At 49.4% G+C, this 142,643-nt stretch overlaps 1 protein-coding gene across 1 annotated transcript; it reads left to right on the top strand.

Annotated features, from left to right (window-relative positions):
* Positions 1-10,761: 10,761 nt before the first annotated feature.
* CHST15 (carbohydrate sulfotransferase 15) lies at positions 10,762-97,343 on the top strand. The gene is made up of 8 exons (XM_060097405.1): positions 10,762-10,844; positions 62,614-63,662; positions 64,610-64,949; positions 66,869-67,015; positions 70,178-70,334; positions 86,874-87,030; positions 93,238-93,385; positions 95,115-97,343. Exons 2-8 carry the CDS (start codon positions 63,117-63,119, stop codon positions 95,303-95,305), a joined length of 1,686 nt encoding a protein of 561 aa, XP_059953388.1. The 5' UTR covers positions 10,762-10,844; positions 62,614-63,116; the 3' UTR covers positions 95,306-97,343.
* The last annotated feature ends 45,300 nt before the right edge of the window (positions 97,344-142,643 follow it).

Consider the following 142,643-nt stretch of genomic DNA (forward strand, 5'->3'; position numbering starts at 1 on the left):
GCTAGAATAAGAGAGAAAGCAGCTCCACCTGAATCCTCCCGCATGAAAGTGACAGGCTTGGGAAGGACAGCCACACTTGTGGGAGCTTCTCTGCCCTGTAGAGAGGCCTGACCGCCTTTTATTAAACAGAGGACTATTCAACAATAAATATTTTTCACACATGGCCAGAGGAGTTACCACGATTGTCTCTTTCCCAGCCTGGTTGAGTCAGCAGGAAATTAACCAGGGTGCAGAAAACCTTGCGTTCTGTGGTTCTGGTGTGTTGATATTTTTAAAATACTGAGCTGGAAAAACAACAGAACTAAAAAACACCCTTCAATGCCATCACCCTTGTGGGTCCCTTATCCCGGGAAAAATGGGTCAGGGTCCTAGGGTGCCAGGAACCTCCTTAGGGTGAAAGGATGGGTGGGTGAATGTTACAGGAGGTTTGGGAAAGGGCCCAAGGTGAAGCTCTCTCAGTTACAGTTTCCTTATGTACAAAATGGTTATAATAATGTACTTTCCTCAGGGCCGCGATGAGGCTGAGATTTTTCTGCTGAGTGAAGAGGGTTTAGTAGGGAAAGCATTGGCCTTGGATTGAATCCTTCCTTTACAGTGAGGACTTCTCAGCTGAGTCCTTGGGCAAGACCCTTTCTCTTTCTGAGACTACTGCTTCTTTATAAAATGGTGCATTAATATGTCTCACATGGATCTTTAAGAGTTAGGTACAGGGGCCCAAAGGACTGGACGAATGCAAAAGTGTCTGTAAATTGTAAAGCCCTAGAGGTACTCCAGGTATGATTTTTTTTTTTTTTTTTTGGTGCTATTTTTACCGTGGCCTCTACCAGGGGCAAGTCCTGACTGAGGTCAGGCAGCTGCTTGTGGGACCTTGTTTATTTGTGTCCCCAGCAGAGTCTGGGGACAGCTCCTTCACTGGGGCTTAACAGGGAAAAAAAGACAAAAACTGGTTCTGTTCTTCCCTTCACATAATTAATATTCCAAATAAGAATCATGCAGTCGTTTCTATGAATATTTGACTCCTTGACTCCTGAAATATCAGCTTAGCTCTCCGGCTGAATTGAAAGAAGAAATAATTGTTTTTACACCGACCCCGACAGACCAGCAGCTGTAGGCCCTGATCACGGCCTGAGGAAGGATGACTTCGTTTGGCTGACAAGATACATTGTACAAATGTCTGCATCCTGGTTCCTGAAGGGGGAGGCGCACCCCTCAGCTCCTTTTGAGGTGAGCATCGAAGGGGTGGACTTCGGGGGTCCTGGGCCCCTGTGAAGCAGGAGGGAAGCCCAGCATGAGGCTGGTTTCAGGGGAGCCCCATGACAGGACACCCAGGACTCACAGAGACTCAGCCTCGTGGGGAGATCAGTGGATGGAGAAGGCGGCTTATCTCCGACGCAGCCCCCAGTGGGCACCTGTGGAAAAAGAGTTCCTCCCTCACCTGGGCGCAAAGACAGTGGGTCCTCACGGCTCAGGAAAGAGGGACAGCAGCCCTGCATATGCTGCAGCGCACACGGGTCTCTGGGTCCAGACCCTTCTCACTTCTTGACTCCTTCCTCCCAGAATTCTCCCTCCTGCGGGCCAACCAGGGGCCAGATACATCACAACTGCCATGATACAGGCTGGCTTGGCCAGGCAAAAAAAGGGACCACACGAGAAATGACAAACTGCTCTGAGGTTGTAATCCTAGCATTGTCATCTGAGAATGCTTACAGTCATTGGCCACTGGTGTGTCAGTATGCAAATCGGGAGTGAGGTGACTGGTGGCCCCTGAGGTTCCTGGAGGAGACCCCTGACTGAGTGCTCCAGCCTTTTCAGAGCTAACCTTCTGGATGGGACTCTCAGGTGACATCTGGTCCATTTCTGGGTTGGGGGGCGTACCCCGAACAGAGCACTGATTCAAGGGGCAATGGGCCCCACCCCATCTCCTGCTCTGCTATTTGCAAAGCTGTGTGCCTTTGGGCAACTATCTGAGCCTCAGTTTTCTGACTTGTGAAATGGGATGATAACCTCTTAGCTCCTCCCAGACCTTCACAGAAACAGCTTGCTGAAGTGTCAGGAGCCATTGGTACAGAGCTACGGAAGTGGTAGCCTGTGGACACCTCTCCTGCAATCTGAATGGGTTGGTTCCCACTGTGCCATATAATTTTTTATCTCTGATTTAGTTGCCAATCCAAGATTACTTTTAAAATTGTGCTATTTCACAATAAAACTCAGATTTCTGGCTCCCATGCCCTATCTAGCAGGAGCTGAGACCCAGCTGTCTCCTTGGTTGGGTGTGTGTGCTCCACAGTACCCCAGACCCCACCCTTCCCCATTGCCCACCTCTCGTCTCCTCAACAGTGTCTCAGCTGGAAGGAATGGGCACGGTCCCCAGCAGAGTGCCTGGCAACAGGCAGGTGTGCAAGAAACCTCCTCTCCCCCTGTCTCTGTGCAGCCGTGAGGCCGGGAGAGCACCCTGTATCCCCGGGGAGGGACTGGTCCTACTCTCTCCCCTTCCCTCCCCTGTGGCCATGGTATAGCCAGGCAGTTGGCACATCTCCTCTCTCTTCCCGTGTCCTTGGAAAACTGGGGTGGGTTGGAGACCAGGTCACTGCAAAGTGACAGGAAGTCATCAGGCCTACCTCACGGTTGACCAGAAGGGCCCACAGCTCAATTCTGGATGGATGCACTTGCCGTGATGCCAGCCTTTTCTTAGTTCCACTGATGCAGCTCATGGGTCAGGCCTTCAAGTCATGCCTTGGCTGAGTACCTCCCATCTCAACCTCCTCAAATGTTCAGGATGCCTGAGAGTTAGGAGATAAAAAAAAGCTACCTGCAGTCTCCTCTGAGACCTGGGGATGGGAGAATGGCCTTCATTAGACATTCATTTAAGGTGTGGAGACCCCCAGGCTCTTTCCCAGGGCCACCTTGCAGTCGGGGTCAGGGTATGAGGAATGCTTTGGGTCTTGAGTCTTGAGTGGGGAGGGGAGTGAGATTTGGAGAAGAGGTTCAGGTGCCAAGGTCAGAGGAGGGCAAACTCGGAGCCCAAGGTTTCTTCACCTAAGGGGACTCTCCCTGGTGGCCTGGGCTGTTCCTCTCCACCCTCTGACCCCTCCCCGTCCACACCCCCTCTCTGCACACACACAGTCACAGTCTGGGACACCGCAGGGTCCAGAGGGGCCTCAAGAGCTTGTCCAGACCACAGGGGACTTTTGGGGATACATGGATCAGGCATTAAATATAATGGAGATGCTTACTGGGAAAGTTATATCAGAAGGATTTAAAGAAAATTGTTAGGTCCTCTTAAAAACTCTCCCAGTGAGAAAGCTCACTGGGTCCTAGTCCTTAAACTCTGACACTTGCTAATTTTCCTAACGGGGAGTATTAACAGGGAGAAAACACCTCTCAGTACCTGGCTGGAATTTAACCACTTTGTGTCTTTTTTTTTTTTAATTATATTTAATTTTTGACAAATTTTTATGGTGAATGATAGTGGTTTTTCCATTCATAAGGAAATAACTCGTCTTTTATAAGTATTTTTTTTAACTCTTTTTACTGTGGGGCTTTCTGAAAACAGACCAGAAATAGAGATGGGTGCCCAACACCCCACCTTCCAGCTCCAACCGTCATCAGCCCATGGCCAGTGCCATTTCTCTGTGCCCCACACTCTTCCCACATCCCGTTACTGAAGCAACTCCCAGCCACCTTACAGCTTCATCTGTATATATTTCAGTATGTAAATTGCTTCTATGTGAGCATATTGAAAGAACGTGGTAAGTGAATCACTGTTCCAGATAAAGCAAAATCTGAGAGCACCGTGGATGACTGGGGGTTGGGGACGCTTATGCAGGCCAGCTTCTTATTGAGTGCATGAGAAAGCTGTCCCCCCCGCCCCCACCCCGGGCCCCTGCCCCAGCACTGGCACAGGCTTGACACTTGGTTCTCCCTGTCTGTGTCCTTTTAGATTGTGAGCCTCTAGAGGGCAGGGCTGCTGTTCTGGGAGCTCATGAGTGGTGTCCCTGGACCCACTCGGGAAATGTTCCCTGAAGAAGTGACGCGGGCAAGAGCCGCTAGCCTTTTGGATTTCCTGACACTGATGTGTGGTAGGCTGAATTTTAAATGACCCCCATCACCTTTGCTCCCAGTGCTATGCCTATGAATGTGTAGGTTCCATGGCAAAAGGGGCCTTGCCAATGTAGTTAAGGTTACTAATCAGTCGACCTTAAGATAAGGAGATTATCCTGCATTACGAATATCTTGGATTCTCCTTGGTGGGCTCAGTGTAAACACAGAAGCCCCGAAGAGGCAGAATAGAAGGCAAAGGGGTCCCAAGAGCAAGAAGGACTTGAAATGCTGCTGCCGTTTCACAGGTGGAGGAGGCCACGTGAGGAGAAATGAGGGTGGCCTCTGAGAGTAGAGACCAAACCCAAGCCAACACCGAGCAAGCAAGGAAGTGAGGGTCTCAGTAACCACAAAGAAATGAATCCTGCTAACAACCTGAATGGGCTTGGAAGCACTTTCTCTGCAGGACCTGCAGATAAGAACCCAGGCTTGCTGTCCCCTTGATTTTATTCTGGTGAGACCTGAAGCAGAGAACCCACAAGACATCTGACCCACAGAACAGCGATGTAGTCAGTAGGTGTTGTTTTAAGACACTGGGTTTGGGGTAATTTGTTACGCAGCTGTAGAAGACTGATGCAGAGACTGAGGAGAGCACTTTCTGTCACTTCTCATGATGGGTAATCAAGATTCTAATGACACTTTGGAGAGGGCTTGGTCCCAAGAGACAATCCAGTTCCACCCCCATGTCATGGGCAGGGATGTAAGGCCTGGGGAGGAGAAGGGGCCACACTCACACTGGGTTTTAATGTCATCAAAGAAACTTCTAAGGAAGCAACTTTTCTCTAGTTAACCCTCCATCCAAGAGCAGATAGCCCCTGGGAATGTTTCATGATGCCATTGTCCCAGCACTCATCTCAGAACGACCATATCTGTTGTCCCTGAGCCACTTTGGGAAGCAATGGGAAAGGTGCTGATGGGTGTGTGAGAACTGGGAAGGGAGACAGAGGCACAGCTGCAGGGCCTTGGACCCTGCCTGGCAATGTGGACTGGACTCACCTTTGGGTGCAGTGGAGGTATTACAGGTGTTTTATTATGGGGGCTGACATGCTCAGATTTGTGTGTTGGAAAGATGCTGGCTATGCGTGTAGAAAGAACCAGTTAGTGGAGGTCAAGGAAAGGAAGCAGAGAGTGTAGCTAAAGGCTACTGCAACAGACCCAAGGGAGAGGCGAGATGTGTCCAAACTAGTGGTTCTCAGACTTCAGTGGGTACGGAGTGGGGGAGGGTTGTTAGACATACAGATCCCCAGATACCACCCCCAGAGTTTCAGATGCTGGGGCCTCACCCCAGACCCACTGAAATGGAATCTCTGGTACTGAGGTCCAGGAATCTGCATTTTAAAAACATCCCAGGCTTCTAAGATCGGCAGGGTTGAGAAGATGACGGTGGCTAATGGGAGCTGGGGGTAGAAGAGCCAAGAGCTAAGGATGACCCTGGGGCCTCTGCCTCAGGCACCTGGGCAGGTGTGTGGTGGGGACATGCAGAGAGCCAGGGGTTGTGAGGGGTGAAGCAGGTCTGGGTTGAACCCAGCAGCAAAGCTGGGCAGGAAAGGGGTGCAAATCACCAACAGCTGCTTGGAGCCTCTGCGTGTGGGTGTGTCATTCCCCTCATCCTCCCAAGCAGGGCTTTGTAACATGTGACTGCATTCAATGCTCAGCCAGGAAAATGAAACGTGTTTAGAAGGCTCAGGTATTTCACAGCTAGGGCAGGCAATGCTGCTCTAAATTTACTAAGTCAACAGCTCATTTTTGCCGTTGGGTGGGTTGGAGATTTTATGACAGAAGCGAGTAAGTGAAAATGCTACGAGCTGTAAACTTTATCTTATTGGCGAAATGTCTATTATGCAGCTAAAAACATCCAGTTAATAGGCGATGCCCAGCAACAGTTGGTAGCAACAGACTTAGGTGGTGATAACAAGGACATTATCTCTCTTTCATCACCTGTAAGTTCTTTTTATCGCCAGTTACTGGCCATCCGCTCCCTCGTGGAGGAGAAAGAGGTGATACTGCTGTCCCCACTCAAACCACTCAGCATCTTCATCTGATTTTCCTTCGGAGGTTTCTGCCTGTGCTTTTCGGATCCCCAGTCTTCACTGGTGGGGAAGGCATTTGATTTTAGAAAATAATTTGGTGGACAAGTCACTAATCAAGCCAGGAAATTCCAACTGGGTCATTCACTGGATGTGTCCGTTGTGCCAGGCTCTGAGTTAGGGGCTGGGAATACAGAGACTTACCCGACCCTATTCTTGCCCTCAGAGGGCTTACAGATTTCCCTGGAGGGAACTCAAAAGAGAGTTCTAAAACCTTCCAGTTGTGGCAGCATCTTTAGAGTAAGTGAACTGACCCCTGGGGTGGGGGGACCCCGTTAGAACAGGCAGCGCTCGTGTAAACACACCCATTCCGACGTTTGTTTAGAACTGGCCCCATTGCTTTCTTCACTGAAGTTTCGATACAGAGTTGAAGTCTGCAGCTTTAAGGAATTTGTTATTATCCTAAATCTGGTTGAGGTTTTGGATCGAGCGTAGGAAATTTTCACAAGAACCTAAATTTCACGTTGATTTGTGATGGATTAGCATACCAAAATTGGCTTCAAGTGCACTTAATGGATGCATTACTGCAGAAGGGATCTGTCTAACCACAGTATTTTTAAATTTATGAAATTGAAATGCACTTCAGGTTACTGAGCAGTCTACATTCGTCAAAGTCACAGGGCTGGAAGCAGGTCGTTGCTGGTGGCAGAGATCTGAAGCCGGGTCCAATGAAACAAATTGGAGAGCCTGTGCACTGATCCCCAGGGGCCCCATGGCCCTCAGGTGCGGCCCTTCCCAGCACAGAAGCTCTGACTCTGGCAGTCCCCACCCCCCCCCAATGCCGTCCCCTTGGAAACAACCTCGAGTTGGGGAATAAGCTGAACGTGAATTGAACTTCATCCCAGTCTCTGCTAAAGTGTTAACTGAAAATTAAGGCGTTAGCTGAAAACTAAGTCCTCTGACATCTAAGAGGGGCATTCCATTCTGACAGAAGTTTCTTGGAAGACCCCAAATGCTCTGGTCCCAATGCTCACATGGTGGAATGACCAAAGGCAAGGCTGCGGCTGTTGAGTTGGGGCTTGTAATGAGCAGTGCTCACGGCCCGACCTTATCTCCTTTGCCCTTAAGTGGTCTGCTGTCCCCACTTTCAAATTACTGGGCCAGTTCCTTGCACTGGGATTCCCATCCCTTAATCCCTTTAAAATGAACTTCCAACAGCAATGCCTCTTGAATCCACAGCTTTAGAAGATGCCACAGCCGCAGCTTTCAAGGTCCTTCTCCCCTCCAGCTGGGGAAACTGAGGGTCAGAGAGGGGCTCAAGGGCTTACAGACAGCCGAAGGCAGAAGCAGAACTTGGGTCCCCCAAGCTTCAGTATTTCTTAAGCAAATTGTACATAAGACGCCTGGAGATTGACACAGCTGTGTTTACTTCTTTATTCTCACTGCGCTTACCTGATGGGTGTGCCCACCATGAACTTGAATTCACTGGCACGAGTGCACACTAAAGGTATAGGAGTGGGCTTTGGTCTTTTCCTATGTTGTTTTTTTCCCTGAGCCTCAGTCTCCTCACCTGAAAAATGGGGATTAAATAATATTGGCTCACAAGGCTGTTTTGAAGGTCAAATGATGTAGCACGGGGAAGTACTTAGCAGTGTTTGTCACATGGTGGGGATCTGTAGGTCTCCATCCTTAGGAGGGTTTGGAGACTTAATCTTCTTAGTGGCTCCAACATTCACTCCAGTGTGTGGCACAGCAGAGGTTCAGGGAGTGTCTGCTGAACAAATGAATGAATGAATGAATGAATGTAATTCGGGGATCATGGCAGGTCCCTGGTCTTCCAATTTTCTGATGTGCTTGCATTCTCATAGAATCTTTACTCAAGTAATACTTGTCCATTAATTCAATTAACCAGTTCAATAACAGTTCTTATGTGACTATTATATGCAAAACCACTTTCAGTAATATTGATTACTACTAATAACTAATATTTCTGAGCTCTTACTAGGTCCTAAGAATTATGCTTAATGTTTTTCAAACACTGTATCATTAGTCTTCACACCAGCCCACTGAGGGAATGTATCAGTCAGCCACTTCCACAATAATGCTGTGTAACAAAATTTCCAACATTCAATAGCTTGCAACAAGCATGTCCCCCTTGTTCACGTGTTTGTAGGTAGCTGAGGCAGTTCTGAATCCAGGCTGGGTCACTTGGCTCCAGGCTGCAAGTTGAGTTCAGGTGTGCTCCACGTGTGTTTATTCTGGAGTCTTGCTGGAAGAGGCGGCAGCTTCTCAGGATGTGTTCTTCTCATTATGGATCCAAAGCAGAGGAGAACAAGCCCAGCCCTGCAACACACGTCAAGCCTCTGACTCAGTCACATTTTTCAAAATCTTTGTCTAAAGCAAGACATATGACCAAGTCCAAAGTCAAGGGATGGGGAAGCACATTCCATGTGCTATGAGGCTGTGATAAAGATGTTGAAGCATAATACCCCCATCGGGTCAGTAATTCAATTTACTGCTTGTAGGTGCTATTATAGGCCCCAGACTGAGGCAAAGAAAGAAGTGACTTGCCCAAGGTCACTCAGCTCATTGGTGTCAGCAGTATGGGTTGAAGCCAGACGAGTTAATTCCAGAATTATGGAGGCCTACGTGTGCATATGGTGAGGGGATATTTGTTTTCTTAAATTACTTGTATTTTCTTTACCCATTAGGTGCCAGTGTCATGTTGGCACCAGCCTCTCTCACAGTTACCCATCCATCTACTCACCCACCCACTCACTCACACGTCTGGCCTTTGGGTATTCTCTCAACTCTCCAGAATAAAAGACTCAAGGGCAATTCTTGGGTGATTTTTTTTGAAATTAATGTTGAGGGGAAAAATTGCCATCCAGTTAATCTCAGGCACATATATACATACCTTTAGAAAGTCCCTGGTGGAATTCATATCAAAGCGGCACCGTGATTTTACTTAAAAACAGTTTGTTCTGCGTCAGCTGAGATTTCTGACCCCTGAATCTGAAAGGGATCTGGGTGGGCCCTGTGCTGTCTCCACAACGGAGTGGTGTGTTTACTTGGAGGGAGGGGAGGAAAGACGAGGTATGTGTGGCTGTGGAATAAGGTTCCACACATGCCTACAGGAGGGGATTTCCTCCTCTGTGTTTCCATAGAACCTTCCCTGTGTTTGTTTAAACCCACTGCACACTCTGGTCTGACAGCTGCCTGGCCCAGGGCCTTCCTTGCAGAAGCATGCACAACCAACCTTCTTTAACAGCACCCTTCACTGTGTCCCCCGAGGCAATTACTTGAGTATATAAACCTTACTGAAAGGCAGGCTTTTCTTGGGAACTAATAAATAAGCCCCAAAGCCACAACGTGGGTAAGACCTTGAAAAATGGCATCATCCTCTATTGGGAATTGTGAACCCTGCAAAAAGCAGCTCATTGTATTTTCAGAAAAAGCTTTTTGTTTAAAAAAATAATAACGAACAAAAACCACCAAGTGGAGACTATATGGAAAAAGCAATCTAGTCTGAGATTCTAAGGCTGGTCTCTTTGCTGCATTAATCTTTCTTCGTAAATTTTATGTAAGAGGCATTATTTGCAGGAAAACAAGATACCGTTTTGAAGAATTCCCATCTCATCCCAGCTTTCCATCTGCAGTTATAATCCTCTGATTGTGACCTCTGCATTAGTTGCCATGGATGCTGAGCAGAAGTTTATGACCTCAGGGTGGGTTATAGTTTCTGGGGTGGGGGGGTGAAATGAAGCCTCAAGCAATAAAAGTCACGTATTTCCAGAAAGAGAGGAAAGGGGGAAAGGGCACCCTCAGGACGCATCCCTCAGCGGCGGGCCAGCGCTCGACACTTATGGAGCATTTTAGCTCCACTCTTGGTTGCTTTGTTGTTTTGAGGACAAGATGCTGGACTGTAGCCATGGGGACACGGGCAGGCAAAAGGCTATGTGACTGAGGACAAGGATTTTTTTTTTCTGTCCCTTGGACCTGATTCCTGAGAGGCTGGGCTTCAGTCGAGTCTTCCAGAATTCAAAGTGTCTTTTCTTTAACTGACGGTATCTTCAGTCAAGAGCCCGGGAGTGGACCACTGGTGCTGCTTCCTTGACCTCGGGCAGCCCACGTGGTTTCCTGGAGCTGCCGCCCCCTGGGCCACTGCGGCCGGCCGGGATCGGGGTCCCGCTGAGCCTTCGCTCACCGTGGAAGCAAACAGGCTGGGCCGAAGAGCCGGGGAGAGCCTCCTCGGGATGCAAAAATACAACAGAGGGCGCGGAACCCACCAGCGCCGTGGCCTTGAATATCAACGTATGGGCTGGCTCCAGACCGCCAAGTTCGTTAAAAATGTCCCTGGCAGGGTGTCATTGGCAGACTTTAGGGGTTTCGGTTTGCTTTCTATTTGGAATCACCGCATCGCACAAGCCGTGTTTACTTGGAAGGAGAGGGGGCGGGAACCAAACCCACCGCTCCGCGCACACGCCTTTTTCTCACATTCCAGACTCGAGCTGATGTGTGTCAGCGCGACATGGGGCGGGGGGAGGGTTCTTTTCGGATGTTTCATTCGCCATCCGCACGTCACTCCCAAACTTTTCCTCTCTGCGCTCGGGGAGTCAGGTTGACGCGCCCTGGATGAGGGGCTCGAGGCGCGGGGCTGGGCGCGCTCCCGCGGACCCGGAGCCGAAGAGGCTCCCGGGCTGGACTCGGGCTTCTCAGGTACAAGTTGGGTGCCAGGCGCGGCGGCGGGGGCGGCGACGAACGGCGGGTGGGTGTCTGGCTCCGGGCTCCGGCGCCCCTCCGCGTTCTGGCCGGGCAGCGCCGGGGGCGGCCCGGGCTGGGCGTAGGGAGTCCGGGCTGGCGGAGGCTGCGCGCAGCCTCACTCCCCGCGGCGCTCCCGGCGCGGCGGCAGCAGCGGCGGCGGCGGCGACGGCCCAGGCAGACAATGAACTTGCGAGCGCGCGGAGCCGAGGCAGGTTTGGGCCCCGCGACCCTCGGCCCAGTCTCCCCGAGGCAACCGCGGCCCCCAGCCGAGGGCGTCCCCTCGCCGCCGGTTCTGGCCGCGCTCTGGGCGCCCCGCGCGCTGGGGACCCCGCGGGAAGGGTCGCACGCCCCCCTCCCCGGCTCGGGAAAATGCGGTCGGAGCTCGGGGACGGGGGACTCGGCGGCGGGGTGGTGGCGCTGCGGACAGCCGGAGGCCGGCGGGGGGCGCACGCCACGGGGCACGCACGGGGTGGCTGTCCAGGAGAACGACCCCAGGAGTCGGAATCGGGGCGGCGCGCTGCAGGCGGAGGACCGACGGACCGATAGATCGGTGCTTTCTCCTTAAGAGCGCGCTTTGGGTGGGGATGGGGGTGGGGGTGGGGATTCCCCAGCCTTGCGCTCCGCTTCCCGGCGCACTTCTGGGAAGTTTCCAGGCGCGGCCCGGGGCAGGTAGGTGTGCATCTGCCACTCTTTCCCGGACTCCGGTTCAGAACCGCCTCCTCGCCCCGGCTCCAGTCCTGCGGCCGCACAGGGAAGGGAGGCTTTGAGGGGGGGGGTGTCCCAGGCGCCGAAGCCTGTGGGACCGGGTTCCGGGAGGGGGACCGCGGGGGCGGGCCTGGGAGGAGACGGGGGCGCGACGAGGCCCGGGGCGGCCTGAACTTTTGGCCCCCGTTCCCTCTTCCTTCCTCCCCGCCCCCTGCCCCCTGCCCCCTGCCCCCTCCCAGCGCCCCGCCGCAGCTCAGGAGGCGGCGTGACTCCGGAGTAGCCAGCGCTTCCCGGCTGCGGTGGCGGCGGCGGTGGCGGCGTTCCCGGCCGGCCTGGGCGCGGCGAGCCGAGCGCTGCAGGTCTGAGCCGAGTGGCGCGGTGGGGCTGCGGGGTGACGAAGCTGTGGGGAGCCGGGGTGGCAACGGCCCCTGCGCGGGGGCGACGCTGCCGATCGTGATGGAGCCCGAGTCTGTTGGGTTGTGTGTGCGGGTGGAGAGGACTCGGCGGCCGTGGGCGGATGGCGGGCGGCTCGTGGCGCAGTTGGCCCCCTTGGAGCCCCCTAGGATCTTGGGATGGAGGCGCCCGGGAGAAGGGAACCTCGCCTTTGGGGGAATGAATGAAGAGCTGTGGAAGCGCCTTCCGACTCCTCCGGGCGAACGGATTGGCCGGCGCGCGCGCTTGTGTGTGCGTGTGTGTTTAGGATTTGGAGCCTCCAGGGTCCTGGGCGCGGCTGCTTGACCGCCCCGTCGCGGTCCTGGTGCCCACGTTGCCCGTCCGCCCAGCGCCCGGGGTCGGCCCGCGGGGCTGGAGCGGCGGGTGTGGACTGAAGGCTGGGGCTCGGGTGCCGGCTGTAGCAGCTGGACGTCCGCGCCTCGAGCAGGGAGGTTCGAGAAGGAGGCGGCAAAGACTGGGGCTGAAACTCGCTCCTCCGGCCCCCATTTTCCGGTTCCCCGAGGCCCTTCGCTGCATTCATGTAGGGTGAGTTGATGGCACGGAGTTCTGGGGAATGAAGTTGTATGTCCAGGAAGCCGCAGGACGCCCCGGCAAGGGATGTGGCGCGCTGTTCTGGAGGCTGAGCCGAGGGCTTCGCAGGGCCCCAGCTCCTCTTTATCAGCTGCGGTTCCTAAGAGGGCAGCCAGCCGATGTTGGAGCAGAAAGCAGCCCGGGGGCACGTGCACCCGCTGAGACGCCCAGGTGGAAACTGAGGCCTGAAGATTTGCCCCAAGTTCCTCTAGAACCTCGCACACCATTTTCCATGCCCAGCTTTCCTACTCCCGCCCCCCTCCCAAATGGTGCAAAATCAGGAACCCTTCCTTCTAGAACGTGGCACTTATTAATTTTACCAACTGTACGTTGAATCAGGCTGTCTTGAGGTGCAAATCATATATGATTTTGTTTAAAATAGCATGGGCATAAAAATGCCTTTTATTAGGTAGTTTTTAATCAAATACGTTTTTGTCTCTAATACTCCTGAAAGATTGGCAGGAAAATGTTTTCCTTGCCTCCTGCTGCATGCGGAAACTGAGCCAGCAAGGTGAAGCAGCTTGCCGTGGTCTCTCTCTCTCAGTGCATAGGTGCGTAGTTGAGCCAGAAGTGAAGCTGCAGGGCTCTTCTTCCCTCCCAGGTCCAGCTCCCCGGGAGAACCATTTCTAGGGCCCTCTGAGGGAAACTCAATAATGTTTTTGTGTTTTTTCTCTCTGGGTATTGTATGACTGCAGTGAGCAGGGTTAATTCATCCAGGATATTGTGTGTGGGAGGTGGAGAGGCGGGTTTGTCCATAGTGGATCCCACGTGAGCCTTGCTTTTCTTTGATGGTTAGATGGCCAGGCATCCCAGCACCGTCACAGTGGCTGCCGTGAGGCCTCTGTGTCTGCACCTTTCTTCTCCTCTGTTGCTGCTGCCCCTGGCCAGAAGAGGTGAGGAATTTGATTTTCCGCTGGCCTGAAGGAGAGAAGATTAATCCCCGCATCTGGAAGAGGCTATGTTTACAGGAAAGTTTGGGAGAGGTTGGGAAGTGGACTCTGCTTATTTGGTGTCTGGAGAAAGAGCAGGAAAGAAACTCCAAGTCAACCAGCTGGGCCGCGGGAGCCCCAGGCTCTTGGAACCTGTGCTAGCAGAAGCTTTAGGTTAGGGCTGGGTTGTGATTAGACTGTGGTTGTCCAAGGCCACCTAGGGCCTGGCTGGAGGTGGCCTGGCTAGCATCTGCCTAGCATCTGCCGATGGCATGGCTAGCATCCGCATCCGGGCTAGCTCTAGGGGATGGGGAGAGGGGAGACACTCTGGGGATGCCCTGGGCAGGTGAGCACATGCCCTACCTAAGGAGGGCAGCTTTGGCTCAGCTCCAGACAGTTGGGGAAAAAAAAAAAATCGACTTGACAGGTCTTGTTACTTTTCAAGAGAATTCTTGAGCCTGGACATTTAAGTGTGGGCTCCAGTACTACAAGTAGGGGGTGGGGTGAGTACTCTGCCAGGAGGTCTGAAGCTTGACATCTGGCCCTGTGTCTGTGTACTGGGGAGGGCATCCCACTGTCAGAGACATGTGACACCTGACAGGGCATGGGGATCGCATCTCCCCGAGGCCGAGGGACTGAGAATTGACGGGAGCCCGATGTGCCTGTGGCCATGTGCCCGGCTGTTTCAGGTGCTGTGTGTCATGCATCCATTCGATAGCTATTTGATGAATTCTTTTTTTTAAAATTTTATTTATTTATTTACTTGTACAGCAGGTTCTTATCAATTATCTATTTTATACATATTAGTGTATATATGTCAATCGCAATCTCCCAGTTCATCCCACCACCACCACCCTTCCCCCCTTGGTGTGCATACATTTGTTCTCTACATCTGTGTCTCTATTTCTGCCTTGCAAAGTGATGAATTCTTGTCATGTGGAAAGAGACACCCTGCCTAAAACTTTTCATATAATTTCATTATCAAATAGTACACCATGATAAGACAGAGTCCCAGCCCTTGTAGGAAGGGAGCAGGCAAAAATGCCTGTACCTGATGGACAACTGAACAGCGAGCTGCATTCAAAGGTGGGCAGGACAGTGAGGCAAGGAAAGAGAGAGGTGGGTTGTACAGGAGGAGTCTCCTTTTACTGATGTGGAAATTGAGGCTCGGAGCAGTGGGTCTGAAGTCACACAGCCCAGAAGTGGCAAGTCAGCCCAGGTCTCTGATTCTGTAGCTCCTGGGCCGGCTCTTTCATCCCACCCTGCTGGGCTGGAGCCTCTTGGAAACTCCTAGATGAATGGACATTCACTGTGGTGGGGAGTTCTTGCTTCCTGTCCCTGTATCCAGACCCTGTCCTGGTCCCCAGGTCTCAGCAGGCCCTGGATTGCCAGGTGTCATTTGGGATGCATTTGTGTGAGAAAGGAGTTTCCTTAAATTCTAAAAACAGAAACTATTTTGAAACGTAGCTGGCCTGGGAGTGTCACTGTGTGAGCACTCTGTCACTGGGCATCTCTTCAGCAGCACGTGATTTAGAAGCGACACTTTCAGCCACTGGTGAGAACAGTGCATCCCCCTGAAAGTCAGGATGCTCAGGTGATGTTGACTGAGTTCCGCCGGAACTGTGTTGCTTTGCTGTGAATCCAGAGCCTGTCTTCTCACTTAGCTAACGACGTACTGGGAGACTGTTTGGACTTGCACACGGTCTTTCGTTATTGTTCTCAAGTGCTGGGGTCTGATTTCCTTCCTGTGACGCTCATCCTTTAAAATGAAGCACTGGGACGAGATGATTTATGTGTAGACCCGTGTCTTCACAGCATGAAATGAAGCATAGAGATGGCAGTTATCTACTGAGTATCCAGTCTCCATATCTAGGAAGAAAAGTAAAGGTTTTGTGTGGATTTGGGCCAATACAGAATATATATATATTTTTAAGTACGGGGGTTGGGGAGGAAGACATTTGGTCATAACAGCTGTCATTTGCTGGGCCCCTACTGATTCCCAGCTGGCCCTGTGCCAGCCAGGTCAGACAGGTGTCCTCCTTTGTCTCAATCAGAGGGCAGGGAGGCTCTTGGAGATCACAGGGAAGAAGCTTTCAGCCATCCGGATGTGCAGGAGCGAGGAGCACGGAATGGCAGTGGAGGAAGGAGGGAGATGAGGCTGGAGGTTGAGAAAAACAATCCTGGCTCTAGAAGGGGAAGGCGGGTGTGAATCAGCAAGTGGTAAGGGGCGGGGAGGTGGCGAAAGAAAGCAGGTTCCCAGTCTCTGCTGATTTCGAAACGGATGTACAGGAAACGCGAGCAGTCTCTTTCATCAGCAGCAGCTACATGCAGCATTTACGCCTTCTTCCAGGTGCAGGCCCAGGGCCAGGTGCGTGGGAGCTGAGAGGCTGCGCTCAGAGTAGTGGGCGAAGCAGAACTTGCGCAAGTCAGAGTTACACAGTGCTGCCCAGAGTGCGCAGGAGCCTGGGTTAGCAACTCTGACATTGGAGTGGTCTGGGGCGACGTCACCCCTGGCCTGAGAGCTGGGGTCCTATACATGACCATACCTGCCAGGCACTTAGAGTGGTGCCTGGCATACAGTAAGTGCTTAAGAAACATCGGCTTTTGTGGTATTCTTTAGCTCTAGAGCTCATAACCAGGGACGGGAGACGTCTCTGATCTCTCTGAAACTGCACGTACAGTTTTTTATGTAGATGTGTATATTTCTTGGTGTGTGTGTGGGGGTGGAATTCTAGCATATTCTACCTCAGAGGGCTTCTCTGACACCCCGTAAGGCCAGGAGCCCCAGGACACATTGGGTTCTAGTCAGGCTGGTGGCTTCACCTCTCTGGGCTATTCTTCATCTGTGCCAAGAGGGGGCTGGATCCACAGTTGCCCTCTGGGATGCTTCCAGTGGAACGCTGTGGACAGGCTGTAGGTCAGTTTGGCTGTGCTCCCATGAGATGCGCTTAAGCCCAGGGCAGACCAGGAAATGGTGCTGGGGTGGCTGGCTTTTGAATGTTACATCTTGAGCACCACTGTAAGCTTCAGAGAGTCCTGAGCAGGTGTGTGTGTGTGTGGGGGGGGGCTTTTTGCCGGGGAAGGCTCTCCCTGACACCTATGCTACATTTCTAGAGTTTGTCCTGGTCCAGACCTTTCAGGTCTCTGAAGAAAGTGAGGCTGGCAGATCCTCAAAAGCAGAGAGTATCATTATAATGGAAACCTGGACACTTTCCAGAATTGTGTTTGTGATAAAAATATTGAAACAGGCGGCCTAGTTACCCAGGTGCCTGGAAAATACCCCAACATGGGCAAATAATTAGATTACACGGCAGGCACAATTGTTTTTTCCAGTGATATGCGGGAACCTGGTGGTTTCACGTCTTCTCTTGAAATGGAGTATGTGCTTGCTGGCCCTTTATGCTCCCTGTGGTCGAAAACATAGTGGAGTGGCCTCTGAGGGGGAAAGGGCCTGAGAGTTGGCCATTCTATCCCTCTCGGGGCAGCCCTGGATCTTGGGGGAAGTTGTGTCCCACTCTGCGGTGCCCTTGTAGGAGCTGCCCAAGGGCCAGGGCCCATGGCACATTTGCTGTGATGTTAGAAGGTGCATTTCAGAGTCTGAGAGGTCTGTGAAGGTGTGTTATTTTCTCACCCCTTGTTGAAAGGGGTCTGGGCAGCTCATGTCTGCCCTTTGTGACACACGCTAACTGACTCGGGCTGGATGAAGTAAGTTCGGCCAGCACCTTCATTTTCCAATCAACCAAACGTTTGGTGCCCATCATGCGGATGTTCTTTTAGCCTGGGTGTTGAATCCTGTATAGACCCTTGGAGGTGGTGGGGTGAGCCTGGGCACCACGTTGACCTGCGTTTGATCATGACCCTGGGCAAGTGGTTTAATCTCCTTGTGCCTCGGTTTCCTCATCTGTAAAGTGGGGTTAATAATCTCTACCTTGTCCTTGTAGTGTAGTTTGAGTACCAGTAGTACAAGTTAGGGTTCAAGGGAGCTCCCCAAACTGAATCCCTCTTTCCTGGCCAAGTTCCGAACCTACTGAGAGAGAGGGGAGGAGAGAGATGGGTGGAGGTAAAAATGCAAGGTTTGTTCCCGACTGAAGTAGACATAGTAGAATGTGATTGGACCGGTGGGCACGTGGGCATCACAATCCTCAAGTGAGGAGTGGGCAGTTAGGCCGGCTGACCTCCCCTGGGTCACAGGTCGAGTGGGAAAGCGGCAGCCTCTCCCTGGGGCGGCCCCCTTCCTCCACAGCGCAGCCAGCAGGGGGCAGTGCCTGCTCTGTGTGGGAAGAGGCAAGGCCAGGCTACCTATGTCTAGTTCCTCCTCGCACACTCCTGGGATAGGGGTGGATGGACACCACCAGGTGTAGACACAAGTGGTGGTACACAGGTGGCGCTCTCTCCACGAGGAAGGAAACTTCAGGAGTGGGCAAGAAGATACCCCCCCCATCCCCCACCCCACCTCCATACACAGCAAATAATAAGTACTTAGCCCAGGGCCTGACCCACGGGGGGCGGGGGCAGGGGTTTGGGGCTGGCACGTGGCACCTATTAGACATAAGTTGATAAGGGCAGCATTAGATATGCAGTTGATAAGGATATTGAGGGAGACATTGCGATTAGGAAGTGAGCCTGTTAACCAGGCCTTGTTATCTGCAGAGCATGGCAGTGATTAGCCAGATTGAGATAATGATTAGCCTTTGTAATACACATGTAATTTACAAGGGGGGTGCCCGCGGAACCACTGGCTGGCTGACAGCCTGGTAGCCTGAGTGGGAGAGCCTTTTCTGTCTCCTCTTGGTTCTCCCTCCTGGTTCATCCCAGAGGGGAGCTGTGGATCCAGCCCCCTCTTCGCATGGCCTGAACCTTCATCAGCCCCCTGCCCCCACTCCCATCACCACCTTCGGGAAGCTTTGCCAGTAATTCTTACATCTCTCCATATCCTCCCATCCAGGTGTTACCATCCTCCTCTGAGCGTCTGCAATTCTACGCTCTTGAACTCAACCTACTTTATACCACGTTCTTTCTAGTTTTCCTGGGTGTGGTCCACTCACCCAGGCCCAGCAAGCCTCTCAAGGGTGAGGAGGCTGTCTGGGGGCCCACTCAGTCACGAGAGACTGTCATGTGTTGAATTAATGCATCAAAAGCCAGCTAGTCCTGGAGAAAGGGCTGTGATGGATTTCATGTGGGCCCCTGGGTGTGCCCCCAGAAGACAGAAAAGTATCCCCAATTTGGCAGCATGGTGCAGGAGAGTTAATGCTTGTCACTAAATTTCTGAAGGAGTCAAGAGCCTAATGTAATAACCTTGGATTTCCTGACACTAGATTTTTGGGCTATTAACAGGTAGTGACCACAGTGTTTCATGTCTTGAGAGTCTTGGGGATAAACGTTATGGAATTTTGCTTGGTATTTCAGAAATAGAAGCAGGAGCCATTTACTCAGGATAGAAATGTGGAGGCCGTCAGTGTTTCTTATGGCCAGTATAAATAGCTTGTCTTTAAGTTCCATGCTCCTTTGTTTGGAATGTAAATATTTGCATTAAAAATATAAAGTATGTCCTGGCGTGTATTTATAGGGACCATAATTTCCAAACCAAAAATCAGACTATTGGTCTACAGAGGATTACTGCCTCTGATTCATGAACCTGTTTATATAAAGTCTTCCAAATGTACACACACAGAACCGTATTTGCTTTGTGCACGTAAGGGATCTCCAGGATTACAAGAAAGCAGAGTTGCCCCGGGGAATTGGGCCAAGTAGTTGGGTTTCCCGACAGACACTTATGATCACGCTGTCTGTTAAGTTGCAACCACCCCGGGCAGGGCGAAGTTTTGGCCCAGGTCCCGTGGGACCGGCTGGCTTCTCTGTCCTCAGTTTCCTAGACATCCAGGTGGGAGTTGGCCGCAGCTGGCTCATCTCTGGGTCATGTCACCAGACATGACCTGATTTCAGAATTGCTGTTGCGGTAGGAAGATGTGAGAAGAAGGCGGGGATGGGTGTTCTTTCCGCCATCTCGTTTCTGGTTCAAGGATGAAGTCTGAGGGCCCCTGGAGAATGTCCTCCTCCATCAGATTCTTGGGGCCGTTTAGCTTTTTAATTTTCCATGAAGAAAAGGGCAGATTTGTCAGACATTTGCTGGAGGCAGGATATCACCACTTATTTGGTCTCCGCCCTCTTCTTTGGAATGAGAGATTGGGGGCTGCAGTCGGGCTGGGCCAGGGCCTCTGCGCCTGGCTGTGTGTGTGTGTGTGTGTGTGTGTGTGTGTGGGTGGGTGGGTGGGTTTATTCTCGAAACTCCCTGTTGGCAGCCCTCAATGGAAAGCCTCTCTCCAGAGTCTCAACACATACAGAGTGGGGGGATGTCTGGTCTGTTGGAGAGGGCCAACCTAGTCCATAAGCCAGCCCTGAATCCAGGCTCATCCCCCACCTGGAAACCTCCCTATCATCACAGCGTGAAGGACAAATGAGTGGGGACCCAGGGGGGTCTTGGCAGGGCCGGGGACCCCAGCTCTGGCCTCTGTTTGCCTGCTACCAGGACCTCCTTTGTCTGGCATCCCAGCCAGCCCAGGGCCCTTCTCTCTGGTGGGACCAACAGCTCCTCTCCCACTGGGCACTGTTGCCTTAGGACTGGGACTCGGTTTGGGGGTAGCAGGACTCCTCCTCTGTCTTGCAAAGGGCATGGTGTCCTGGCTATAGGAGTTTCAAGCATCTTTCTGCTTGGGGTCCCAGGATGCTGAACCCCACGCCGGGGAGGAAGTAAAGCAGGGTGGTGGTCTGAGGGGAGGGGCGTGGAGAGCTGAGTTGTAGGCCCACGCTGCCTGTGTACCATCCAGCATTAAGCACTAAACTTCCCCTGTTTGCCTCTTACTTTGACCCATCAGTATTTCTTGTCTGAAAGAAACACCGTCTGGGCTTAGAGATGGTGAGTCCTTAGGGAGGACCATCTTCCTGTGTACCTGGGTGTTCTTGAACCGTGGGAAGCTCACGATTGCCTTTTCTTTGGTCATCTGTAGCCTGACCTTCACTGGTGGGACCTTCCCTTATTCTGTCACAATTCTCTATAAAGATAATAGTTCCAGGAAGGCCCCATCCAACCCCACTTCAGGCCAGTAATCCAAGCGCACTATTTTGAAAGTCACAGGAAATAGCTGCTTTTAGGACATGTTGAACTTGGCTAAGAAAGTTATCAGCAGCACTAAACGAGAGGATGAAAGAAGGCTCCGATTAATGAAAGTGGGATCAGCCTGATATCTGTGTTGCCCTAACGTTGAAAAGCTGTGTATACCTGCTCTGTAGCAGTTTCTGTGAGAAATTAGATATGGAAAGATGTACAAAAGGGAAGCGTGACCTTAACAAATGTGGCCTCTTTATTGGAAATAGCTTCCAGGAAAAAAAAATCTTTTGCCCATGGGTCGACAGCTGAAAATCCATGGATCTTTTGCATTGTTCACAATTTGGCTCAGAGAAGAAAAATGATGTATTGGAAGGTAGATGAAACCTCAGTTGCCATTTATATGGTAGAAAATAAATTTGCTTTTGGCTGTTAAAAGTGAAGCAAATCAATAGAAAAATGCAGGCCTGCCCACTTTTAAGTCAGCAGTTTCTTTTTTTCTGTGTGTGTGAGGGTTTATGTACCTTTGGATCAGTTATGAAGGTATAGGATTGTTTAGGGAGACGTGTGTGTGTGTGTGTGTGTGTGTGTGTGTATTTATGTGTATATATATTTATTTTACGAAGTTCTCCTCTGATTTTTTTAATTTGAATTTTATTTCTTTTATTTTTTTATACAGCAGATTCTTATTAGTTATCTACTGTATACATATTAGTGTATATATGTCAATCCCAATCTCCCAAATCATGCAACAGACTTTTTTGCCCATTCAACCTGTCCTTTTTTTTTTTTTTTTTTTTTTTTTTTGCGGTACGCGGGCCTCTCACTGCTGTGGCCTCTCCCGTTATGGAGCACAGGCTCCGGACGCGCAGGCTCAGCGGCCATGGCTCACGGGCCCAGCCGCTCCGCGGCATGTGGGATCTTCCCGGACCAGGGCACGAACCCGTGTCCCCTGCATCGGCAGGCAGACTCTCAACCACTGCGCCACCAGGGAAGCCCCTCATTTACTTTTTTATATGCTTTTTCCCTGGCCTCAGAGAAGGCTTGATTCTCAGATGAGGTTCTGATCCCCACCTGAACTGTCTGAATTTTAGAGCTTGGAAAGGGCTTCAGGGAAACATAGTCTAGCCCCATTTTGTAGATGGGGAAACCGAAGCCCAGAGAGGCCACACAGAGTCAGGACTGAATCTGGGTTTTCAGAGTCAGTCCAGTTACCCTGAACGTTTTCCCTGAGCGCTTAATAAAACCACAGGTCACCCTCTTGATTGGCTGGGGACAATAAACACAGGCTGGTTGGGAGGACAGACGGTGACCGCCTGGCCCAAGCCCACTATTCTAATCCCCTTTGATCTGCAAAGGCCCCAGAACAACTCATCCTCCACCAGCTGCCAAATGAGAGCTGCAGCTCGTGGCTCCTGGCGCCAGTGCCTCCTGAGTCCTTCCCCTGCAGCTACGGGAGGCCAGCACTTATCCGGAGAGTAATTAAATTAGGAACCAATTCAGAGAATGAAATTTTATCTGATCTGGCCAAGCCCATAAACAAGGGGCTGTGGTTGTGACTCCAGGGTACATTATGAAGTTGTTTTTTAAAGAGTTAGGCTGGACCACAGCAAGGAAGGAAATGTGCGGGACCTGCGGGCAGCTCTCCCGGGTGGGTGTGTTGCAAGGGCTGGGGGTGCATCCCGGGGTGCTGAGCTGAATCCCCAGACTAGCTTTTGTTTTTTCCTTTTTTTTTCTAGTTTTATTGAGATATAATTGACATATAACATTGTATTAAAGTGTACAACATAATGATTTGATATGTGTTTATATTGCAAAATGATCACCACGATAGGCTTAGCTGACATCCATCCCCTCACGTAGTTGCAATTTTTTTTCTTGTGATGAGAACTTTTAAGATTTACTCTCAGCAACTTTCAAAAACACAATACAGTATTGTTAACTATAGTCACCATGCTGTACATTAGATTCCCCAGAACTTAGGTATCTTATAACCTGGAAGTTTGTACCTGTTGACCACCTTCACTCATTTCCCCTCCCCTCAGCCTTCCCTGCCCCCCAACAACCACCAGTCTGTTGTCTGGACCTTATCCTTCAGCCTTGCTCTAGCTCTTGGTTGTCTCTCTTTTTTTTTTTTTTTTGAATTTTATATTATTTATTTTTTTATACAGCAGGTCCTTATTAGTCATCGATTTTATACACATCAGTGTATACATGTCAATCCCAATTGCCCGATTCATCACATCCCGCCCCCCCACAGACTAGCTTTTTTTTTTTTTTAAAGAAGATGTTGGGGGTAGGAGTTTATTATTTATTTATTTTATTTTTGCTGTGTTGGGTCTTCGTTTCTGTGCGAAAGCTTTCTCTAGTTGTGGCAAGCGGGGGCCACTCTTCATCGCGGTGCGCGGGCCTCTCACTATCGCGGCCTCTCTTGTTGCGGAGCACAGGCTCCAGACGCGCAGGCTCAGTCGTTGTGGCTCACGGGCCCAGTTGCTCCGCGGCACGTGAGATCCTCCCAGACCAGGGCTCGAACCCGTGTCCTCTGCATTAGCAGACAGATTCTCAACCACTGCGCCACCAGGGAAGCCCCCTAGCTTTTGTTTTGTGACTGCAGTGTTCTCGATGCTTAGGAAAGCTCACCTGCTGAGATCCTCCTGGATACATTTCACGCTGTTATCACTGACCTCTACAACTGTGATCAGAAGGAAACTTGGCAGGAGGCTCGTTGACTCGAAATCCAGGGTGCCACATCAGAACTCCTATGGGGCGTTTCGAAAGAAATATGCATGCTCCAGTCCTACATGAGTTCTTCAGGGGTTGGCCCAGGGCATCTGTGTGTGTGTACTCCTGTGTGCTCACATGTGCACACGTTCGTACGTGGGTGCGTGTGTTAAGCTCTTTAGTTAAGATGGAACGTAGCAGTGATTGTAATTGTTCTCGTGAGGAGGATTTCCAGTCCTTCCATGGCACAGATGGGGGACAGATAATCTGCAGAGATCTCAGGAGTGAGCCTCTTCTGTCCGCAGTCTGTCCTCAACGGTGACTCTCTTTGGGTTTCTTGATCAGATTCCCTGGATGTAACTAACAGACATGTTCCATCACTGCAGCGTCTGTGGGATTTTAGCTCTGGTTTCCTTCTCTGCATGAATGGCCCAGCCAGAGACCCAGGAGTCTCCTTGGCCCTTAGCTGGTCAGCGCAGGAATTACCTCCTTTCCCCCTCTGCCACTAGAAGGTTATTTGTGCCTTTAGGAGAGGAGGTGTGTCTCACTCAAGGTTATATCCCCAGGACCCAGCCCATGGGAAAGAATGATTGGATGGATGGACAAATGGATGAAAGGAGGAAAGGCAAGAATACTTTGATTGATTGAAAACCTCGACCCACAGTGCGGAAACGGCAAGGGTCTTACCGGTCGTCTGGGTTGTTTTCCTGTCCTGCTCACCCCCCTTTTCCAGCTGGAGAAACCGAGACCTGCGGGGGTGAAATGACTTGCCCCTGATCCTTCAACTTCGTTAACAAAGACCATTTGAGAGCCTGACCCTTCATCTTCAACTCTTCTGACTCAGGCTCTGCACCCCCTTTAAGAGCCACCCTCCAGTGATTGAGGACCTACTGTGTGCCCAATGCTGTCCTCGGAGCTGGGAATCCAGCAGTAATTAGACGGACAGGGTCCCTGCACTCACAGACTGTATGTTCTCATGGATGAGTTCACAAATATCAGAGAACAGACAATAATAAGTGCTATGGGGTGGGAAATGACTGTCTGGGTGATCGGAGAAGGCCTTTCCAGAAAGGTGACATCTAAGCTGATTCTTGAATGACAAGAAGGCACCACTGTCTGCAGCTCGGGAAGAGCATCCCAGGCAGAGGGAACAGCCAATGCCAAGATCCCAGGAAGGGATCAGTTGATGGGATGGGATCAGGTAGGCTTGGGAGAGCTGGTCAGAGGACTTGGTTTATAGCACCCTTGGGTTGATGCCCGTTGTTTTCTGTTCTACATCCCCCGAATTTTCCTTTACAGCTTCGCTTTCTGACTGTCTCATCTCTGGGTGAAGAACACTTGTCGCATGCTGGCTGGCCCACAGCTGCTGCAGTTTCAAAAAGCAGGGCTAGTGAGAAGCAAAGAAAACCCCCATCCTCCTTGTCCTCTCACTTAGGGTTTGAGAACAGAAGTTATTTTTATGTAAGCACATGCTTGACGGGGGAAGTCTTGGGTGGGCAGCTGAAACCACACTCATAAAAACAAGACTGAAATAGTCTGTGAAATCCCAAAGGTGAGCATGTGGCTGTTCACTTGATTTCGGTGACAGCTCCAGGCAGCCCACTTCGGGGAGAGGGGACCCTTTGGAGGGGGGACCAGGGCATAACAAACTCCCGTGCTGGTGTGGCCCCTGCCTTGAGCATTGCTTTCTTCCCCTGGCCTTGACCGAGTCCCATCCCTCCCTCAGGACTTGGCTTCCTGCTGTATGCTCTCACGTGGAGGTTTTTCCTCCCTTCCATGGCTACCCCCAGATGTTTTGACATGTTGAAGACTTGCCAAGAGTCCCCTTAATCTTTTGGCGATCCTAGATTCTGCCTCATTTTATTTTTGCTTTTTATTTTGAAATAATTTTAGACTCACAAGAAGTTGCAAAAATAATACAGAGTTTCTACGTACTCTTCAACCAGCTTCCCCCAATGATAACATCTTACATAACCATAGAACATTATCAAAACCAGGAAATTGACATGGGTACAATACCATCACTAAGCTGCAGACCTTATTCTGCTGCCATCTAATTTTATTAAACCTAGGGACCCACAGCACTTTGGAAGCATTTTAGAATTTCATGAACTTCAGAGTTGTCATTTATCTTTTAGATTGTTTTTGGATTCCTTCCAACTGGCCATCAGTTAAAATTAGTTTTGATCAGATCAAAACAAATTCTGGAAGACCCACAGTTTATGTATTTCATGTCTCCGTGTGCCCACATGGTGCTTTGTAGGTGCCTCATCCCTGGGGTGTGCACACAGATAGCCTTCTTCCCTAGATCTGGGAGATTCTCAGAGGTAAAGAACCTAGAACAGTTTGGTGAAATAGAACACAGGACAGGGAATTGAGAAACTTGAGTTGTGATAATAGTAACCCACATTTCGGTACTTAGTATGTCCTAGACTTTACATTATTCCATTTACCCTCAGCAACCTTTGAAACAGACATGATTCACACCCCCATTTTACAGATGTGAAAACTGAGGCTAGAGAGGGTCACGCTGCCCAGGTTTTGGTAGCTTATGAATGATAGTATTGAGACTTGAACCCAGGCAGTCTGACTTTAGAGGTTGCTGGCTCTTACCTTGTAGGGCTGCCCCCATTTTTTCAGGCCATTGCATCTCTGGTCCCAGTTCTCACTGACTGCTCTATGTCCTGGGGCTGCTTACTTGACTTCTCTGAGCCTCTTTCCTCACCTGCAACATGAGGGGCTTGGCTGAGAAGATGTCATGTCCCTTCTGTCTTTGAGTGCAGTTGGTTTTACTGGTGAAAACAGTTATTATATCAGTAGAGGAAGAAACACTCCAAAGAGCTGAGTGAAATTTCTACCCTGTCCCTTGTAGGGACTTTTAAGGTTGGGAAGATTTCTGCTGCCTAATTTGGTTTGATGGGAACCTCAATTCCAATTGAATTATGCTCTGGTGTATTAATTAAACCATCTACAAACTGATTTCTTAAAGATGCAAAATCCCCATGCATTGTGCTGTGTCTGAACCCCCTACATTCAGCTCTGGGTCAGAGTGATGCTTGTAATAACCAGAAGGTGTTGTGTGAGGCTGCTTACGGTCAGCCTCATGGACTGCATTAATTGTGAGATGCCACCAGAACGTGATGTGAGGACGTTATCAGCAGATACGTAGTTGATTTTGCATCCTCCGCAAAGGAAGGTTAAAATGAAGCTTGTTGGTAAATGGTATTTAAACCTCGTTGTTTGCGGACGAGTTGTAAAAACTAACAGAGCAGAGCGCTTGTGGAAGGGCTTAATTTTTTTTTTTCAGATTGTGGAATGAGTTCATCCCTCAACTAAGGTAAAGATTTTCCCATTTAAAGGGGCTGGAAGAGCGTAAGCTTCAGGTCGTAAATTTCACAGGCGGGGCCTCCACTTGAGTGCCTCTGAGATGGCTAGACTCTGGGATGGCTTTGTAATCACATTAGCTTGATAAATGAAAGGTCCCCGTAGTTTTAAAATCGTCAGGCCGAGCTGCATTAGAAAAGATGCTGTTATAGACCAGAGTTATGATAAACAGGCTCATGGAAACTGATTTTGCTAATTTCACTCCTGGTATAGTATGGAAGATTCTGATTCTGCAATGACCCTGGAAAGGTCTCTACTTAAACCAATGATGGGATTAAACCCAGGGTGTAATGCCATTTCCAAGTATTCATTTGTACTTTAGCTGTTACATGTACCAGGAATAAGAGAAGCTCTCTGGATGTGATTTCTCTCTCCGTTTAAACCTGACTGTATTCCTCTTTCGGTATCTCCAGAACTGGCTCTATAATTTGCAGGCCTTAGTACAACATGAAAATGCAAACCCCTCATGAAAAAATTATTAAGAACTTCAAAATGGGGACAGTAGAGCATTAAACTAAGTGCGGGGTCCTTCTGGGCACTGGGCCCTGTGTGACTGCATGGGTTTCAGCCCTTGGAGCTGTCCCTGGGCACCTTGTATCATGCTCATCCTAGACCACCTGGACCTGTAGCAACTTGTGTGAACAGTAGGTTGTAAGCATCAGGGGGACAGGGCTGTGGCCACGTCACCCAGGTGTGCTCTGCGGGCTCTGGCAGGGTTCTTGACCCCTGTACATGCTTAGGAGAGATTTGCTGAGCTGAATCGGTTCACGGAGGGATTGTCCTGGTCTGCTGGCGGGATTTTATGTGGCTTTCTCAGGTTCCATGCATCAGGAATGTGGAAAAATCCACCTTTGGACTCTTCAGAATGGACAGGTACAAGGACCAAAATTCCTACTGTCTGACAGCTCAGCTTGCAGAAGAATACAAAACCCTTCTAGATTTTGTGTGTGTGCGTGTGTGTATGTGTGTGTATAAAGCCAGTGATTTTTCACTGCAGAATATTAAAGGCTGACAAAATCCAGCACCTCGCAATGGTTAATGTGTGTTTCTGTTTGTAACCCTGTGCCTCGGTCCCTAGAGGGCCAGCTCCATCCTATCTTGGCTTTCACCTCTGGTGTCCACTGCTTGGGCTCTGCCTTCCCAGCTGAGTGGAGAGGTCCAGGATCTCAGGACCACTGTAGGTCACCTCGTCCTTTCCCAACCCTGGAGAGAGCCAGTGTGCAAAGTCGGGGAGTGGGAGGGGGCGGACAGCGCATCTTGGCGAGGAAACAGACTCCAGCGCCTGAAGCATCCCTCCTCTGGAGCAAGTGGCTTCAGGGCTTGGAAGGCCCGGTTCTTCTTTGTGTTAAGTCTTTGTTCTCTCCCGCGTGTTGAGCTGGGACTTGTACAGGCTCAGCGGGTGCCTCTTTTCTCTTAGAAGCCGGTGGAGAAGCGGAAAGTAGCATCCAGGGCTGCCTGCCAAAGAGAGGGGAGGTTCCAGCAGAGGAGAGCCGGGACTTGCAGGTTTTAAATTGGAACCGGTGATCTTGAATGAGGATTAAAGTTATTTTTTATTAGGGGAGGAGCTTGGGGGCTGCTCTGCTCAGAATCCCTAAGGAAAGCTCTTCAGAGGCACGTCTCGGGGGGAGTTACTGTGGACTGCCACTGGATTCCCCGCCTTTTGTTCTCAGTTTGTACAGAGGTCACTGGGGGAGTGAGCTCAAAGGGAGCCGGGACGCTGTGCTCTCCTTTCATTGTCGCAAGCTGATGGGTCTGAATGGGGCTGTGATGCTTGAAGAAAGAAAGAAACCATCTTTTATACATCTCGTGGCTGGGGAGAGATTGCTGGTCGGGAATCGGGTGGTTCTGGAGGCCATAGCTGCCCTTGCTGAGCCCAGGACTGTCTGTGGTACCTGGGTGTCCGGATTCAGGTCCTCCCTTTCAAGGCTACACTCAGCCAGCACTTAACTTTCTCAGGAAATGACAAGTTATAGTACCTTGGTGTGCAAACGAAAGCTGGTTTTATTTATTTTCCCTGTGAAGACATCTGCAATCACTGTTTTTATTTTGAAAAGAAAAATAATGGGAAAAAAACCTATAATATTTTTATTACCTGGTGCGGGAGTCTTATATAATTTAAATAATATGTTGGGTTTAAAGCTATCGGGGAAAAAATCTTGATGCATAAACCAAAAGAGAGAGAGAGAGAGAGAGAGAGAGACATGAAAAGATGAATATGCAAACAACCTCTCTCCTCTGCAAAACCTCACAAACGCCGAAGCGGCTGGGATCTTGTCTGTGGTGTCCACCCACTGTGTCCCGTGCCTAGGCCAGCTGCACTGAGTGGACCCTGTTAATGAATGAATGAATCGGGTGCTGGATCCCTGTTCCGGCCTGCGAGTTGGCCTTCTTGGACAATGGCCTCAAATGGAAGGAAACTATAAAGATACAAGAAAATAATACTATCATGTTTGAGACACTGTGGTCAGTGATTAACCTAAGTCGGTCTCCCCTCCAGCCCTGAGGGGTAGATAAAGCTCAGAGAGGTTTGGTAACTTGCCCAGGGTCAACCAGCTGGCAGTGGCTGGGCTGAGATTTGATTCTAGGACTTGCCCCACGGCTGCACACCACTCTTTCTACAGGAGATGTCAAGGAGAGGGACAAAGAACACTGATGGACAGCCAAGTGTTGGGAATGCCTTGGTGTCCCCTCTCTGAGCCTTAACCCACAGATGGACACAGACAAGGAAATAAACATCGGCTGCTGGGAGCCGGTGGTGACTAAGACATGCCCAGTCCCTGCGCTCATGGAGCTTGGGTTCTATAGGGTGGACGAGGTACAAAAACTGAGTCAAATGATTATTTAATTTCAACTGTGATGAGTGCCAGGGGGAGACGATGGGGGCAGGGGTGATATGTGAGCGTGCCTGTTGGTGCATTGAGCCACCGTGACCAGGGAGGCGTCAGAGAGTTCCAGGGAATGACGGAGGAAACTTGGAGGAGACTGGGGCACCAAGGAAGCTCTGAGCCCGGAGGGGAGGGAGGGAAGGTCCTAGAAGGCCTCCTGGAGGGGCAGAGTCTGTGATGTCAGGTGAGTGACAGGGGTGGTTGTGGTGAGCTTGAGGCACATGCATCCCAGGGAGGTGCCAGGACCTGGGGTTCTCTCTCTTCAAGGTTCAGAATGTGGGGACTTCCCTGGCGGTCCAGTGGTTAGGGCCCCATGCTTCCACTGCACGGGACACGGGTTCGATCCCTGGTCAGGGAACTAAGATCCCACAGCCGCACAGTGCAGCTAAAAAAAAAAAAAAAAAAAAAAAGTTGAGAATGTGGTGGGCTTCTGGTTCCTGGGCACTAGATTGATTCCAACTCAACCCAGGATCAAAGAGTGAGTTCTTTTCCCTGGGGGCCCAGCAGGAAAGCTCGGGTTTGCTGTTGATCTAGCAGCTTCTGCCCCAGAACTTCTTCTATGGAAAGTGGCAAAAAGAATACATGAGAGCCAGCCCTCTTAAGCCCGCACTTCAGACCTCATGCCTGCCGGGGTGTGCCCGGCCTGCAGGTGGCTGCCAAGCTGAGCTGGCCACGTGACGTGGCCCGGGAGGACCGGGGCTTGTCGGCCTCCTTGCCCAGTCCACCCTGGACGGAGCCCTTTAAGACCCTGGAAACCCTTTGAACCTGGGAACTGGAAGTCATTATCCTCTGGACTGTGAGCTGGGTCCTAAAATCAGCCCTGAGTGGTTATGAGCGGAGGTGACTTTGGTTTGGTGCCTCTGAAAGGAAAAGGGGGTCGATCTGATGGGAGGACATTGCCCTTTGCAAGGCCAGAGAGCTGGATTGCATGGGCGCTTTCACGCCCGCGTCAAATTGCCTGCGTGCCCTTTGCTTCTTTCTTGGTTTCTTATGGGGCAGAAACCTACCACCGCCCATTCTAACTTTCTTTTCTTTATGAACTTTTTTCCCCCATGGTGTGTAACAGACCTAATTAGCACCTACCAAATGCTTACAGCTCGATGCATTTGCATAAACAGAACTCACCTGTGCAAGTGTGTCAACAGCACCCCAGAAGCCCCCAGTCAGGGGAGATCACCATCCTGATCCCCATGGCCTCTGCTGGTTTCGCCTGTTCTTTGTACTTTATATAAACGGAACTATGTGGAATGTTCTCTTTTGTGTCTAGTTTCTTGCACTCAGTACTACGTTTGTGAGATTCTTTCCTGGTATTGCTTGTGGCTTTAGTTTGGCCTTAGAGCGGGGGCTCTGAGCATCCTAATTCTAGTACATGCCTTTGATCAGCATTGGGATCGTTTCTGTTGGGCACATACCTAGGAGTAGAATTGCTGGTCTTTGGGAATCAGTGTGCTCAGCATCAGTAGATGTGGCTAGTTTTCCAAGCTATTGTATCAAATACGATTCCCACCAGCAGTGTGTGAGTCTCCTGAAAAATGAAATAACAGCCTGGAAAAAACATGCCGTGAGACTGACTCCCGTTTACCCCCTGCTCCCCGCTCCAAAAAACCCCTGGGGATAACTGCTGACTATTCCTCAGGTTTGCAGTGAATGGATAAACTGGGAACTGAGTAGAGAATCCCTATGATGCCCCAGAGAGATGTCCATCCCTACTGGGATTCTGCACCCCATGGTCACGTTTCACTTGGAGCCAGTCTTTGTGCCTGAACCTGGGAATGGGGATTTGTTGGTGTCTGGGAAGAGCCCAGAATCCAGCATTTAGTCACTGCCCTTTGGGGTGTCTGCTTGCATTGAAGTAGAGCCTCCAGGCTGATCCTTGAGATGAAAGTGGCTGGCCTGGGGTTCCTCCCTTCTGGAGCGGGGGGCGGGGGAAGGGGCTACCACCACTCAGATTTTATTTGCACATCAATCCAGTCCCAGAACCAACTGGTTCTGCACACTCCCTCCTTTTGTGGAGACTGACTGGCCAGATTTTCCCACCCCATGTTCAAGGTGGGGAAAGAGCTTTTCCTTCCCCCACGGCTGATGTTCAGGCTGACTGGGGGTCCAGAGCAGTGAGAAGAGGCAGCTGGCATTTCCTGAGCGTCCCTGTGTGTTGACGAGCTTTGGGCATAGGCACGTTGGTGTCCCTGATATGCACAGGAAAAAAGTCAAGGAGAAAAGACTCTGTCCCTGAGTGCAGGGCCAGCCCTGGCTGAGTTCCAAGGTGTATGGGCTGTCCTGGCTCCGTCAGATTCCCGACTCACACAATGGCCGTGGCTGGATAAGGGAGTATTGGAAAGAAGGAAAATCTGTGGCCATTGGCTTGAGGCTTAAAAGTCACCTGGGGTGATTGCCCACCTACCTCCCCCTGCCTGCAGTAGATTCTGCAGATCGGGGGCAGGGGTGGAAGCTGTATTTTTTTGGTTTTTTTTTTTAAACATCTTTATTGGAGTATAATTGCTTTACAATGGTGTGTTAGTTTCTGCTGTATAACAGAGTGAACCAGCTATACATATACATATATCCCCGTGTCTCCTCCCTCTTGCGGAAGCTGTGTTTTATCTAGTACCCTAGGAGTCTTACATCAATTTTGGGAAACGGCGATTTCCTAGTGCCTTTAGTTGGGAGTCCAGGTAAGGAGAGGAATAAAGGAAGTAAGAAACAGACCTCACCCTCAAGAAGCTCTCTGTCTTGAGCAGTAGAAATTTCTGGGACAGTGGAGATACTCTGTATCCGTGCTGCCTGGGCTGGTAACATGAGCCACACGTGGCCAATGAGCACTTGAAATGTGACTAGTTTCGGTTCCACTGAGGAACCGAAATTGTGAATTGTGTTTACTTTTAGTTAATTTAAATTTAAAAACATATACGCAGTTCAGTTATTGGAAAACTTTTAAGAATGTTTGGAGCATCTTGGGCATGTACCTCTCCATTTTCAACTGTAAGTTTTATAAAATCTATATACAGATCAAGTACTTCCAATGAAAATTTAGCATCCAAGTTGAGATGTGCTGTAAGTAGAAAGTACAGGACTTCCCTGGTGGCACAGTGGTTAAGAATCCACCTGCCAATGCAGGGAAAATGGGTTCAAGCCCTGGTCCAGGAAGTTCCCACATGCCGCGGAGCAACTAAGCCCATGCGCCACAACTACCGAGCCTGTGCTCTAGAGCCCACAAGCCCCAACTACTGAGCCGGCATGCCACAACTACTGAAGCCGCCACAATGAGAAGCCTGCACACCGCGACGAAGAGTAGCCCTCGCTCGCTGCAACTAGAGAAAGCCCGTGTGCAGCAACGAAGACCCAACGCAGCCAAAAATAAATAAATAAATAAACAGATAGATAAATAAAAAAAGAAAGTACACACTGGATTTTGAAGACTTAGCATGAAAAGAAATAATGTAAGCCGCATAGCACAGGGAGATCAGCTCGGTGCTTTGTGTCCATCTAGAGGGGTGGGATAGGGAGGGTGGGAGGGAGGGAGACGCAAGAGGGAGGAGATATGGGGACATATGTATATGTATAGCTGATTCACTTTGTTCTACAGCAGAAACTAACACACCATTGTCAAGCAATTATACTCCAATAAAGATGTAAAAAAATCATGTAAACTACATCATTAATAACTGTTCCACTGTATACACGTTGAAATGATAATATTTTGGATATATTGGGTTGAATAAAATATATGGAAATGAACTTCATATGGAACATTTACACTTGGGTGTGAGGCTCATGTTCTCTTTCTTGGGCACCGCTGCTCTGGGGGTCTCCCTGTCTTTCCTGGGCTTTGAGCCAGAGGACCAGGGAACAGGAGAAGGTGAGTGCCGCCCCTCCTGTCCCCCCACTGGTTCGCTCACCTGGGTGCGGGGTTTTGGGCTGATGACATACCTGACCTCAAGGGTGGCTTGTCCAGCAAGAAGGGGGCGTGTCCTTCCAGCCACGTCTCTCTGGTGGTGGCTTTAGAAGTCAGCATCTGCTCTGACGTTCCTTGCTAGGAAGAAAGTCTTAGCACATGAGTGAGCCCATCTGCAATGTGGTCACGCATGGATGGGCCATGACCAGCCACCAGCCAAGCTGAGAATTTGGCCTTGACTTTTTTTTTTTTTTTTTTTTTTTGCGGTATGCGGGCCTCTCACTGTTGCGGCCTCCCCCGTTGCGGAGCACAGGCTCCGGACGCGCAGGCTCAGCGGCCATGGCTCACGGGCCCAGCCGCTCCGCGGCATATGGGATCCTCCCAGACCAGGGCACGAACCCGTATCCCCTGCATCGGCAGGCGGACTCTTAACCACTGCGCCACCAGGGAGGCCCGGCCTTGACTTTTAAATTAAATTTAACCTAAGTCTCTACTCCAACGGGATGGAGAGCCCCTCCAAACTCTAAGCTACAGAAATGTGGTCCAGAAAGTGAATCAGATTTCCTTTCTGCCTCCCTCCTCGCCCCACCCCCATCTCTGGGGGACAGTGGGAGTTCCCGGAGGGAGTCCCGTGGAAGTGTGGCGGGTGGCGATGCAGAGCTGAGCATGTTATTCTGTCAGCGGCTCGTATTCGCCCGTGGCACTCACCCCATCTGACATTTGTCTTCTTTGTGGGATTCTGGACGCTTCTACTGCTGGCCTGCAGGCTCCGCTGGGCATGGCCTTGTTCAGTTCACTGCTATGTCCCTGGCTCTACACTGGGGCCTGGCACATAGTAGGGGTTGAATGAACTTTGTTGACTGGGTTAACTTGGAGTGTACTGTCTTTATCTGAGGGTCAAATATGGTCTTTAGGGAGGCTTCCCTGGTGGCGCAGTGGTGGAGAGTCCACCTACCGATGCAGGGGACACCGGTTCGTGCCCGGGTCCGAGAAGATCCCACATGCCACGGAGCGGCTGGGCCCGTGAGCCATGGCCACTGAGCCTGCACGTCCGGAGCCTGTGCTCCTCAACGGGGGAGGCCGCAACAGTGAGAGGCCCGCATACCGCAAAAAAAAAAAAAAAAAAAAGGTCTTTAGGGGTCAGGGGATTGGAGTGTACCTCAGTGGATGGGCGCGGGATGTGGAGGTGGTTAGGAAATTTGGATCTACCTTGTGTTTAGTCTAAAACTCCAAGTGCAGGGTCTTCTTCTCTTTTAAAAACTGTTTATTGGATGACACCATAACTTTTATGCAGAGAAAGGAGAACTCTCCCTGTCTGTACAGACCTCTCCTTTCTACCAAGCCCTCCCTCCACCGTGGTCTGCCATTTGCTCTGCCAGTACCCTGGGTGACATCAGTATCTTCATGTGGTCCCCGGAAACAGGTGGGGCCATGTGGCCAGAGTCGAACGGCTGACGGGTACAGCCGGAGCTTAGATGCAGGGGAACGCCCATCTTGGGGTGACTTCTTCACGATTGTTATAACCCACACTAATGCGACCTAATGCATAAATCCTGGTTGATCGGACCCTAGGGAAACAGGAAATGTCAAAGTCAAGACCGAGAGAGAGAAATCTGTGCCCTTCAGAAGGGAGGATGTGGTCTGTTTAGGCAGGGATGAGCTGGTGGGCTGGGGAGGGCCTCAGGCTGGCCTCTGTGCTCAGGTGTCCCTTGGTGGGAGCTCATGCCAGGACGCTGGTCTTAGTGTATTGGTCCTCTGCTGTGCCTCACGTGTTCAACGTCAGTGACGCAAATTTCTACAACCTGAAGCCGTAAACTCATGAGTCCTGCGGTCCTGTTGGTCTCTGGGGAAATACCCGGCTCCCCCACCCTCTCAGCCTCCCACCGGCAACAGGTCCTGCACTCTGCTTGTTTGCGTTTCTCCTTCCATCACAGTGTGAGGTGGGGCACCCTTCAACTTGACAGAGACTGCCCCGCCCAACTCCCCGAGGACCAGCCCTCGTGACTCCTGCAAGGTCACACCCTCTGCACCACAGATGGTGTCTGAAAACGGCAGAGCTGAACTTGAACTTCACAAGACTGTTGCATTTCTTGGCTGTATGTATGGTTTGTGTGGCCTTGATTTGTGCTAGAGCTAAACTTGCAGAATTCGGTCGAACTCAGTTCTCCATGTATGTAGGAGAACTATGGGATGTGGGGAAGCAAGTGAGGTGTTGGTTTGGGGAGTTTGCACCTTCGCCCCGCGGAGCCCGAATTTCAAACTCACTGCCTCCATGGGAGGGGCCTGTGGGGCATGATGCTGAGCTGGATGCAGGGACAAGGGACATCTTCTCACCACTGAGAGGCCGAGTCCCCACCCCGACTGGTCGTGTCCCACTCACATCTGCCCGCGGCTTAGCCCAGAGAGAAACGTGTTCAGACCTGTTCAGACACTTTCTTCCTAGCTTGCATTATCTCCTTGCTGTGCCATCTTTGTGGGCTTGGGGCCCCAAATACCATCACACCTAACATTTAAAATAAAAATGATCCTGTTTTTATTATTTGAATTTATGTTTCTTATTAAAAATGGAATTTATGTTTCTTATTAAATGCAATTTATGCTTCTTGCAAATGCTTTGCAGTTATTCACAAGATGAGGTCTTTTTAAAAGAAGAACTGTTTCCTCTTTCTGATTTTTTTTTTTTTTTTTTTTTTTGTATTTAAGAGTAGGGCTTTCCAGGCAGGTGATATGAAAGCAGAATTTTTAATAAGAGCGTAGCAATTCTTTTTCAACAGGCTTAGAAGACATTAAAATAAATGTATGTGCTTTGATCTTCTTTTTCTGGATTAGAATATGAAGGATCAGTTGTTGCAACAGACAGCAAAGTAACTCGTTTCTGATACCTTTCAGCGAGCTGGCATCCTAGAAGAGGCCAGCATGAAACATGCAACTGAGTGACACAGACCAGACCAAAGACGTACCGACATGTTCACTAAACACAAACCCTAAAAGCAGGTGGCAATAGGAGTATAATAGCGAGCACCTACGGGGTACCGGGCGTCTTGCTCAGCGCTTCCCATGGATCGTCGCAGTCCTTCCCACAATTCTGTTAGACCAGACATCATCATCATCATCCTGTTTTATCAGATGGGGAACTGGAGTGGGCTTGGGGTCGGGCCGTGGAGCCAGGATGAGGACCCTGGCCACCGGGATGCCCCCCGTGCTCGTAGCCACCACCCTGCTCCCCAGGAACTGCTCACGAGTGGCGACGAGTCTCCACCCCCACCTTGGCTCTGCCTCTGACCCCCAGAGAAGGTGAGGACTGGAGGCAGCTCTTCCTGGAATTAGCCATATGCTCACTTTTTTGCCTCAGTTATTTTACTAATTGAGGCAAAGGTTCTGGGAGTTTTGACGTTAAGTAACCGGATAATTGCCTCAACACGTCATTTTCATTTTACTGTTTGGACACAACCTTTAATGACATTTGAAAACCCAGCTCTACTTGGGGAAACGATATTACCTTATATTTCTAACTTTGTTTGCCCAAAGTAGTTGATGGATTAGGCTTCCAGTTATAAGTTGAATTGCCCAACACATAACCTCCTCCAAATGCCCTGTTTGTTGAAAGTCAGCTTGATTTGGGGCAGGTTCACTGACCTTTCCTTACCTGGGAAATGAAGACTTTTAAAAAGATGATCTCTCCGGTGCCTGGCTTTGGTTCTGAGGTTCTGTTCTGGTGGCTTCTATGCCTAACTGGATTGCAGGTCTCAGAGGGCAGGATGGAAGTCTGCCCTTTCCCTCATCCCTCCTCAAGGCCCAGCACTGATGACTGAACAGATGGGTCAGGACAAGGGTGAAGATGCCAGTGGTTTCACTGAATGATGTGAATGTAAATTACCGGCCAGAAAATATCCAAAGAAGATAAATATCTAAGAGCTTCACACTACCTTTGAAATGTTTCCCCTAATTTCTCCTGTGAGATCCCCAAAGAGGATTTTAAAGAGACTTCAAGTATGCTGCTTGCAAGAGTCCCGACACATGATCGTACCCCCCGGAATAAGTGCAGAATGTGACGTGTGGGGTGCTGTAGTCACATCACTAGGGAGTGGGGTCTGCATACCCACTGATGCTTTGAGAAGCCCAGCCAGTTACTGTGGGATGTGCAAACAGCTCCTCTCCTCTGGCTACAAGGCACCTTTTGGGTCAGATCTCAGTGAGAGTGGGGATGAATGGGGCAAGAGGAGGTCGAACCCCTGGTACGTGCTCACACAATCCTGCTGTCACCAAAAGGCCCTGCCTGGTCCCAGAAAGCTGTGAGGGGACCAGAAGGGGACCCGGGAGAGGCAGCCCTGAGAAGGAGCTGCCACTGTGTCGGCCCACCCCTCGGGGAGGGAGGTGATTGGCAGTCCAGGTAGGGGCGCCCCCTCCTCCCCAAGTTGAAATGCCTCCATCTCCTTCCCATTGTAAAGTGAATGCTACTGGCCATTCATAGGGAAAAGCATCTTTGGAGTCTGTTCATAATCATTCGTTTCTGCTCAAGGTTTTACAACTGCAAAAAAGGGTGTGAAAACCTCAGAAGAACTGAGTTAAGCAAAGACGGTCCAGCAATGTCATAAATTATGTTTTGTCATCAGAAAGTGAAAATAACCCCAGGGTAAGAACATTCAGAAAAAAAGTCAGCCCAAATTGCTTTGTGAGAACATAAACTTGTTTCTTGCAGCCAACTTCATAGGAGGAGGAGTGGGTGAGGGCTGGAAACAGAGGCAGAAGCAGTGACAGACCTATTGAGGGTTCACTAAAGAGGCTCCAGAAGCATCCGTTTCCCCCTGCCCATCCTAACCTGCTGGAACAGAACTGGTTGACACTTAAACTTTTCCAGCCCTGGAACTCTGTAATGCCATGAATAATTATTTTAACCTAAAAATCTGGTTTCTCCCACCCATAAAAACCAGTAAATCCTTCAAGTTAATTAAATGGAAGAACTCATTTAATTACATAGTAATTGGTATTTTTATCTCTTTTAAATATAGATGGGGGGGGAAGTACCCGAGGAGACCAAAAAAAAAAAAAAGAAGAAAAAGAGAAGGAAAGAAGGGAGAAAGGTAATTTGGATTTTTTGTCGATTCTGAATACTTGATGTTTTTGAAACATTTCCAGATTTCCTTTACAGGAAAGGAATGAAAATGATCCAAAAGGAGGAGGGAATTTTTTTTTTCCTTTTGTTCTGAGCTCAGTCCTGGGGTTTTGTGGCAGGTGCTGAGAAGCTGGGTAGACTGAGCGCGTTCAGAAATTTGTCCGAAGGGGTTGTAAGAACTGAAAATGAGTAAAAACAAAACAAAATGGAAAAAAAAAAGAGGAAAAAACACAAAAACTCCGGCCACAGATAAGCATCATGTAATTTGCTAAGACATATCATTTTGATGTTTTCTTGAGGAGGAAAGCTAATTTAGAAAGGCAGGGAGGTACACTTGTGGTTGAGGGGAGTGAGATCCAGTCCCGGGCCCTTGGAGGCCCTTGCTTCTGTTCTAGCAGAACTGGGGGCGGGTGGAGGCAGCTGTGTGGGTGTCAGAGCCCGGGGCCAGCCCACCAGACCGTCCCACCATGGAAACCAGTGCCAGCTGCAGGCCCGAGAGATACCAGGAAATGGGTTTTCAGTGCCATAGGGACTAATTCTAGAGAGGCAGACTTCAAAAACCTGCAGAATTTAAAGTCCTATTTTTGATTTTTTTTTTTTTTTTTTTTTTTTGTGGTATGCGGGCCTCTCCCGTTGCGGAGCACAGGCTCCGGACGTGCAGGCTCAGTGGCCATGGCTCACGGGCCCAGCCGCTCCGCGGCATGTGGGATCCTCCTGGACCGGGGCACAACCCCGTGTCCCCTGCATCAGCAGGCGGGCTCTCAACCACTGCGCCACCAGGCAAGCCCCTAAAGTCCTGTTTTAAACATGACCCCCGCCCCTTCCCATCGTTGGGAATTCTCTGTCTATGACTGTGCTATACTTGTGTAAGTGTTTCCTGCTTCCTGCCTGCCTTTCTAATTTCCTTTTTTAGGAAATATTTATAAAAGTCAACAGAAGAGACATTCTTGCCTTCATGGAGCTTATAATGCAGTGGTCAAGGCAGATGTCAGCCCAGTAAGCACACATGAAGATGAGAAGTAGAAGGGGTTTGGCGGTTGAGGGCAGGGGCTGACTTGGTCTGGGGGCTGGGGAGAGGGGAGCTTGGCTGACATCGGAAGGGGGAGCGGGAGTTCATAGGTCAAGCAGACCAGTGTTGGCGGTGATGGTGACCATCCAGGGAGGCTGGGGGATGCAGATGGAGACAGACAGAAACAGAGGTGGTGGGATAACAATAGCCAGACGAGCAGAGGCAGCACCCGTGTGGGGCACAGTCCCGCTTCTTTCCTTGGGTGGCGAATGTCCCCATTCACAGCGAGGCAGCTGACTGGGGCTCGCAGTTGAGGTGGCCTGCAGGTTAGGCGGCCGGCCCAAGGTCACCTAGCTGGGCAGCTGTTTCAGGACCTTGCGGTGTAAGAGCCATCGAGTCAGGCGTGTTTCTGCTCTGCTCGCCATGTGTCCCCGTGGACTCCACGTCCAGTGCTCGTTTGGCGGCTCCATGGCCTCTGCTGGGCCTGGGAAGGATGGGCATGTCATCGCGCAGGCACTCGGATTGTGTCGGGAGAAGTTCTTATTGACTCTGAGCTGACTCTAGGTCTGAACATCTATGTGCTTTGGCCAAATATTTATCTGAACCAACCAGAGCAGTTCTTGCCAGAAAGTCAGCTATGGGGATTTTTTTTTTTTGGTCGTTTTTAAAAATTTGAGACTTTTTTAGCCCAGGAAGAAGTCTGCTCTCTGCAAACAAGTCCCAACCTTCGGAATGAGGCCTGAACGCTTTCCAGATCTTTATGGAAAAGATTCCACTCTTCCGTGGTTAATTCCAAGAGGTCACTTGTTTACGTAGCACGGAGTTCGCAGGGCAGCTCGTGCAGCCCAGCTGTCTGCGCTTATACCGAGTACTGCTTGCTCTCCTGTCCCCACTCTGTGTTACCTCGTTGCAGAAGGAGGCTAGTCCTCTCCGTCAGCAGGGCAGCTGCGGAGGGCTCTGTTGAAGCAGCATCTTAGCGGACTCCAGGGAAACATGGTTCTTCTTGGAGATCATGCCTTTGTTATAATGTTTATTGAATGTCCACCTCTCCAGCTTCAAGTATCAAAACTTGGAGAGATGTTTTTTGAAAGAAATCATACCCCACCAAACACTTTGAGCACCTCTACTTAACGGAGAAGAGGAAAGAACTCCTTTTCGACAGACTGATGTGTGTTTAGCGTCTTGGGTGATATGTCTGTCAATAAATACTTGCTCGATCTATTTATTTTACAGAGGTTGGGAATCTGGATTTCAGATTTGAGTGGGGTTATTAGAAACTGGGTCTCTTTTCTAAAAGTGTCAAGGAAGTTATTAGAAGGAGAGTTTGAAACTACCATTTTATTTTTTTTATTTATTTTTATTTTTATTTTTATTAGTTTCTGCTTTATAACAAAGTGAATCAGTCATACATATACATCTGTTCCCCCATCCCTTCCCTCTTGCGTCTCCCTCCCTCCCACCCTCCCTATCCCACCCCTCCAGGCGATCACAAAGCACCGAGCTGATCTCCCTGTGCTATGCGGCTGCTTCCCACTAGCTATCTACCTTACGTTTGGTACTGTATATATGTCCATGCCTCTCTTTCGCTTTGTCACAGCTTACCCTTCCCCCTCCCCATATCCTCAAGTCCATTCTCAAGTAGGTCTGTGTCTTTATTCCCGTTTTACCCCTAGGTTCTTCATGACATTTTTTTTCTTATATTCCATATATATGTGTTAGCATACGGTATTTGTCTTTCTCTTTCTGACTTACTTCACTCCGTATGACAGACTCTAGGTCCATCCACCTCACTACAAATAACTCTTCGTTTCTTTTTATGGCTGAGTAATATTCCATTGTATATATGTGCCACATCTTCTTTATCCATTCATCCGATGATGGACACTTAGGTTGTTTCCATCTCCGGGCTATTGTGAATAGAGCTGCAATGAACATTTTGGTACATGTCTCTTTTTGAATTATGGTTTTCTCAGGGTATATGCCTAGTAGTGGGATTGCTGGGTCATATGATTGAAACTACCATTTTTAATGATTTATTTATTGAATACTAAGAAGTTTTATTTTGCAATTATTTTAACTCGTACGACTGCATATATTTTGGTTGCCATTTACTTTTTTTAAAAGGTTATGTTCCATTTATAGTTATAAAATATTCGCTAAAACAACCATTTTTTAAATTATTTTTTTCTGTGGGTCTTTCCTTGCATCCAAAATCTAGTTCTTGGCTCCGGGTGTCCTGGTGGGACCAGCGTGTTTGTTGCCGTGTCACTGCAGGACAGGGCCTATTTCAGTCAGTCTCGATCAGATGTTGCTGACACACAGCCTTTGCAACTTTCCTTCTTCCTATTTTGCATCCAGGCTTGGCTGGGTCTTTGTACCCCGGGTGCGAGTCCGTACTGCGGGGCTGAGATCCTGTCTGCAGAGATGGGAGGGACAGCAGGAAGAGAAATGGGGGAGGTGGTGGGGGTTGGTTGCTGTTTATGGAGTTTAGGGTTGAGGGTTGGTGTTGGCAGCACTGTAGAGGCATTTTGCACGGGCCATCCCGTTTGATACTCACAGCTCCCTGGCGGTAGGTAGCACCACATTGTCTCCATTCGACAGATGAGCAAACTGAGGCACAGAAGTGTAACGCGGTCTGCACAAGGGCACACAGCAACCAGATGGGCAGGTGTGTGTGTGTGTGTGTGTGTGTGTGTTCACATACTTCTAGGGTTGGGACTTTCATCTTTGGTCCCCACCACCACGCTTCTCTTTCCATGGGGGCAACGTGCGCATTCCCACCCTGTGTAGCCGTGTGAAGCAGGATCATGCGTCAGAAGATTTAGAGGCTCATTTGGCCTCAGCAAAGAGTCAGTCATGAGAATTGGTCATCTAGGGTCCCACTGTCCTTTTTGTGTGTTGTCCCTTGGTGCTCTTTGGAATGTGCCTGTTTATAAACATGGATGCCCACTCTGGGGAATTCTGTGGTCGGCTCCAGGATTTCCATGGCTTTGGCAGAGAGGGCAAGGGAGATGTCCCTCCTGGACTCACTCCCAGGCCTGTCATTCTTAGTTCAATGGGAACTGGATTTTTTTTTACAACAGTCGAGCGTTATAGTATATCCGGTGGGGGGGGATATTAATGCAGAGATAACTTGAGAAGTGAGGGGATACGGTGGAGCTTGGGTGTACCTTCCCATCTGGCAGTTTGCATAGCCCCTTCCGTGCCATGGCACCTTGCCTCGTGTAGCCCCGCAGCCTCCTTGCCATCCCTTGTGCCACCTGATCTGCAGAGAGAGGCAAGAATGCACCCATTTTCAACAGATGAGGAAACTGAGGTTCAGAGGTGGGAACTCGTGTCCTGCGGAGCTTGGCCCAGACCATTTTCTTTTCTTTAGCTTTTTTTTTTTTTAACATCTTTATTGGACTATAATTGCTTTACATTGTTGTGTTAGTTTCTGCTTATAACAAAGTGAATCAGCTATACATATACCTATATCCCCATATCCCCTTCCTCTTGCTTCTCTCTCCCACCCTCCCTATCCCACCCCTCTAGGTGGTCACAAAGCACAGACCAGCCCATTTTCTATTTGCCACTCCTGTTTGTCAGCATGTATTATAATTGTTTCATCTTTCTCATCTTCGTGGTTATAAAAGTAATACACTATGTAAGTAAAGTGGGAAGCAAGGTGATTGGAAACTGTAATGTGCGTGTGGGTCCCAGCCTCCCTGCGGGGAGGGGCAGTTTGGGCTTCAGCTTGTGTTTTTTTTCTAAATAAATTTATTTATTTATTTTTGGCTGTGTTGGGTCTTTGTTGCTGTGCGTGGGCTTTCTCTAGTTGTGGCAAGGGGGGCTACTCTTCCTTGCAGTGCGCGGGCTTCTCATTGTGGTAGCTTCTTTTGTTGCAGAGCATGGGCTCTAGGCACGCAGGCTCAGTAGTTGTGGCGCACAGGCTTAGTTGCTCCGCGGCATGTGGGATCTTCCCGGACCAGGGCTCGAACCCATGTCCCCTGCATTGGCTGGCAGATTCTTAACCACTGTGCCACCAGGGAAGTCCCTCAGCTTGTGTTTAAATCCAGATCTGCCACTTACTTGCTGTGTGATTTAGGACAAGCCACTTTGCTGCCCGGAGCCTCAGTTTTCTTACCTGCAAGATGGAGCAATTGCATCTACTTTTAGCATCGCCTCAAAGTCGGGGTAGATGAGAGGCAGCATAGTGCCTGCCGTGGAACAAGTGTTCAGTTCTTGTTAGTTCTCCCTGCCAACCCCCGCCCCGGCCCTATATCGGTGCCTCTCAAACTCACCTCCAGGAGACCCTGAAGGCAGAAGATAATAAATTCTCACTGGAGTGCCCTAGGCTGCCCGCAAGCAGCTTACAGACACCGAAGCAATCTGCAACATTGTACAGATTTCGTATCACTTAGTTATGTATCTGAGTATAACAATTTAAAAACAATGTTTCAAATGCTTAAATATTTTAAAGATGGAAGCTTCAAACTGTCTTGTAGCTTCCTGCAGCTCCTGGAGTACCTCTGCACAGCCTGGGGGGCTGGCACACACCTCCCCACAACCCTGGGGTCTATGCACCCAAGCTGGTGTCGGTGCTGGAGTTGCTGTCCTTGCCTCTTGCCACACCTCGTAAGAGCTAGACCTGTCTGTGGGTAGACAGTGGATGTTCTGGAGAAATCCCATTTTACCCTCACCTTGTTCTAAAACCCTCCAGGGGACACTGCTATTCAGTCAGATGGCTCACTTTTTCCATCCAAAAGACATAAATTTCAAAGAAGTGTTTTCAGGCGGTTCTTCTTGTTCAAGGGTTAACCAGATTCTTATTTTGCTTTTCTTTGGAAATAAAACAATGTTTAAAACTATTCAGATCAACAAGGCCATCTGGTGGGGAGTATGCAGCTGCTCCCCATTCAATTGTGCCGCCTCTAATGTATTCATTGTAGGTCCATTGTACAGCTGCAAAATCATTATTCGCAGTTGGTTTTGAACAGAGCTCTGTGTCTGGGCAAGACCTCTCTCCTCCGCCTGTCCTGAAGGACATTTGGCTTGGTCATCTTCTGATGGTTGGCAGTCTTTTCACTCTTCCTGAAGTCACATCAAAGCAGGTGAGAGGGTTCTGGGCACCCAAGTGAGGGGGGGCACAGAGCCCCTTGCTCCTTTGGGCCCTAATACTTAGTCTCTGCATTATACTTGGAGCCACTTCTTTTCGTTCATTTTCCTATTTGTTAAGGAAGAATTGTTGGAAGGCAGCTAGAATCTACCTCTCATCTTTGTGGTTTAGTTGCACAAGAGCCAAAAGGACACACTAGTCTGAAAATGTGTGACTTTTCCCCCCCGGTAGTTAAGGTTTTTTGTTGCAGATGTTTGAATCCTTGAAAGTGTGCAAAAAGAATAATAAGAGAATTTATCAGATACCTGTGTTCCTGAGATCACTGGACTCTGTGATGATGTGTCGTACTTTGAGAAAAAGAGGATGAATGTCTAAGTGGTGCTGGGGTTTGCTTATGGTCACATGGCTGGTTAGTAGGTGTGGCAGGTGGTCCACCCAGGCCTTTTGATCCCAAGGCCCGCTCTCTGTCCTATACTCTGAGTCATGGCGGGGGAGGAGGTGTATAGCATTAAATTCATCTGTAAAATGGGAGTACTAATTGGGCTCTCCTTTAGATTATCATGAAGTGTAGACAGGATTATGCATCTAAATCCCAGCCTGGTGTCTGGACACCAGAAGGCCTTCAATAAATGTAGCTCATGTCACTTTTATTGTTGTCACTAAGTGGCAGGAGCCCTGTCCTGGATTTCTGCCAAGAGTTTGCTCCTTCACTCATTAATTTAAGAACTATTCAGGGAGCACCCGCCCCCGTGCCAGGCATGGTTGATGTACAAGGAAATCTGGTACCTACACTGATTTGATTTCAGGTTGAGCATCACTGACCCTGTCCTTGTAGAGCTGAGAGTCCAATCGGACAGTCCCCAACTCCAACCACACCTCCTCGCCTGGGAGACAGGGTGGCCGGTGGGCTGGGTGAAAGCTGACCTTGCTGCCCTTTGAGCCTCGAGTTCTGAGCAGGTTTCTCCCGGAGCTGCCATCTTGCATAATGGTGTGGTGTGGGGAAAGGTCATAGGCTTTGCAGCCAAACAGACCTGTGGTTGGAGTTTGGTTCTGCCACTGGCTGGCCATGGGATTCCGGGGACGATTTTAGCCCTGTGGTGCCTCAGTTTCCTGCATTTAACTTGGGGGTCGCAGTGCTGACCTCAGAGGGTTGCCATCAGGAAAGGACCTTGCGTGGTGCTCTGTGCATGGCAGGGGCTGGATCAACATTTGTCACCTTCTCTTTTCACCATCCCTGGAGTCACTTAAAACCCTAAGCTGGGCCCATGTTTCAAAGTATACATCCTCGTCTGCACAGAGAGTGATATTTCATTTCTAATTTCAAATGTCTTCAAACAGACTGCACATTGCTTCCTTGACATGCTTTACGTTATAGGACTGTCCTTGCTTTCTTGCCGAGAGCCATGTAGGTGGGTGGGTTTCACAGCAACCTGGCAAGCTTGTCTCAAGTAGGTTCTACTCTAATGGAAAACCACCGCCGTAGGTGTACAGGCTTGAGTGGAAAATCAAGTACCTAAATCCAGCACCAACTTATATTACAGTTACTACTGGAAATAATAAAATGAGTGGTTAGAAACAGTTTCTCCTCCCATTTGCTTTCAGAAAAAGAAACTTGTCGGTCGTGTCACAAAGACCTTTAGAATCTTGTGCCCATTGAGATTGCTGGGTGACCGTGCAAAGTGAACACAGGGGCAGCCTCTTGTTCACCCTGCCGCTGCTCGTTCTGTGCATTTTAGAGAGACTGGGGCACTGGCTGGGTGTCATCCATACATCTGGCGGTTGCACGAGGGTGCTGGAGCAGGTTACCCTATGGGAGAGTGAGCCATCCCAGAGGATATTAAAAGGATCCCATTTGCCCTCCCGCCTTCAGCTGTCGGATATCCCGTGGGTCAATGAGGCAGCCCCACTGTTAGGGTACATTTTGAACCAGCGCTGGTTTCCCAGCTCTGCAGATGCTCAGGGGCTGGTGGGCTTTGGGGCTGCCCTTGAAAAGGGTCTGATTCTGAATGTGGGCTTTTTTCTGGAGCCTTTGGAGCCTTTGTTCTGGAGTTAAATGGAATGTTAACAGAGGACCTGGGTTGTGCATTCTTCATATTTGTCGCCTCAACAAACACGGTGCCCCGCACACCGTGGGTGCTTGATAAACGTGTGCTCACCGGTGTGGGCTACTAATAAGGAGAGTGCACTGCGTGTTTGGGGGTTAATTGTCCAGCTTTCTTGCCTAGCATAAGACAAGTACTGCACCAGCTTTTCAGTGCTTGCTGCAAAATTGTTGGCTTCTTAGCAGCCCGAAGACATAATAGATGATGATACTGGGTTTTTATTAGGAAGGAGTTAATTGCAAATCACCCACTCAGGAGTGTTAGGCTGAAAGAGGTAGTCCCGACTCCATATTTTACATACAGTTTCAGAGATGCAGTGACTTGTCCACGGTTACCATCCAGGTGAATGTCAGGTCTGGATGGGGACCACGCTTGGGAATCTCAGCTCAGGGGCCACACCCCGTGGCGCGCTGCCTTGTCGGAGACAGATGATCGCTGTGAGGGGGGCAAGCTTTTCCCAGGGTACACCCACAGCTGTCCCAGGCTCTCCAGGGCTCCCCACCCTGGTTATTGAGGCACCTGAATGATCCCAGTCAGCTCTGCTTTGTAACATCTTGTTTCTACTCTAAAACTTGACTGTTATTCCTGCACCTGTGTGCCTGCCTGTAGCTGCCACCTGCCTCTTCTCACTCATTACTTCAGATTAGTTGCAGACAGGAAAATCAGACATCTGTGCTAGAACTATATATACACTGAAAGCAGGTAGCCTGGAATGAAGGTCTGAGGGCCTCTCCTGTAATAATACAAAGAATACATATCATTTATTGTGGCTTGGTGTGTGCTAGATGCCGGGTTAAGCATTTTCTGTATATTATCTCATTTCCTCTTCACATCCATGCTGGGAGGAGATAGTTTTATTCCCATTTTACAGATGAGGATGTAAAGTCACGGAATGGTGAAGTTAGTTAACTGAGATCATAAAGCTGGCACAGACTTGAGTCGGATTGAAATGCAAGTCTGCCTGAGACCTTTGGCAGTCTGACTCCTGTAAGGCTTTGTTATGACTGCTCAGAGAACGTTTTTGCTACATCCCAACTTTCTACCAAGTTGCAAATCATTTGTTTCCCTAGGCCAGATGCAGAGGGGGAGCTGGCTGCATATTTGTGGAGATTTGGTCTCAGAGAAAATGCCTGTTTCTTTTTTCTTCTTTTTTTTTTTTTTTTTTTTTTTGCGGTACGCGGGCCTCTCAGTGTTGTGGCCTCTCCCGTTGCGGAGCACAGGCTCCAGACGCGCGGGCTCAGCGGCCACGGCTCACGGGCCCAGCTGCTCCGCAGCATGTGGGATCTTCCCGGACCGGGGCATGAACCCATGTCCCCTGCATCGGCAGGTGGACTTTCAACCACTGCGCCACCAGGGAAGCCCAAAAATGCCTGTTTCTTAAAGATATATTTTATGTAATGAAATAATAGTTTAGAATGTGTTTTCTAGACTGTAAATCATGTGAAGTGGTCATTACTCACAAACTGTTGATGATGAACTTAATGTCGAGTCAAGTACGCTTTAAAAATAACTTAAAAAAAACTGCCTTTGTTTTGTATGACACACATTTTGAGTGAGCCAGGAAGATCCTGCAGGTCACAGTTTGAGAATCCCTGTTTTAGACAAAGCATGCAGAAGGTGTCTTAGTCATCAGGAAAGACGAAATCTGGCAAGGAAACCATGAGCACAGGATGCAGGAAGGGCTTGCTCAAGGAGAGCAGCAAGGAGGAAATTATAGTGACTCTAAAAATAGTCAGGGAGGAAGGTTCTTCATCAGGGACTGGGGAAAATGTGGTCAGTCATCTGATAACTAAAACATAACAGCTGTGGTTCTTTTAAATACACATTTTGCCAGAAAATAACCTGATGTGTGACATTTGGGTAGTTTTGTCTTGATTTGGGAACAGCTGCCATCTGGGTTTCCAGCATTATTTTGGCATATCTGCTTTTGGTGTTAGCCAAAGCATTCTTCAAGGCCACAGCCTTGATTCAGTTGATTCACTGGGTTTTTGGATGAATTGCTTTGACCTGAATTGCTCACTTTACTCAGATAAAGACACTTTTTGGAACTCTTAAATGTATAATTATACCAGCTTAATTTAGTAACACCTATTGTTTGTAACCTGTAGAAGAGTGTATCAGTTAACTTTTTTTTTTGAGTTAAAAGATTCTTTTAAATTTAATCATTTTGGTTGATAATAAAGCTTATTTACACTTGTTCTTCCCTTAATAGGAACAGAAAATAACCACCCACTATCAGTCCTACATTATCCAGTAACATCTTAAAGATTAACCAAATCTCCCTACATTTTTTTCTTTTCTTTTTTTTAATAAGTTTTTTTAACATCTTTATTAGAGTATAATTGCTTTACAATAGTGTGTTAGTTTCTGCTGTATAACAAAGTGAATCAGCTGTACATATACATATATCCCCATAGCCCCTCCCTCTTGCATCTCCCTCCCTCCTTCCCTATCCCTCCCCTCTAGGTGGTCACAAAGCACCGAGCTGATCTCCCTGTGCTATGTGGCTGCTTCCTACTAGCTATCTGTTTTACATTTGGTAGTGTATATATGTCCATGCCACTCTCTCACTTTGTCTCCCAGTGTACCCTCCCCCTCCCCATGTCCTCAAGTCCATTCTCTACGTCTGTGTCTTTATTCCTGTCCTGCCCCTAGGTCCAATAGAACCTTTTTTTTTTTTTTTTTTAGATTCCATATATATGTGTTAGCACATGGTATTTGTTTTTCTCTTTCTGACTTAACTTCACTCTGTATGACAGACTCTAGGTCCATCCACCTCACTACAAATAACTCAGTTTCATTTCTTTTTATGGCTGAGTAATATTCCATTGTATATATGTGCCACATCTTCTTTACCCATTAATCTGTCGATGGACACTTAGGTTGCTTCCATGTCCTGCCTATTGTAAATAGAGCTGCAATGAACGTTGTGGTACATGACTCTTTTTGAATTATGGTTTTCTCAGGGTATATACCCAGTTGTGGGATTGCTGGGTCGTATGGTAGTTCTATTTTTAGTTTTTTAAGGAACCTACATACTATTCTCCATAGTGGCTGTATCAATTTACATTCCCACCAACAGTGCAAGGGGGTTCCCTTTTCTCCACACCCTCTCCATCATTTGTTGTTTGTAGATTTTTTGATGATGGCCATTCTGACTGGTGTGAGGTGATAGCTCATTGTAGTTTTGATTTGCATTTCTCTAATGATTAGTGATGCTAAGCATCCTTTCACGTGTTAGTTGGTAACATGTATATATCTTCTTTGGAGAAATGTCTCTTTAGGTCTTCTGCGCATTTTTGGATTGGGTTGTTGTTTTTTTGATATTGAGCTGCATGAGCTGCTTGTATATTTTAGAGATTAATCCTTTGTCAGTTGCTTCATTTGCAACTATTTTCTCCCATTCTGAGGGTTGTTTTTTGGTCTTGTTTATGTTTTCCTTTGCTATTCAAAAGCTTTTAAGTTTCATTAGGTCCCATTTGTTTATTTTCATTTTTATTTCCATTTCTCTAGGAGGAGAGTCAAAAAGGATCTTGCTGTGATTTATGTCATAGAGTGTTCTGCCTATGTTTTCCTCTAAGAGTTTTATAGTGTCTGGCCTTACACTTAGGTCTTTAATCCATTTTGAGTTTATTTTTGTGTATGGTGTTAGGGAGTGTTCTAATTTCATTCTTTTACATGTAACTGTCTGGTTTTCCCAGCACAACTTATTGAAGAGGTTGTCTTTTCTCCGTTGTATATTCTCACCTCCTTTATCAAAGATGAGGTGACCATACGTGCGTGGGCGTATCTCTGGGCTTTCTATCCTGTTCCATTGATCTATATTTCTGTTTTTGTGCCAGTACCATACTGTCTTGATTACTGTAGCTTTGTAGTATAGTCTGAAGTCTAGGAGCCTGATTCCTCCAGCTCTGTTTTTCTTTCTCAAGATTGCTTTGGCTATTCGAGGTCTTTTGTGTTTCCACACAAATTGTGAAATTTTTGTTCTAGTTCTGTGAAAAATGCTGTTGGTAGTTTGATAGGGATTGCACTGAATTGGTAGACTGCTTTGGGTAGTAGAGTCATTTTCACAATGTTGATTCTTCCAATCCAAGAAGATGGTATATCTCTCCATCTGTTTGTATCAACTTTAATTTCTTTCATCAGTGTCTTATAGTTTTCTGCATATAGGTCTTTTGTCTCCTTAGGTAGGTTTATTCCTAGGTATTTTATTCTTTTTGTTGCAATGGTAAATGGGAGTGTTTCCTTAATTTCTCTTTCAGATTTTTCATTGTTGTGTATAGGAATGCCAGAGATTTCTGTGCATTAATTTTGTATCCTGCTACTTTACCAAATTCATTAATTAGCTCTAGTAGTTTTCTGGTAGCATCTTTAGGATTCTCTATGTATAGTATCATGTCATCTGCAAACAGTGACAGCTTTACTTCTTCTTTTCCGATTTGGATTCCTTTTATTTCTTTTTCTTCTCTGATTGCTGTGGCTAAAACTTCCCAAACTATGTTGAATAACAGTGGTGAGAGTGGACAGCCTTGTCTTGTTCCTGATCTTAGAGGAAATGGTTTCAGTTTTTCACCATTGAGAACGATGTTGGCTGTGGGTTTGTCATATATGGCCTTTATTATGTTGAGGTAAGTTCCCTCTATGTCTACTTTCTGGAGAGTTTTTTTATCATAATTGGGTGTTGAATTTTATCGAAAGCTTTCTCTGCATCTATTGAGATGATCATATGGTTTTTCTCCTTCAATGTGTTAATATGGTTTATCACATTGATTGATTTGCATATATTGAAGAATCCTTGCATTCCTGGGATAAACCCCACTTGATCATGGTGTATGATCCTATTAATGTGCTGTTGGATTCTGTTTGCTAGTATTTTGTTGAGGATTTTTGCATCTATGTTCATCAGTGATATTGGTCTGTAGTTTTCCTTCTTTGTGACATCTTTGTCTGGTTATGGTATCAGGGTGATGGTGGCCTCAGAGAATGAGTTTGGGAGTATTCCTACCTCTGCTATATTTTGGAAGAGTTTGAGAAGGATAGGTTTAACTTTTCTCTAAATGTTTGATAGAATTCACCTGTGAAGTCATCTGGTCCTGGGCTTTTGTTTGTTGGAAAATTTTTAATCACAGTTTCAATTTCAGTGCTTGTGATTGGTCTGTTTATATTTTCTATTTCTTCCTGGTCCAGTCTGGGAAGGTTGTGCTTTTCTAAGAATGTGTATTTCTTCCAGGTTGTCCATTTTATTGGTATATAGTTGCTTGTAGTAATCTCTCATGATCCTTTGTATTTCTTCAGTGCCAGTTGTTACTTCTCCTGTTTCCTTTCTAATTCTGTTGATTTGAGTCTTCTCCCTTTTTTTCTTGATGAGTCTGGCTAATGGTTTATCAATTTTGTTTATGTTCTCAAAGAACTGGCTTTTAGTTTTATTGATCTTTGCTATTGTTTCCTTCATTTCTTTTTCATTTATTTCTGATCTGATCTTTATGATTTCTTCCTTCTGCTTACTTTGGGGTTTTTGTTCTTCTTTCTCTAATTGCTTTAGGTGTAAGTTTAGGTTGTTTTTTAGTGATCTTTCTTGTTTCTTGAGGTAGGATTGTACTGCTATAAACTTCCCTCTTAGAACTGCTTTTGCTGCATCACATAGGTTTTGGGTCATCATGTTTTCATTGTCATTTGTTTTTAGGTATTTTTTTATTTACTCTTTGATTTCTTCAGTGGTCTCTTGGTTATTTAGTAGCATATTGTTTAGCCTCCATGTGTTTGTATTTTCTACATTTTTCCTGTAATTGATATCTAGTCTCATAGTGTTGTGGTTGGAAAAGATACTTGATACAATTTCAATTTTCTTAAATTTACCAAGGCTTGATTTGTGACCCAAGATCTATCTATCTATCTAAGGTCCATCCTCGAGAATGTTCCATGAGCACTTGAGAAGAAAGTGTATTCTGTTTTTTTTGGATGGAATGTCCTATAAATATCAGTTAAGTCCATCTTGTTTAATGTATCATTTAAAACTTGTGTTTCCTTATTTATTTTCGTTTTGGATGATCTGTCTATTGGTGAAAGTGGAGTGTTAAAGTCCCCTACTATGATTGTGTTACTGTCGATTTCCCCTTTTATGGTTGTTAGCATTTGCCTTATGTATTGAGGTGCTCCTATGTTGGGTGCATAAATATTTACAACTGTTATATCTTCTTCTTAGATTGATCCCTTGATCATTATGTGGTGTCCTTCTTTTGTCTCTTGTAATGGTCTTTATTTTAAAGTCTATTTTGTCTGATATGAGAATTGCTACTCCAGCTTTCTTTTGATTTCCATTTGCATGGAATATCTTTTTCCATCCCCTTGCTTTCAGTCTGTATGTGTCCCTAGGTCTGAAGTGGGTCTCTAGTAGATAGCATATATATGGGTCTTGTTTTTGTATCCATTCAGCCAGTCTATGTCTTTTGGTTGGAGCATTTAATCCATTTATATTTAAGGTAGTTATCGATATGTATTTCCTATTACCATTTTCTGAATTGTTTTGTGTTTGTTATTGTAGGTCTTTTCCTTCTTTTGTGTTTCCTGCCTAGAGAAGTTCCTTTAGCATTTGTTGTAAACCTGGTTTGGTGGTGCTGAATTCTCTTAGCTTTTTCTTGTCTGTAAAGGTTTTAATTTCTCCATCAAATCTGCATGAGATCCTTGCTGGGTAGAGTAATCTTGGTTATAGATTTTTCCCTTTCATCACTTTAAATGTGTCCTGACGCTCCCTTCTGGCTTGTAGAGTTTCTGTTGAAAGATCAGCTGTTAACCTTATGGGGATTCCCTTGTATGTTATTTGTTGTTGTTCCCTTGCTGCTTTTAATATTTTTTCTTTGTATTTAATTTTTGATAGTTTGATTAATATGTGTCTTGGCATGTTTCTCCTTGGATTTATCCTGTCTGGGACTCTGCACTTCCTGGACTTTATTGACTATTTCCTTTCCCATATTAGGGATTAGGGAAGTTTTCAACTATAAGCTCTTCAGATATTTTCTCAGACCTTTTCTTTTTCTCTTCTTCTCCTGGGAACCCCTATAATTCAAATGTTGGTGTGTTTAGTGTTGTCCCAGAGGTCTCTGAGACTGTCCTCAGTTCTTTTCATTCTTTTTTCTTTCTTCTGCTCTGCAGTAGTTATTTCCACTATTTTATCTTCCAGGTCACTTATCCGTTCTTCTGCCTCAGTTATTCTGCTATTGATTCCTCCTAGAGAATTTTTAATTTCATTTATTGTGTTGTTCGTCATTGTTTGTTTGCTCTTTAGTTCTTCTAGGTCCTTGTTAAACGTTTCTGGTATTTTCTCCATTCTATTTCCAAGATTTTGGATCATCTTTACTATCATTACTGTGAATTCTTTTTCAGGTAGACTGCCTATTTCCTCTTCATTTGTTTGGTCTGGTGGGTTTTTACCTTGCTCCTTCATCTGCTGTGTGTTTCTCTGTCTTCTCATTTTGCTTAACTTACTAAGTTTCGGGTCTCCTTTTCTCAGGCTGCAGGTTTGTAGTTCCCATTGTTGTCGGTGTCTGCCCCCAGTGGCTAGGTTTGGTTCAGTGGGTTGTGTAGGCTTCCTGGTGGAGGGGACTGGTGCCTGTGTTCTGGTGGATGAGGCTGGATATTGTCTTTTCGGTGGGCAGGACTGCATCCAGTGGTGTGATCTGGGGTGTCTGTGACCTCATTATGATTTTAGGCAGTCTCTCTGCTAATGGGTGGGGTTGTGTTCCTGTCTTGCTAGTTGTTTGACATGGGGTGTCCAGCACTGTAGCTTGCTGGTTATTGAGTGGAGCTGGGTCTTATCGTTGAGATGGAGATCTCTGGGAGAGGTTTTGCCGTTTGATATTATGTGGAGCCGGGAGGTCTCTGGTTGACCAATATCCTGAACTCGGCTCTCCCACGTCAGAGGCAGAGGCCTGACACCTGGCTGGGGCACCAAGACCCTGTCAGCCACACGGCTCAGAAGAAAAGGCAGAAGAAAAAAAGAAATAAGGGAAGGAAGGAAGGAAGAGAAAATAAAGTTATTAAAATAAAAAAATAAAAAAATAATTAAAAATAAAAAAATTAGAAATAAAAAAAGAAAGAAAGATGACAGCAACCAAACCAAAAAACAAATCCACCAATGATAACAAGTGCTAAAAATTATATTCAAAAAAAAAAAGGACAGACAGAACCCTCGGACAAATGGTTATAGCAAAGCTATACAGACAAAATCACACAAAGAAGAGAAGCATACACATACACACTCACAAAAAGAGAAAAGGAAGAAAAAATATATATCTATGTATAAAAAAAAGGAAGAGAGCAACCAAATCAGTAAACAAATCTACCAATGATAATAAACTCTAAATACTAAACTAAGATAAACATAAAACCAGAAACAAATTAGGTGCAGAAAGTAAACCCCAAGTCTACAGTTGCTCCCAAAGTCCACCACCTCAATTATGGGATGTTTTGTTGTCTCTTCAGGTATTCCACAGGTGCAGGGTACATCAAGTTGATTGTGGAGATTTAATCGCTGCTCCTGAGGCTGCTGGGAGAGGTTTCCCTTTCTCTTCTTTGTTTGCACAGCTCCTGGGGTTCAGCTTTGGATTTGGCCCCGCCTCTGCGTATAGGTCGCCTGAGGGCGTCTGTTCTTCGTTCAGACAGGGCGGGGTTAAAGGAGCGGCTGATTCGGGGGCTCTGGCTCACTCAGGCCGGGGGGAGGGAGGGGTATGGATGCGGGGCGAGCCTGCAGCGACAGAGGCCGGCGTGACGTTGCACCAGCCTGAGGCGCACAGTGCGTTCTCCTGGGGAAGTTGTCCCTGGATCCCGGGACCCTGGCAGTGGCGGGCTGCACAGGCTCCCAGAAGGAGAGGTGTGGATAGTGACCTCTGCTTGCACACAGGCTTCTTGGCGGCTTCAGCAGCAGCCTTAACGTCTCATGCCCGTCTCTGGGGTCTGCGCTGATAGCCGCGGCTCGCGCCCGTCTCTGGAGCTCATTTAGGCAGTGCTCTGAATCCCCTCTCCTCACACACCCTGAAACAGTGGCCTCTTGCCTCTTAGGCAGGTCCAGAATTTTTCCCGGACTCCCTCCCGGCTAGCTGTGGTGCACTAGCCCCCTTCCGGCTGTGTTCATGCAGCCAACCCCAGTCCTCTCCCTGGGATCCGACTTCGGTTAACATTTATCACATAACAAAACAAGACTCGGTGACTTAAAACAGAAAACGTTTATTATTTCTCATGTGTCTGTGGAGATTGGCTGGGGGTCAGTAGGGTATTGGCTGTTCCAAGTTGGGCTCAGCCAGGCGGCTCTGGTCCATGTGTCTCCCATCCTCCTGGCCAAGCCGCCATGTTCTTCCCACAGCGATGGTCAAGGTGCAGAGGGTAGGCGGACACACTCGACCCCTCTTAAGGCCTGGGCTTGGGACTGGCCTGCTATCACGGCTGCCTCATTCTGTTGGCCAAAGCAGCTTCCAAACCCAAGCCAAAGGCTGGAGAAATGCATTCCACTGCTTTGATCGGAAGAACTGCAATGTCATTTATGTGGCGAAGGTGGTGAATATAGGGAGGGATAAGAAACTGGAAGCAAAATGCAATCTGCCATAAACAGTAATGAACTGCTACTTATCCAATACTTATTGTGGACCAGGACTATGTATATATAATAATAACTAACATTTATTTAGCACTTACTATGAGCCAGACACTTCTACGCACTTGACATGAATTGTTTCATGTAATGCTCACAGCAGTGCTACGATATAGACCCTAAGGTTATTCCCAGTTTCCATCCAAGGAAACGGGAGGAGAGAGGTTTAGTGATTTGCTCAAGGTCAAAGCCGGGTAACCCTGCGTGAGCACCAGGCTCCAACGCTGTACGTGATCTGTTACTTATGAGAATACAGAGGCCCAGATCACTTCAGGGACTTGTCTGCAGTCACTAGGTGGACCCAACTTTAGCATCCTGGCCCACGTGACTGCTGACTGTATTCTTCCCACTGTGCTGTCGGCCAATGAGTGTTAATTGAGGAATGTAGCTTTATTCTGTTCACTGACTGTGATGTGGTCAAAGGCATAAAATCCAGGTATGAGATTGAAGCTGATCATCTGTTGTTTGTCCAGAACCCTCCAGTCTTGTTAGCTTTCGTCTCAGTCCCAGTGACAAACTCTAAATGTGAAAGGTGTTCCTTTTGCCACTTGTTGATTAATATTCCTTGAAAAAAACTTATTTCCATACGCATAGCCCAAAGAGAAGTGTCAGCAGTTAGACATACTAATGAGAAAAAGGCTTTTTGTTTTAGTAAAGGTTAATTAAGACCCATCAATTTTTTTCCTTTAAAACATTAAAGTAAAATAATGTAATTAGCTATTTTTTTCCTCTTTACTCCCAGAGGGCAGATGTAAATGTTCTCGCTAAATGAAGCTATTTATTTAAATTCATCCAGATTTCTTTGGAAGTTTTGTACGTCTTTCTTCTGCCATATCAGCTTAGAGCTACAATAATTTAATAAGTTTTTCCTAGGGTGAAATTGGATGCCCTTTATCGATCTTACACTGAGGGGGCATTCAATTACTTAATCTGAAGTGGTATATCTGGGTCTCTTGATTACAATTTTGTTATAAACGGCTTGCTAATGATGCTCGGGGTGCATAGGTTAATAGGGGCCATTCTAGCCAGGGCTGGGTAATTGAACGCTTTCTATTTTGGGACCAGTTATGTGATCTCTTACAGTGGTACTAGGTTCCCACAATTACAGCCTGCGTCCACAGGGCACAGTGCTGAGCCCAGGCTGGGGAGCAATCTCACTGAAATGTATACCTGAGAACTCTGGTTTAATACCTGAATGGGAGCGCCAAGGGTCCTGTCTCATCTGAATCCACTGGCACCAAAATGTGGACATTCCAGACAGGTGAAGTGCAGTGATACCCATTGCTTATTTCTTAAGAAAGAATAACCTGAGTGTTAGGTTTCGGAATGACTGTTCTTGGGATAATTTGTGGCATATGGAAAAGGCCAATCCAGGAACAAAGCAGCAATCCATTTTCCTTTCAATCCAGTCACATGAATTTGATTTTTCTTCACCGAGTTATGTTAGTTCATAGTTATATTTATTTTAAAAGATCTTTTTGAAACCATACATAGTGTGCATCTATGTATTTGGGCAAATACAAATACTCTTTGTGTTTGGACAAATCCTAGCCCTGACCCAGCCTTCCAGGCCTTCCAGAGTCTTGTCCCTGCCTTTTCTCCCATCCGTTTCCCCCGCCCACACCTGCCGCATAGCCCAGCGGTCTGCTCTCCTGGTGGTCCCCATGGGCTTTGATCTCCCGCTTCTCTTCTTCATGGGGTCTTTACTTCCCTGATCTCCATGTGGCTGGCTTCCTTCTCATCATTCAGAGGTCCCCTCCTGAGTTAGGTCTTCCCTGGCCATCCTCTCTACTCTATCTCCCCTTCCTCTAAGGCATCAGCTCTCCCAGGGGATGGAGCCCAGGGATGCTGCTAAACATCCTACAGTGTACAGAACAGCCCCTGACAACAAAGAATTATCCAGCCCTGGTGTGGCATTCAGAGCTCCTGTTCAAGGGTTTCCTTGTTTTCTCCCTTTATATTTTCTTCCTACCCTTTACTAGCATCTGAGATGGTGTTATTCATTTGTGACTTTTTATTGTCTGTTGCCCTGCAGCCCCTAACTCCTGGTGGAATATAAACTTCAGGTGGAGAAAAGCCCTCCCTGTCACGGTCACTCCTGCACCATTGCTGTCGAGGCTGACAAGGGTGGCCTGGAAGCCTCCAAGCTCCAGGTCCTGCACTTACAAAGGCTCACAGCAACGTATTCACCTGGTTATATGGCTGTTGTTTTTATATTTATTTATTTATTTAATTTATTTATTTATTTATTTATTTTCTTGGCTGTGTCGGGTCCTTGCTACAGAGTGCGGGCTTCTCATTTCAGTGGCTTCTCTTGTTGCGGAGCACGGTCTCTAGGTGTGCGGGCTTCAGTAGTTGTGGCTCGTGGGCTCTAGAGCGCAGGCTCAGTAGTTGTGGTGCACGGGCTTAGTTGCTCTGTGGCATGTGGGATCTTCCCAGACCAGGGCTCGAACCCGTGTCTTCTGCATTGGCAGGCGGATTCTCACCCGCCGCGCCACCAGGGAAGCCCTGGCTGTTGTTTTCAATCAAGTATTTGACACACTATACGCTGGCCATATGTTTTGATGGAATTTGTAAGTGTAAGATAGTTTTACATTTTTTTCCTCCAAGAGAGCACCGCCCGGGGTTTTTTCCCACACCAACAAAATCTCCCAACTCTTCAGACACCAGCTGGGTGTCCTACAATTCAGTTGAATTCTTACAGTAACTCCTTGGAATTAGCACAGACTTCACGGGTCAAGGGCTCAGTCCTCTGAGACTGCCCCCACTTCAGGCCCCAGTCACAAGTCTTGGGTCCCCAGGCTACCTACACTTCTGTCCTAATTGGCTGCAAATTCAGAGGTTCCCACAGCCCCCTCCTCAGGTTCCATAATTTGCCAAAATGATGCACAGAACTCAGGAAAGTGCCTTACTGACTATTACAAAGGAGATAATACAAGAACAGCCAGATGGAGGAGATGCACGGGGCAGTCTGCGGGGAGGGTCTTGGACCTTCCATGCCCTCTCTGGCTGCACCACCCGCCCAGCACTGCCACGAGCTCACCAGCTAGAAAGCTCTCGGAATCCTGTCACTTAGGGGGTTTTATGGAGGTTCCATTGTGTAGGCACAAGTGATTAAATCTTTGGCCATTGGTGATTAACTCAAGCTCCAGCGCTTCTCCTTTTCCTGGACGTTGGAGAGGCAGGGCTGAAAGTTCCAAGCTTCTAATCAAGGTTTGGTCTTTCTGGCTACCAGCCCCATCCTGAAGCTGTCTGGGGGCCCCAGCAATAGTCACCTCACAAGCATAAACTGAGGTGTGGTTGAAAGGGGCTTGTTATGAATAACAAAAGGTGTTGTCCCTGTCACCCCTGTCACTCAGAAAGTTCCAAGGGTTTTAGAAGCTCTGCGCCAGGAACAGGGGACAAAGACCAAATACGTATTTTTTACGACATCACACCCCCCATCACATCCTGGTTTCAGGCCTGCACACCTGGACTTGCATCTCGGGCAGTGCCCAGTGCACAGTCTGCCTTCAGAAGGGATCTGGTGAATCACAGAAGGGAGGAATGAATGAATTATAGGAGAGTGTTTCTTTGAGGCCCTTAAGGCATCTGGAATTGTCTCCCCAGTTCTCTGCTCCCTGTTTTACATTTTAAAAGTGAGACGTGGGGGCTTCCCTGGTGGCACAGTGGTTGAGAGTCCGCCTGGCGATGCAGGGGACATGGGTTCGTGCCCCGGTCCGGGAAGATCCCGCATGCCGCGGAGCGGCTGGCCCGTGGGCCATGGCCGCTGAGCCTGCGCATCCGGAGCCTGTGCTCCGCAACGGGAGAGGCCACATCAGTGAGAGGCCCGCGTACCGCAAAAAAAAAAAAAAAAGTGAGACGTGGAGTGGGAGGTCTGGCTGGAGGGTGCAGCCTGCCCAGGGGACAAATCCTCTGGCTCACCACGTCCCAGGCCTCTCGGTTGAGACTGTCCGCGTCTCTGCCTACTCAGGTCCATTTGTTTATTTTGCTTGTCAAAGGAAACCTTTGTTCTTGTCGAGGAATGTTTTGCCCATCCTGTTGGGTCCAGATTTTGTACATTCTTGTCTTGGAGCTTCAAAGACCATGTTTGGAAAAAAATTGCATTAGGCCTCCTGTAGCCAGAGAGACAGAAGGGTGTGACTGGCTCCCCTCTGCGATGCTGGTTGGAGCCTCATTTTAACCCCACTTGGCCTTGTTTTGGGCGTGTGAAAAATGTTTTCTTGGCCTAGTGAGGGGATTTCCAAGTAGGGGAGCTTGCCCTGTTGTTTCTCCCGTTGGGGAGCATTGTTTGTACCCAGTGATGGGTCAGAGGTGGTTGAACAAGTTGGGGGCAGAGGTTTGAGCCTTGAGGCTCCTGGCACGTCCTCCCACTGCTCTGTGGGATGAGCGGGTGGCGGCCCGAGGCACTGGCCTGGTTCCGGGCTGAACCCTCCCACAGGCCCTGCTCCTCTGCGCTTCTCAGAACTGCTCTGACCCGCTTCTCAGAACTGCTGTGACCCGTATCTCAGCCTTTGCTCACTAGCATTCCTCAAACTGCTTCCTTGAGACGGCAGTGAGAGTTCTTTGGCCCATTAGGTTTTGGAAACGTTGTGTATTATATTCTTCTCCGGTGAAAAGTCCTACTCTAAAGAAGTCTGTGTAGTTTGGTCCATCTCACCTTTTCTCCAGGTAATTTAAGCACTGAAGACCTATCGACAACACTCAGGACATTTTGTGGAAGATATTTTAGGAAACTGCTTGGCTATTTCTTGGTCATTGTGATTTGACAAAACATGGGCCTTTCGGTCCAAGGGAAGGGAGTATTTCTGGTGGTGAGTTCTGATTGTTCAGCCTTTCGGCCAATGTGAGAGGGGGCTTAATGCAGGGTTAGTTAATATCACGTTCTCTAGGATTGTTGGAGGGGTGTGTGTATGCAGAATTGGAGGCGAGCCTGCCACCCTTGGGTAATTCTGAGGTGCTAAGGAAAAATAATGGGATGGGATTACCCATCCTTGAGTCCACTTCAGATGTTCTTGGCATTCATTGACAATTAAAAAATAAGAGTAATAGTCATTGATGATGCTATTATTATTCATGTCATCTACCTTTTATCGGATGCTAAATACGTGTAGGCATTATGCAAAGTCTTCACAAGCATTAGCTGATATAGTACTTGTTACACGCTTGAAAGGGAGGTACTTTTTATCCTAATTTGACTGGTGAGGAAACCAGAGCTCAGAGAGGTTATGTGGCTGGCTCAAGGTCACATAGCTAGCTAGTTAGCATTGTTATACCACTGCTGGAAACTAAGTAGGTCTCCTTTTTTGCTCTTTTTACAACATCCCCAAAGAAGTGTCATTTGGGCAACAATACAGTTTATAACCGCAGGATTCTATTAATGGATTTTGAAGAATCATGTTTTCCCCAGGATGATGAAAGTGAAAAATTGTTTCAGGGTCTAAAGTGTTCTGTTGCTCAGGGGAATACTGCACGTTGGATTTAATTGCTTAATTACTTAAAGTCAAAAAAAATTTTTTAATATGAGACATTCTACTGAAGGAGAGAATCATTTCAGTGTTTCTAAATTTTCATTAACTTTTGCATCCTAAACTAGTAATAAATGTTAGCTCTAGGTTAAGAGACTGTTGGTGCTACTGGGAGAGTAAAAACCATTTTCTCTGCCTGCTCCCACCCTAAACATTCTCCTTCTTGGATTTTTTGTTGACTTAACAGCACTGATACTTGAATTCATCCCTCAAATTCATAGTCACTGACTGTGCATGAACCTGAGAATGACTGCAAGTCCTGGGATAGGGGGATCCAGTCCCTTAGATGTGCCAAGGCAAAGGCATAACAGAATATGTGGGTTGTGCAAAGTAGGAGGTGTTTAATATGGTGCTGGTGGTGCTGGTGTTGGGGCGACATTTGGAGGCAGAGACTGAACTCCAAAGCCAAGCACCAAAGACCCGAAACCTCTCCCTTTATCCTGTATGATTCTCTGTAACTTGCTTGTGACCCAGTCGGCTTGGCTAAAATTGAGAAGTGGAAAAGAAGCATGAGCATCTCTCCTTGGAAGATGGTCCCAGGGTTACTGCTATCATCACATAATGTAATAAAACCTCTTTTCTTTGTTGTTTAGGTAATCTGACATCTTAAAGATTTTGAAGAGGAAACATTTCAAAGGAACACAGGCTGTAAAAGAAGAAATCTTCATGGACTCTGTGTGGATGGTGCGCCAATCCATCCTTCATTGAGGCCATGAGATCTTCTAATCCCTTGGGTGTTCCCATGTTCTCCAGTGAGAACTCCTCCACTTCATTTGGTGCCATGGGAAAAACCTGAAGGACAGGAAGAATTGCTCCCGACCTTGTGGCTTTTTCCAGGATTGCAGTGGCTCTTACAGACCATGACAATTGGAGATCATTCGTGTTGTCTTTCAGAGTCGAACCAAAGAACGTGCTTCCTCATTCTCTGGTGTTTTAGCGCCTGATCATTTTTATATTTGTTTCTGTTGCTTGTGCCTTTCAACCATCGTATGTGATCACGAGACGTCCTTAAAGTTTTCCAGCACGACTTGCAGGCATCTGGACTCCCTGGAGGCTCGCCCATGGCTCGGCGGGCCAGCAGCCCAAGGGCATTACGATGAGGCACTGCATTAATTGCTGCATCCAGCTGTTGCCCGACGAAGCACACACACAGCAGGTCAGCTGCCGAGGAGGCCCCCGTCACAGTCGCCAGGAGTGCCCCACGTGCAAAGGAGAAAACAAAATTGTGTTTCGAGTGGACGGTAAGCAGATGAACTTACTTGCCGTTCTCGAAGTGAGGGCTGAAGGGAACGAGAGCTGGAGTGGGTTTTTGCGCTTCAAGAAGGGGAAGCGATGCAGCCTCGTTTTTGGATTGATAATAATGACGTTGGTGATGGCTTCTTACATCCTTTCTGGGGTCCACCAAGAGCTTCTGATCTCATCGCCTTTCCACTACGGAGCCCTCCCCAGCAATCCAGGCTTGATGGATGGTGAAAATCCGAGTGACACAAAAGAGCATCATCACCAACCCTCTGTAAATAATATTTCGTACGTGAAGGACTATCCAAGCATTAAATTAATTATCAACAGCATCACGGCCAGGATTGAGTTCACAACCAGACAGCTCCCAGACGTGGAAGATCTCAAGAAGCAGGAATTGCACGTGAGTAGCCTGGTGCTCATCTCTGTGGACTGATTTTTTTAAAAATATCTGCTTCCTTTCCTGTCACCACCTCTGGGAAGAAAATGACCCCAAATTTCTCAAGTGTAGCAATGGTAATTTGACAGGCTTATGGATGAGAGTTCACTGGGGGGTCTGTGTCCACGCTGTTAGCCCAGAGAAGGGAATTCTGTACTGAGTGGCGCAGCAAGCAATGTTGAAGGACGCCCCTCCTAGTAATTCCTTTCCGGGACTTTTTGCTTGAAATGTGACCCTGGCAGTTAAAGTTGCTTTTGTAAATCACCGTCATCTTGTTTCTAGTCTGTCCTAATCACAGGGTTTGCCTCTAACGGCCACTTAAATATCCAGCTACATAGTCAAAAGTTCCAACTCTTTAATTTAGTTAGATTGCTGTGTGTGTGTGCGTGTGTGTGTGTGCGCGCAAGATAAATCATGGTAGAATGGATTCTGATTGAACTTTTATTTTCATTCTCTCCAAATTTTATTTATTTTATTTTATTTATTTATTTATTTTTTTTTTGCTGTACGCGGGCCTCTCACTGCTGTGGCCTCTCCCGTTGCGGAGCACAGGCTCCGGACACACAGGCCCCGCGGCCATGGCTCGCGGGCCCAGCCGCTCCGCGGCATGTGGGATCCTCCGGGACCGGGGCACGAACCCGCGTCCCCTGCATCGGCAGGCGGACTCCCAACCACTGCGCCACCAGGGAGGCCCTGCAAATTTTATTTTTATTTGGGGTTAAGGAAAAGCCTGGTCATTGGCTGTTTACCAAGTTTTGCTTTGTTTTAGTATTTAGTCATCATCCAATAATACTTCCAATGTGAACGCTGTAACAAGTCTCAGGACAGCATCATCCTGTGGACGGAATGTGCTTGTGCTAATGCTTTCCCCTCGGTGCGTCTCTCCCCCTTTTTGTCTTTTGATTTTGCAGATGTTTTCAGTCATTCCGCACAAATTCCTCCCCAACAGTAAGAGCCCCTGTTGGTACGAGGAGTTCACGGGGAGGAACACCACCGACCCCTACCTGACCAACTCCTACGTGCTGTACTCCAAGCGCTTCCGCTCCACCTTCGACGCCCTGCGCAAGGCCTTCTGGGGCCACCTGTCCCACGCGCACGGCAAGCACTTCCGCCTCCGCTGCCTGCCGCACTTCTACATCATCGGGCAGCCCAAGTGCGGCACCACCGACCTCTACGACCGCCTCCGGCTGCACCCGGAAGTGAAGTTCTCCGCCATCAAGGAGCCGCACTGGTGGACCCGGAAGCGCTTCGGTTCGTGCCAGTGCGGTCCCCGGTCCCCGGCCCCCGTGGCGAGGGTGCACATGGGGGTCTCTCACCAAGCCGGGTGCATCTGCCTCCTTCATCCAGTCGCTCCTTACGTGCACGTCGGGGTCGGGATCAGGGGTCACCGTCAGGTTTGGGGTCACGGTCAGGGTTGGCGTGGGAGCCCTGAGACTGACCCGAGCAGGGCTGTGCGAGTTCCCAGGAGGGATGCAGGGCGGGGAGATGAGAAAACACGCCGAGATGCAGAGATCAGACAATTCTCTGGTTTAGGGATCCCCAGGCAGACATCCAGCAGGACCGAGCACCCAGCTCCCGACCACCCGGTGAGCATGTATGGAGCCCCAGCGGTGTGTAGGGCGAGGGAAAGGGGGCAGGATCAGCAGCTCTTCTTGTTCGGAAGGGCACACGCAGCACCTGGGAGCGGTGAGTGCTGGCCGGGTGGACTTCTGTCGGGGGCTGTCCATCCAGCTCCCAGCTCCGTGCTGTTCCTGCTAGAGCCTGGCACCCACACGCCCACCCCCGGAGGTGGCAGGAGAAAGAAAGACGGCTGCATGAGCGGGGTTTGCGCTTCCTGCTGGTTCATCCCAGGGCCCTGAGCCTGTCATTGAGCTGCTTCGGGCTTCTTTTCTCTGACCTGACCCTTCGGCTTCGCAGGGTCAGAATGAAAGCCCCAGGGAGATAATTCTGGGAGACCCTGCTCACAGCACCCCACCCCTTTCCCGCAGGGTTGGCATGCAGGCTGCTTTCTGCTCGAGCCACCCGTCCGCCCTTGGGTCACTGTTTCCTCTCCTCAACCTTTTCCCTTCTGCCAGGAGACGTTTGGTCACTGGAGCTAAGGGATGACAAATGCCAAAGTTCGGGAAGCCCTCGAGGGTGGTTTCCGTGCAGAGGACCTAGGCTGCTTGGAAGGGAATTTTGAAAGTTCTCCTTAGTACAGCCTAAGTTGAGACCAACTCTTAATGTGTTTCCCGACAAACGTTTGACTTAGTCCCTTTGATGTTCCTCCTGGAGTGAACAGAAGCGTAAATGTGTCTTTTGTGCTTGGCAGCGGCAGCTGTGGGAGCCAGGGTTTCTCTACTCGTCTGAAGAGCAGCCTCTCCTACGCAGCTCACCATTTTCCCCCGTGAAAACCAGGTGCCCACTGGCAGAGGAGAGAGAGGCACGGGGGCATGTGGGCCTCTGGAGTCTGGGCTCCAGTGTCACCTTGAACCTCTTGCTGTCTTGCCCCTGGATGCTCTCTCTCCACTTTCCATTAACCTTGGTGGCGGTGGTTTAGGGCAGTGTGTTGTCAGTACATTTTCAAGTGAAATGTACCCACTTCTGAGGCAAGGGCAAAATTTAGGCTGCATGTGGCTGATGCCAGAATAATAATGCCAGGTGTCCGTCCGGGGACCATCGATTCCCCTTATTGTTTGGACAGATGGACAGACTGCTTGATGGTATAGAACCTCAGGAAGGTGCTGGTCAGCCCTGGTGAAGAAGACTCATCTGAGCTTCAAAGGATGCTGCCGCTCCGATGGGCTGCCTTTTCTTTGGATCCAGTGTGTGTATCCTGACACCACTGCTGCCCTGCCCCTGGGGGGGCCTCACCTGGTGCACATGTTAACCAGCCCCAAACTCTCTGTTCCTCCAAGTAGACTCGATTACAGTTCTTGAACAGGCATGCCAGCCTGTCAGTGGCTACCGTGCAGCTTAATGGTGGTGCCTTCCACCCCTCGAAGTGCACGTGGGTTAAAAGATCATGGCCCATTCACAGACGCCCCACCCTCTCTTGCAGCTCCTTGGGCTGAGCCTTGGCTGCTGCAGCTGGGCCCTTGGACCTTTCCATCCCCCCGTGGTCACTCCCCGGAAGCCATCAGCCCAGCCGTGGCAGCTTTGTCCTAACTCCTGCTTCCTGGTTCTTGTAGGAATCGTCCGCCTGAGAGATGGTCTGCGGGACCGCTATCCCGTGGAAGATTATCTGGACCTCTTTGACCTGGCTGCACACCAGATTCATCAGGGACTGCAGGCCAGCTCTGCAAAAGAACAGAGCAAGATGAATAGAATCATTATCGGTATGGCTTCCGTGTAACTCCCACGAGGGCCCCCCTGCTTCTGCTTGGGCCAGGCCGGGCTTCACTGCACCTGCGAGCATTCGCATGATGCCTGCCGGCGGCTGCTGAGCACACACTTCCCCGCTAACCATCACTCTCCCCCCCGTGTAAAATGTTCATAGTGCTCGTGCAACTTCAGTAAAGCAGAAATGTTTAGTAGCCTCTCTAGTTCTGTGGAGACTCAAGCACACCTGAACTGGCTTTTTGGAAAAGTTGCTATTTCTTTGCTTTTACTTGAATTAAGCTTGCGTGCTTGATTTCTTTTCATGATACACCCACCTGAGTAAGTTTGGTTGGGGGATCATGAATGTAAAATGAACCAGTTAGTCATCAGTTTAATTCTTGTGGCTTTTGTACTCCCTGGCCACTGGGACCCTACAAAGACGGAGGTGGCCTCTCCTGAAATAGGCGCCGCCCTATTGCATCGTGGGTGACTAACTGCTGTTGAAAAAGCTTAGGCCTTGTCGAGCTGATGCCTGTAGACATTCAAAGTGAGGTGGTTTGATTAATAGTCATTTTTTTAAAATTCACAAGAGTGTTTTATAAAAAACATATCTATTCACTCTCTCTATTGAATTCAGCTTAGGAGAAGACATTTATCCACTTACACCTCTGAAAGGGAGAAATCGAATCACATATTTTGCTTAAATTGATTACCTGAGGCAGTGATCTATTTTTTTATGCTCCTAAATCTGTTATATTTTGATTCTCCAAATTCGGTGACTCTGTTAGTGACTAAAAGGAATTGTAATCAACCATTTGAAAGATGGATCTTTACTTGACTCCCATATCCAGGGGGACAGGCTTACATGCCTAAGCCCCAATTTATTTATTTATTTTTAACTCAAAGAAATCAAGTCCTAGGAGCCAGATGAGATCACACTCTCTCACCCAGTGTGAACTGGCTACTAGCTATTTTCTTGCAGCCTTGAGTTCTAACACCCCAAATTACAAATCTTAATTAATATTTGACTGTGACTCCCATACCATATGCCTCTGGGAAAATCTCATGTTCTTAGGAAAGAGCTAAAAATATGCATCCTAGGGTCAGGAAATAGAGCCTAAGATAATGATTGAAAAAGGAAGGCTTTAGTTGGTTTCCTAGTTTTATTTACTTCTGGATTTAGAAATGAAAACTAAGGGATATATCTACGGCTCTGATGTTTACCTGAAGCAGAGTTTATTGAGTTTTATGGTAGATGGAAAGCTGGCATCCAGCTCTGATCGTGCCACCAGCCAGCTCTGTGCCATGTGACAAGTTGGTCTTTGTGTTCGTGAACTCAGTCTGCTCATCTGTAAAATGGGCTTGTTGGACCAGATCAGTTCTGGGCTCTTCCCAGCCCTGAAATGTGATTTAACTCTGCTTCAGCTTCTTTTGTTAGATCCTTGGTAGAAGCATACTGGTCTTTTTCCATCTTGGCCGATGGGTCAGAGAGGGCCTTTTCTCAATGGTCTGGGCTAATGGCTGGAGTCATGAAGGACTCAAGTGGCTGGGTTCTTTGGGCTGGGGAAAGACCAGAGAACCTTTCCTCAGCGCAGAGAAAGGCCCCTGCCTCTGCTCTTATGGCCACCCGGCTCTGCCCTGTCAAAGTGCTCATGTGGGGCTCTGATTGTTTATCGAATTATTGATCTTCCCCTAGATTGTAAGGTTGGAGAGGGAAGGGGATTGTCTGTCTTGTTTCCGGCATCTATCCCCAATGCCAGGCATAGTGCCGGGCACATATTAGACACCAAATCAGAGCTTTCTGCCTGGATGGATGAAGGATGAATGAAGGAAGGATGGATAGCTGGACGGGTGGATGGACAAGCATAGAAGCAGTACATTTATTTATGGGACTGACAACATTTGTGCTAACTTAGTTTTAGATACTTCCCTTGTCCTAATGTTTCCTTATTCATTGTGAGTAGAATTTTCAAAGGACTTCTGATTGACTTGTTTTTTCTGTATTCTATGGTATTATCACTTAAAAAAATAGAAATAAAGATCAGAACAGTAATGCTCACCTGGACATGATTGCACATCCAACAGAATAAATAAGGCCCTGCTAACACTCTGCATGACTGTGATGTGCTCATCCCTGATCAAAGAGACTTAGTCTTTTGGCTCAGATTTTCACTGAATAAGTGACTTGGAGATGTATCATATAGTCCCATGTACAATGTTGGGAAATCAAATGTATAATTAATTGATTGATTTGTTTTTCTTTCTAAATCTATGAAGACTGTCCTGAAAAAAAAAAAGTCAGGGAATTGGTTCAGTTATCTGAGATAGAAATGTTGAAATGTCTGTGTCTTGGCCTCTCCCCTGTCCTAGAATGTGTGTTTAACGTTATCATGCTTCATTCACACAGACTGTGATCAAACAGGGGCTAGAGCCAGCTTCCTGTTCATGCAGTCAGCACTGAGTGAATGCCACCTGTGTGCAGGGTGACGGGGTGGGTGGGCACGCAGGACCGAGGTCGCATGACCCTTCCCGCAAAGCCTTCCTCTCGTTTGGTCTTAGAGTATGCACTGGGACTGACCCTTGTGATTTCAAGGGAAGGTTAATGCAGATTGCATGCAGTTTCCTCATGAGAAATGAGGATAAAAACAATGCCGGAAGCAATAACTGTCATTGAGAGGGAGAAAGGTAAATGATCAGCGAAAAAGACCGCCACAGCAATTTCAAGGAGCAAAATTATTAATCCAGAAGTTCGGATCCCCGAACTTCTCCTTCATCCCTGACACTTTCTGAAGGGAACCATCTAGTACAGTCTCAGCGGGCCCTTAAAATGCCATGGAGCTATGCACCGTTAGCAAGTTAAACATCGTGAAATTGGGAGGCCAGATGCTAGCAGAGGTTTTTTGGCACATCCTGGAGAAAGGAGCTGGGAGGAAGAGGGATGCTCCGTGTTGCGTGGATCACCTCGATCTCCAGATGGAGGTCGTGGAGGGGAGGGGGTGACACGGCGGCAGAGGGTGGTCATCAACCTCCTTCTCCCGGAGACCCGTCTGCCAGCGTGGCAGACCAGCTCACCCGCTAACACCTATTTAAGAAGGTGTCACATCCAGGTTTGGCCCCTAATTTGGGCTGCTCTGTGGGAGCCCATAACTCAGCACTGCTCACTCATTTTCCGTTTCCAGGGGAGGCCAGCGCCTCCACCATGTGGGATAACAATGCCTGGACGTTCTTCTACGACAACAGCACGGATGGTGAGCCCCCCTTTCTGACCCAGGACTTCATCCACGCCTTTCAGCCAGACGCAAAACTGATCGTCATGCTCAGGGACCCCGTGGAGAGGTGAGCAGTGTAGATTTTTCGTTTTGGGAAAAGAAAAGGCAGTTCTGAAGAGCAGTCTTCCTTCTCATCAGAAACAAGATTTTGCTGCTGCTGCTTTTTTTTTTTTTTTAATAAACAAGCTTAACTTGCAATGTTACTGCTATTTCTTATGTAAACATTATTCTTGGGGCAATCTTCACTGCATCTAAGCAAACCGAGGATTTTTTTGTTAGCCATTTTGACCCTGGCCTGTGGGCCTTCAGCCTCGGCCGGTCTGACCTCGGTACATGCCCCTTGGGTGATGTCCGACCATGAAAAATGCCCTTAGAATCGAGGATATTGAGGTTCTCCGCAGGGTTTAACTCCTAGAATTCCTTGTCTCCCGACTTGATTGATGCCTTTATCCTGTTGGCTCTGAATGTGCAAGCTCCACCTTTCCTTGAGACACCAAAAGGCAGAAAACGACAGACAGAGCTGCTTTGTTGTAGAGGGCGGGAGGTGCCCGGTGCAGATGAGGCCAGGCTAGCATGGTATTGAGCCGAGGGCTGTCTGAGGGTGGCCAGGCCGGCACTGGGTGATGCTGAGGTCACTGATGACGCCTGTGTGGATGGCAGAGTCTTAGGGCTGCCCGGACTTTAAAATCATTTAGTCCACCCCTACCCGCCCCCCCGCCCCCGCCCCGGCCAGTACCCCTACACTAGAGATAAGAGGTTCCAGTGTGGTCCAGGAGTTCCCCACCCAGGATGGCCAGTCCCGCTCAGACAGCTCTGAAAGAGCATCCTTCCTGTTTTGAGCCCAAGTCTGTCTCTTGGGAGCATCGACACTTCGGACCCATTTCTTCCCTACGCAGACCACGTCTAATCCTTCTAAATGGGAGAGGCTGCCAGATATTGAAGACGGCGGCCACAGCCCTGTGTCTTATTTTCCTTTGAGCTAAATGCCTCTTGTTATGGGTTTAAATTACACCTTCGCCCACAAAGATGTATTTGAATGTGACCTTGTTTGGAAATAGGGTCTTTGCTGACGGACTCACGTTAAGATGAGGTCACACTGGATGAGGGTGGGCCCTAATCCAAGAGCTGGTGTCCTTATGAGAAGAGAACATTTGGACACCGAGACCTGCAGACATAGGGACCGAGACCTGCAGACACAGGGACCGAGACCTGCAGACACAGGGAGGACACATGTGAGGATGCAGGCAGAGGTTGGAGTGATTCTGCCAGAAGCCGAGGCTGCCCAGGGAGGCCGGCAGCCCCAGCAGTGGGACACAGGCCCAGAACAGATTCTCCTCAGAAGCCCCAGAGCGAACCGGCCCTGCTGACACCTGGCTTTCAGAACTGTGAGAGAATAAATTCCTGCTGTAAGAAGCCACAAGTTTGTGGTAGTGTTACAGCGGCCCTAGGACACCAATACCCCCCAGTTCCTTCCTTGGATGGCATACATTCCTGGCCCCGTAGCCTTGCCGATGATGACAATTTAAAAAACACCTATAATCTCCCACCGAGATAGTCATCATTTTTATTTTGCTTAGTTTCTTCCAAAGTACGTATCTTCGTAGATAAGTGTAGTGTGTGTGTGCGTGCACACGTGTGGTGTGCAGCTGTGTGAATATCCAGTCTTACATCTTGCTTCTTTCATTTCGAATTGTTGATTTACCTCCTTGTCCCCCTCATGGCGTCTCCGAACGGCCCCCGGGCACCACAGTCATCCGGTCAGAGAGCTGGATGGCCCTTGCTCCGTCTCCACCCCTGCAGCCCTCTTGTGTCACACCATGGGGCCTCTCTCCATGCTGCACCTCCTCCAGCCTCAGGAATCCATCTGCTCTGCTAATGAAGCAGCCCTGACCTCGGAGCAGCTCGCCACGTCCTGCCTGCTAGTTCCCAAACCTCGGGAGGCAGGAATTTGGCCCTTCTGCTCAGAGCGTGGGCTGGTCCCCCACGGCTTGAGAACCCTTGACACAAACCAGCCATATTCTTGTGTGGACACAATTACATAACCGTCAGCCTTGAAAGGCCTGGTCATTAAGTGACCCCACGCTGCCCACTGAGGTGTTTTCACAGCTGCTCTGCCATGCCCCACCCCCCCGCCCCCTGGCCGCCCCTGCTGCAGTTCACGAGGCCGGAACATTCTCTCTCGGGGGTGCTCACTGATCGCCCAGTGTCTTCCTGTCACATCTCCCTGTTCCTCCTTCTGAGGAAGGTCACGCTGCCTTGACTCCAGAGGGCCAAGAGGCTGAAACTTCAGCCTCTGTCACTCCCTGGGCACAGAGGTGGGAGCCTTGGGGATGGGGCGCTCACAGGCGTGGCCGTGGTCGTTACCGTCTGTGGTTCAGCCCGGGTGGGGAGGGAGGGCGAAGTGTGGCACCAAAGAGGGAAGGCGCTCCTAGTCGAGGGTCCAGAAAGGCTGTTCTGGAGGAGCTGAGGCCAGGGGGGGTTTTGAGGGCTGAGTAAGAGTTTGCCAAGCAAACAGAGTAGAAAGGTGGTCAAGGGGAAGGAGCATTCTGAATAGGGAGAATGGAGAGCACAAAGGGAAGGACCGCGTGTTCTCCTGGAGAGCGGGGGCCAGCTTCCCTGAGTGTGTCCCTTTCTCCCCGCAGTCCTGAGGACACACGCACCATAAAGGCGAGCTTTTAATAGGTGGGGTCGTCATGCTGCCTGGGTTCAGACACTGAGTGGGGAGCTGGACCTGCCTGACTCTCCTCTCAGACCCCAGCCCCAAATCCCCCTTTTAGAAGGCTCTCGGGCCCAAGATGGCATCCTCTTGTTTCCTCTTTTTTTTTTTTTTTTTTTAAGGAACAAATACTCTATTTATACCAGGAACTGAAGGTTCTTAACTTCCTGGTGCTCACTTAACAGAAAGAGTTCATCAGTTAAAATGTTCATCGATTCCCAGTCACATGCTGGGCACCGTGCTTGGTGCTGAGCAGACATGTGTAGGTGCCTGTCCTCCAGGAGCTGCACTTGGTCAGGAAAGCGAGACATTGACTCTCAGGATGCATGTGATGGTACCAAGGAGAAGGGCAGGTTGCCATGGTGACAGCCTCATCAGGAAGCTGACCCAGTCGTGGGGTTGCCTACTGTATCTGTCATCTACTGCTGCGTAACAAATCACCCAGGAACTTGGCTGCTTAAAACACCACACTTACTATCTCACACTGTCTTCTGTGGGTCGGAACCTGGTGCAGCTTTCCTGGCTCCTCTACTTCAGGGTCTCTCCCAAGGTTGCAGTCAATGTGTCACCAGGGCAGGGCCCCATCCGAAGGCTTGACTGGGTAAGGATCTGCTTTCAGGCTCGTGTGGTTGTTAGCAGAATTCAGTTCCTCAAGCGCTGTTGGAAGGAGGGCCACCGTTCTTTACTGGCTGTCAGCTAGAGGCTGCCCTCAGTACCTTGCCACTGGGCCTCAGCAACATCGGAGGTTGCTCGCTCCATCAGAGCCAGCAAAGGAGAGAGCTGCTGCCAAGTTGGAAGCCTTCACCTTTGGTAATCTGAGCACCAGAGTGACAGCCCATCACCCTTGCCACGTTCTCTTGATGAGAAGCAAGTCACAAAGTCCAGGCCATGGTCAAGGGGAGGAGATTACAGGGAGTGAATACCAAGAAGTGAGGCTCTTGGGGACCATCTTAGAAGTTACCTCCCGGGACTTCCCTGGCGGTCCAGTGGCTAAGACTCCACGATCCCAATGCAGGGGGCCTGGGTTCGATCGCTGGTCAGGGAACTAGATCCCACGTGCCACAACTAAAAGATCCCGCATGCCGCAAACTGAGACCCGGCGCAGCCAAAGAAATAAGTAAATAAATATATTTTTTAAAAAGGAAGTTACCTTGCACACCTCCTTTGCCCGTGCTGCTCTCTGTTCCTCCAGGAAAGCACACCCTTAGAGCCAGAAGAAGAGCAAGTACCAGTGTAGCACCGTGTGTAGTGGCAGGGCCCGCACACGCGTAGGGGAGTGTGTGTGCATGTGTGTATTTTCTGTGTGGGTTACCGACAGTAGCAGCTGTTCTACTGCTTTTTAAACATTTATAAAAGTATGTAGCAATAGGAATTCCTTCTTTTTTGAACTCCGTGACTCATGGCCTGTCTGAAATGACTGGCTTATTTCCCATCCCAACCAGAAAGGATAATAAATTCTGGGTGGTTAGGTCACTCTTGAAGAAACAAACACTTTGGACCCAGGTTCCTATTAGTCTAACTGGGTCCTGTGCCGTTAGCCACTTCAGCCGTTCCATGACCTTGCACTTCTGCAAGTGGGAGATTCCCTGAGTTGCTTGCTGCCAGTGGGACTGGACCAAATTTTTCTTTCCTCCTACAGATAGGCTCGGAGAGGAGTGGGGAGAAACCTTTATTTCTAGTTTTAGATTGACATTTAGCCTTTATTTCTATAATTGATCAATGGCAGAGGGTTTGAAAATGTTGGAATTGTAAGCAAAATCAAATCAATCACTTTAAAGTTTCCAGAGGAGGTTGTAAACAGCAAGTCCATTTATTTTTCTGGAGGGGAAGAGAAAATAGTGGAAAGCGGATGGGATGGTTCTTAAGGGCCAAAAGGGCCAGCCAGGAATTCCTGTTGCAAGTTTCTCTATGTTAGAGATAACGATACTTTAAAATTCAAGTTAATTAATTTGAATTAACTAGGTTAAATCGGCCCGGTTAATTAAAAAGAAGCCACCAATTACAAGCAGGATTTTCCTTCATTTAGTTCAGTGCTTAAGTGGAAAGACTTCTTTTCAACAGTGCTCACACTGGCCTCCTATCTCTTCATTTGTGAGACGGTTGATAGAGGCTGACTCTTAATGCAGAGGTGGTTATCTCCAATGTAGTTCATTCAGAAGGTGTTCGGAGAGTGGTCCTGCGCCATGGGTCACGGACTTTACCGTCTCTGTATCTTGGTCTTAATCCTGGGTGTAGTCTTACCACAGTGCACGGAAATGACCACCTCAGGAGCCTTTGGTTTTCACGGTTAATGAAGGTAAGTCAGAAGGGAAGGAGAGCTCAGCTCCATTAAGAGTAGAACTTGATTTTGACCCAAATGTTTTGAGCCTTGGAACCTAAGGAGTTGTTTTCTTCCTCTGCTTTTATAAACTGATTTCTTTTAACAACTCACTGGGCTGGTTAAATACTTATTCTACTTATGGTGATAAACTAGGAATGGAAGGAATGAAGCCCTAAATGAAATGCATCCATTTATGTACCGTTGGTCATTCAGAGAGTAATGAGTGGGCATGAACCTTTGGACTAGAACCTTGAACCTTTCATGAATTTCACTCCATCTCCAGAGTGGCTGGTGGGATGTGTGGGTGGTGAACAAGGACCCAGGATCATTGTGGTAGAGAGACAGCCTCAGGGACCAGATGGTCTGTATTTGAACCCCAGCTCTGCCGCTCACTGGCTGTGTGACCTTGGGCAAGTTACTCAACCTCTCTGTGCCTCATGTCCACATCGGTGAAATGGGGGAAAATAATCCTACCTCTAGAGTTGTGAGAATTAAATGACTTAATGTGTGTAGCATGTTTAAACAGTACTGGGCACATGGTAAATATTACATAATTATTAGCTATTATTGTTAGGCCACATTAGTGGCAAATAATAACAATAACCAAACTGAGCACTCATGTACTCATGAGACATTTATTGAGCACCCTTGATATGCTAGATGGCACTGCATAGATTGGAGAGCAAAGTCCTTCCTGTCTGCCCTCCTGGAGGCTTCATCCAGTGGAGGGGTGGGAACCTAGCATTAATTGAGCACTTACTCCACCCTGGCTCTGTGCTAAGCCCTTTTCAGGCATCGCCTCCTTTGAACTTTGCAAGCAGGTGAGAGGGCTGTCATGTTGTGTCACAGGTGAGGTGTGTGGGCTCACTGGGGTTAAGTCACCTATCCACCGTCACCTGGTTAATAAGTGGCCAGACTGGGTTTCAATCCCATGTCCGTATGACCAAGGATCCAAGCTTTCCACCTCTATCGTAGGTCAATTAGTGGGATGCAGACTCTGAGACAGCATTTTGTGTGCAGGAGGTTTATGAGTGCTTTCGGGACAACCGCTGGGAGGGGCGACAGGGCAGGACTGACGGAGGGGTCACAACAGAGGTCTCAGCCAACCCCACGGGGAGCTGTGCAGCTGAGATGGCCCTTCCGCGAGGTATCTCCCACCCACCAGCCACTGGCTGTGTCTGACCTGGGGAGGTTTAACCTCGGGTGGGGCAGGTCTTTTCAGTGAAGGGACTGAACTGCAGCCACGAGCAGGATGGCTCCCCACTTCTGCACAGTTCTTGAGCAGTAAGGATGCCAGTCTGTGTAGGTACCTAAGCCTGGACTCCGCTCATTCACGTATCTCCATATCAGTGACATCAGGATGCTGACCCAGGGCAATAACCAGGTCTCGTAGGAGGGAGCTGAGCCGGACTGAAGCGGGATTGAATTGCTGTGGACCCCTGACTCCGGACGAGAATTTCTCTTGTGACTCAATAGGTGCCAAAAACCTTCTCCAAACAGCCCAACTTCTCCAGGTCTCTGGAAGCACCGATTTAGTGCCAGAGACATGTTCTCAGGCAGAAGAGGAGTTCTGGCACTCCAAGGCCGTGAGATGTTTTCTCGATAACAGATTTGCACGAGGATTAAAAAGCAGGCTGTTCCTTAGCACCGACAGATTGATTTTTAATGTAAACTATCCCAAAGGGAGATTAGGAGAGCTCCCCTGTGGGCAAGAGATGGAGTTGTGGGGTGTAGGGGCGTTGGAGTATAAAGGTTGTGACAACAGCCACAGATCAATTTCCGGTGCCCCCACCCCCACCCAGGTCCTGCTCTCTTCCCTCTTCCCGCTTTAAGACCTTGGAGGGTTAGGGATCCTAAGGCAGCGGTCTTGAGGAAGACTGTTGCAGAGCGTCCTAAGCTGCTTGTTAATTTCCTGGTGATTTCAGGCATTTGGCTTCTCAGAAGCTGCCTGTCTGGGTGTCACTGACACACCTTTGTATGGGCCCTAGAAGTGGTGTGAGGTCACTTTGATAGAGCTGCGCTGTGAGCTGCCCAGGGCAGGCAGGGGGAACGGGCCGGGCCCGGGCTGGGGCCACGCGCCCTGTTCTCTGAAAGCCGTTCAGGCGTGACCGCCTGGGGAGGGACCACATCTTGTTGGTGGGAGAAAAACCATCGTGCTGAAAACTCCTGTGTGTGGAGCGCTGTTTAGTTTGGGGGAAGTGTTTACAAAGTCATTGGCAGACCTGAGTGTTCCCACATGGATGGTCTGCAGAGGGGGTTTCTGTGTGATGAGGAGCGCTGTCCACAGTCTGCAGAGACTGGAAGGGGATGTGGGCATGGAGCACTGACTCTGGGCCACCAGATGAAGTTCAGGCACCTCTGCTACCCAGAGTACGGGGCTGATGAGTGAACGCGGCCCGGGTCACGGCCCGGCCAGCCTGGGGAGTGGTGGCCGTCGCTCTGCAGTGAGGTCCGCCACCTGGGGATCTAGGTCTGGCTTCGCTGCTGCCTTACCCAGGGGTACCCCACCCATCCTCTGTGTGCCTGCCTCTCCTCACCTGTAGAGACACCTGGTATCGGGATCACGGGCGCATCAAGTGAAAGTGCTTTGTGAGCCATACCGGGCTCGTAGGTAGAGAGGATGTTGGCGTTGCCTCCACCTGTGGATGTTCACCAGGGCCCCGTGATTGGATGCTCAGGGAGAAACGGGGGCGGGGACCCATAACCCCTCTCGTGCTCAAGGGGAGCAGAAGGCCTGGCCCAGGCAGCCCCCATGAACCGGAAGCTTTGCATCCCTTTGGACCTTTTTAGGCCCAAGCCTGTATGTTCTTCTCTGGCAGAAAATGAGCTTCGTCAGTGTCACCCACAGGCACAGCCTGGGTGACTCGAGACATTTCCTCCAAATAAGCTGCTCTGGCCAGTGTCCTGCTTCAGTGTTTCTCGTGATGAGATGTTCGCGGTGTGTGATTCAGTGGACGAAAGGGCCTCCTTCCCAGCTACATTAAAGGGTACTTTTTCCTGTAGGAAAAATAAATATAATCATTATTGATGACACCGTATCGGAGGTCGGGAAGTGATCAATCAGTGATTTGGATATGGATGCCAGCAAATGGAGAGTAATGTCGGGCTGCTCTGGCTGTCACTTTGGTAACCACGTGTATGTGATGGAACACTGTGCTCTCGTGGCGGGGTGGATTAGAAGATGTGAGTGAGCCCACGCCGCGGGGCTGCTGGTGATGAAATGTGACCTTTCACACGTATGCGGCTGGCCGGCAGGTGCTCTGGGAGCACAGGGAGGCCGCAGCGACAACGGCCTGGGGTGAGCCCATCCAGCAGCCGTGGCCACCCCCAGCCGTCCACAGCTTCAGCGTCTGCCCCGGGTCTTTCCTCCAAGCACGGCTCCCGAGACGGCCGAGGGGTGAGCGGAAGCCAGGAGAGATGGCGAAGCTCCAGGCCTCCGACAGCCTGCACTTGGCTGGGCGGACCTGACCCTGAGGCTCGAGCTTCTGGGGGCCTCTTGGGCTGGGGGATCCGAGTGACTTCTGACCCAGGCCCTCTGGGGACCGACAGGTGAAAGCCATCAGTCCCTCCGGGGTGATGGGAATGTTCTGGAACTAGATGGTGCTGGTGTTGGCACAGGTTTGTGCATTTACTAAAAACCACTATATCGTTCACTTTAAAAGGGTGAATTTGGGCTTCCCTGGTGGCGCAGTGGTTGAGAGTCCGCCTGCCGATGCAGGGGACACGGGTGTGTGCCCCGGTCCGGGAAGATCCCACATGCCGCGGAGCAGCTGGGCCCGTGAGCCATGGCCGCTGAGCCTGCGCGTACAGAGTCTGTACTCCGCAACGGGAGAGGCCACAACAGTGAGAGGCCCGCGTACCGCAAAAAAAAAAAAAAAGGGTGAATTTCACAGTGTGTGGATTATCTCTCAATTTAAACATGGTATGAACAAAAATATCACAAAAGAAAGAGAAACCCGCCGCAGGGGGTGGTCTCGCTGAGCAAGTAATGGGCGAGCCTGAACCTGCAGGGGCCCCGCCTTGAGGGAAGGCTGAGCAGCGTGTACCTTATCCTCTCAGAGCCACACGGGTAAAATCCAATGAGCTGTTTGCAGTGACCAGTAGCTTATCCAAGTGATGAAAGGTCAGGAGGTGAGGATGGAAGCTGTGACAGGGACCTGAACCTCTGTTTGTTGTTGCTGTGGTTTCTAGATGCCCGTGCGGTGCTCCGTAAACGCATCTGCTTTTCCTGGTCACGCCAGTGCCGCTTCTGCTCGTCCTGAAGGTTTGCTGCTCTAATACACGTGCAACTGCTCCTCAGTCTCCTGTAACTTACTGAGTAGTTCCGTGACAGAACTGACTCTTGCTCCCAAATCACTCTGCACCTAAAACAATAAAATCTTAAAAACAAACAAAACCCCCAGAGCATCAGCTGGCTAGTGCCCCACTCAAGTCAGCTGCTGATTTGGCTACATCCCTAAACTATGAGGCTGGGCCAGGTCCTGTTGGGTCAGTGGGCGTTGGGGTCAGGCAGGCCTGGGTTGGTTTGGGACCAGCCCTGAGGCTTCCTGGGCCGCATGACCTTAGGAAGCTCTGTAAGACGGGTAACGACAGTGCACATCTCAAAGGCTGGCTATGAACAGGGCAGGAGAATACACGTGCAGTGCCGAGCACAGGGCCGGGGGAGGGCAGCCCTCAGTAGCCACGAGCAGGCACGCGGCGGGTGGATACCAAGAGGATTCTGGGAGCTGAACCTGTACAGCACTCGAGTGAGCCCGGCTGGAGGAGGGGCCCATGGAGTAGTGGTTGCCCCTGTTTTCTGGATGATCACTACACCCATATCTCTGCTCACCTGGGCTCAGAGCAGTGCCCTGTCGCTGTTGGGTGCATTCAGCTGTGACCTTGGGTAACCACCAAGATTTTACATGTTGAGACCTGCAAGCTCACTGATGGCCACTCTTCTGTTCCCTTGGGAAGAGACGCGATCCCTTCCAGAGGCACCAGGTGGAGGGAGCCCCTGCCACATGCACTCCCCTTCCCAGCAGTGCTGGGGTCCCGGGACCTCTGCCCTGCACAGAAAAGGTGCCTCACCATATGGACAGGCCTGCTGTCCCAGGGCCACCCCAGCGGCCTTCAGAATAACCGTAGCACAGAGGCCTGGAATGTCTTTGGACTTGTACTTGGAATTGCTGTTGGAAACAGTTCTGGCCACATATAACACCCATCTGTTTGGGAGGGTTTGAGAGTCAGAAGATGAGGTGGTCCCGAAGGAGGGGGGTTGGCAGCACCAAAACTCAGGGCTGGGGGCAGGGATCAGGGTCAGCTGGCCCTCACCCAGCCAGGGAGCTCTCAGCCCCTACAGCCTTGACTTTTGCCGCTGGGGCTGCTCCCGTCATGCTGGACGGGATCAAACCAGCCTTTCTTCCTGACCCTTCTACCTAGGGTCAGTCCTTCAGGAGTCTGGGACCTGTCTTTTTCCAGCTCCGAATACCCTTTTAGCTGTTGAAGCTGGCACCCTTCTGGCTGAGTCCTGCTTCTCCAGATGGAACAGCCCCTTCCCCCTTACTGTTTGTCAGCCAGCACTGAAGGCAAGTGTCCTTTGGGGCTGGGACCTGCCAGGGTGGAGGAAGCAACACCCTCCCGCATTCTCAATGCCATACCTTTATTAATGTATCCCGAAGTTGCATCAGTGTCCCTGCAGTTCTGTGAGGATTCGTTATATACTATGTCAACTAAACCCCTTGTGTATTTCCCAGGTTGGCCTCTTTTCCCTACTTCCTCATTGTACAGTTGGTTTTAAAGACTCAAATGTGGACACTTAGGCTTATTTCTTTACATTTCCACTTGTTACGTGAGTATGCCTGTAACCGAAAGTGGGGGTCTGGCTGCTCGCTGCTCGAAAGCCAATAATAAAGAGACCAGGTTGGTGGAAGGGAAAGTTTGCTTTATTTTGGATGCCGGCAACCAGCGGGGTGGGGGAGGGCGGACGCCTGTCCAAAGGCCGACTCCCCCCTCCCCCGACAATCAGAGGGCAAGAGCTTCTATAGACAGAGGGAGGGGGCTGCATGCAGAAACAGCACAGCCAGCTCTGACAGTCATCTTGAAATTGGTCATCGGTGGTCTGACCAGCATCATCTTGATTGTTTTAAGTACAGTTAATCTTCAGTTCCAGGGTCGGTTTGTTCCCATTTTCCTGAGGCCGGTTCTTGGAATTGTGGCAGCTTCTGTCGTGGCTACAGTCTGGTCATCATGTAGTTAACTTCCTCCACTTGGTGAGGGTTTCAGTATCTATAAGACAGCTCGCAGGAAACGGCTCAGAATATGATCTATAGCCCTTGAGGAGGAACTAAAGGTCCTTGACTTTGCTTTATGACTAAACTGGTATTATTTAGTCTGTTGGACTGTTTTCCTTTGTTTCTGCATTTTCTCACTTCTCTGATTAAACTTATTCTTCGGCTACAGTTTTTCCACAGACAAAAGGCAGGTGGAGGACACGGGGGCCGAGGACATGGGGGGCGAGGACCATAGGGTGCTCCTCCGTTTCATGCCTACTCTGGCGTTTCGAGGTCCGTTTGGATACTTATTCATGATATATTTGCTGTCCTTCTCAACGTTTTCTGAATGGTTTTAGCCCATCCAAGTGGCTCGCACTAATCCAAGGTCATTACCTGACTCTTTTTCTCTAGAGAGTAGTTGTGGGGAAATCATAGTATTGTTTATTGAAGACATTCTTATATGACGCACCAGCCTGATTTTTCGGGAGGACCCAATAGTGCCCTCCGGGAAAGCAAGGGTCCTGTTTTGCTTTTCCTCCTTCGTATTTCTCTGCGGAAGGTAGCTGGCCACATGGCCATCGTCCTCCTGTACACACAGGTCACTCTTCTAGGGTCTCAGGGTGGGAGAGAGGGCTGGCAAAAATGACTCCTCAGGAATCTGGGTTTAGAATCTGGACTAGTTTCTTAGGGGCTCTTGTAACAAATTATCACACATTTAGTGGCTTAAAACAACAGAAACGTATCCTCTCATGGTTCTGGAGGGCAGAGGTCAAAATCAAGGTACTGGCAAGGTTAGTCCCTCCTGAAGCTCTGAGGGAGAATCCATTCCATGGGTCCCCAGCTTCCTGTGGCTTCCGCAATCCTGGCGTCCCTTGGCTTGTAGGTAACACTTCAGTCTCTGCCTCTGTCTTCACATGCCTTCACCCCATGTGTCCCTGTCCAAGTCTCTTCTTATAGGGACACCAGTGCTTGGATTTAGGGCCCACCATAAATCCAGGATGATCTCATCTGGAGATCTTCAACATAATTAGGTCTGCAGAGACCCTATTTCCAAATAAGATCCCATTGGCAGGTACTGGAGGTTAGGACTTGGGCATATCTTTTGGGAAATCTATAGAATCCAAATGGGAGAGGGGGAGGGGAGAGGTCCCTGCTCAAATAGGGCATGAAGGACTTGTTACAGACATGCATCTCAGCATGTGTGTGGGCTCTAGGAAGCCCACCACCCACCCTGTGGGCAGATCCAGGGTCCCTGGGGGACTGAGGGGCAGGAGAAATCTCCCCTCACCCTCCCGAGGAGGTGGGCCTGGCCATGAACCTGATTCACAGAAGGTGGGGTCCTGAGTTCATTTCACTGTACCCCAAACAGATGACAATCAGTATTCTCACCCCGGTGGGCCTGGGCTGGCCTGGTTGGACCACTGAACACGTCCCAGTTTGTCCCCTAGAATTACTTCTTGATCTCTAAAGAATTGGAAAGATCCTTCATGAAGTTACTATTCTTCATGAAGTTACTATGTGTTTAAAATTCAGCCAGGTTTAGAGGCTCTTGTTTTATTTATGAGCCACATGCCTACAAGAAATGTTATTACCACAAAATAAACTCAGCATGGAAAGCTTGAGCCGAGGGTTGGGTTTTTAAGTGGCAGTTTACGTGATAGAATTCCAATTCTGCCAACGAATTTGGATAGCTGTGTGGGAGTCCTTGGTAAGAACTCTGGACTTGGACTTCCAATTAGGTACAGATTTTGATGACAGTTTCAGAGGCGTCTTTCTTGGACAAAGTTGTCATATCGACAGCACTCATAGGAAATGTGTGAGCCAGAAGAAACCTCCATCAGACCCATTGCCACAAGGTGCCCAGTTGCGTACAGCTCAACTGCACTTTGAGGTCCATGCAAGTCTGGTTTTGGCGTTTATCCATCAGCTTTTAGATTATACTATGACCGATCCTGCAGTGACAGGTGCCGTGTTTCAGTCTTGATGGGGGTCCTGTTTTTGAAGGGGGAAAACAGCACAGCCAATGTGGGGGGACACTTGTAATGGGGGGACAAATTAGTGTCATCTGGGTCCTGTATTTGGGTGAACATGGATCTGGGGGAGGATCTACTCACCTGAGCATCTCTAACGACTAGTCTTGAAGCAAGTCATTTTGGAGGTTTGGCTGACCAGGCTGAGATGTACGAACACTTTCCAGTGTGTGTTCGGATTCTAGGCAATCTGTGGGCAGGTCCCAAACATCTCAAGACTTCTCAGAGGTGTCCTCTGTGGACGCTGGCAGTGGATGATTTCTAAAGGGCCGTGTAGAAGACACTGTGCCAAACGCCAGAGGGGAAGACAGTCTGGTCCCTGAGAAGCACTGCTCTCGTTAGGAAATCTTTGGAAACGCCTGCAGCTGTAGCGAGAGGTGAGGGGTGCTGGAGAAGGAGTGCTTGCGGCTGACCTGTGCTCCAAAGGCACTGCCGTCTCTGCAGGCATGAGGTTGGCTGAGTGCCACGATGGAAGCCCTGGGTGCAATCAGCGGTGCACATCTACAATCCCCAGACCTGTGGGTACCTAATACGATTTGCTGAATTTCCTTCACTGGAAAGAGAGAAGATAGGTTGGAGAAGTTGGCAGAATAGAAAGTATAGAGCTGAGAAAGAGAGAAACATGACACCACAGAGCAGGGAGCCAGTCTGAATCAGCCTGGTTTCTGGGCAGCTGGGGGTTGAGTGTGAGTACAGGGTGTTGGGTAGAGCAGTGGGGGGCCCTAGAGGGTGTGCACTGAAAAAGGCATAAGACAGAAACAAAGGGGTGATTTTTGAAAAGCAAAAAAAGATAAAGACTTACCCTTTCTGCCTGCAGAAACAGAGGAGAAAAAGGCATAGGAAACTCACAACAGAACTCAGAAGTTCTGTTAATGTAAAAAATGACTGGGGGGCTTCCCTGGTGGCGCAGTGGTTGAGAGTCCGCCTGCCGATGCAGGGGACGCGGGTTCGTGTCCTGGTCCAGGAAGATCCCACATGCCGCGGAGCAGCTGGGTAAACGTGAGCTATGGCCGCTGAGCCTGCGCGTCTGGAGCCTGTGCTCCGCAACGGGAGAGGCCACAACAGTGAGAGGCCCGCGTACCGCAAAAAAAAAAAAAAAAAAGAAAAGAAAAATGACTGGGGAGTTCCCTGGTGGTCTAGTTGTTAGGATTCGGTGCTTTCACTGCTGTGGCCCGGGTTCAATCTCTGGTCAGGGAACTGACATCCCACAGGCCACATAGTGTGGCCCCCCCCAAAAAAGAAAAAAAATTACTGGGTGACAATGGAATAAGGTTTATATTGGGCTGCTGTGTATGTACTACCTTATCTACTTTTACGGATGTTCAAAATTCCCCCAAATCAAATAATTAGGGAGTGCCGTAATAATAGATATATTTATTAACTGATCCCATCCAATATGACCTGATACATCTATGTTTTTTAAAAATACAAAATACAGGGCTTCCCTGGTGGCGCAGTGGTTGAGAGTCCGCCTGCCGATGCAGGGGACGCGGGTTCGTGCCCCGGTCCGGGAAGATCCCACATGCCGCGGAGCGGCTGGGCCCGTGAGCCATGGCCGCTGAGCCTGCGCGTCCGGAGCCTGTGCTCCGCAATGGGAGAGGCCACAACAGTGAGAGGCCCGCGTATTGCAAAAAAAAAAAAAAAAAACCAAAACCAAAAAAAAAAAAAAAACACAAAATACGCAGATACATATTTGAGTGTGCACTGAAAATTTCTGGAAGGATATATAAGAAACTGATAACGAGGGTCACCCCTGGGATTTTTTTTTTTTTTTTTTTTTTTTTTTGCGGTACACGGGCCTCTCACTGCTGTGGCCTCTCCCATTGCGGAGCACAGGCTCCAGACGCGCAGGCTCAGCGGCCATGGCTCATGGGCCCAGCCACTCCGCAGCATGTGGGATCCTCCCAAACCGGGGCACGAACCCGCGTCCCCCGCATCGGCAGGCGGACTCGCAACCACTGCGCCACCAGGGAAGCCCCACCCCTGGGATTTATATGGATTATCTTGTTTATACGTCAGGAGGAAAGCACAATTTGTAGTCCTGTTTTACAGACGAATTTAATGCTAGACACCGCCTCCCCCCTATGATTTAGAGTACGGGAGAGAGAGCGGGCCTGGGGATCAAAAGTTGAGACCACAGGGGAAATTGCGGCCAAAAACGTTGAAACAAAGCTGTGCTCATTACAGTGTTGTAACTTGTTTTGTTTTACTTTTTGTTTATTTGATATAAGAAAAGAATTATCCCATGGTAAAAGAAAGCATCTATCTGTAATGTTGAAAGTCCAGTAAAATATATTTCCAGAAGATTTGTGGAAAAGAAAGAAAGAAAGAAAGAAAACTATTCTGACTCGTGTTGAAGAATGGTAAGGCAGAGTTTATTCAGGGCTGTAGCAATAGGTGTAGGGACCACTGTGGTCGGGTCTTGCAGCAGGGGAAGGAGATTGTGGTCAACTCCAAATACAAGGAAGAGTGGGAATTTATAGCCAAGGAGGATGTGGGTCGGTGGATGGGAAGTTACTAAGAAGAAACAGCAGGGGTAAGGGGGGGTTTTGGCTAAACCGACCTAGCAGGATTCTTGTTGAAATTGGGGGATACAGAGACCCACAAGGAAGTCTAAAACTCAAGGCCAAGTTGGGAAGAAGGTTCACAGGAACCTGAGAACGGTTTGGTCAAAGAGAGACGCTGTCTGCTCCTGCGTGAAAACACTTACATACGTGCGGTGGGGCTTGTGTGAACAGATCCATGTGTGTGGACACACATGTAGGCCTACAGGCCTCTGCATGCGTACATGGGAGTATTTTTACACTGTGTTAAAAAATAGGTCCCTGTCAACCTAGAAAGATACGTTTCATAATTTTTGTTTTAACGTTCAGAGCCTGTGGTAAGGGCTGGGAATTTCACGCGGAATTGTAATACGGGGAGAGCCACAGCTGTTCCGTTATTACTGCTGCCGGCAGAGGAGAGAGGAACCGGAGGGGACGTAAAATTTTCACGGCCTCTCTCTGCCTGAGGTGCCTAGAAAGAACCGGAAAAAAAAAAAAAAAGAAACCACAGAAACTACGGGTGGCTTGTCTGGGGCCAGGAGAGCGGGTGGCCCTGGGAAGGGTGAGGGTGTCCAGGGTGGTAGGAAGTGGCTCTCTGCCAGGGTGGGGGTGTGGCGAGAGGAATGGTTGTGTTTTAATGAACCAAATGAGGTCATATAATCGCTTGTAGATTTCCATTGTCACTCAAATGGCGAGATTTCACATTCCCGGTGGTAAAAGATACCCATTTGTTTTATTCACAGGTTGTACTCAGACTATCTCTACTTTGCAAGTTCGAATAAATCTGCAGATGACTTCCACGAAAAAGTGACAGAAGCCCTGCAGCTGTTTGAAACTTGCGTGCTGGGTTATTCACTGCGCGCCTGTGTCTACAACAACACGCTTAACAACGCCATGCCTGTGCGTACGCGGAGGGGGGGCTCGGCGGTTATTATGCCAGGGCGTTGTGCATCAGGATTTTAGCAGATCAACAGAGAGGCTTTTTTTTTTTTTTTTTTTTTTGCAGTACGTGGGCCTCTCACTGTTGTGGCCTCTCCCGCTGCGGAGCACAGGCTCCGGACGCGCAGGCTCAGCAGCCACGGCTCACGGGCCCAGCCGCTCCGCGGCATGTGGGATCCTCCCAGACCGGGGCACGAACCCGTGTCCCCTGCATCGGCAGGCAGACTCTCAACCACTGCGCCACCAGGGAAGCCCCAGAGAAGCATTTTAATGTGCAAATGCCTCTCCCCGTGCCTTTGAGCGGTGGCTAATGCAAAACAAATATTCGTGGATGCAAAAACTGTAAAAGCTGATGGACCCTCTCAGCTGGCTCCCTGCTTTCTCCCGCGCCGATCTCCCAGTTACAATGCTCTCTCCTCCCCCTGCAAGAGAATGAGGGCGCATTTAGGAAGATTACTATTTAGTGAGGCTCCGAAAGCACACCCTGCAATTAGGGTTGGCAGACCAACTCTCTGATTGTCTTAAGAGCGTTCTCTCCAATGCTGGATTGTTCTGTTGGTTTAAAAAATTACCCACCGGTGACTTTCAGTGCTTCTCCGACAGGGTCTTAATGGAAACATATTTTCCATTGATCCCTTTTTTCTTTGTTCTTGTTCGCCTCCAGGAATATAGCTGTACGTTTCTTGCCCTTTTTTTTTTTTTTTTTAAAGTGAAAGAAGCTGTTAATGGTGAATTCAGCACGGTTTAGCTAAGGGATGGTTTTCTGCTGCACAGCACCCGGGGTTGTCCTAAGTGCCTTTTCAGCAGGTTTGGCGCAGTGGGTAAGCCTTCTTCAGCGAAGCTAATATGTCACCCGCCCCGGAGCGTGGTTCACAGCCTTGCTCCGCTGAGCGTGCCATGTGGTGAGATCTGCTTGAGGTGGAGGCTTGGGAACCCCCAGGTGCGGTGGGGTTCAAAGTCAAGAGGGTTCACCCCCTCTTCCCCATTATCTAGGCCATCTTAGCTGGCAGGATGCGCAGAGGCAGTAGGTAGGATTCCAGGCTGTCCCGCTGGAATCTATAGCTTGGCAGGGAGGGAGCACACAAAGGATCAACACAGAATCTGGCTGGGGGTGTGGGGTAGGAGTGGCCTTTGGAGCCACAGAGGGGTGTGGGTTCAGTGTCCACTCGGGCAGCTGACTCTGCGCAGTTGTCTTAGCTTCTCTGAGACTCAGTTGCTTCATCATAAACTGCCTTACTAGGCTGTACTAGAGAGTTGTAGTTCATCCGCATGTAGGGGGCGAGAAGATAATCCTTTTCCTCTACCCATCTCAGGTTCGTTGACCGGGGCCCTGTAAATTAGACTGACGGAAGATAAACAAGAGAAAAGTAAACAGAAGTTTATTAACACGTGCGTATGCACACGTGCGTATGCACACGTGCACATATACACGGGAGCCCCGGTGATGAGTAACTCGGATGGGTGGTTAGAACTCGGGCTTCTATAGCGTCTTAACGAGAGAACCATAAATATGTAGAGAAGTGACAAGACAAAGGAAAAGGACTTTGACTTCCTAGGGTGGCAAATCGTGGGAAGGCAGATGTCTGTGGGAGCCAGTGATCAATAAGGGCTAGTTTTAGCAAGGTCTGTCATGTGGACTCCCTTGGTGCTGTCTACAGGCTGATCGGGGTCTAGAGTTGTCCCCAGTGATTAACTTCTGTCCTTCCTGCTAGAGAGAGGACGAGGGGCACCTTGCAGGGCATCATCGTGTTCAGTCCTTTCTGTTTCCCTGAAATCCAAGCCCATTTTACAGATGAGGACACTGAGGCTCACAGAGGTTAACTCTCCCACACAGAGTCATGTAGCTTGTGATGGGCAGGCTCAGGGTTTAATCCCAGGTCCCATGGCCTTTGATGAGACTCATGGCACTTCCACCTTCCCTAGCTGGCTCCTAAAAAGGAGGGTTTGAACCAGCGGGAGGCATGTGCTTTTTCATTCAATTCCATGTTTTGCTGAGGATGACGAGGCATCTCTGGTCAGAATGAGACCCCAGGGCAAGATCAGTGACAGGATGGCGGGGCCGTGATGTAATGCGGATCGCCATGACCCTTCGGTCCCTGGAGAGCTCCTGCCCGGTGGGAAGGGCCAGGCAGGCAAGAGCGGTCGGAAACCCTCCTCTTCGGGCTGAATCTTCATTTCTGGGATGAGAGAAGCGAATTTCCCTCCAGCTGTGAATCCCAGCTCAACCACAGTGCAGGGAGGCCCATCTTTTTCAAACGTACGTGGAGCGTGGCGCCACCCCGCTTAAGACCTTCCCTGCCTTCCTGTGGCCCCTGAGCGCACAAGCCCGCCCCGCCCACCTGTCCACCTCCCCCAGGCCACCTCCCCTGCCTCCCTGTCCACTGCTGCTCTCCGGCCACGCTCTCTCCTGCTAGGTCCTTGTGCCTCAGAGCAGGGCTTTGCAAGATGCGCTCCCTGGACCAAGAAAATCAGCCCCCCACCCTGGGAACTTGTCAGAAATGCAAACTCTCAGGTCGAGCCTCAGACCCCAGAATCAGGAACTTTGGGGGTGGGCCCATCAGTCCAGTCTGTTGAACAGCCCTCCAGGTGGGTGTGTTGTGCGCTTGGCTTGGAGAAGCCTGGTTCCAGAGCCTTCCACATTCCCCTCCCCGGCATGCGCTTCTCCTGGTTTTCGCAGGACTCTCATGCTTCAGGTCTTGCTTTCATCTGACCTTCTGTTCTCTCTCTCTCCACACTGTTCGTTTCCCCACAGCATGTGTCACAACTGGTGATTATAGATCATTGTTTCTTCACCATTTTAGCTCTGTTTCCACTAGATTACAAGTGCCACGTGGCCAGGGGCCACGTCTGTTACATAGCAACATCTCTCCATTGCTTAGCAGGGTACCTGACGTGCAGGATGCACTAGATTATTAGCAGAATGAATGAATGAATGAATGAATGAATGGGGAGCTTGTGAAACTAGTGGAGAGGCTGCGTAGAGAGTTCCAACCAAATCCCTAATGGGGACCAGAGAGGTTTGGCGTGTGCCTGTCAGGGGAGACCCTGCACTGGCTCCTCAGCTGCTTTCCCAGCATGCGGGGGACGGGCCCCAAGCGCAAGTACCTGGCTTCAGGACCAGGCTCTGGAGGGTCTTCTCCGCTGACCCTGGGCAGGCAGGACCCCGCACTCCCTGGGCCTTGGTTGGTTTTTCCATCAAGAGCTGGCTGAAGCAGGTAACCTCAGAGGCTTCTCTCCGCTCTGGTGTTTTAAAATTTTAAATGTATCGGGCGCTTCCCCTAAATAACCGTTTTTTTTTTTTTTTTTTTTTTGCGGTATGCGGGCCTCTCACTGTTGTGGCCTCCCCCGTTGCGGAGCACAGGCTCCGGACGCGCAGGCTCAGCGGTCATGGCTCACGGGCCCAGCCGCTCCGCGGCATATGGGATCCTCCCAGACTGGGGCACGAACCCGTATCCCCTGCATCGGCAGGCGGACTCTCAACCACTTGCGCCACCAGGGAGGCCCATAAATAACCTTTTTATGTTCATTCCATTTTGATTGTCTGGCCGATACTGGGGAAGGGTGCAGAAAAAGTGTGGAGTGGGCCTGTCTTAGGTTTGTTAGTAGTGATGCTGCGCACACTGGAAACTGTCACCCAAGGTGAGCGGCGCTTCCCTTAACTGGTAAGGGGGCTGGGGGTTGGAGTGAGCCAGAGGATGGAGTGTTCAGGGGGCCAGGGGATGCTTCCCCACCTCTCTTCCCCTGCAGAGCCCCCAGGTTTGTTCCCTGCCTGCCCCCAATGGCCCCTCCGCTGCCGGACCAGCCCTCCTGGGAAGGAAGACTCAGCTGCTGGAGGCCTGGGCCAGTGGAGGGGGCTCTCCCCACGAAGACACAGACACGCTTTCAGGGAAATACTGTCACCTGTGGACAGGTGCAGGGACCTCTGCAGCTACTTTAAAACACCCTCATCCTGCTGCAAACTCCCAGCTCCTTTCCTTCTAGAAGGTTCTGAGTAGCAAAGGCAGGTTCCCTGGAAGATATATAGCTCATCAGGCTGGTCCTCCCTGGGAGGGGCCAGCCTGGGAGCCTGACAAGGAACCGAAAATCTCTTGATGACTGAACAAGGAGACGTTCTCATAGCTGTTTGTCTGTGTTGGAGGCGACTCGTGTGTTTATTTCCGAGGCTGGCACGTGCTCATTTTCTCTTTAGCTCTGGCTCAGCTTGACGTCTTCTCCTGAGCTGGTGTCTAAGGTAGTGACAACCTGAGGGCTGTAGGCAGCTAATGGATTTTGGAGCCAGCTTCTCCCCTCTAATTGTTTTTCTTCCTCCACCACCTCCCACACAATTAGAAAAACAATGAAATGGAGAGAGACTAGCGAAGAGATGAAACTAGCGTCTGTACCTATTTTGTCAAGCGTTTCACCGTCTTATTGTTGCCACCGTGTTCAGTGTGAGTGGCTGGGCGCAGGCCACTCGCGGCTGGGATGATGGAAGAGGCTGGTCCCCGCCCTGGAGGAGCTCAAGGTCGAGCTGGGAAGGAGAGGAAGTAGGGTGTGAACGTGTGGGCTGCAGGAACTGAGGCTGGGCGCTGGGAGGGGCTGGGCCGGGAGTCTAGTCAGACCAAGGACCTGCCCCATGCGGAGAGCCAGGTGAGGCCAGGCATTGGTGTGGGAAGCTCGCGCTCAGAGACTACAGGTGGGAGCGCCAGTCAGGGGGCCGTGACAGTGCCAGGCAGGCGCTGATGTGGCCTGAACAGAGACGAGAAGGGGGGCAGATGAGAAGCAACTGGGAAGACCACAGCGAGGGAGAGCCAGAGGCAGGACATGGAATGGGGTCCCAGAGGACGTGGTGGGCAGGGCCGGGGGTGGGAGTGCCGGAGAAGGGGGGCCTCAGAGCAGAAGGGGAAGGGCCTGTTCTTTTTCGGAGCCTTGCCAAGAGTTTAGAGCCCACTTTGAAGTTAGAGGGGGCAGTCCCCAGGACCGCTCTTCCTCCTGACACCATGTGCCAGTTGGGTGCAGTCCCCCAAACCACTGTCGGGTTCAGTAATTCACTCGAAGGAATCACAGGGCACGCTGATGGCTGTTACACTCGAGGTTACGGTTTACAGCAGGGGAGGGACACAGACTAAGCTCAGCCAAGGGAGGAAGCGCATGTAATGATACACACAGAGCGTTGCCATCCAGGGAAGCCCACCCAAGCCTTCGGTGTCCCAAGCACTTCTTGAGGCTCCTCACGTACTAACTGCCTGGCCGACCTTTACTGTCCAGTCCCTCCTGGAGGTCAGGCCGGTACTGCGTGGCCTAAAGCCCCCATCGTAACTCACACTGTTAGACTGTCCAGTGGCCAGACCCCCCCAGGCAAGCAAGGTACTCTTACCAGGCAGGACATTCCAGGTGGCCTAGAGATCACCTTCCAGGAGCCGAGGACAAGGGCCAGACCTCTCTGTGGTCAGGTTCGTGCTTCACCACACATGCTTGCAGTTTGGCATGAGACAAGGCACAGGAGGAGGACGAGGCCCCCGACGTGTAGGTGGAAAGGGATGGCTTCGTACAACTCTGCTTATGTTGGGGTGTGCTCACACACTCAAGGTCACGGACGTCCGTGTGGTGCCAGGCATTTGGCTGTTCCCTCTCGGGGCTTGTTGCTGGAGCATCTGCCTCGGGACCCTTTTGTCATTTGATTTTCTTTTTCCTTTTCTTGGAGAGCTTGTAATGTGATGGAGTGTGATTACTTTTTCCTTTTAAGGCCTAGAACCCTTTTTCTTTGATTTGGCCACCTGTAGACTCTGTCACATTCATGAGCTTGTCTTTTCTCATGGCGGTGGTGCGCTGGGCATAGGAGCTGAGGCAGCCGGGATATGTGCAAAGAACATTCGCACCATCGGTGGGTGTGACCTTGGCTTCTCCCTTCTCCCCACTCCTCACTATGAAGTGGTGTGGAGCTACCTACAGGGTTAACCTGAGGATGACATGGGACCCTGAGGGTGGGAATCCTTTGTGCGGGGGGCACCAAACCCAGCGTGGAGGAGCAAGAACACGTGGCGTTTAAAATCCAACTTCTGAAGGCGGTTGTTCGCGGGGACAGCTCTTCACTGTTGGTTTATAATGACGTGTGTGATACGTCTGGACAAGCGCTGTCGGTGTCGGAGGAATTACCCCTGAACTAACGCCTGCCTTCTTTGGTCCTAGGTGAGGCTGCACGTCGGGCTGTACGCCGTGTACCTCCTGGACTGGCTCACGGTCTTTAAGAAAGAACAGCTCCTCGTTCTCCGCCTGGAAGACCACGCCTCTAACGTCAAGTACACCATGCACAGGGTCTTCCAGTTTCTCAGCCTCGGTATGAACGTCGCACTGGAGGCCCACAGAGCAGGGCGCGAGCTCGGAGGACACCGGCTCTGTGAGGCGCTCCCCGCGTCCCACGCAGACCCCTGAGCCGAGCAGGGTGGGCTGAGCCGGGAGGCCCGTTAGTACCTGTGCGTCGAGCACCACGTGCACACGGGGCCTTGCGCATGGTGTGGGGAGCCGTCTCTGGGGAGGAAGGGATGGCCTCTCGTCTGGGAGCTCCCTCACTGGAGGGAGAGGAGGAAGCCGAGGCTCGAATAACCGAGTAACTGGTAGAGGGACATGGGGGAGGTTAGCGATCTCCCGGTGGGTCCGTACACGTGACTTGGGGGCCCAGCCGCTGAAGCGATCCTGGAAGGGAGGGTGTGAACTGCGCCTTGAGGATGGACAGGGTGTCTGGGCGCCTGGGACCGGCTTGCAGAGGCCTCAGGGCCTGGGGGAGGGGATGGACAGGTCCAGGCTTGTCTCAGCTTTGCTGGGAACCCCCGCAGGCAGAGCCATGTGGCTGGGTTTGGACTCCTGGGCCTCTGGGGAGGGGAGCCTGCCCCCAGCCAGAGGAGACCATCCACCAGTGTCCCGAGTGGCACTTTGTGGCATCAGGCCAAGTCGCCAGCCACGGAGACGGCTGGTAGAGGTGTGTACACGGGTGCAGAGTGCTTCCCCGTGGATGGCACCCAGGACCGCTGCAGAGGCTGGAGCGTCCTGCACGCTCCTCCCCAGATGCCCCCCGCGGCCCTGTCTCATGAGCTTACCTGGGAATTTTGTTAATTGAACTTTTCCTGAAATCTCTTTGCCCGCCACTGGGACTCGGGACCCTTTTGTCATTTGATTTTCTTTTTCCTTTTCTTGGAGAGCTTGTAATGTGATGGCATGTGATTACTTTTTCCTTTTAAGGCCTAGAACCATTTGTCTTTGATTTGGCCACCTGTAGACTCTGTCACATGCATGAGCTTGTCTTTAATCCCTAAGATGGACAGTAAGGCCAGTTCTGTTCCTTCCTTGTCACGTAACCCGAGGACACTGGGACGTAGTTTTTCTGTGCATGGGCTCAGGACTTCAGACTGATGGCGAGAGGCCGGGGCACAGAGGCCTGAGCAGTGGTCCTGGGGGTTAAGCCAGTGAGAGGTTTGCGGTCCCGAGGGCTGAGGGTGGAAGTGGCAGCCTCCGGGCAACACCAGCTGGCTGGTTCCCGGCCTCTCCCCATGGATGTGCTGCCGCAGGTGGAGGTTCAGCCAGTGGGGGGGTCTCTGGGCACAGGTGGCTTCTCCCCTCCCCCCACGGCCACTTCACAGCACGACACACAGGGTGAAATATGGCCCCATCACGAGGCCCTTTGCATCGGCCTGAAGTAGAAGCAGTGGGGGCAGACTTCCAGTGGCTGGTGAGCAGGAGAGTCTACGTGCAGGGACCGTGTGTGGCAGGTCGCCCAGTTACCCAAGGACAGGCTGGCTCCCGTTTACGGGCAGTTGGAAATGAAACTGCGCCCCAGAGCCCCAGCCTTGCTTCCAAGGGTGGGGTAACACACCAGACCCCAGAATCTCTGCTCTTTCACCCTGGAATTTCCACCTTCCACCCTCAGCAACTCAGAAATGGATCCAGCCAAAGAATTTGAACCTCCAAACACATTCTTACGGGAAACTCCTGTCTCAACAGGAAGCACGGCTGGGATTTTCTCAAAGTTTCTTTTGCCTCCTGCCTCACTGGCTCTTTCCTTTGTGTTCCAGGGCCCTTAAGTGAGAAACAAGAGGCCTTGATGACCAAGAGCCCCGCATCCAACGCGCGGCGTCCCGAGGACCGGAACCTGGGGCCCATGTGGCCGGTCACACAGAGGCTCCTGCGGGACTTCTACGGGCCTTTCAACGCCCGGCTGGCGCAGGTCCTCGCCGACGAGGCCTTCCTGTGGAAGAAGACGTGAGGCCGGGTTCCCGCTGCCGCCATGATTTCCATGCTTTGAAAATCTCTCTTGGTGGGGAACCCTTTCGCTCAGAGCCTGGAGAAAACCTCTCCCCAGGCCCACGTTTATGGAAACCAGTTCAGAATTTTCTTTGTGATGTTAAACAGCCCGGCGATGGACCCTTCACCGAGCCTCGGATGGAGGCTGTTGGAAATTCCACTTGGGAAAGGGTCCCCTCTGCCCCGAGCGTGGCTGGGGTCCGGGGTGAGGCCAGCGGACGCTGGGCTGGGTGCCGGGAGGGAAGCGTGGAGTCTGGGCTTTGACAGTTCTGGGTGGAGGTCCCGCCCCGGGGCTGGCCAGACGTACACTATACATTCAGCTTCGAAACCCTCTGTTTAGATCACTAACCTCATTTTGGCGGAGAATGGAGGCTCCCATTTTTTTTTCCCTTTTACCCCAGAGTCAGCCCTTCCATCTCTTCAGATTTAAGCCCTGTTAACTTCACTGTTGACGAGAAAAAAGACACAAGTCGATGTTTGGTAGCACATTCGTGTCTCGGACCTCCTCCCCTACTGGCCTGTGGACTTCACTTATGTCTAACAGAAAACGAACGCATTTAAAACAAACCACTTTCTACATGTCACTGGCTGGAGCTTTCTTTGCTGCCCCTATAGATGTTTTCTCAAGGGTTTTTTCAGTTTCTAATTGGAATATAACTTCAGTTTAAAATCGGAAGGGAAATTTTTGCTGTTAATGCCAGACCAAGCACCTCGAAGGAACTGATGGAAAATCTGGGCACCTTGGCGCTCGCCATGCATCTGAGGTCCTCAGAGAACCGCAGCCGTTTGAGGTTTTAGTTCTGGGTGCGACAGGCTCCGTTGCTCTGCCTTTCCTCCCAAGTGAACTTGTTATCACGTTCTCCGCCGTGTGTGGCCAGAGGTCCTTCCTCACTCAACGGACTGCAGGACGCTTTCTTCTGATTCGGAAGCACAGCACATGAGGTATGCCTGGGCCAGACATGCTGTGCGTTGATTTGGAACGAGAATGCCGGGAGCTGTGTCCTTGACAGAACTTTTGGGCCACTTGGCAGCCTGGTTTACTGTTGGATGGGCTGAAGGTCTTGCTGTTACTTGGAGGTGATGGGAAAGATTGAACACAGTCCTTGCACGCAGCCCCAGGCGGGACCCCAACCAAGCTTTGCACGTGGTTGTCAAGGGAAGCTTCTGCGAATCAGAGCTCTCCAAGTCGAGGTCCCGGATGCACATCAGTCAGAGAGTGCAAATGCCTACACGCCCAGCCGCCAGTCGTGGGAGTGAGGATTTGCTGAGCTGTCCAGCCCTAGTGCCGTTGGAGATGGGATGCTCGGCCCATTTGAAGGCGTATGGAGGGCTCTGAATGGCACGGCCGGGCTGTTTCTGCTGTGAAGGAGCCATGGGCCTGAACACCCGCTTTCAGGGACAGGCCCCCATTTCTCTCCTGGTGGCCCTCGGAGCAGCAGCCAGCAGGCAAACCTGGCCTGAGCACAAGGTGCCGTAGGGGACGTCACTTGCATGTGCGTGTGTATTTATCTGCAGCGCAGGTGCGGTGTGCGTGGGTGTGTGTGTGTGCGTTTCTGAGTGGGTTCCCTTCAGTTCCGTTGCTGGTCAGCTTTCCCCGCTCTGGACACACCCCTTCATGCATTTATTTCTCTTTCAGTTCGCTTGTCACTTTCAGCCCAGATTTTTGCTCTTCAGCCCCGACTGTAATTACAAGGACTTCTCTTACGCACCCCTGTGCATGTGAACAACATGTAACGTAATTCTGCTTCTTACAGAAGTATTACTGAAAGTCTTATTTCCAATATTATTTGGTTTATGATACAAATCTTTTTATAGATGATCCCTTGGTGGCGATCAGCGCCGTGCAGACCCGGTTTCTCCAGGGGCCTTTCTCCAAAGGGCTGTCTGTCTGTTCCTTTGCTTTCCTCTGCTCTCTCTCACTCGAGGCCCCACTCTTGGTGACAGCACAGCTGCCCTTTCGAGCCGTGGTCCTCGAGCCTGTCATCCCAAACCAAAGTGAAATGGAGGATTTCTCACGACCCAGTCTGGAAGTTCCTTTGTGTCCCCAAAGCTGTGCATTGGGTTGTATTAAATTGTACTCCCTTAGTCGCGTAAGGTATGTTAAAGAACCACTGTTATGCTGTACGTTTATTAATGTTGAACATAATTAAATGTGGACCCCTGTGACCGGGACCCGGGGGTGCATGCCCTTCCTCATAGGCCGTCAGAGCGCTTGTGGGAGGTTTTCCGCCGTGTCCACTGTGCGTGAATGAACCACGGGAGCAGTTCTGTGTCTCACCTGCGTGTGATGTGCACCCGGTACGCAGGGGACCTGCCGCACGTGGTGACAGCGCGAGAGAGAAGAGCAGGCAGGAGAGGTCAGACGTTACCAGGGCCTCCCACGTGAGGCCAGCCAGGGGTGTGAGTCAGGGCGGCGAGGTCCAGCCCTGCCCACAGACGGGCCTAACGTCGTCCTCAGACGTTTAGATTTGATGGCTGGGTGACCGCAGGACCTGCTGCTCCCAGCAGGCTGCTGCCCTCATTCCGGGGGCCTGCCTGGCCCCTGGGGGCTGCGAGTTTGAGACCCCTGGTGTCACTGGGGGCACGGCATTGTCCCTAGACACTCAAGGCCCCCACGTGCAGCCAGGGCAAGCCTGAGAGATGAGGTCCTCTCAAGTTCGGGGCTCTGGAAGCCGGGGCCATCCTGGGGGTAGCAGGGAGCCTGGGTTGGTCCCCGAATTCTGTAAAGACTCACCCTGGGCGAGCGTCTCCCCAGCACTGCCCCCCCCCATGGTTGTGTGCTGGGGGAAGAGGGGCTGGCGAGTCCAGGCCTGGAAATGATGACCCCAGCTCTTGATGGCAAAGCCAGGGGCGGCTTCACTCAGCAAGGAAGATGCTGTGCCTGGGAGGAGAAGCGGCCGGTGGGAGATGGGGGTCGGGACAGAGGGGTGAGTCTGGAGGGCTGATGGCACAACCCCCTCCCCCGGGCCCTGTCCAGAACCCCCTCTGCTGTGGGACCACCTCCCGCCCTGACTCGGGAACCAGCTCTCAGGGAAACATTCTGACGAGGATCATCTCTGTCTTCGTGGAAACCTCCCCTTGGAATGACCTCTCCCCAGATGACTCCGTTTGGGAATTGAAGCAAAGGCCACGTGCTGCTGGAGGAACCTGGACCTCGTCCAGCAGTGAGACGCCTTGTGTGTGGGTGGGTATTTTTCTGTTGCTGCAGAATCCTCACCCTGTGGGCAGATCCTGTTGAGACTCTAGGAAGACCTCACTTTCCCAGAGCTTCACCTGGCAGGGCTGCCTGCAGAGCAGCCTGGGGAGCTATGTAAGCTGCAGCAGGTTACACTGGACCGCGTGGCTTAAACTAACACCACAAGGTCATTACCTCACAGGTCTGGGGTCAGAGATCCAAGCTCAGTCTCACGGGGCTGAAGTCAAGATGTCGGCGGGCAGGACTGGCGCCTTCTGGAGGCTCTGGGGAGAATCTGTTTCCTTGCCTTTTCCAGCTGCTAGAGGCCGCCTGCATTTCTTGGCTCGTGGCCCTTTCCTCCACCTTGAGACTCTCTCTGACACTTTCCTTCATCTTGTCACCTTCTCTGCTTCTCCCCCTCTGGCCTCTTGCAAGGACCCTTGCCATGACTCTGGGTCCACAGGATGCTAATGCAGGATCATCTCCCCATCTCAAGGTCATATCTGCAAAGCCCCTTTTGCCAGATAACGTAACATTTATAGGTTCCAGGAATTAGAATGCAGACATCTTTGGGAGCCGTTATTCAGCCAGCAATAGGGGGGTGGGTCCAGTAGGCTGGTCGGCAGTCAGAGGATGGAGTGGGTGCCCACGGGTCGGTCCCTTGCAGCTGTGCCCTGAGGGGCCAACACAGGTCTGAGTGCCTAGCAGAGGGCTGAGCTTCCCGACACGTCTGTTCTGAGATGGCGCATCTTCCTGTCCAGGCAGGACCCTGTGACTCGAGTGAGGGGGACAGGGTGAACGGCACGTTGTCCTTTTGTATGCTTCTCCCGAGTGAGCCACGTGGTGGCCCCAGGCCCGGATAGGGTTCTTTCTCCCTCAGGAGACCCACAGAAGCCACATGGGCAGTTTCGAATTTCTCCAGTTCAGCTGTTTCTGAGTGAGTTATGCTCCCAAGGGAGCAGCTTGTGAAAACTACAAATATGGTTAGAATGTCTTCTGGCCCCTGAGAGAGTCTCGGGGGCCAGTGGCCTCATGGCCCCATGCTCCAGGGATGCCTTTGGAAGGCAACCGCCAGCCTCACTTTCAGTGCTCGTGCCTGATGGCCCCCGAGCTGGCCTTGACTCCACGACCTCGACTCTGTCCCTGCTCCCGAAGCCCCGCGCCGTCAGCCTGGCCCTTGTCCCCAGCCCTCCCGCCCCTCCCCCTCTGGGTTCCCATCCTTTGCAGAACTGCCCCTGCTCAGGTTCCGAGTGGCAGGGTGGAGGCTGGGCGGTCCTGGGTCTCTTAGGCCTGCAGGTTGCTGTCCTGAGAGCCTGCAGGTGACGAGGACGCCACAGGGGCGGAAGTGGTGACATCTCAGTGACTGCAGCAGGCCCCCAAGGAAGAACAGTTCCCCCTCGGCCACCACCTGGGAGTGTCTGAGTCTTCCTGCCGGGGGCCCAGGACCCGCTCAAGCTGCACCTGTGCTCATTACCCGCACACTTGGGGCGAAGCAAGGAGTAGGATGGTCCATCCCGTGTGACCGCCCTGCTCTGTGGGTGCCCAGCTCCGAGTCTGGGGCACAGAGGAGAGTAGGAAGGGGGCTTCCCTTCCCACAGTGGAGGACCCCATGGGTGCAGCGGCACAGGGGGCACGGAGGCCGCTGGGGCTCCTGGGGCTTTCTGGTGCACCCCCGTCTCTGTGTGCTCTGAGCAGCCCCTTTGAGATCAGGACTCAGTCAGATCTAGAAGTAGGTGAGTCCAAAGCCTGGGCCTCTCTGAGTCTCACGACTTTCCCAAGGCCTCATGTTGAGGTGGTAGTGGGGACCCAGCACCTCAGCTCCCTGAACAATTCCCTTCTTGCAGAGCAGAGAAAGGCTGGGTCCAGGGAATCAAGATGGGGAGGCTTCCAGCATCTTCTCCTGGAGTCATGACCCATCTTTCTTCACCATTCTTCCCCTAAAAGGGACAGTCTGACTTGCACCCATCAAACTCGGCTCCCCCAGGAGGACAGTGTGGGGAAGGGGTGAGCCTTGGGCCTTGAGCCAGATGAGCTGGGTTCAAGGCCTGTGTTGTGTCCACCCCATAACCTTGGGGACACTGCGGGTCCCTTCCACATCTGCAGGTCTATGGGCTTCATGAGTGGGTGTTGGGAGTTAACGAGGCAATGGTACATGAAAGTATAAAGTGAGGATCAGAGAGGCTACACACCTGCCTGAGGTCACACAGCTCCGATCTCCAGAAAGAGCAGAATGTCAACTCAGATTTTTCACTTTTAACTTCATAGTCAATGCTTTTAACCACGGTGCTACAGCGTACATCCCCCCACTCCCCCATCAGGCTCCCATCCCCAGCAGCCTGTCTGCATTTCACCTGTCAGCTCCCGTCTCAGATGCCCTTAAGGTTGGGGAAGCAGTTCCTGAGTCTTCTGGGGCAGAGGTTTCTGCAGACCTGCCCATCCAGGGGTCTAGGTGGTGACGGGCTTCTAGGGAAAACAAAGGGAAATAAACATGGCTTTGTTTTGCCAAGAAGGTCTCGCAGCTGAGAGTCCTGCTGCCGGAGGCGTCCTCCCTGCCCTGGCCGGCTGAGCCTCCCACTCACAGGGCCAGGCTGACCTCACAGGACCTCGGGCTGGCTGTAGCGGGGGGCTTCAGAGTCACATCAGAAGTGGATGGTCTGACCCTGGGCTCAGCCCCTTCTGAGGGCCTCAAAGGCACCAGGGGACACACTCAGCTAGAAAGTCTGCAAAGAGTCAAAATTTAATTTTTTAGCAAAGGTTTTCTGAACATCTTTGCGCAAGGCGCTGGGCCAGGCATTAGGGTGGGTGGGGGCTGGTCGTCTGCTCATTCAGTGATTCTTTCACTGGTTCTTTTCACCACGTATTCGTGGAGCCCAGTCTGCGTGACGCAGGAGGCGGGGGGGGGGGGGGCCAAAGGCCAAGTGGTCAGAGGCCAGGATGAGGTGTGGAGCTGGTGTCCACGCTGGGGAGGATGGGCTGGGTTGGGTCGGAATTCTCAGAGCATCTGTAAATCCTACTTAACCACACATACATTCCTTAAACCTTTTATTTTTACTTAAAATATTTAAAGTACACTAATTTGTCTTTTGATAAAAGGGCCAAAGCCTTTTACCCAAACATAAGTCTGCAGATTGGAGGTTTGGGTCATCTTTCTGGCTGAAACTGCATCACGATGAATCAGCACTGGTTTCCGGTTTCGGTCCTCTAAAGGGGCATGAGAACTGGAAGGCCCTTGCGAAGCCTCTGAAAACAGTCTTTCATTGTATATGTGGTTATTCCCCTCATGTGTGCTGCGACTTTCCAAAACTTCTGACCTGGTTTTTAGAAATTGACTCATTTTTTGCACTTGTAGTTCATTTGTTTACATCAGTGGTCCTCAAAGTGTGGTCCAAGGATGCGGGCGACCCTCGAGGCCCTTTGGGGAGATCCACCAGTCAAAACTAAGACTCTGCATGATCATACCAAGACATCATTCGCCCTTTATCCTCTCATTTACTCATGATGTGCACGTGATCATTTCCAGTGGCTGAGGCCCACTCTGATGCCTGATGGACTATGTGCTTGTGCATTCATGGGCTTTGAAAATCTTTCAGCTTTAATTTCTAATATAGTAAATACTGATAGATGTGAACCACATAAACAAAAGCTCTTTGGAAATCTTCGATAAGTTTTGAGAGTGTAAAGGAGCCTTCATTCTTAACAGTTTGAGAACTGCTGGTTTCTATATTTATTAAATCACACATTTCTAATATCAAGCACAACTGGCATAAGAAAGACTTGGGAACAAACAAAAGTGACCTGTAATAAACTCAGAATTGACTGGAGGGCATTTTGCAGAACGGCTGAGAGCACTGAGCATGCCCTGAACATCAGCAAGGGTGCCTAGGGGACGAGGAGGCAGGCATCTGTCAGTGGGGAGGCCGGCTGAGAGGCATCTACGGTACAGGCGGTGACAGCAGTGATACGGGTGCTGTTTACTGAGCACGTGCCGAGTGCCAGGCCCCGGGCTCCGTGCAGCTCCAAGTGTGGCCTTGGATCCTCACCACCACCCTAGGAGAGAGGTCCTACCTTTCTTCTGGTTCTGTCATTGTACAGGTGGGGGAACTGAGGCTCAGAGGGGCCGAACAACAAGCCCCAGACCCCCAGCCCCTAAGGAGCAGTTAGTCCTTGACCTCAGGTCTATGGATCTCCAGGGCCCGAGTCTTCACCTGCACTTCTCACCTCTGAGTCCCTGAAGTCTCTGAGTTTCTAAGGAGGCAGAACCTCAGGTGAAATCGGGGGCTGCCGGTACCTTCGGGACAGTCTGGGCTGGAGGCCGACACACGCACCTGGGACGAGGTCAGGGCCAGGTGGCCTCTTCAAGGTCATTTTCTTGTGGAAGCAGCAGAACTGACCCGGACAGCACCCCACCCCACCTCCCGGCACCCCATCGGTGCCCAGCCTTGCAGGGGCCCTTGGGCAGAGACTTGATCCTGGCCTCTGCCGCCCTCTTACTGCATCTCTTCTGTGTCCTGCGTCCACCTGGATGGGAGGAAGCTGAGCTGCGTGTGTGCTGACCCTCAGGAGGAGCCCCTGACTTTTTGGGAGGTTGAACAGGTGGGACCGGCTGCTCCAGAGGCCCTTCCGTCTCACGGTCTGAGGCTTTCTCAGAGCCCGGGAATCCCGGGCTGGTCCCATCCTGCCAGTTCTGAGGTTGGTCAGGGGCCCCCTGTGGCCCCCTGTGGCCCCCCCGTGGCCAGCTGCTGCTGCTGCTGCTGTGGGTTGGAGCCGTGGTTGAAGAATGAGGAGTGGCAGCTGCCCTCCTCAGGGCTGGCCTCCACATCTCCGAGGGGCAGCTGGACATCCCAAATGAGGGGCCACGGTCACCATGGAGATCTTTTGTTTACTCCCGCCTCCACGTGAGATAATCTGCAGAACTGCCGTTTTCTACACTTTCAATAGAGCGGAATTCAGGAAAATTCCACAGCCAGGCCAGCCTCCAGTTCTAAAGGCAGCAACCCAGGCAGCCTGCACAAGACCTCAGGATGCAGGCGAACTTCTCTGGCCTCTAATCTCCTACTTCCCCTAAGAGAGCACACGCTTTGCTTCTGCTCCACGTTTTCTGCCTCCGTGCCTTTGCTCAAGCCAACGCACCACGAGGAGGGCCCACCCTCCCCACTGTTCAACTGAGCCAGCTTCTAATCCCACCCCAGGGCCAAGGGCAAGTGTTACCTCCTCCTCCACGCTGGCCTCCTGGATTCCACCCTTCCTCCTGCCTCCCACCTCCTGACCTGCTTGAGGCCTCTTCCCCTCATCTGTCTCTCTCCCATCTCGTGTGGTGTTGATTACTTTCTACGTGACTCTGCAGTCATTTGTGTGTTTTCATCTCGCACCCAGACAGCGAATCCTGGGGGCACACAGGCTGTTCCTTCCCCCACCCTCAGATACCCAGCCGTGGAGTGATGTCCCCAAGAGGGAGGCAGTGAGTGCCTAGAGAGAGAACTGACCTGGGAGCTAGGGATCTGGATGACAACGGAGCCAGCGACTTGACTTCTCTGAGCCTGTTTCCCCAGCTACTGAGCAGGGTGGGGGCCTGGAGGATTTCAAGGGGCCCTTTCAGATCTGCCCTTCTCTTTGTCGCCTTTTGAAGACTTGACACTTTCCGCAAGCTGCTTACCAGCCCAAGGTGTTTCGCAGAGGAAGTGTCTGCCGAAGGGGCTGGGCCGGGAGCGGCAAGCCCCTCCCCACTCTTCTGGGATTCCAGGCTGGCTGCCCTGGGAGCAGAAGGCACCGAAACACAGCCCTGTGCTGCCCCCGTGTGGCCTCTCTAGGCACTGCACCCAGGGGACCTGTCTCAGCCAGCCTTTCCAAGGGCTACCCTGGCAGATGCACATCACCAATCTGGATGGCCCGCTTGACCCTCCACTGTCTTCTTGCTCAACGCTCACCTGGGCCAGGGAGCTCCTGGGGACTAGCAGTAACCCTAATAAGAGGACGTCCAAGGATGGGAGGACTGCGGTCTCAGATCAGCCAACCAGGAGCCTTGTTCTGGAGGTGCCGTTATGTGGCGAGGATGGTCGTAGGAGCCCCCAGAGGTGTTCACATGTGCTTCTTGGTCTCCGGGCTCTCCCCCCGCCCCGACCTCTGCCGGGTGGCCTGCAGGCCATGTAGGATCACGCCCACAGTGCCTGCAGGGAAAGGAAGGCTGGGAGAGGGCCAGCCTGGCTCTCCGTCAGGTGCTCCCACCGCTCTATCTGGCGCGGCCAGAACACAGCTCCTAGTGGGCTGAGCTGAGACCCTCCTGCCCCTTTGGGACTGGCAGTGGTCAGGCACCTCCCCAGCCCCTCCCCATCTTGATCCTTCCCACACGTAGGTCTCCCCTTCTCAGCCCTTGTCCTCCACACCGCCCTTCCTAATACCCTGTCCTGAGCTGACCTGAACCTGGGTCTCGGGCACCCTCCTAGGACTGTGCATGGCCCAAGAGGGCCCTGGGGGAGCCCTCACCCGCCCCAGGGGGACCTCAGACGCGGAAGTATTGGTGATGGGAAGGGGCCGGGCTTGACGCTTCTGCCTGCAGACCTGCAGAACTCCACCCTCGCCCGTCCCTGTTCCGCCTTCTCCACTCCTCCCAGCATCACCTCCTTCCTGGGCTCTCCTCTCTCCTCCCTGCAAGATGGCCCTCCTGGCTCCCGGCTCCAGGCCCCACCTCCATAAGCCGTGCTCTGTGGCCTCTTAGCCCTACCCAGGCAGGTTTCCTCTGTTACCCTTGTCCTTGCCAGATGCGGGGGAGGAGCTCAGGGGTCCTAGGGGACCCCCTCTCCCAGGTGTCCTGTGCTGACCCCCATCCTGCCTTAGTGTAGATGAGCTGAGGTCTGGGACCTCCACGTGGCAGTGGGTCCCCCTCTCTTTTTTTTTTTTTTTTTTTTTTTTGCGGTACGTGGGCCTCTCACTGTTGTGGCCTCTCCCGTTGCGGAGCACAGGCTCCGGACGCACAGGCTCAGCGGCCATGGCTCACGGGCCCAGCCGCTCCGCGGCATGCGGGATCTTCCCAGACCGGGGCACGAACCCGTGTCCCCTGCATCGGCAGGCGGACTCTCAACCACTGCGCCACCAGGGAAGCCCTCCAGGAAAGGATTTTATCTTTGCTTTGGTCTGGATCCAAGGGATCATTTCTCTAAAAACAAATTTTGCAATAACTTTTTGGTTTGGGATGTCCTTGCTTTATGGGAAGTATAAATTAAAACTGTCCATCTGGTTGGGTGGGGTGGGTTTGGAGCTTCCGTTTTGTTTTGTTTCGTTTTTGTTTTATTCTCCAAAAAAAGTTTTATTCTGGAAAAAATCTGGCACAATTTATCCCATTTTCCATTTGTCCATAATGTGTAAAATCACTGAAAAGCACAGTGAGAGCATGGTTATTATCTGATACTTATTTGTGTCCTACAGTGTGGTGGTCTAGCATTAACTAAAGCAGCATTGGTCCTCATATCTACTTTCAGATGAGAGCCAATATTTTGGAGCTTCCATTTTTAATGGGAGCTTTTATGCACCGTCATCTTTTCTGAGCAGAGTCAAGCTTTGCTCCTGAGATTGCGCTTGTATTTTCTGAGTCTTTCTTATAAGGAGGGGCCAGTCTTCCAGGGACCTGACTTTATTCAGAGTACCCAGTTCACCTCTGCCTCTTCTATGTCAGGGATGTGTTTCCTCTCTTCCATGAGCGTTAAAACCCAGCCCCTAGCCCTTAGGACACATATTTACATTTGACCCCTCCCTGGGCTTCTGTGGTGTTGGCTCATGAATGATCCTTCTGGCTTGTGGTTCCTACTTTATCTCTGGCTCAAGAAGTGCCCTCTTTCCTTCTTTCAAACTTGACTATGAATTAGAAAGAAACTGACATGTTTTGGGGGTGCAGAGATGGCTAGCAGGGCAGAGAGGGGAATTTTCTAGTCAACTTTTGTGATTAATTCCTAGATTAATTTTGCAGTGGTCAGAAGACACCTCTGAATGATGGAAATCTTAAAAGTTGTGAGGTTGGCTTTATGACCCAGAATATGGTTCATTTTATTAAATATTTGTGCATTTAAAGAGTGCGTATTCTGTCATTGTTAGATGTAGTATAGTTCAAACTAACTGTGCTGTTCACACTTATATCCTTATTGCTTTCCTATTTTTATTGAGAGCCATGTGCTAATGTCTTCTAACATTATTATAGATTTGTCTCTTTTTCCTTTTGGTTTAGTGCTTATCTGGCATAGTTTTTTTCCCCAACCTTTACTTTCACCATTTTTTGCTTGATTTTGAGGTAGATCTCTTGTAACCAAAATATAATCAAGTTTTAAAAATCTGATGTGAAGTTTTAGTCTTGTTTGGAGTATTTAGTCCATTTACATTTAATCTAACGATTAATATATTTGGATTTATAGCTACACTTTTACTATTTGCTTTCTATTTGTTGTACTTGTTTTATGTTGTCTGCTCCCCATCCCTTTCCCCCTGGTATTTGGCCATTTGGTCCTGTTTCTTGGCATGCCTAGTAATTTTTCATTGAATTCTGGACATCGTTCATCCTTTTCTCTGATGGGTGGATAAACTGTGTGTGGGGGGGTGGGGGTTAGTCATCTTAATCCAATCAGGAACTGAGTGGATGCTATTCAAGTACTGCTACTCAGGGCTGGGTGGCAGGATTGGAACACCTCTGCTCATGTCTGCTCCTACAGCATGGTTTTAAGGTGTGTTCATCAGGGCTCTTGCCCCATGATAGGTCCTGAACTCTAGTCCTTGTGTCCTCAGCACAGTGAGAAAATTAAAAAACTTCACTTACTTTTCAGGCTCTGTGTTTACCTTTCTAGTTTTCATCTTGTTCAGCTTCAGAAATCTTCAGATATTTTGAGGGGGAAATTGACTGAGAGCTGGGCTTAGTTCTTTGCCCCACTGCCAGCCCCAAGAATCTCATTTTTGTCTTTCCAGATCCATAAGCCTATCAGCATCTTTGTTAGTTTCCTTGATCCCCTGGTAGCTCTAACCTGGACCCCTTGCCTCTTGTTCTGTCCAGGATTCCCAAGTGCCCTGAGTAGAAAAGTACACATTTATTAAAATTTTTAAGTTTAATACAAAAATAAAGAAAAATATTTCAAGACCTAATACTCAGCAAATGAAGCTTGTTCAAGGTTCCAGTGCAGGACCTTGGCCTTTTAGGCTTGATTGCCTCTCCAGGGCCTTCAAACAAATGTTTTTTGGTGTGTCGTCAGCCTTCTTGTTGTCCTCAGTATTGGTCCTCTGCAAGATCTCCAAGAAACAGAAGTCCCTTTGTATTATGTTTCAACCACTTTATATTTTGGGGTCTATATGTTACCCCAAACTTTCCTATCCTAAGTAATACATATTTTACCAGCATTTCTATATATTTTTAGGAGGAAGTCATCCATAATAACTAGTCTTCCAGTTGATTGAGCCAAATGGCCTTATATTGATTACAATTAGAAAATATGAAGGACGTACTGTCATTGGTCACGTGGTATAGAATATCCAGTTAAGTACGTGTGAAGAGAAATGTTTAAAAATGATACGTCTTATTAAAAAGACAATACACGTTTATTAAACATTTTAAGTTAATACAAAAATAAAGAAAAATATATCAAGACCTTGTACTCAGCCAATGAAGCTTGCTCATGTTGGAAACTCTGGACCCTGGCATAGAACACAAAGCTCAGCCTTTTGCATTCATCGAGTCAAGGAGTTATGCTATTTATCTAAAAAATTCCTTTAAGTATTTGCCCATGGGAGTTTCTAGAGGGCATTTACACCCAGCACTATACATATAACACTATACATATATTATAAACACATGTATGCATATACACACACACACATATATATATATATATATATATTTGTTCATTGCCACATACCCAACACCTGAAAGAATGCCTAGAAGAAACAGGTGTTTAAAAAACCATTTGTTCGGGCTTCCCTGGTGACGCAGTGGTTGAGAGTCCGCCTGCCGATGCAGGGGACACGGGTTCGTGCCCCGGTCTGGGAAGATCCCACATGCCATGGGGCGGCTGGGCCCGTGAGCCATGGCCTCTGAGCCTGCGCGTCCGGAGCCTGCACGTCCGGAGCCTGTGCTCTGCAGCGGGAGAGGCCACAACAGTGAGAGGCCCGCGTACCACAAAAAAACCAAACCAAAACAAAAAAAAAAACATTTGTTTAATAAATGAATGAATAAACTAAAAAAAAAAAAAGCCCTTGCACTCTGTGGCAACTATCGTCATATTTTTTTTCAATCTTATTTTTCTACACTTTTGATTAGTTGAGTCATGTTATATAGACAATTCTATATGCCGCTCAAAGCAAAACACACATAAAAGAAAACTTAGTATAGTATGTGCTGTGTGCCCCTGGCCCATCCAATTCACCACATAGAGCCCCAGTTTCTTCCTCTGAAAAACAGACATATCGTGACAGGGTTGTGGTGAAAATCCAACGGTAAAGCTCTTACCGTTATTCCAGAGGCATAACCGCACAATACATTGTAGCTATTAGAATTTTAGGAGCAGGTGTCCCCAGTCTAGAGAGGGGTTAACCAACCTGCTACAGTCATGCCTGAGGTCCACACTCTGGTCTGCCCGGCCCCAGGCTCTTTCTATCTCCACCTTCAGCCTCAAACCATACCCGGCACCATGTTGGGTCCTGAGACTTCAGAGAAACTGAAAGCTTCCTCTGGCAGCTGGAGTTGGAGTGAATCTGTCATCACTTGCCGTGATGATGCTACGTAACAAAAACCTCACCAAACCTCAGTGTCACACTGTTAGCATTGATTTAGCAGCTTATGAGTCTGGGGGTCAGTGACGTAGGCTGGGCTCTGCCAGACGGTTCTTCTGGTTGTGGCTGGGCTCACCCACATGTCTGCCAGTTGGCTGCAGGTTGGTAGACTCAGGGTGGACACAGCTGGGACAACTGGTGACCTTGGCTTTAGTCCACATGGCCCACCCTCCAGCAGGCTGTCCTGGGCATATTCTTGTGGAAAAGGCTGAGGAGCAAGAGGGTGAGGGAGAGATGCAAGTGTTTCTTCAAGCTTCTGCTTTTGTCACGTTTGCTAAAATCCCATTGGTAAAAGCAAGTCACGGGGCAGAGACTGAAATCTCTGGGGCAGGATGCCAGGCCCATAGTGGGGGGTCCTGAAAGTGTCATGGCAAAGGGTGGGGTACAGGAAAGGTGAGGAATGGGGACATCAATGCATTTCATCTGTTTCAGGGAGGAGAAGACACAGAAATCATCCAGTTAGCCGGGAGGGCAGACAGATCAGAACCCCCCTGTGTCATGCCAGCAGGATGACCTGTGATACGTGAACAGATGGGCTCCTTCTAACCCCCAAACGCTTGAACTGGGCTGCTGGTCAGGAGGCCCACATTGCCCGGGGGCAGGTCACAAAGGAAAGTGTGCAGGTGGCAAAATCCTGGCTTTTAACTTCAAGAGCCTTTGACTGGGAATAAACAAAAGATTCAGAAATTTACACAACAACATGTTCTTTCATCAACAGGAATTTCCCTTCCAGATAAGGCAAGGAGCAGACCTTCTAGGAGGAGCAGAGAGAGGGACGGTCAACAGCTGAACTTGAACTTGAACTTGAACTTGAACGGGGACCGTGTGCTCCTGAACCAAGCATGTCAACTTCACCGAGAGCATCAGCCAAGGGGCTGAAAACAAAGGCGGCGACCATTCTCGTGAAAGCTGACCAGGCCTGGTGCTCTCAGAAGAAGCGCTGAGAACTTGCCAAAAACCCAGGCAGAAGGCACAGGGCCTCCCTCATCCTTCTGTCTGCAGTAACCTTGAACTTCAAGGAGCTGAATGGGCCTGGTGCCAGGAGCTAAACTGGAGCAACTGCTGGCCCCAAATTAAGAATTTATAAGCAGCTCTGGGCTTATAAGAATCAAAAGCATATTCTTGCCCCAGTAGAGTTCGCCGGGATCCAGAAAGAGTCACACAAAGAGAGACCAAGAGAAACAAAATCTCTGGAGAGTTACATTTGGGGTGGCTGGAGGCTAGGTTGGCCCTAGGGTGACCTACGTGTCCCAGTTTCCCAGGACTTTCTTGAATTCAGCCCTGAAAGTCCTGCATTCTGGAAACCCCCTCGGTCTGGTCACCTGGTTGGCCTGGTGGCCCGAATTGCAGGACAGTGGAGAGCCATGGACTCCTGTTCTGTGCCTCAGCTGGGTCCTGCTTACCTGGCTGGCTGTGGGCTGGGACTCGAGGGGCAAGGCCTCCCAGCAGCCCCCATGGCTGGAGGCACCTGCAGCATTTGGGGGACAAGCCTGGTCCCCGAAGAGCACGGGGAGAGAGTCCCTCTTCTCGTGGCTGCCACTTCCCATCTGACACCTGGACGGAAATCTGTGTGGCCTGTGTGTCTGCAGAGGGACAAGGACTTGATGGAAAGCTGTCCATAAACACAGAACAGCAGGACAAAGGGCAGGTGCCTCCCTGGTTGGTGGTACCTGCACATCCTTCGGTGCCCAGCATCTTCAGGCCCCAGTCCTCACCACTGTGTCTCCAGCGCGAGGCAAGGCAGGGAGGCCTGGGGGGACGGTGGCATAGAAGACCCCCTCCCCTTCTGCCCTGATCCTGCTTCCTAGGCTGGGAATTAGAGGACATTTATTTAAATATTTAAAAATAGCACCAAAACAGTTTGACTGTCCTTTCCAGGAGAAAAGATGAAGCAGCCCTCCACGCGCCGAGCTGGCCCCCTCTCCGCAGAGAACAGACCTCAGGGGCCTCGGAAGCGGTCTGTGAGGAGCAAGCTGGCGGCCAAGCTTCCTGCCCTGAGCCTGGAGCCCTGAGCACCAGTCTTCCCTCGTCAGGGATTTGCAGTGACAATGGGACGCTGAAATTCAGAACATCCTCACCACCCCTCACTCCCCAAATATATTTATATACGTTTGCACTGTTCCTGTTGTGTTTATCATCATTTTCAATGTCTTCCTGACAATTTGAGAGATTTGTAAGATTGGCTCGGGGGTCTGGACAGGACACACTTCCCAAAGGCCAAGCTTACATCCTCTGCTGTGTCCCTGTTCAGTGGTTCCACTGTTTAAAGAAGTGTCAGCATCACTTCTCATCACACATCAAGTTCACAATTGATACTTAACACACTGCATTACATTTTAAAAATGCACACGGGTAGAGCTGGGTTTTTAGGCCTCCCCAGCCCCTTCCCCCCAGCAAAGCCTCGGGCCAGGGCTGAGAAATGGGGTAGGAGGAGGAAAAAAGGAGTTAAATCCTGTGAGTGTGTGTGTGTGAGTGTGAATGTGCGTGTGAGTGTGTGTGGCGACGTCTTCTACCCCAAGGCCCCCGGGGCAGGGTCCTGCAGCGTGCAGGAAGGAGGCCCCTTTTCATTAGGATCCCCCAAAGCAGCGGTGACCACCTGGGTCCCTGGGCCTCACCGTGGGAGCCCAGGTCACCTCCGGGATGCTCTGGCAGACGAGCAGCAGGTGGCTGTAGGGGAAGAGGGCAAAGAGAGGCCTGCGGGGGGCCGTGTTCAGCCACTGAGTGTCCACCGGGGGCGGGAACGTAGCGAGACCAGTGTCTGTCTTCTGGGAGCCGATGCTGTCCTGGGGGTGGGTGCTGGACACCACCGTGTAAGCACTCAAGGTCATGTCAAGGGCTACCGGGTGCTACGGCAGCTGGGAGACAGGGTGCCGTGGGAGATCATGGGTGGATAGGGGGCTGCCTGGACGGGAGACCAGGGCGGGAAGTGAACTTGGATGTTTGCAGTGATAAAGGACATGTGGGTGGCCAGGCTCAGGGGAGGGAGAGGAGTGGACGCCGCCTGGGCTGACTCTTAACCTTCAGGCCACGTGTCGGGTGGGGCGCAGACTTCTCTCCAGAGCGGCCGCCTCCTCTGCAGGGGTCCAGTGGGCACCTCAGCCTCCTGACCTTCCCCATCACCCACTCTGAAAACCTGCCAGCCTACCACCTTCCCCGCCTCAGGGGCCAGCCCCTCTGTCCTTCCCGTGGCCCAGGCCCCCAGCCGGGAACCGTCTTCGGCAATCTCCCACGCCACACCCCTCTGGCCGGGGATCCCGCGGGCACATCCCTCAACTAAGCTCAGACTCTGACCCCCTCTCATCACGTCCATGCTTCTCCCCAGTAGACGGGCAATGGTCTCCCTGCCCTCAGCACCCACCCCTGTCTCTTTACAATCAGCAGCCAGAGGGAGCCTGGCAGAGGTGAGCTGGGGGCTGTCAATTTGCTGGAACCCTGACAAGACTCTCCCGCGCCTGGATGATTGCTGAGTCCTTCCTGTGGTCCCCGGGGCCCTGCACAGCCTGCTGTCATCCTCTGCGACCTTGGCTCCTGCCATCTCCCCTCACGCCCTCATCCAGGCCCACGGGCCCTCTGGCTGGTCCTCAGTCCCCAGGGCTGTCCACATCTCGGGGTCTCTACACTGCTAATGTGCCCCGTCACCTGGCAACAAGGCCACCTGATGGCCGTCCCCTGGCATTCTGGGTCCCTCTCCCTCTTCTTTTTTTTTTTTTTTTTAATTTTTAAATTGTATTATTTTTTAAAGTTTTTAAATTTTTAATACTTTTTATTGGAGTATAGTTGCTTTACAATATTGTGTTGGTTTCTGCTGTACAGCAAAGTGAATCAGCTATACGTATACATATATCCCCTCTTTTTTGGATTTCCTTCCTGTTTAGGTCACCACAGAGCACTGAGTAGAGTTCCCTGTGCTATACAGTAGGTTTTCATTAGTTATCTATTTTATACATAGTAGTGTATATATGTCAATCCCAATCTCCCAGTTCATCCCACCCCCCTCCCCACCTTGGTATCCATAAGTTTGTTCTCTACATCTGTGTCTCTATTTCTGCTTTGCAAATAAGTTCACCTGTACCATTTTTCTAGATTCCACACATGAGTGATGTTATACAATATTTGTTTTTCTCTTTCTGACTTACTTTACTATGTATGACAGTCTCTAGGTCCATCCACTTCTCTGCAAATGGCACAATTTCGTCCCTTTTTATGGCTGAGTAGTATTCCATTGTATATAGTACCACATCTTCTTTATCCATTCACCATTCACTGTTGATGGACATTTAGGTTGCTTCCATGTCCTGGCTATCGTAAATAGTGCTGCATCCCTCTGCTTCTTTATGTCCCAGCGCTTTTCATCTTCTGTATGCTCATTATTTGCTCATGAAGTTGGCTTACTGTTTTCCCATCTCCCACTAAATAGCTCCACGGAGTAGGGAGTTTGGACTGTCGCTCCCTGACATTTCCTATTGCAAGCTCCCAGGTCAGCACCCGGCGCGTGGCTGGGGCTCAGAGGATGTTGCTGAACATTGGATGAACATGAGGCCTGGTTGGTCACAAAAGGAACTGGAATTTTTTTTCTGGTCACTGGAATAGATGATGGGTGAGTTTAAGCAAAGGTGTGATGTGAGTCAGGAAGAGACAGGGACCATGGAAAGAGAAAGCATCTCTAGAGCTGAGACACAGGGTCCTTCCTGACATGAGCCCGAGGTGATGGGATTCTGTTTGCTGTTTTTAGGTAAACAGGGACTTGACTGTCAAATTAAGTCCAGGTTTAGAAAACGAATACCCAGGGTCCTGGCCGAGGGAATGCCAAGTTAGACTTTCTTCCACACTTACTCAAATATTAGCAGCTGATTGGAAGCCAGTCTGTCTGGAAGCTGAGATTTCATTGGTGATTAAGTTTGGGTCATGAAAAGAGGCAAGTCAGCTGGACTTCTGATCCTCTGTAACTATCCTGTGGGATCAGGGTGGGTTTATAGAGCTTGGAAAAGATCGAGCCAGACTTAAACAATGACATGACCAGAGTGGAAAATATCTCTCAACTAGCAACATGCTGTTGCCTTAACACACTGTCACTCTTGTTTCTAACTCGCCAGGGTTCAGCCAAGCCCCAAGTCAAGTGTTTTGGGGTCTTAGGTCTTGGGTGTCAACGGCCCTGGAGCCTGGACCACATCTTCCATCACAAGGTCCCTTATTAAGGACCTGCCAGCAGGGGGTTAAGTGGCTTTAACTTTGAAGGCAGAGCAATACTCTTGTTTCCATGTAAATTTGAATGGCCCCGACATGCTGGGGGTGGGGAGGTGACCTGGAGCCCAATGCTCTAACCCCTGCCCCTCAACACTCCCCTGCCTGACCCCAGCTGTGACAGAAAGGTGCCACTCACACATTTTATACAATTCAAGCAATGGTTTCATTGACAAGTGGAATAAACTAAAAGTTCTCAGCCCAAATAAGTGGTTAGAATGATGATAAACGTGTAAGCAGTACTGTACTGCAATTCTGTGAATTATCACTCAGTTTACAAGCATGGGCCTAAAAGGGGCCTCTGAGAAGCCACCCGAGGATGCTCTGTTTTCTGGTCCTCCAACAGGCCCAGCAGAGGGCAGGCTGAACCTGGGAATGTGTTGGAGCTGCTGGGAATGAGAGGCAGCTGCTTCCCAGGCAGAGTCCAAGGATGCTGGAATCTGACTCTCTCCAAAGGCTTGCTCCCCATCAAAGAGAAAATCTTCTCTGGCAGTTCTCAGCCAGGTCCCCCTCCCTTCCTACAGTGCCTGTCCAATACCACCGACTGGTCCTGGCTGGCCTGGCTCTTGGGGCCTGGGGTACTGGACTGGAGTCATGTGAGAGGGCTTGTTCCCTCCTTCCCTCCCTCCTGCTGTCCTTCTAGGCCAAATCACTTGGTCGCCACTGTGTCTGTGTCTCTTAGCCAGCTCCACGCGCTGAGTCCACGTGGCAGTCCTGAGCCAGCCCTGCTGCCCACCTCGGCTCCAGCCCCCAGCTGCCTAGACAGCCTGGCACAGAGGGCAGAGCCTTCATTCGAGACCTGCCTGGGCTCAACTCCTGGCTCCACCAGCAGCAAAGGGACCTCAGCTCCCCACATCTTGATTTTCTCATCTGAAAAATGGGACTAAATCAGTTAACATTTGAGAAGTGCTTAGAGGAGTACCTGTTATGTAATCTGTGAGAAATGGATGGATAGTGTCGACTGAAAAAAAAAGCACAACCTAAAAGTTGAGAACTATGTTTTATTTGGCAGCCCAAACTGAGGACTTAAGCCCAGGACGCAGCCTCTTACATCGCTCAGAGGGACTGCTCCGAGGAGGTAAGGGAAGAGGCAGGATATACAGGGGATTTTGCAACAAATACCGGGTAGTTGAAACATCAAAAGATTATTATTAATTAAAAGAAAACCAGACATCTCAAGTTAATGAATTTTTTTTTTTTTTTTTTTTTTTTTTTTTTTTTTTTTTTGCGGTACATGGGCTTCTCACTGCTGTGCCCTCTCCCGTTGCGGAGCACAGGCTCCGGACACACAGGCTCAGCAGCCATGGCTCACGGGCCCAGCCGCTCCGTGGCATGTGGGATCTTCCCGGACTGGGGCACGAACCCGTGTCCCCTGCATCGGCAGGCGGACTCTCAACCACTGCGCCATCAGGGAAATGGTGACACCAGGCAACATTGTTCATTCACAATAGATACAAAGTCTTCTCAAACTGTGGAACATTCTGTTTTTCCACTTGACACTTTGAGCCAGGGTTGACCCACTCACCAACCAGAAACCCGCTTGTGCCTGGGCTTTGCCAGCCCTCAGGCAGAGGGCACAACACTTGCCCCCCTCCTGGCTCTCTGGGCTTCTCCATCCACCGCAGTTGCTGTATTTTCTTTGAGGAGATTTTAAACCGCAAAGCTCTGTCCCAGCATGCTATGGGAGGAAAGGGGATTGAGTTTTCCTCTTGTTTCTTTTAAATGCTTAGAGGTTGAATTTCACTCCCAGACACTGGCAAAGTAAGGAGACCCTGCCTGAAATTGTATATAGGTCTGGATCATTCCAGAAGTCCCCAGAGATATGCAAAGCTACTGAGAGCTATCGGGCGCTGGGAAGCCTCCCCACTGCCCTCCCTGATGGACTGGGCACTGGCAGGGGATGCTCCTCCAGGGCTCAGCTGTGTCCAGAGGTGGGCGGGGACTGGATGAGGCAGAGGATGCCATGATGCCCGGGCACCAGCGTCCTCCGTTTGGGTCAGTGGACCCAAACTGGACCCTGCACGAGGGCCCTTTAGTCCCCCAGCCGGTGTTTACCCCTGAGACCCGACCCACCCCACCCCATCCTGGGCAGGCCATTCTTTCTAACAAAGTTTACTGGAAGCAGCTCCCGTTCCTTCTCTGCTTAAACAACACGGGCTGTGGCCTCTGCTGAGTCGGACCACGTTTCAATCGGTTTTTTATGGTGGAATGATCCCACGGTGTGTGCACTGTGTGAGTTCCAATACCAAACCTTTCTGGTTTCATCATCTTCATTCTGTTTAGTTTCCTCTGACTCATGTGATCAGTTGAAATATTAATTACAAAGAGAAGGCTAGACGCAGAGAGGTGGTCGTGATTTGGTCTGGCTCTTCCATTTAACAAGGAGGAAACAGGCCTTGGGTGGGAGGAGGGACCTGGCCTGGATTCCCAGCCCTTGGTGGGGCTGGGGGCTTCACCGGAGCCTACGGAGCCCCATCTGAGGTCCCAGGGGCTTCCTTCTATTCCGTTGCTGACTCGGCCCCCATCTCTGGTACTGATTTCCCTGCAAGTGGCAAAGCACCAGACGGACCCAGGCCCGCCAGGGGCCAGAGCCACTTCTCAAGTGCAGGGAGAACAGACCCAGCACCGTGCTGAGGCTTCGTGTGGGGAGAACGTGAGGATTTGGGTACCAGGTGGGAGCAGAAGCTTGTAAATACCCACGGCCTTTGGAAGAAGGTGGATATTAACCTTGGAGACGCAGAGCGCGGACAGCCCAGCATAGACACGCAGACCACACCCTCTGCACCGCCTGTTCTTCCATCTGTACAAACCAAGCCATGGCCGGTCAGAGTCCCTGAGTAGTGGGGTGGCTGGCCTCCCTTAAACAGCCACAGCCCAGGTGGTATGTGTGTGTGAGGGTTTTAGGTGGTGGTGTCTTGGAGTCTGGGTTTGGAGCACATGGATTGTTCCAAATTTAGAAAACAAATGCGTGGGAGGTTGGAGAGGGCACTGGCAAGGGGTGTGGGCTGGTGCGTCTCCGTGCCTCTTTTTAAGGAAGAGGAGTTCTTCGTCTGAACCCCACTGTCTCCAACCACGGGGAAGCATTTCCCTCTTGGGGCTGCGGTTTCTCATCCCGTTTGGGGTGAGTTGGGGCCGCTGGGCTTCTTGGGGGCCGGGTAGGAGTTGGATGATGTCAGAGGAGTCCTAGTGTCCCAGCTGATGCCTTATTCTTCCAGGACCACAGAGTGGAGGTGAGATGGTCTGTAGGCTCCTGCCCTCTGTCCACTGGAGGCGCTCCAGCCTGTTTGCTTCGTGTTCTTCCTGTAAGTTTTCATTTGGAAGAAGGATTCTGTAGCTCTCTGTCATTTGGAAATCCTTGGAGCTCAGAGGGCTTTCCTGGCTCTAACATTTGATGACTCTGCAACAAGCCTTTATTCTAGGACAACAAAGCTTCCCAGGTTTCCCTGGGACCCAGAGTTTACCGGACAAGACTTTCAGTACTGAAACCTGGGGTGTCAGGCAAGCAAGGTCAGCTGGCCATCCTAGCACATTCTCACAGTGCAGCTTGGCTTTTGAGCCGTGCTTGCTTTGGAGAGGGAAAAGCACACCATTTAGAAAGCCTCTCTGATGCCTGTGTGCCAAGAAAAATGGGACTGGGAACCCAATCTTGTAGTAACACTGGATGAGAAGGGAGGGAAGCCCACCCCATCTCTTTCCAGAAAAAGCAGCATTTACTTTAATTTGCAAATCACAGAGCAGAAGCCAACCGGGGCCAGGGTTGGTGTGCCTGATGGGAGCTGAGGGGAAGGGGAAACTTTAAAAAGGAGAAGAATTTCACACTGAATCTCTTAATCTCTTTTTACAAAGAGACTCATAAAATCTTAATATAGCCCCAGGACCGTCATGTTTATAGACGTGGCATCAGCAGTAATGGCAGGGCTGGAGTGTGACCAGAGACTTTGCAGAAACACACCCGGGAGGGATGCGGATTAAAGTGAGAGAACCACCTCCAAGCAGGGTAGGCAGGACAGCCAGGGCATCTCAGTCTGGTCCCCAACTGTGTCGAGGAGGCCGAGCTACAACCTGGTCTGAGGCTCAAGGTCACTTGCTCCTGTCTAAGAGCTCGGTCATGCTCAGCCCTGCCCAAGTCCACCTGGGGAGGAGAAGGCAGCCTAAGCCCGAGTACGCCCCTCCCCTCCTTCTCCTAGAGGAAGGTGAGTGACGTCATCATTAGCTCTAGACCAGTGGACACCTTTGTGAGGGATGTGAGATGGGATGGAGGTAGTTGAGAAGGAAGAGGGGCTGGCTAAGTGGAGAGGGAGGTCCCAGGGCTCCCTGGGGGAGGACCCGGGCTGGCCTCCAAAGCACCTTTGGGGAGGTGTGAAGGGAGGGCATTGCAGGCGGAGGACGAGAAGAGCTTTCGGTCTAGACTCTACCTGGGAGAGATGAGCTTGGATTTAAAGAAGGTGCAAGAGAGGTACCTGCCTGTATCAGGGGTTGTCTTGAGCCCACAGAGGCTGAATATTCAAACAGGATTGAAACAAGTCAAGTCCAAGAGCAGAGCTTTCAAATCTAGTCCTTCTCCATTCTTTCTATGTGCTCCCACCACTGCCTTAGGAATCTGGGCATTGGCATGACTCTGTTAACATAATGGCTTTTTAATTTTTTTCCCATTACGTGCTTTACAGAAGTGATTTCCAAACATTGGACTATGTGGAAAAAATGAAGAAAGAAGCAAGTGTTCCCTGGTCTAAGGCAAAATATAAAAAATAAAGAAAATATAATGAATTTTTCACAAAGCTAAGTTGATTCAGCTTAAAGTAATACCCTCCACACTGTGAGTATGCTGCTCCTCTCTTTTTGTGTTCAACTCACGTTCTTTAATGGGACCATGGTGATGGGTGGAGGGAAGTTTGGTTATTGTTGCTCTGTTTTATTTAGGTTTTTGTTTTAAGCTTTCAATCCAATGTCAGCCCCTGATTTAACTTGAAATTAAAAGCACTGGATGGCTTCACAGGTGAATTCTATCAAACATTTAGAGAAGAGCTAACACCTATCTTTCTCAAACTCTTCCAAAATATAGCAGAGGTAGGAATACTCCCAAACTCATTCTACGAGGCCACCATCACTCTGATACCAAAACCAGACAAAGATGTCACAAAGAAAGAAAACTACAGGCCAATATCGCTGATGAACATAGATGCAAAAATCCTCAACAAAATACTAGTAAACAGAATCCAACAGCACATTAAAAGGATCATACACCATGATCAAGTGGGGTTTATCCCAGGAATGCAAGGATTCTTCAATATACGCAAATTAATCAACGTGATAAACCATATTAACACATTGAAGGAGAAAAACCATATGATAATCTCAATAGATGCAGAGAAAGCTTTCGACAAAATTCAACACCCATTTATGATAAAAACCCTGCAGAAAGTAGGCATAGAGGGAACTTTCCTCAACATAATAAAGGCCATATATGACAAACCCACAGCCAACATCGTCCTCAATGGTGAAAAACTGAAACCACTTCCACTAAGATCAGGAACAAGACAAGGTTGCCCACTCTCACCACTATTATTCAACATAGTTTTGGAAGTTCCAGCAACAGCAATCAGAGAAGAAAAAGAAATAAAAGGAATCCAAATCGGAAAAGAAGAAGTAAAGCTGTCACTGTTTGCAGATGACATGATACTATACATAGAGAATCCTAAAGATGCTACCAGAAAACTAATAGAGCGAATCAATGAATTTGGTAAAGTAGCAGGATACAAAATGAATGCACAGAAATCTCTTGCATTCCTGTACACTAATGATTAAAAATCTGAAAGTGAAATTAAGAAAACACTCCCATTTACCACTGCAACAAAAAGAATAAAATATCTAGGAATAAACCTACCTAAGGAGACAAAAGACCTGTATGCAGAAAATTATAAGACACTAATGAAAGAAATTAAAGATGATACAAATAGATGGAGGGATATACCATTCTTGGATTGGAAGAACCAACATTGTGAAAATGACTCTACTACCCAAAGCAATCTACAGATTCAATGCAATCCCTATCAAACTACCACTGGCATTTTTCACAGAACTAGAACAAAAAATTTCACAATTTGTATGGAAACATAAAAGACCCCAAATAGCCAAAGCAATCTTGAGAAAGAAAAATGGAGAGCTTTCCTGGTGGTGCAGTGGTTGAGAATCTTCCTGCCAATGCAGGGGACATGGTTTCGAGCCCTGGTCTGGGAAGATCCCACATGCCACGGAGCAACTAGGCCTGTGAGCCACAACTACTGAGCCTGCACATCTGGAGCCTGTGCTCCGCAACAAGAGAGGCCATGATAGTGAGATGCCTGTGCATCATGATGAAGAGTGGCCCTCACTTGCTGCAACTAGAGAAAGCCCTCGCACAGAAACAAAGACCGAACACAACCAAAAATAAATAATAAATTAATTTAAAAAAAAAAAAGGAAAACAGAGCTGGAAGAATCAGGCTCCCTAACTTCAGAATATACTACAAAGCTACAGTAATCAAGACAGTATGGTACTGGCACAAAAACAGAAAGATAGATCAATGGAACAGGATAGAAAGCCCAGAGATAAACCCACGCACATATGGTCACCTTATCTTTGATAAAGGAGGCAAGAATATACAGTGGAGAAAAGACAGCCTCTTCAATAAGTGGTGCTGGGAAAACTGGACAGCTACATGTAAAAGAATGAAATTAGAACACTCCCGAACACCATACACAAAAAATAAACTCCAAATGGATTAAAGACCTAAATGTAAGGCCAGACACCATCAAACTCTTAGAAGAAAACATAGGCAGAACACTCTATGACATAAATCACAGCAAGATCCTTTTTGACCCTCCTCCTAGAGAAATGGAAATAAAAACAAAAATAGACACATGGGACCTAATGAAACTTAAAAGCTTTTGCACAGCAAATGAAACCATAAACAAGAACAAAAGACAACCCTCAGAATGGGAGAAAATATTTGCAAATGAAGCAACTGACAAAGGATTAATCTCCAAAATTTACAAGCAGCTCATGCAGCTCAACATTAAAAAAACAAACAACCCAATCCAAAAATGGGCAGAGGACCTAAATAGACATTTCTCCAAAGAAGATATACAGATGGCTAACAGACATATGAAAGAATGCTCAACATCATTAATCATTAGAGAAATGCAAATCAAAACTACAATGAGATATTATCTCACACTGGTCAGAATGGCCACCATCAAAAAATCTAGAAACAGTAAATGCTGGAGAGGGTGTGGAGAAAAGGGAACCCTCTTGCACTCTTGGTGGGAATGTAAATTGATACAGCCACTATGGAGAACAGTATGGACGTTCCTTAAAAAACTAAAAATAGAACTACCATACGACCCAGCAATCCCACTACTGATATACCCTGAGAAAACCATAATTCAAAAAGAGTCATGTACCACAAAGTTCATTGCAGCTCTATTTACAATAGCCAGGACATGGAAGCAACCAAAGTGTCCATTGACAGATGAATGGATAAAGAAGATGTGGCACATATATACAATGGAATATTACTGAGCCATAAAAAGGAACAAAACTGAGTTATTTGTAGTGAGGTGGATGGACCTAGAGACTGTCATACAGAGTGAAGTAAGTCAGAAAGAGAAAAACAAATACCGTATGCTAACACTTATATATGGAATCTAAAAAAAAAAAAAAAAAGGTCATGATGAACCTAGGGGTAAGACAGGAATAAAGACACAGACCTACTAGAGAATGGACTTGAGGATATGGGGAGGGGGAAGGGTAAGCTGTGACAAAGTGAGAGAGTGGCATGGACATATATACACTACCAAACGTAAAATAGATAGCTAGTGGGAAGCAGCCGCATAGCACAGGGAGATCAACCCAATGGTTTGTGACCACCTAGAGGGGTGGGATAGGGAGGGTGGGAGGGAGGGAGACGCAAGAGGGAAGAGATATGGGAACATATGTATATGTATAACTGATTCACTTTGTTATAAAGCAGAAACTAACACACCATTGTAAAGCAATCATACTCCAATAAAGATGTTAAAAAAAATTAAAAGCATTGGTTCCAGAAATCCTAAAGGCTGAGAACAACTAATTAGATGGCTGACTGTCTCCCTGGCTAGATTATATGTTGATATAACTTGGAATTTTGACATACGGGCTTTAGGTATCAAGAAGACAGGAGATTCTGGGCTATGGGAGATCAGGACTTAAGTGGTTGTGCTGGAGAGCATGGCACGTCTGCGTAGAAGGTGGGGCCCCTAAAAGGCGAACTCCACAGCTTACCTCTTGTCTCCTCAGTTCTGTCCCCTGGAAGGTGTGCATTATCATGGTGATGGCAGGTGGGGACAAATTGGGAGGGCTTAGATGATACTATAAGATTGGGACCAACAAAATCTTTGTGGAAGTTTGTTTCTTTGACCTTGGGATGGAGAAGAGTTTTCTCGCCTTTGTTGTAGACACAAGTGAGGTCAGAAAATGTCCTAAGATGCCTGGAGCTGGCCTGCTCTGAATCTTCTGTGTTACCCCTCCCTGGCCTTCCTTTGGCCATGTCCATTCCCAGAGGGTCAAAGAGTCCAAAAACCAAGTTGACATGCCCATCTGGAGCCTGTGTCCCCTTCCTTCTGGGCGAGGCTCCAGTTCTCAGAATCCTGGAAGTCCCTGTCCTAATTGCCCCAAAGCACTTCCAGGGCCTCCACTGGTCTCCTTCCCGAGTCCATTTCCCCCAAGTGGGCCACTTGGTTGGATGAGCACCTCTAGGCCCACGGCACGGCCAAGGGAGGCTATTTGCATGATGGGGGCAATTCCATAGACTATGAAGAGCTTGGGGGTGCTCATGTGTGCATGAGAGGTGGTCCAGGGTAAGCCACGTATGGGAAGGGAGAGAGGGAGGAGAGGCTGGGGACAGGTGTGGCCACACTGCACATCACAGTGCAGAGCCCCAAGGAAAACTCTCGGGGAGTAAAAATACGTTAGAAATAAACGTACACGATCCATAGAAGAGTCAGAAGAAGTCCGAAAACAGGAAAGAAAGGGAAAATAGATGAGAGAAGATAAGAAAATTAGCAGATCAAGTTAGAAAGTCTAATATCTGCAGAAGAAAACCAGAAAGAGAAGAGTAAAGAAAGTGGAGAGAAGAAAGCGATCAAAGAAATAATTCTTAAATTCAGCTGTTGACCTGATGTCTTCATCTGGGTGGATAGTGTGTCCAGACAGTGGCCAAAACAGAGCTCTGACTCTTCCCACCCCACCCCCCTTGGTAATTCCCTCCAGTCCAATGCACGCATCCTCTGGTGTCCTGCTTCAGCGAACAGCATGGTCAAGGGCCCAGGGGGTGAAGCAGGAGGAGGCGGCCACACCCTCTGGCCACTGTTTTGTCTGTGACCATCTTCCTAACTCAGGGAAATGCTGCAGGTGGCGCAGAGTGGAGAACCACACTGCTTCTTGGGCATGAGTCATGGGCAGAGTCATGGCCCCAGGAAAAGGCTGGACTTGATTAGATGTTTTCATGCCTTGTTTTCCTACCCACATCTATTTTTTCAGGACATAGCTGAGCCCATCAAGCTCAGTGGCAAACAGAAAGGAATCCACATAAAACCTATGCACAGATACAGCAAGAAAGCAAACAAGGAGGAAAGGGATATAAGAAAAAGTCAGATGAATAACATGTTTCTAAAGAGGGGTTGCTCAAAGAAGGACGGGGAAAGATCAAATGAATCCTCCACAATCCAAAGAAACTACAAGCAAAAAGGGCTGAAAACCTGAGCTCCACTGACATCTGTGTACGTTTTAAGGAAGAGATTCTGTAACGACAGAAAGAGATGAAAGGCAAGTTGACGGACGGAGCTTAGGAAACAAGTGGGAAAGAAAAATAAAACATTACAGAGATGGAAACCTCATTCAAAACAACAAAAACCTGAAAACACAAGTTTGACAAAACCATGCAAAACAAACCTGCACAAAGATGCCAAAAGGATTGTGGAGATGATTTATATGGCAGGAGAAGGATGGTGGTGCTTCTAGAGAAGAGAACAGAATGAAAGGAATATGAGATGTAAACTCACCAGAAGAAGTACTCAAATCTTCTATTCAACAAAGTCCTTGTAGCCCAGAAAAAAAATGCACAGAGTGATCAATTCTGAATCATAACCATGTTTAGCTACTGAACACAAAGGCAGAATCCTATAAACAACAAAGCCAAACAAAACAAAACAAGACAAAAATTCCCCCACAGCGTCCAGTGCCTGAGGATGGTGTCCAGGATCTGCAGAGTTGGAAGGGAAAGGAAATATGACCCAGCGCTCCCTGGGATATAAAGGCAACGGACATCTTTAAGCATGAGCACATGGCTCCTAAAAGCCTTTTTTTTTTTTTTTTTTTTTCAGTACACGGGCCTCTCACTGCTGTGGCCTCTCCCGTTGCAGAGCACAGGCTCCGGACACGCAGGCTCAGCGGCCATGACTCACGGGCCCAGCCACTCTGTGGCATGTGGGATCTTCCCGGACCGGGACACGAACCCGTGTCCCCTGTATCGGCAGGCAGACTCTCAACCACTGCACCACCAGGGAAACCCCCTAAAAGCCTTTTTTGACAGAACCTGAGGAATCAAACTCCAGATCTCAGAAACAAGACACCATCCTAAAAGGACTGGTGGTGAGCATAGGCTTCATTCTACTCTGGATGTGGCCCGTGTAAACAATGATGCCAGTAACTGAATTCGAAGGGGAGGGGAGAGGAAGGTGGAATTTCCCTCATCTTTCATAGCAGGAAGTCAAACATGAAACAGACTATCATATCAAAATATAATAACCTCAAGTTCTTATTTTTATACTCCTTTCCTCCCTTAACTTTGAAGAGATCTTTTGGTCCTTTTTTTAAATTTTTTTTAATTTTTTTATTTTTTTGCTTTATAACAAATTTAATCAGTTATACATATACATATGTTCCCATATCCCCTCCCTTTTGCATCTCCCTCCCACCCTCCCTATCCCACCCCTCCAGGCGGTCACAAAGCACTGAGCTGATCTCCCTGTGCTATGCAGCTGCTTCCCACTAGCTATCTACCTTACGTTTGGTAGTGTATATATGTCCATGCTGCTCTTTCACTTTGTCACAGCTTACCCTTCCCCCTTCCCATATCCTCCAGTCCATTCTCTAGTAGGTCTGTGTCTTTATTCCTGTCTTACCCCTATGTTCTTCATGACATTTTTTTTCTTAAATTCCATATATATGTGTCAGCATACAGTATTTGTCTTTCTCTTTCTGACTTACTTCACTCTGTATGACAGACTCTAGGTCCATCCACCTCATTACAAATAGCTCAATTTCGTTTCTTTTTATGGCTGAGTAATATTCCATTGTATATATGTGCCACATCTTCTTTACCCATTCATCCGATGATGGACACTTAGGTTGTTTCCATCTCCGGGCTATTGTAAGTAGGGTTGCTATGAACATTTTGGTACATGTCTTTTTGAATTATGGTTTTCGCAGGGTATATGCCCAGTAGTGGGATTGCTGGGTCATATGGTAGTTCTATTTGTAGTTTTTTAAGGAACCTCCATACTGTTCTCCATAGTGGCTGTACCAATTCACATTCCCACCAGCATTGCAAGAGTGTTCCCTTTTTTCCACACCCTCTCCAGCATTTATTGTTTCTAGATTTTTTGATGATGGCCATTCTGACTGGTGTGAGATGATATCTCATTGTAGTTTTGATTTGCATTTCTCTAATGAGTAAAGATGTTGAGCATCCTTTCATGTATTTGTTGGCAGTCTGTATATCTTCTGTGGAGAAATGTCTATTTAGGTCTTCTGCCCATTTTTGGATTGGGTTGTTTGTTTTTTTGTTATTGAGCTGCATGAGCTGCTTATAAATTTTGGAGATTACTCCTTTGTCAGTTGCTTCATTTGCAAATATTTTCTCCCATTCTGAGGGTTGTCTTTTGGTCTTGTTTATGGTTTCCTTTGCTGTGCAAAAGCTTTGAAGTTTCATTAGGTCCCATGTGTTTATTTTTGTCTTTATTTCCATTTCTCTAGGAGGTGGGTCAAAAAGGATCTTGCTGTGATTTATGTCATAGAGTGTTCTGCCTATGTTTTCCTCTAAGAGTTTGATAGTGTCTGGCCTTACATTTAGGTCTTTGATCCATTTTGAGCTTATTTTTGTGTATGGTGTTAGGGAGTGATCTAATCTCATACTTTTACATGTCCCTATCCAGTTTTCCCAGCACCACTTATTGAAGAGACTGTCCTTTCTCCACTGTACATTCCTGCCTCCTTTATCAAAGATAAGGTGACCATATGTCCGTGGGTTTATCTCTGGGCTTTCTATCCTGTTCCATTGATCTATCTTTCTGTTTTTGTGCCAGTACCACACTGTCTTGATTACTGTAGCTTTGTAGTATAGTCTGAAGTCAGGGAGCCTGATTCTTCCAGCTCCATTTTTCGTTCTCAAGATTGCTTTGGCTATTCGGGGTCTTTTGTGTTTCCATACAAATTGTGAAATTTTTTGCTCTAGTTCTGGTGAAAAATGCCAGTGGTAGTTTGATAGGGATTGCATTGAATCTGTAGATTGCTTTGGGGAGTAGAGTCATTTTCACAATGTTGATTCTTCCAATCCAAGAACATGGTACATCTCTCCATCTATTTGTATCATCTTTAATTTCTTTCATCAGTGTCTTATAATTTTCTGCATACAGGTCTTTTGTCTCCTTAGGTAGGTTTATTCCTAGATATTTTATTCTTTTTGTTGCAATGGTAAATGGGAGTGTTTCCTTGATTTCACTTTCAGATTTTTCATCATTAGTATATAGGAATGCCAGAGATTTCTGTGCATTCATTTTGTATCCTGCTACTTTACCAAATTCATTGATTCGCTCTATTAGTTTTCTGGTAGCATCTTTAGGATTCTCTATGTATAGTATCATGTCATCTGCAAACAGTGACAGCTTTACTTCTTCTTTTCCAATTTGGATTCCTTTTATTTCCTTTTCTTCTCTGATTGCTGTGGCTAAAACTTCCAAAACTATGTTGAATAAGAGTGGTGAGAGTGGGCAACCTTGTCTTGTTCCTGATCTTAGTGGAAGTGGTTTCAGTTTTTCACCATTGAGGACGATGCTGGCTGTGGGTTTGTCATATATGGCCTTTATTATGTTGAGGAAAGTTCCCTCTATGCCTACTTTCTGGAGGGTTTTTATCATAAATGGGTGTTGAATTTTGTCGAAAGCTTTCTCTGCATCTATTGAGATGATCATATGGTTTTTCTCCTTCAATTTGTTAATATGGTGTATCACGTTGATTGATTTGCGTATATTGAAGAATCCTTGCATTCCTGGAATAAACCCCACTTGATCATGGTGTATGATCCTTTTAATGTGCTGTTGGATTCTGTTTGCTAGTATTTTGTTGAGGATTTTTGCATCTATGTTCATCAGTGATATTGGCCTGTAGTTTTCTTTCTCTGTGACATCCTTGTCTGGTTTTGGTATCAAGGTGATGGTGGCCTCGTAGAATGAGTTTGGGAGTGTTCCTCCCTCTGCTATATTTTGGAAGAGTTTGAGAAGGATAGGTGTTAGCTCTTCTCTAAATGCTTGATAGAATTCGCCTGTGAAGCCATCTGGTCCTGGGCTTTTGTTTGTCGGAAGATTTTTGATCACAGTTTCAATTTCAGTGCTTGTGATTGGTCTGTTCATATTTTCTATTTCTTCCTGATTCAGTCTTGGCAGGTTGTGCATTTCTAAGAATTTGTCCATTTCTTCCAGGTTGTCCATTTTATTGGCATAGAGTTGCTTATAGTAATCTCTCATGATCTTTTGTATTTCTGCAGTGTCAGTTGTTACTTCTCCTTTTTCATTTCTAATTCTATTGATTTGAGTCTTCTCCCTTTTTTTCTTGATGAGTCTGGCTAATGGTTTATCAATTTTGTTTATCTTCTCAAAGAACCAGCTTTTAGCTTTATTGATCTTTGCTATCGTTTCCTTCATTTCTTTTTCATTTATTTCTGATCTGATTTTTATGATTTCTTTCCTTCTGCTAACTTTGGGATGTTTTTGTTCTTCTTTCTCTAATTGCTTTAGGTGCAAGGTTAGGTTGTTTATTCGAGATGTTTCCTGTTTCTTAAGGTGGGATTGTATTGCTATAAACTTCCCCCTTAGAACTGCTTTTGCTGCATCCCATAGGTTTGGGGTCGTCGTGTCTCCATTGTCATTTGTTTCTAGGTGTTTTTTAATTTCCTCTTTGATTTCTTCAGTGATCACTTCGTTATTAAGTAGTGTATTGTTTAGCCTCCATGTGTTTGTACTTTTTACAGCTCTTTTCCTGTAATTGATATCTAGTCTCATAGCATTGTGGTCGGAAAAGATACTTGATACAATTTCAATTTTCTTAAATTTACCAAGGCTTGATTTGTGACCCAAGATATGATCTATCCTGGAGAATGTTCCATGAGCACTTGAGAAAAATGTGTATTCTGTTGTTTTTGGATGGAATGTCCTATAAATATCAATTAAGTCCATCTTGTTTAATGTATCATTTAAAGCTTGTGTTTCCTTATTTATTTTCATTTTGGATGATCTGTCCATTGGTGAAAGTGGGGTGTTAAAGTCCCCTACTATGATTGTGTTACTGTCGATTTCTCCTTTTATGGCTGTTAGTATTTGCCTTATGTATTGAGGTGCTCCTATGTTTGGTGCATAAATATTTACAATTGTTATATCTTCTTCTTGGATGGATCCCTTGATCATTAGGTAGTGTCCTTCTTTGTCTCTTCTAGTAGTCTTTATTTTAAAGTCTGTTTTGTCTGATATGAGAATTGCTACTCCAGCTTTCTTTTGGTTTCCATTTGCATGGAATATCTTTTTCCATCCCCTTACTTTCAGTCTGTATGTGTCTCTAGGTCTGAAGTGGGTCTCTTGTAGACAGCATATATATGGGTCTTGTTTTTGTATCCATTCAGTCAATCTGTGTCTTTTGGTGGGAGCATTTAGTCCATTTACATTTAAGGTAATTATCGATATGTATGTTCCTATTCCCATTTTCTTAATTGTTTTGGGTTCGTTATTGTAGGTCTTTTCCTTCTGTTGTGTTTCTTGCCTAGAGAAGTTCCTTTAGCATTTGTTGTAATGCTGGTTTGGTGGTGCTGAACTCTCTCAGCTTTTGCTTGTCTGTAAACGTTTTAATTTCTCCATCAAATCTGCATGAGATCCTTGCTGGGTAGAGTAATCTTGGTTGCAGGTTTTTCTCCTTCATCACTTTAATTATGTCCTGCCACTCCCTTCTGGCTTGTAGAGTTTCTGCTGAGAGATCAGCTGTTATCCTGATGGGGATTCCCTTGTGTGTTATTTGTTGTTTTTGCCTTGCTGCTTTTAATATGATTTCTTTGTGTTTAATTTTTGACAGTTTGATTAATATGTGTCTTGGCGTATTTCTCCTTGGATTTATTCTGTATGGGACTCTCTGTGCCTCCTGGACTTGATTAACTATCTCCTTTCCCATATTAGGGAAGTTTTCCACTATAATCTCTTCAAATATTTTCTCAGTCCCTTTCTTTTTCTCTTCTTCTTCTGGAACCCCTATAATTCGAATGTTGGTGCATTTAATGTTGTCCCAGAGGTCTCTGAGACTGTCCTCTGTTCTTTTCATTCTTTTTTCTTTATTTTGCTCTGCAGCAGTTATTTCCACTATTTTATCTTCCACCTCACTTATCCGTTCTTCTGCCTCAGTTATTCTGCTATTGATCCCATCTAGAGTATTTTTCATTTCATTTATTGTGTTTTTAATCGATGCTTGATTCATCTTTAGTTGTTCTAGGTCCTTGTTAACTGTTTCTTGCATTTTGTCTATTCTATTTCCAAGATTTTGGATCTTGGAAATAGAATCTTGGATCATCTTTACCATCAGTATTCTGAATTCTTTTTCAGGTAGACTGCCTATTACCTCTTCATTTGTTAGGTCTGGTGGGTTTTTATCTTGCTCTTTCTCCTGCTGTGTGTTTTTCTGTCTTCTCATTTTGCTTATGTTACTGTGTTTGGGGTCTCCTTTTTGCAGGCTGCAGGTTCATAGTTCCCGTTGTTTTTGGTGTCTGTCCCCAGTGGCTAAGGTTGGTTTAGTGGGTTGTGTAGGCTTCCTGGTGGAGGGGACTAGTGCCTGTGTTCTGGTGGATGAGGCTGGATCTTGTCTTTCTGGTGGGCAGGTCCACGTCTGGTGGTGTGTTTTGGGGTGTCTGCAGACTTTTTATGATTTTATGCCACCTCACTGCTAATGGGTGGCGTTGTGTTCCTGTCTTTCTAGTTGTTTGGCATAGGGTGACCAGCACTGTAGCTTGCTGGTCGTTGAGTGAAGCTGGGTGCTGGTGTTGAGATGGAGATCTCTGGAAGATTTTCACCGTTTGATATTATGTGGAGCTGGGAGGTCTCTTGTGGACCAGTGTCCTGAAGTTGGCTCTCCCACCTCAGAGGCACAGCACTGACTCCTGGCTCCTCAATTTGGGATGATTTGTTGTCCATTCATGTATTCCACAGATGCAGGGTACATCAAGTTGATTGTGGAGCTTTAATCCGCTGCTTCTGAGGCTGCTGGGAGAGGTTTCCCTTTCTCTTCTTTGTTCTCACAGCTCCTGGGTCTCAGCTTTGGATTTGGACCCGCCTCTGCGTGTAGGTCGCCGGAGGGCGTCTGTTCTTCGCTCAGACAGGACAGTGTTAAAGGAGCAGCCTCTTCGGGGACTATGGCTCACTCAGGCCGGGCGGTAGGGAGGGGCACGGAGTGCGGGGCGAGCCTGCAGCGGCAGAGGTCGGCGTGACGTTGCACCAGCCCGAGGCGTGCCGTGCGTTCTCCCAGGGAAGCCGCCCCTGGATCCTGGGACCCCGGCAGTGGCGGGCTGCACAGGCTCCCAGAAGGGTGGTGTGGATAGTGACCTGCGCTCGCACACAGGCTTCTTGGAGGCGGCAGCAGCAGCCCCAGCGTCCCACGCCCGTCACTGGGCTCCGCGCTTTCAGTTGCGACTTGCGCCCGTCTGTGGAGCCCCTTTAAGCAGCGCTCTTAATCCCCTCTCCTCGTGCACCAGGAAACCAAGAGGGAAGAAAAAGTCTCTTGCTCTTCGGCAGCTCCAGAGTTTTCCCGGACTCCCTCCCGGCTAGCTGTGGCACATTAGCCCCCTTCAAGCTGAGTTATCGCCGCCAGCCCCAGTCCTCTCCCTGCGCTCTGACCGAAGCCCGAGCCTCAGCTTCCAGCGCCGCCCGCCCCGGCGGGCGAGCTGACAAGCCTCTTGGGCTGGTGAGTGCCGCTCGGCACCGATCCTCTGTGCGGGAATCTCTCCGCTTTGCCCTACCCAGGTATGTGGGGAGTTTGTTGCCTTTTGGGAGGTCTGGGGTCTTCTGCCAGCATTCAGTAGGTGTTCTGTAGGAGTTGTTCCACGTGTAGATGGTCCTTTTTATATTGCTTGACTTTTTTTTTTTTAATGAGCATGTTTTCTTTTAACAGCAACAACAAAAAAGTCTTTATTCTTAAAACATTTCAAGTTTTCTCTTTTCCATCTGGTTTGCTTCATTAAAGAAAAAAGAAGAAGAAAGAATTCCCATGCCTTTGGAAGGTGCCTGTCTTTTTTTTTTTTTTTTTTTGCGGTACACGGGCCTCTCACTGCTGTGGCCTCTCCCGTTGCGGAGCACAGGCTCTGGACGCGCAGGCTCAGCGGCCATGACTCACGGGCCCAGCCGCTCTGTGGCATGTGGGATCTTCCCGGACCGGGGCACGAACCCATCTCCCCTGCATCGGCAGGCAGACTCTCAACCACTGCGTCACCAGGGAAACCCGGAACGTGCCTGTCTTAACTCCACATACCCAGGGCAAGGAAGGAGGTGAGGGCTGCAGATCAGAGGCTGTGAAGGGTGGATGGGGGTCTCCTTGCTGCTGGCTGGAGATCAGGGGTCTAGCCCAGGCTGGAAGGCTCTGTGAACACTTGGTCCTTGGAGAAAGAGTCGACGGCCAGTGGGGGGCCCTGAGCTTGGACGAGGGCTTGCTCTGTAGGGCAGAACCCTGGGAGGTAGACAAGGAGAGGAGCATCTGAAGGCCTTCTGGAAGGAGGCTGCTGGGGCCCCTCCTGCTGCCCCTCCCCAATTTCTTCATCAGTGGGCCCTCTCATATCTGGACCGGGTGTATGGCTTGGGCCTCAGACTTACCCAGAGCAGCCATCCTGCCTGCTGGCCCCCCTTTCTCCAATTTTGGCTGTGCCCCTGTCAAACTGGGGCTTGAACAGAGAGAAACTGGGGATATGTGTGGAGGGAAGAGAGATATGGAGGGGGAACCATTCATTCATTCATTCATTCATTCATTCCTGTGCTGAGCAGCCCTTGTGCACAGGCTTGTGCAGTCTCTGGGGACAGAGATGGGTCCGACCTGACACTCTCAGGCCTCTTGGCATCTCTGCCAGGTGTGAGATCACCAGGGAAACCCTCACATAGGACTCAGGACCCCATGGGAGTCACGGAGGTGGCTGTGTGCCCGGCACTGTCCTAAAAGTGGGCACAACGGTGGCTCCAGGCTGGGAAGAGGGTTGCTTTCCTGGAGGACAGCTTTCTCTGCTGGGTCTCAGTGGATGACCAGAGGGTGACAGTGGAGTGGGTCACGTTGTGTCTCTTCCTGGCTCTTCCCTCGCAGAAGTATGCTCTGTCCTTAGGACCACTTCCAGCTGTTTGTGTCTCCCCGCCTCCAGGCCATGCTGACAGGTCTGGTGCTGGGAGCACCTGACCCATTTGGCCCAGTCAGAGTGAAATGGTGCCAGGCTGTGGTTCAGAATCCAGCTCCCTGATGGATGGGTTGGAGAGATTGGACAAGCCAGTACCTGCTCTGTGCCTCAGTTTCCCACTGGGTTGTGGGAGGATCGGATAAGATAATACACGTAAAGCATTTGGTACCATTCTTGGTGCTTTGTAGATCATGGCACAGATGCACCCAGGGAATTGGAGGTGTCCTGGGTCCCCGAGGGCACACCAGTCCTGGTTCTGTTTCTTCCAGAAGCCCGACTTTTCTCTAGTTCTTGGAGTTCATAATCCAACCTGTATTTTTATGATAAATTCCTTTTTTTGATGATGATCATGGTGGGGTCCTGTCACTTGCCAGGGTGTCCCAGATTGGGGGAGGGGGATGTGCAGGGGTAATGGCTGCAGGATGCCTTCTAGGGCTTGATGAGCAGGAGCAAAGCTGAGCAAGTCTGGGCTCATGGCTTTTACCTGGAGCACAGAGTGCTGGAAAGAGGAGAATCACCAGGACCAGATGCTGAGTGTAGGGCTAGGCACATAGTAGGTGCTCAATAAGAATTGGCTTCCAACTGACCTAGTGAGTCCCCTGTCCCCCAGATCAGTCTCTCCTTTAAGGAGAGATGATCTCTAAGACCCCTTTTCAGCCCAAGACACTGAGTTCTCTGGGGTAAGTGATACACTCAGTGTGCATAATTTATAAAATATAATTATATATTATATGCTTATTTAGGCATCCCTGCTCAGGCATCATTCTATTTAATCCTCGTATTCTTTTTTTTTTTTTTTTTTTTTTTTTTTTTTGCGGTACGTGGGCCTCTCACTGTTGTGGCCTCTCCCGTTGCGGAGCACAGGCTCCGGACGTGCAAGCTCAGCGGCCATGGCTCACGGGCCCAGCCGCTCTGCGGCATGTTGGATCTTCCCGGACCAGGGCACGATCCTGTGTCCCCTGCATCAGCAGGCGGACTCTCAACCACTGCGCCACCAGGGAAGCCCAATCCTCGTATTCTTATCCCCATTTTATAGATGAGAAAACTGAAGCTAGAGAAATGAAGTCACTTGCCCAGTAGTAAGTGGCAGAGACATTTGTACCTGGGCTTTCTAACTCCACATCCCTTGCATTTAGTCAGTATATTCGTCGGCTTATTTGTGACCTGTTTAAATAATAAGTATTTTTCTCCTTCCAACTGGTGAGGAACAAGATACCAAAGGGGAAGAACTAGTCAATTCACACAGACAGGAGAGTGGGCAGGGAGGAAAGGATCACGTAATGAGGGGCTGTGTCAGGGGAGAGCTCTGCCAGAGCCATTTCCCCTTAATTGAGAGAGTGTTTGGAAAATACTCCCCTCTCTGCATAATGAAAGGTTGGAGAAACTGGCTTATTTTAAGGGACCATGAGCTAATGCATATGCATGCGATCACTGATGCACAAGCTTGTGTTATGTCTGCCTTTTCATTTGTTTTCTCTGGATGTGTCTGCATTTAATATACATAACAAAATGCCTTCATTGTAATCTGTTTCTCATTTAAAGAAACAAAAAATGCCCAACTTAGAAACCCAGTATAGAACCAAAAGCTTTTAACTCAGCCATTCCATTAAAAAATAAAATAAAATAATAAAACAAGGTGCTTGGCTCCCTAAGGAAGGGCTGTCACGACTGTTCTGGCCAGCTCTCTCTGTGCAGCACTTCCCACATCCCCTGGGTTTTTATTACTTGTCCCACAGAGCCTTCCCGGCCTGAGCTCTCAAGTGGGTATTTGCTCTCAAGTGTGGATACAGAAGAAACAAGCTCTCCCTTCAAGAGAATCCAAAGATCTTACCTTTTGTATCAAAGACCCATCTGGAGAGCTGTAATCATTCCAGCAGAATTGCTCTAGGGTGACCTCTGTGACTGTGTTTGAATCTCCGTGATGATGCGGTTTTATTATCTCTCGTAGGTGAACAAGGATGCTCTCTCTGAGATGATCATTGCCAGTGCCTGGGAGCCAAGCACCCTGTGGTCCTAGGAGAGGATACTGTGGCTCCAGCTGAGATGGGTTCTGCATCTCACTTCAAAGGGATTAAGCTGTACGCTTAACCTTGGTTCTTTCGGCCCTGTTCCTGTTGCTCTGTATTACACCAACCTCGCTGGGTCAGCTCCTAGGCCTGCACCGGCTCCCACTGGCCAACAGAGAGGCCGGCGTCAACCTGCCCGTATTAACCCTTGCCACCCCCGACCCCTGCCAGGGCACTTCTACCAGGTGACCTGCAGGCCCTGGGGTGAGCAGGGGTCGGTGGGCATTGTCCAGGAAAGGTGTGGGCGGAGACGAGAGGTGTGGTGGGGAGGGGAAGGGGACGGTGAGCATTTTCGACAATAATCTGCCACCTTTATTCCGGTTTCCCAGTGCTGAACTGCCTTTCAGTCAGCCTGCCCCAGGGCCCTCGTCCTGGCCTCAGTTTCCCTCAGCATTTCCCTCTTGGCCCTCCTCCTGACTGAGACGGAACCATCTGTGACTCCGCTTCTGGCTCCTCCAGGGATGGGCCCAGCCTCACCTCGCATCTCCCAACATGATGGCTGTCCTCAGGGAGCACACAGGACAGTCCCCAGCGTGCCCCGAGGAGCACAGAGGACTGAGTGAGGGGGCCAGAGGCAACCTTGTGGAGGACGGGATGCTGAATTGAGCTTTGAAGGGCGAATGAGAAATACCTGGGCGAGGACGGGAGGTGGGAGGAGCTCCAGGCAGAAGGAACAGGGTATGGAAAGGTCTAGAGGCACACCATTGCACCGTCGGGGATTCTAAGTGATTAGACAGAAGGTTCCTGTCACACACGGTGACAGGTGAGGTCACAGAGATGTGGGGGTCCAAAGAGCTTGAAAGTCTCTCTGTGTTACACCCAGGACCACAGAGTACAGACGGGCAGGTTGTGCACTGCACCACAGCAGGAGCGCCCAAAGGGCTGTAAGGAGGACAGCAGCCTGGCTGTGAGCCTGGCTGTGGAGAGTGGGCTGCTGGAGACAAGCGAGGAGGCAGGAGCAGTGGAGAGAGGGCTCGGTAATCTAGGTGAGGCGTGCTCTTAGGCAGTGCGGGCACAAAGGAGAGGAAGGCGTGTTGCACGTGGGCGTGGATTCTGCAGTGTTGGAGCCCAACAGCGTCAGCGCGTTAGCGCGCCGAATAAAGAAAATACCCATCCCTTCAGTGAACAACAGGCCTGTAAAATTAGCTCCCATTTGTCACTGCTTTTGCCCCAGAAACTTTCCAGGATTTGTCTCCTCCACAGTTTCAAAGATGCTTGGAAAAATCATTTTGCTTATTGCAGATAAAATGCACACTTGGAGACATTTTAAAAATGTTTTTTGGTTGATGTATAGTTGATGTACATTATATAAATTACAGGCGTACAGTATAGTGATTCACAATTTTTAAAGGTTATAGTCTATTTATATTATTATAAAATATTGGCTATATTCCACGTGTTGTACATAGATCCTTGTAGCTTGGAGGTATTTCTTTGTTTCGATATCTCTTCCATGCTAACGTTCAATACCTTTTCTCTTTTATAACTCAGAGAATGTTTTTGATTCCTACCAACCTCTTGCCATCTTAGTTCTGGAGATGCAGGAACACTTGGATGCTTGAGATGGGAATAAGGCGGCAGAGTTTGGCAGAGTCTGATGCCAGAAGTTTCCCGCCTTCCCGCACCCCACAAAGGGCTCAGCCCCCACCCCCAGCACTCACAGGGATAATTTCCTCACCTCCTTTTTCTCTCCCATGGTTGCCCTGGAAACAACCTGCCATGCTTGGTCATCTACTGACTTGGATACTCTGCATGACTGAGAGAGAAGGACCTGGAGTTCCTGAAGGCAATTCAAGAGGTACTGGGGAAGGGGTGAAGTGGAAGAGAGGACCCAGGGAGATGTGAGGAAAATGAAGGGCTTCTGGCGAAGAAACACAGCTCCAGTGGTGGTAGTGACCAAAGAACCAGAATGTCATTCAGATGGAAATACGGTGGTTGCCCTGGAACTGTCTGTACAAATTCATGCAAGGGAGTTACTGTAACAACAAAATTCAAACAAGTAGTGGTTCAACATACAGCAGTTCACTTCCTGCTCACAGATGAGCATGGTGGGTGTGGTTGTGCTCCACAGAGTCACTCAGGGACCCAGGCTCCTCGGTCTCTTCTCCATCACAGTCTGCATCAGCCAGGGTGAAGAGAAAGAGCCTGGAGCAAAACATGTGGGAGATTTTTACAGACCAGTCCTGGAAATGGCATGCTCACTTCTTCAATTTATTTTTTAACAACTTCATTGAGGTATATTTTGTATATCATAAAATTTGCCCATTTCATTGAATGTATCATTCAGTAATTTTTTTAGTAACTTTAGAACATTTTTACTATCCCCTCCACATTAACCCCACATAAGATCCCTTGTATCCATTTACTGTTCCTACCCAGTAGGTAATCACTAATCTACTTTTCATCTCTATAGATTTGCCTATTTGGAACATTTTATGTATATAAAACCATACAAGATTTGCCTATTCTGAACATTTCATGTATGTAAAACCATAAAACCATGTGGTCTCTTAGGTCTTTCACTGAGCATAATGTTTTTGAGGTTCATCCTGACATAATGTTTTTGAGGTTCAGCTTGGGTCAGTACTTCATTTCTTTTTAATGCCAGAAAATATTCTATTGTATGCCTAGACTGAGACGTGTTCACTTCTGCTCTCCTTCCATTGGCTAGAACTCAAGTCACATGATCAAATTACACTGCAAGGGCAGGTGGGATATGTAGTCTATGTGCCCAGAGGAAGGGAGCCTATTGTGGTGAACAGGTAGGAATCTCTGCCCAGGCACTCCTTCCCTGACTCCAATTACCCCATAAAAATTTAGAAACACACAAATGCCGTGCATGAGTGGTACCATACCGTGTGTGTGTGTGTGTGCGTGTGTGTGTGTGTGTGTGTGTGTGTGTGTGTGTAGAAACTGCAGAGTCCAAGTCCAAGCAACAGAGGGTGTGCTTGGGAGGAGATAGGAGGGGGCACAGACCATAAATTGAGGGCCAGAGGTGACCTTGAGGACATGAACATAACATCTTCCTGGCCCCCCACCAGACGCGTGGACTTCTACAGACCTCAGAACAAGGGTCAGTGCAGAACTTATCCAGTTCCTCAGAGGCAGGGAGATGCATGGATTCCAATTAACAGAATCACTTCAAATGCACTTGAAATAGCTCGTGAGAGGGACCTTGGGGTGGGGCTGCAGTTCCAAATCCATCCCTTCTGTGCTTTCAGATTTTCACATCAGCAGCGTCTTGTCGACTCCGCTTAGCTGTTGATGCAGGCGCATTAGCACAGCTCCCAGTCTGGAGGCATAATTTTTATTTTTTATTTTTTTTTCTTTTTGCGGTATGCGGGCCTCTCACTGTTGTGGCCTCTCCCGTTGCGGAGCACAGGCTCCGGATGCGCAGGCCCAGCGGCCATGGCTCACGGGCCCAGCCGCTCCGCGGCATATGGGATCCTCCCAGACCGGGGCACGAACCTGTATCCCCTGCATCGGCAGGCGGACTCTTAACCACTGCGCCACCAGGGAGGCCCCTGGAGGCATAATTTTTAAAAGAAAATAAGAACTCTCCTTGTATTCTTAGAATAGCTGTCAAGGGGGAAAATGTCTTCCAGAAAAAGCATGGTCTTTGCAGGAGAGGGAAAGAAATTGCACTCCTGGGCCTTTCCTGAACTTGATGCCGCTACCAGAAGCTCAGGGTGAAGAGTTGTCAGAGGGGCAGCCCGGGAGTTATTTCAGGACACGTTTTGCACTGGTTCCCTTTGATTCTCAGCAATGTTTTTCACTTAATATTTTAATCATCTGGCAGAAACGGGGAGGCTGATTCCATCATAGAGGCAGTGAACTTTCCAGGCCAGCGAATTACATCACCTTGAATCATAAGCCCAGCTGCCCACACTGACCTGAGGCTAGCTGGCTTCTCCGGGGCAGCTGAATCCCCATACCTGCTCTGCAGAGCCCACTTTCTGGCCTGGGATGTCTGACAACAGCCGAACATCTTGATGAGGGAAAGCAGTGCTGCAGCTTCTTCCCTTTGGAGGCAGAATGCTGGAAATGCAGCCCAGACTCTGTCTGCTCTCTGGAGGGCAGTGGTGTGGAGGATTTAGAAAATTCTGCAGATAACGCTGAGGGGCCATCCTCAGACTTGCTTTGCCCCTCCCAGACATTCCTGTCTCTCCGGGGATGGTCAAGAGGAAAAGAGAGTCGGGACAGCTTTTGTTGAAATGTTGCAGTCATTCCTTAGAAAACAGCTCAGTGTTCCCATGTCCTGAAAAATGGCAAGGCGGAATGCTGGAATTCCATACCTTGTTCAGGTCCCCTTATTTTAAAGACCCAGAGAGCAGACATGAGTAAGTTTGTGTCAGAGCCAGAAGTAAAACGTGGCAAAATCTAGTGCTTTGAGAGCCTACGCCGGACCTTCTGTTTCCATCCTACGGGAGGGAACAGCCAGGAACCAATATGTAGGTAGAGTCTGCTCTGAATCAGGCGTGTCTCTTATGTTCTCAGGTAATCCCACAACCCACCAGGTGCACACGATTGTTATTCTCCATTATAAGCTGAGGAAGTTGAATCAAGCATCTCCCTTGAAGTCACACAGCAGGCAAGGGAGAGAGTGGGGATTCGAACCCAGGTCAGCCTCACACTCAAGCTTAGCCTCCTTGTGCAATGTCGTGGATGAAGAGTTCTTGATGTTTTCACCTTTCAGCACCGGCACATCCTCTCCTGAGCTGTGGAGTCTTGCAGGATGGCCTCGGGTGGGAGTAGCAGCAGGCGACCAAGACCCTGGGTGTCTTTAATTAGAATTCCCCGAAGGACCTGCCCTCGCTTCAGTCCTGAGACAGAAATGCCTTCTCGGGTCATCAGCTGCACAGACTCCCCTGCTCTGTGGGGTAGCAGGGGCTCCGACTCCTCTATCTGGGAAGAGAAGCAGGAAGGTGGAGCCCTGGAGGCCCAAGGCGGGCTGTGCTTGTATGGGCAGGTGGATTCGTGGTGCTGGCCAGTCTCTCCAAGGCCTCGGCCTGGACCTCCACCCACCAGGGCTGTCAGCAATGTCTCGGCAACCTGGCTCCAGCCTGTTGGCACGCACAAGGCCCGACCACACTGCCAGCGGGGAGGTTTTTAGGAATTCCTGTTTATTTTTCAGACCTAACCTCACCTCTCTGCACTTTGTGGAGCTGAAATACAGCTCTCTGTGAGGCCCGAGGGGGCGTCTGGCCTCCCCGCAGCCTGCCGGCCACCTGAAGATTTGTCCCTTGCTGATCACTCAGCCTGAGAGGTTGGCAGCTCCTTCTGAGATGATGCTAGATACGACAGAGTTCCCTGGAGGTATCACATCTTGATAGGATCAGTACGGTCCTGGCTGCCGTCATCTGTGACCATACATTTCTCAACTTGCCAGGAACTTGTCCGTTCAAATGCTTTACCTTGTTGCCCCTGTAAAAAGATCATTTCGTGAAGGTCATGAATCTCAGAAAATAAGAAATGGACAGGTTAAGTTTCTTTAACTCATCATTTAATGAGGAAACCAATAGTATGTTATAACCAGTTCAAAGGAAGATTCAAAGAGCATGCATAAAGGGGCAACTGGGGAGGCTGAAACAAATTTAGAAATTGATGCAAAACTGGTTAATATTCACAGGGCGATAGTCAGTGCCATTCCTCTGGACAAAATTCATCAGCACGTGTATAGACAAATCATTTGCATTCTCTAAGTTTTCTACAATTTACAGAGCTGTCACCTAGCTCAAAGAAAATGAGACGTGCAGGCCCCTAGGAATCAAACAACCCAAGAAAGGACACCCACAATCTTGTCTGCCCTCAAATCATCCCACATGCGTGCTTGTGAGCACATCATAGCTGCCGACTGTAGGTTTATGTATTTTGGCTGTTTTCTGCCCAAGGTAAGTGACAAAACGAGGTCTTCTGGCCCCAGACTCCGGCTTTTGAGCTCTTTCCCTAAGCGCCCCCCCAAAGCAGAGGAAGGCGAAGGAAGTCTGAGGTCCAGCCTACAGCAGGCATGAGGGTCTTCATTTTAGCTCATGCGAATTTTACATTTTATTCCCTCATTTATCCATCTTGGGTTAAACACAAAAACAGTGTTTTTCAATTCCTCACTGTTACTGGTTCAATTGCATCATCCAGAAAGATATGTTGAGGTCCTGACCCCCAGTGCCTCAGAAGGTGACATTACTTGACACGGGGTTGTTGCAGATGTAATTAGATTTCAATGAGCTCATACTGGAGTAGGGTGGACCCTGAATCCAGCATGACTGGTGCTCTTATAAGAAGACGAGCAGAGACACAGAAACATAGATACATGAGGGCAGAATGCCATGTGATGAAGGAGGCAGATTGGAGTGATGCATCTACAAGCCAAGGAACGCCAACAACTACAGACGCTGGAAGAGGCAGGGAAGGATCCTCCCCTAGACCCTTCAGAGGGAGCATGGCCCTGCCAACACCTCGATTTTGAACTTCCATCCTCCGGAACTGTGAGAAAATATACGTCTGTGTTTAAGATGCCCAGTTTGTGGTACTTTGTTATGGCAGCCCTAAGAAATGGAGATACTCACTGTGGAGACAACAGACGCTCCAGGAAGAAGGACCCGGCTCATCCAGTGGTTCTGAAGGCCCCTACCCACTGTGTTGGACCCACCAGTGTCGGAATCGGAATCTCGGTCTAATCCATGGCTCTGGAGGGGCACGTACTGCTGCTCCCCCTGTCCCCACTCCAAAAATTCAGTGTTGGCTTTAAATGCTGGAAGCTGAAAAACTACTGACATACACAAATGTTTATTAGATGGACCTTGAGTTATCTCCCGAGAACTTGGAGAAGAGGGAAGTAAGCCTGTTCATTGGGCGCAGTTATTAAAACCAACATAAAGAGTGTTTAGATCAGAGATGTGCAAACTTGCTGGAAAGTGATTCCCAGGCTTGGAAACTCCTTCACCAGGTTGAATTCCTGGGAATGTCTGAATACCTCAGGATGAGGGTTTCTCAGTCACGGGATGGGTGTAAGAGGAGGCCTTGGGGCAAATGTGGGCGGACCCGCCCAGGGCGAGGACCAGGCTGCAGACTTGTAGTCCTCTCTGCCCTTTGGCTGGGACTGCGGCTTCCAGCATGAGCTGGGTGCGGGGAGCCAGGGAGGGTGGGATCCTGATGGTGGAGATGCAGGAGCTTTGCGGTCAGGACGCTGGGAGGATCCTGGTTCTGGGGATGAGGCTCCTCGATGGTGAGGTGGGGCCGTTTAGCATCTGTTCTAAGGCTCTCCTTCCGATTCCAC

Source organism: Mesoplodon densirostris, chromosome 1 (genome assembly GCF_025265405.1).
Source record: "Mesoplodon densirostris isolate mMesDen1 chromosome 1, mMesDen1 primary haplotype, whole genome shotgun sequence".
NCBI lineage: Eukaryota > Metazoa > Chordata > Mammalia > Artiodactyla > Ziphiidae > Mesoplodon > Mesoplodon densirostris.

Bases quoted from the DNA above. Each gene is read 5' to 3' on its own strand.
- CHST15 (XM_060097405.1), top strand. From the start codon at position 63,117: ATGAGGCACTGCATTAATTGCTGCATCCAGCTGTTGCCCGACGAAGCA. The intron at 64,950-66,868 runs GTTCGTGCCAGT...TGGTTCTTGTAG, and splicing joins GTGGACCCGGAAGCGCTTCG to GAATCGTCCGCCTGAGAGAT. The intron at 67,016-70,177 runs GTATGGCTTCCG...TTCCGTTTCCAG, and splicing joins GATGAATAGAATCATTATCG to GGGAGGCCAGCGCCTCCACC.